The sequence below is a fragment of the Lynx canadensis genome, chromosome E1 (assembly GCF_007474595.2).
Source record: "Lynx canadensis isolate LIC74 chromosome E1, mLynCan4.pri.v2, whole genome shotgun sequence".
Classification (NCBI taxonomy): domain Eukaryota; kingdom Metazoa; phylum Chordata; class Mammalia; order Carnivora; family Felidae; genus Lynx; species Lynx canadensis.
Genome location: NC_044316.2, coordinates 14,778,144 through 14,908,085, shown reverse-complemented (window position 1 = coordinate 14,908,085; position 129,942 = coordinate 14,778,144). Strand labels below are relative to the sequence as shown.

The following is a 129,942-nucleotide window of genomic DNA, read 5'->3' as shown; positions in this document are numbered from 1 at the left end:
TACATGCCGCACTGACTAAGCCAGCCTAGGCACCCCAACATTTGTTATCTCTTGCTGAGACAGATATTTTTATTTATTTGTTTGTTTGTTTATTTTTATTTGAGACAAATATTTTCAAATCGCTTTACTGAGATATACACACCATAAAATCCATTAGTTTTCAGCGTAAAATTCAATTAATTTCAGTGTGTTAACAGAGTTATGTAGCTGTTGCCACAGTCTAATTTTAGAACACTTCCATCATGCTGAAATGAAACTTTGAGCCCATTTACAGTCAGTCCCCATTCCTACTCCCAGCCCCGGGCAACCATTAATCTATTTTCTGTCTCATAGATTCACCCTATATAAAAACAAATCATGTTTTGTGTGCTCCACTGTTTTCGTCTCTGTTAACTCCCAGTCGGTTTCAGAATTCGCTTCAGACATTTTATTTATAAAAAAAATTATTTTTAATGTTTTTATTTATTTTTGAGACAGAGAGAGACAGAGCATGAGCAGGGGAGGGCAGAGAGAGGGAGACACAGACTCGGAAGCAGACTCCAGGCTCCCAGCTGTCAGCACAGAGCCCAATGCGGGGCTCAAACTCACACACTGTGAGATCATGTCCTGAGCCGAAGTCGGATGCTTAACCGACTGAGCCACCCAGGCGCCCCTGGTTCAGAAATTTTAACCTCACTATGCCTTTTTCCTTCCCTTGCTCCTGTTTCTCTCAATCCCTCATTCATTGACGTTGATTAATTTCTAAAAAAAATTTTTAAGTTTATTTATTTATTTTTACAAACAGAGAGAAAACACGAGTCAGGGAGGGGCAGAGACAGGAGAGAGCAAGTCCCAAGTGAGCTCCATGCTGTCAGCGCAGAGCCCAACATACAAACCGTGAGATCATGACATAAGCCGAAATCAAGAGTTGGATGCTTAATTGACTGAGCCACCCAGGTGACCCTTTTTAAATATTTTTTAAAGCTTTTTTATTTATTTTGTGTATGTGTGCACACATGCACACAAGTGGAGGAGGGCCTGAAAGAAAGAGGGAGAAAGAATCCCAAGTAGGCTCTGCACTGTCAGTGCAGAGCCTGGCACGGGGCTCGATCTCATGAGCCCTGAGATCATAACCTGAGCTGAAATCAAGAGTTGGACACTTAACCGACTGAGCCACCCAGGCACCCCAATGTTGATCAATTTTTAAGAACAGTGTCTCTAGTTTTATGCTTAATTTCCTTGCTTTGTGCATTTTGTGTCGTCTTGTATCCCTCAGTAGCCAGCTCTGTGCTCCCCTAGACTACCAGGGCCGGGCCGGGCTCACCCAAAAGAACTGTTGTAAGATTTATAAAATAGGTGCCCCCTCCAACACACAGTCTTAAAGGCTTGCTGCTCAGCAGGCAAAAGGCTGCTATGTTTGAACTTAAAACTATGCCCCCTGCAGGCAGGCAAAGCCAGGAGCCAGGCCTGAATCTTGGCCATCGGAGCACAGATTGGATTTTGACTCCACTCCTCTGTGCCCCACAAGTCCTTCGTTAGGGCCTAACTTGTATATTCACATGCAGCAGCACTGCTAGTAAGACTAGACATTTGGTTCTCCTTTACAGTAGTAAATAGAAGTTTACTATTAGTCATTTGACAAACATTTGCTGAGCGTTTCCCGTGTGGTAATTATGTGAGGTGCTACAGATAAAAGCGAATAAAATGGGCACAACCCCTGACGTTAAGAAGCCTGCTGTCAGAGTCTTTTCATCCCCAGTAATCTTTTTCCATGGGCCTTTCTTCTCAAGCAGTTCCCAAGGCCCAGTTCCAAACACCCACTTTGGCAGGTGCTAAAAATCATGCTTGGGGCGCCTGGCCGACTCAGTTGTTTGAACGTGTGACTCTTGATCTTGGGGTCATGAGCTCAAGCCCCATGTTGACTGTAGAGATTACTTAAAGAAATAAATATTTTTATTATTTTATTTTTATAAAATAAAATAAAGGGAAGCTATTAAAAAATAAACACTATAGGGCACCTGGCTGGCTCAGTCTATAGCACATGCAACTCTTGACGTATTTACAGCTCATCTCATCAAGAGGGGGAGTCTATTTCCTCACTCCTTGAAACCTGGCTGGCCTTGAGACTCCCTTTGATCGATAGAATGCGGTGGAGTTCACATTGTGTCAGTTCTAAGGTTAGGCCTTAAGAGCCTCCATAGGATTCTTTTGGAATTCTGTCAGTAGCTATGAGACCTGGTCCAGGCTACCCTGCCGGAGGATGGAAGGTCACACAAAGCAGAGATAAACTGTGTCGGCTGAGGGCCATCCAAGACCGGCCAGCCCCCAGTCAGTCAGAAGCTGAGCAGACCAGGGGCGCACGGGGGACTCAGTTGATTAAATGTCTGACTTCGGGCCAGGTCATGATCTCATGGTTCCTGGGTTTGAGCCCCACATTCACGGTTCGTGGGTTTGAGCCCCGCATAGGGCTCTGTGCTGACAGTTCAGAGCCTGGAGCCTGCTTCGGATTCTGTGTCTCCCTCTCTCTCTCTGCCCCTCCCCTGCTCGCATTCTGTCTCTCTTTCAAAAATAAATAAATGTTAAAAAAAATTTTTTTTTTATAGAACCTGAGCAGACCAGAACAGTCCAGCTGAGCCAACCTAAACTGCAGAACTATAAGATAAATAAGTGATTGTTGTTTTAAGCCACTAAGTATTGACATGGTTTACTTTGCAGCAAAAGCTAACTGATACAGTAACTTTCTTATGTCCATTGGCTTATTACTACCCGCTGCTCCCACTTGGCTTTTGATGACCTCTGGCCTATCCTGCTTTCCATTATTTTGTCCAAAATAATGGTATCTGGGTGTGTACAAGATACCATTGGGTATCTGTTGTGTGTACAAGCAGAGCTGGGTACTGAAATACACCAATGAGCCACCTTGGTTATGCAACAGACACATACAGATAGTTTCAGTTCAGTGTGATGCTACAAATGTAAATACATATTGCCAACAAAGGACCTGGGACAGACACCTAACTAGTCAGATAAGATAACTAGTCAGATAATTACTAGTCAGATAAGACTAGTAATTGAAAGTGAGAAAGTGAGTCAGAGAGAGGTATAGACTGTACACAAAAGCCTGGAGGGGCAAATAGGAGGGTCAGGCAAAGAAAGGTCAAGAAATTCAGTGTGGCTAGAGCCCAGAGTACAGGAGGGAGAGCAAGGAGAGGCAGGGCTGGAGAGAGAAGCAGGAACTAGAACACAAAGAGCTCTACCCGCCTTTACAGAGAGTTTAGCTATCTGCTGCAGGGGAATATAATCTAATATAATATGAATGTAGAAACCTCACTAGGACTGCAAGGTGACAGAGGGACTGGAGGGGTTGAAACTAGAGGCAGGAGACCAGTTAGGCGGCTGTTGCGGTCATCTAGATGACAGAACTTGGCAGTTTGAACTAAGGTAGCAGTAGTGGGGATGAAGTTAAGTGGACTGATATTATAGATGCTTAGGAGTTAAGATTCCATAACTGACTAGAAATGGGATGATGAACGAGGAAGGAATAAAGGGTGGTCCCAGATTTTTGGCTTGGCCAAATGGTGATAGAATTGAGGTTAAGAATGTGGATGAGGAACAGGGGAACAGAAGGGGCAACTGTGTCCAGTTCAGTCGGTGGAGCATGTAACTCTTTTTTTTGTTTTTTAAGTTTATTTATTTTGAGAGAGAGAGAGAAAGTAGGGGAGGGAGAGAGAGAGCGAGTGGGGGAGGAGCAGAGAGAGGGAGAGAGAGAATCCCAGGCAGGCTCTGTACTGTCCATGCAGAACCTGATATGAGGCTCGAACTCACGAACCATGAGATTATGACCCGAGCCGAAGTTGGATGCTTAACCAAATGAGCCACCCAGGTGCCCCTGGAGCCTGCAACTCTTGATCTCAGGGTTATAAGTTTGAGCCCCACATTGGGTATAGAGATTACTTAAAAATAAAATCTTAAAAAAAAATAGGGGAAGAGATGAAGAATTCAGTTTAGAATATGTTAAGTCTGAGGTGCCTTCAGGACATCCAAATGGAGATGTCTCATAGGCAGTTGGATATATCTAAGACCTGACAGACAATATTTTATATATTTGCTCATTATCTAACTTGAAAAAAAAAAAGATAGGAGGTATCTGATAGTTGAGGAGTTTAGGGACTAGAGGAGGAAGGGAAGAAGAGAGCTTTGGGAAAAGTGAGAGAACCGGAAGCCTAGAAGGTAGTGGTCAGAGAGTAAAATGTCTAGGATCCCAGGATGTAAAAGTACAAGATAATGAATTTGAAGTACTCGAAAAAAAAAAAAAAAGGAGAGAAAGAGAGGCCAAGGTGATGGATGGGTCACCCCAGATGATAGCAGGCCAGATGTCAAAACCTTTCATAAATGAGAGAAAGGTAAACCTTTCATAAATGAGCCACCTGGGTGGCTCAGTCAGTTAAGCGTTTCACTTTGGCTCAGGTCATGATCTCGCGGTTTGTGAATTCGAGCCCCGTGTGGAGTTCTGTGCTGACAGCTCAGAGCCTGGAGCCTGCTTTGGATTCTGTGTCTCCCTCTCTCTCTGCCCCTCTCCCACTCACGCTCTCTCTCAAAAATAAATAAACATTAAAAATTTAAAAAAAAAAATGAGAGGAAGGTTGGTTGATGACAGTAAAGTGGGTAAGGGGCAGAACAGGACGGCAAGACCTTCAAAGATGGAGTGAAGTCCAAAACGGGGCACATATGTTCAGAGAAGACTCGGCACAGCTTGAGGATGCCAGGAACAAAATGAAGGGTGACTGGGGGACTTACACTTGGGGCAATTAGCAAAATGACAAGAATGTGAAGTATGGTATGAGTGGGTTGGCCCCAGATGTCCAGGTACGGATTGTTCATGCTTTGGAAGGAATGCAATACCCCTTGAGGAAAGAGCAGCAGCCCGGCACAGTGTTTCTCTTTTAAAGGGCAGCCGGGGATAGAACTGCCAGGTTTAGCAAATGAAAATACGGATGCTCAGTTAAATTTTTTTTTTTAATTTTTAAGTTTATTTATTTATTTTGAGAGAGAAAGGAGGTACAAGCAGGGGAGGGCCAGAGAAAGAGGTAGGGAGAGAGAATCCCAAACAGGCTCTGCACTGTCAGCGGAGCTCAAACTCGCAAACCGTGACATCATGACCGGAGTCGAGACCAAAAGCCGAACGCTTTATCGACTGAGCCACCCAGGCGCCCTGCTCTGTTAAATTTCAATTTCAGGTATTGCATGGGACATACTTAGACCAATTTCTACAAAGTTTTGGCATCATACAGTCGTAACAGCCTGCCAGCTGGTTAGCCTCTCAGCTATCCAATTCAACTCCTTTGTATTAGATTAGGCTAACTGCTACAACTATTTGATCTTAAAACATAAAATGGGTTTTTAAAAAAGAATTATTTTTCATGTTTACTTATTTTTGAGAGACAGAGTGCAAGCAGAGAAGGGGTAGAGACAGATGGAGACACAGAATCTGAAGCAGGCTCCAGGCTCTGAGCTGTCAGCACAGAGCCCGACATGGAGCTCGAACCCACAAACCGCAAGATCATGACCTGAGCTGAAGGTGGACACTTAACCGACTGAGCCACTCAGGCGCCCCAGGTTTCTTGATTTTCGAAATTTATTTTTAAAAATTAAGGGGCGCCTGGGTGGCGCAGTCGGTTAAGCGTCCGACTTCAGCCAGGTCACGATCTCGCGGTCCGTGAGTTCGAGCCCCGCGTCGGGCTCTGGGCTGACGGCTCAGAGCCTGGAGCCTGTCTCCGATTCTGTGTCTCCCTCTCTCTCTGCCCCTCCCCCATTCATGCTCTGTCTCTCTGTCCCAAAAATAAATAAACGTTGAAAAAAAAAATTTAAAAAAAAAAATTAAAAATATTTTTAAGATTTTATTTTCTTTTTAAAGATTTTATTTTTTCATTTTTTAAAATTTATTAGAGAGAGAGAGAGAGCGAGCACCAATGGGGGAGAGGGGCAGAGGGAGAGTGAGAATCATAAGCAGGCTCCATGATCAGCCCAGAGACCGATGCCACACCCCAGGCACCCCTGAAGATTTTATTTTTTAAGTAATCTCTATTCCCAACGTGGGCTTCAAACTCACAACCCCAAGATCAAGTCCCATGCTCCACCGACTCAGCCAGCCACGTGCCCCCATATAATGGTTGAACAAAGCTTATTTCCTACCTAGCTGGTAACGAAGCTGGAGAGGCCCTTCTACATGCAGTCATTTAGGGGTCAGGGGGATGAACTTTCTGCCCTGGGTGTCATCTCCATTCCAGCCGGGTGGAAACGGTGAGCATGGAGGAGCACCTGTAGGGGTTTGTATAAGCCAGGCCCGAAAGTGGCGTAGACACTCCTGCACACAGTCTGTTGGCTGATGTAAATCACATGGTCCTACGTAACGGCAAGGGAGTCCTGTTAATGTAGTCAGGCAGTGTGCATAGAAGAGAACACGGATTTGAGCGAGTAATCTCTGCCATACCCCTTAGGAGGTTTATCTGTGGATCCCCTAGGGGGTCATAAGATTCTGGTTCAATAACCGTTGCTTTTGGAACAGGCCCCTCCTCTCCCTCTCAAAAACACACCAAGTCCTGATTGCTACTGAAAATGTGATTAAAGACAGAATGAAAGATTATCATATTCTTTCCTTTTTTTCCCAGATACGGTGGTACTTAGGATAGCCAAAAGTGGCACCTATCAAATAGATCTCACTAAAAGAAATAGGAAGTCTGTTTTGTTTTTCCAATTCTAGCTGCTAGCCTGTCAAGTTGGTGCTATATCTTTCCATTACGATGAAATTTACCACAAATCATTCCAAACAACAAATATTTTCCCCCAGTTCTTGCTTATGTAAATGTCGGTTGTCATGACAACAAGAAGACTGCCTTGATCATATGGCAGAGCTTGCTAAGAAACAAGAAGCAACTAGCTGGTTCAAACATAAACCTAATCCCATAGGTATGCCTAACAAGGGAAATGAAAAACTGGGGCAATTTTTTATTCAAAAGAAAAAGTGAAAGTAGAGGAAGAATTTGATTCTACTGAGAGAAAAGATGTGGTCAAAAAATTTAAATAAACCACTTCCTCTTGTTACATTCTTTCTTTGAGGATGGGATCTGGCTTTCTTCTTGTTTCTTGCTATATCACAGGGCTCATAAAAGGATTTGGGCCCCAGACTCGGCCAATTTTCTCTTTACTTGCAATCCACCTTGACATTGGAATGGGGTCACGCCCTTTACTATATACTTTACAGAAAGAATTCACGGGGACCTCACCCATTAGCTGCTTTCTTGACTTGCTGCCTCTACGGTCTATGTTATTGAGACCTAAATGGCAAGATAAGAACTAATTACTTTGAATAATGTTTAGGATATATTAAGCTACTTTCATTAGAACTGGCATTTTAGAACAAAATAATTTGCACATAGCCTTGACATTTTTGGTCATGGGATTCAGTCTTTTTGAAAGTATTGCTAAAACTAGATATTAAAAATAGGCTACAACTAGCGAGGAGCCCCCCCCTCTCCCCATGCCCTGCACTGCTTGGCAGGAATGCCGACTGGTGCAGCGGACTATGGAAGATCTTATGAAGGTTCCTCAAAAAGTTAAAGGTGGGGGGCACCTGAGTGGCTCAGTCAGTGAAGTGTCAACCTCTTGATTTTGGCTCAGGTCATGATCTCACAGTTTGTGAGTTTGAGCCCCGAGATGGGCTCTGGACTGGCAGCATAGAGCCTGCTTGGGATTCTCTCTCTCTCCCTCTCTGCCCCTCCCCCACTTGTGTTTTCTCTCTCCCTCTCTCTCAAATAAATAAACATTTTTTAAAAAAATTAAAGATGGAACTATCCTACAACCCAGTAATTGCACTACTGGGTATTTACCCAAAAAGTACAAAAACACTAATTTGAAGAGATATGTGCACCTCTACGCTTATTGCAACATTATTTACAATTAGCCAAGATATGGAAGCAGGACAAAACAAGTGTCCATCAACAGATGAATGCATAAAGATGTAAGACATATATAATATATACACATACATATACATATATAACCACACAGGAATATTATTCAGCCATAGAAAATAATTAAATCTTGCCATTTGCAACAACATGGATGGATCCAGAGAGTATAATGCTAAGTAAAATAAGCCAGTCAGAGAAAGACAACCACCATATGATTTCACTCATATGGAATTTAAGAAACAAAACAAACAAGGGGGGGGGGGGGGAGAGACAAACCAAAAAACAAACTCTTAAGTATAAAGTACAAACTGATGTTTACCAGAACGGAGGTTGGGGGGGGGGGGCGTGGGGGAAATAGGTGAGTGGGATTAAGAATACACTTGTCTTGATGGGTTTTAGTCTAATATTAAAACGAACCTACAGTCTTTGAGCATACACAAGGCCAGGGAAACCAGAGACAGCAGCTGAGAGGTAGTTGGCTGGGTCCCTATTCCCCAGCACTAAAAACTCTGCTGAAGGAAACATTCTTCATTCAATAAACGTGTATTATCGGCTGTGAGCTAGGCTCTGTGCTGGGCTCTCAAGATGGAATGACCAAATCATGCGTAGCTCCCGCCCTGCTGGAGCTGACTTCTAGTCTAACAGAGGAGATGGAATGAAATGACCACAGAAATATACCACCACAATCTGAGATGAGCACTGTGAATGCGAATGATGTGATTGATCACGAGATTTGTGGGTTTGGGGAAGGCATCTCTGAGGAAGTGACAGTTAAGCTGGAACCAAGAGAGTAATAGATCAGAGTTGAGGGAAGGGAGGTCCTAGAATGGGCAAAGGCTTCTTTATCCGAGCTGACTTGCTCCCCACCCCTTTTTAAGTAACCTCTATGGCCAGCGTGAGGCTCCAACTCAAGACTCCAAGATCAACAGTCACACACACTACCAATTGAGCCAACCAGGTGCCCCTCATCTGAGAAGCTGAAAGGAAAGCCTGCCAGGAGCACAGAGAATAAGATACGCCAAGGAAAAGGTCAGCATTCCCATGTAGGCCATTCTATGGAATACGGATTGTATTTTATGATTAAGAAGAAGCCATTAAATGATTTTAAGCAAAGGAATGCCATGCTCAAGTCTGCCAAGGACGATCATCCTGGATGCTTTCTGAAGAACAGACTAGGGAAAGTGCATGGCCAGGGGAATGTTGCAGTGGTCTACAGGAGAGATGGCTGCTTGGGTGGTGGTGGTAGAGGCATGCAGGGAATATTTTAGAGGCAGAGCAGACAGGATTTGGTGATGATGGGGATGTGAGGAAGAGAGACGTCTATAAATGGGCAGCCAACTGAAACATTAAAAAGAATAACCCAAACTATTTACTGAGTACCACGTACAGTTCTGCATCAGAAAAGGGCAATCAGTTGAGGAGGCAAGAGGGGTTATAACCTACATCACACTCTTGTTTGGACTTGTCAAGCCACGAGCCTGGCATGGGCCATGTCCACAAAGAGGAAGGAGTGCCTTCCTACTGCCCACCAAGCTGTGTGACTGGTGACCTTGACAGAACACTTTCAGAAAGCCACCAGCAGCCTCCATGGGGGCAATGGATGTGGGTTTTGTCCTGCTTCTCCTAGAATGTAAGATTCACAAGGGCAAGGATCTATCCTGTAGGAACTACCACACTTAGAGCTGCTATAATCTGATCAAACCTAGTCACAGAAGCACTCAGCTAGCCCTGACAGCTCAACAGCCTGCAAAATATGAAGTCAATCTCTCCCTTTAGTGACAACAGATGAGTACTTCATTATTTATTTATTAAAATACTTCACATTTAGAATAGCTCCCTTCCGTGGCAGTAGAGGCATCACCTTGGGTTCATGTGATACTCTCTCAAAACAAAGATTACAAAACGATGAGTGAGGTCAAGCAGGTAATCTTTAGACACCATAGCGACACCAGCCAAGGCAGTCAAGACTTTGTGTTAGGGCTCCCAGCTGTTAAGGGCTCACGGGACCCCTATGGTCACGCTGGAGGTCTAAGGGGAGAGAGGTAGCATTGAGTATACAAACCTGCACAAACACAGTAGCTTCAGGAAGGTTAATCCTGCATTACATAGTACATGAAGGTAGCCCAGAGGTATCCAACAAACAGTATTACTATACCCTAACATTGTACCAAGTTTTCACTCACGGTATTTTCCTGGCATAAAAGAGAAAGGAGGAGCCCATCTTACATCTTAACTCAGGTCTCTACTTTCCTAGTTTCCTTACTGGTACTCAGAACCTTGCAGAAGCCCACCAGGGCCACCAGCTTGAAATGAAGCTAGAAAACTCCACAAAATTGTCCCAAATTAAGGAGAGGAGGCTTGGAACAAGTCAACCTCCACAGGTCTGATATACAATCTCTCTCCCTCCCACTCCCAGAAAGCTAAAATGTCCAAAGTCTTCCCATTTCAAGTAGGAGGATAGAAAAAAATATCTGTCCAAGTCAGTTTACCTTTGACCATTTGGTCAATACTCTAGTACCCACCTTGCAGATTCAATGCAAATCTCAAATCTAAGAAAACCAGGCCAACTACAGAAATACTGGAAGCATCCCTTTGACCAGAAGCCAGGCTGGGTGCTCATTTTTTTTGCTTGCTTTCATCCTGTATCCCTAGAGGATCCTCAACCATTGCTCCCGTTATGAACCTCACTTCCTGATGGTTAGTTCTGGCTTGCCCTCCACCCATTTCTTTTTATATTCAGGGTATGTATGGTAGTAGAGCTCCAAATATTTGGTTTCCTCCTGTCAAACTCAAGAGGCCTATTTTCGCATTTTCTTCTACAGAGGGGGCTTCTTCTCTCTTCTTATCTGTAAAAGGAATAGAATTTAATCTGAAAATCAGGGTCATAAACGTAAGAGTAGGTATGGGCACTCAAAGTTATGTGAAGGAACCCAACACTCAACATATTAAAACAAGATTTTAACATTTTATTTTTTATTGATAAAAAGTCGAAACATACTTAAATCACCTTGCTGTTAAGCTTGTATATGCCAAAGTTGGCTCCCTTTGGGGGAGATTCCTTTATTTAACTCCGGGTTGACAATCTGCTTTGTCTACAGCGGTAATGAGACGTTTTATTTTGGGTCCAAGTAATTGGCAAAGCTTGTCCTTTCCATTTCATTTTTTGAAAGTAATTTCTATACCCAACTTGGGGCTCAAACTCACAACCCCAAGGTCAAGAGTTGCATGCTCTACTGACTGAGCCACCCAGGTGTCCCTGTCCTTTTCATTTTAAAACTTCACCACCCATAGGACACAAAACTAGAGGATAATGTCAACCTGTTAGGTATATATAGTGTCATACTGTGTGTCTCGATATATACACGTGCTTTGAGAAAGGATGGAAAAAACATAACGTTTAACCTTTTTTTTTTTTTTTTGGTATTTACTAAATTATCTACCCTGAAAATGTGCTACTTACATAAAAAAGGAGAAATTAAACTGTGTATCTATCCACACTAACATTCTAAAAACCGATTATATAACGTCTAAATTTCTCATTTGCTTTATAAAGTCCCCTACCATATCCTTACTTTCTCTACACCCACATACAACCATTTCTGGACAAGTTTGATGTTCTCTGTCCACACTATTCCAGCTTTTTGATCATTACATAATCTCTTATGTTCCTCTCAAATCAATTTATTTCATAACTTCTGGAGACCCTTGTTCAAAATATCACCAATGATTAACCTCATCTTTAATGAGTACCCACAGATTATACATAATTGTTCCTTTATCCAATTATATGATTGTTTGTAGGTTGTTGAATGTACACACCTCTTATTCCCTAAGCATAAAAGATTTAGCTCTTTTGTGAAAAATATTCAAGGATTACTTTCTTCAAAAGATCACCAAGCCAAACATTTGGCCATATTTTTATTTACTACATATACTATAAACATATACAATACATGCTACAAAAAAACATTTTTTTTTAAAATTTAACTGTCAAGAAAGTGTATAGTGTTATAATACAATGGCACATGTTCATATTTTATTTCAAATTGGTTTGCTGACCACCCATTTCAAACCATTAATAGTGAAATGTTACTTAAGGATAATTAAAAATTATCTATTTGCATTATTAACAATAAACAATTCCAACAAATTAATAAGAATTAACCACGTCAAATATTAGTATCCAAAAACTGGGCTTTTGCAGAAATGATTATATAAAATATAGCAGCCAATTACAGTTTACTTGCTCTGTGACAATGTACATATGCACTTGAATAGGATTCTAGCATTTGCTTTTGGAAGATACTTTTTAGAAGTCCTTTGATTTAAGGTCTAACAACTGACACACCCAGCCAAATCCAACCCAACAGTTCATATAATGGCTTCAGACAACTGATCAAACTGATCATTGAGAAATTCTTATGATTTGGGTAGAGTTGAATGTTCCACTAATATTACATATGATGAAAAGAGACATATCCAAGCCAATATCAAAGTCAAAGGCAAAAGAAAATACAAACATTCAAATCAGTTTATGACAAGGTTTTTCTACAAGTATTTTAGATGTCATACTTTCAGGAAAACAAGATTTAATTTAATGCGTATTTGGATTTGGATTTTACAGTATCTATGCTCTAACTGAAAATTTAAGAGTAGTCAGATGGAATTAAGTCTAGTATTGCAAATATGTTCATTTAACATTATTGAGCACCCACTACGTGCATTGCACTGTGCTAACTTTTAAAAGTTGAGTATTAATATATTTATCAAGCATTACCTTAGTGTGAGGTAAAAATAAATTAGCGTCAACTCATTAGTTTGCTTGTGGTATGTAATCCTGTGTCAGCTGGCTTCCCTGTGCCGTATGAGCTTCTGCACACCCCTCATTCACTCACACAAACATCTGCACACCGACTATGCCAGGCATTGTGCTAGTCACTGGGATACCATGATTTGGTATAGTTCAAAGAATGCATATTAATCATTAACCTATGTAGAAACAATGAGAAAGATACATTACTTTTCTAAAATGAGGCCCAAAGCAAAATATAAGGTGTTTCTATGGGTCATACCACACCATAGACCAGTAAGTGCCTTTCTAGACTGGGAACTAACTTTTAAGGTTTCATATTGTAGTCTAAATAGCCTAGATCATTTTTGGTCTCAGAAGTCAATTCTTTGGAGCACCTGACCCCACATAAACCTTCCATACTTGAAAGGATTTGTAAACTAAACTGGAACACAAAGAAAAAGAGCCAAAAATGAAGGCAGTTGATAACGTAATGCACTTCAAGCACTATTCTGGCCATGTAAAATGAATACTACATAATTCATGATTGGTTCAAATGTTTTTAAAAGCGCTAACCCTACCCCAAACTCATGTAATTTTAATCTGACTTGTATACAAGTTGCACATAAAGCAAAGGGCAGAATTTGGCCCTACAACCCTCTATGGAATATTCTAAGTGATTGGTCCTTCCACTCCAAGCAAGTAGAAGCTAAGAATTTCAGAGAGTTCCCTAATAGGATACTGGCACTCAGAAGAAATGGCCCTACTGGATCCCATTAGCCAGGAGTCTGTTTAGTTGTGGTAGCAGTGTGAACCTATGACCCCTTGAGGGAAGGCAGAAAGCTGGGAGTTTGGGTGTCCACTCAGTGAATCCAATACTGGCTTAAAGCTATGCACTGAATAAAGTGCTCTGCACATCCTGCTTGTCATCTGGAATGAAAAATACTTTTCTCAAGAATGAACCTATTTGTAGGTTTAGGGGAAAAGAATGACAAGGATTTAAAGAATCCCAAGAAAAAGTATGAAGCATTGACTAGGAAGGAAGACAAATGCCTCTAGTAGTGTCCTCAGAAATCTCAGGATCTGAACTGTCAGAATGAGTCACACAGTGGTCATGTTCTATAAATGAAAAAGCAATCCCACTGGGTACTTCCTATTCACACGGTGCAATATTACTTCATGGGGGTGGAAGGGAACAGTCTATTGCCATTTGCTAGCATGGTTTCAAAATGAAAACAAAACCATTGAGTAAATCAGGGTAAGCAGTGTCCAATAGTCCTCTCCTGTCCATCAGTTTTCCACAGGTTGATCTGCACTACCTGAGGGAAAGGAGGCAAAATACCCATCCCTTCTGATACACTCAGGCATGGCTGCTATCGCTTAAAATTGCCAATTCAGAAGTTAACACACGAGCCCTCCAGTTTCGTACCCTGAATATGGTAAATGAGACTAGAGATGGAGTAGTTCAGTCTAAAAAAGATCACAGGTAACAGAATGCTTATATAAACTAGACTGCTTTGACGTCTGTAAGAAAATCGTATAGATGACAATTGGAAAAAAAAAAAAAAGATTGTTCCCATCTGTCAGCAAAACTGTTGAGCTATACTCAGCTGAAGTCCTCATCAGGATTCTGTTGATCCAGCAGACGGACATGTGTGAATGGGAAGTGACCTCGTTTGCCATTACACTCCCCTTCCCACTGACCACTCACATTAATCTTCGTAACCTTTACCAGCTCACCGACCTGCAGGAGGAGAATAAGGAAAGCGCTTTATTTCCAGTTATGAATGCAAACTGAAAAACTCCATTCTCTGGTTAGGCATACCCTGCCCACGTGATTGCTCTAGGGCTGACATTATAGAAATGGCTATTTGCTGCCTCCCAAGCCCCAGCCACCAGACTGATTACTTGTGGTTAGTGCAGGCAGAAGGAAGAAGTGATTTTAGCAGTGCAGAAAAACACAGAGTACAGAAAATAGAAAGGGCCCTAAAAAATGACACTTTTTGGAAATTTTAATCATCTCTGGAAGAAAAATCCCAACCAGAATGAGCCGGTATTCTTTTTTCTGGTACCCACTGCCCTTAGATTCCTGCTTGCCCCCCAGGCCATGGCCTAGGAGGAGAGATCCCCCACCCCTACTGGCATACAAGCAGCAGCACAATCCCTCAACCCACTGGTGTATACATATCACTACCTACTAGTGCTTGCAGAGAAGATAATCATGGAAATCAACTTCATCTGGTCCCAGAAAATGAAGTGTTCTATCACCTTCCTATCAAGGCAAGGCTTTTCCCACTTGGGCAGGTATAGGCCAAAACTCCAAATTCCATCAGCTCCCTGCAAAGTCCCCATCTTCTTCATCAAGCTCTACTTGGCAGGCCACTGCCTGCCAGCTCTCCACCCCCACCTTACCATGTACTAACAGACCTTGTTGCTCCTTCAATGCCACTTGGTACCTATTCATTAAGGAGACATTACGTTTTCGTTTCTGTTATGAAAAACCTTACTTTGCAACATCAACTATAAAGTTTTGACAATCTAGGATATACGTCTATTCTCCTATAAAACTTAAGACAAAATCAGTCTGATGAATGGATTCATCCTGTGGCAAAATATTGAACAAATGGTGAGATCAGGCCCCATATGACACTGGACTAAAGAGTTCTGAGCATACAAGAAGTTTCTAAGCATAACTGTTCATTTGGTTTTATTAAGTTAATAGCTACTATTTACTGAACTTTCATTAAGTACTGTAGAGGATTTTTTTTTTTTTAAGTAAGCTCCAAGATCCAACATGGGGTTTGAACTCACAACCCTGAGATCAAGTATCACATGCTCTACTGACTGAGCCAGCCAGGCACCCCTACTGTACAAAATATTTTATATACACTATTTTGTAGTCCTTATAATAACCTTGTAAAACAGGAATTTTTCATTTTATAGATGATAAAACTGAGGTTCAGAGCAATTACAGGATATACCTAAGGTCACATAGCCAGGAGCAGGGCTGGGATTTGAGCCCAGAAGTATTGGCTCCAAAGCCAATTAATTTATGCTCTTTCTACCATAGCAGGAACTTTCAAATTATGCTCCCACGACCTTCAGGATTCCCTAAGAATGTCTGTAGGTCAACCACTTGCTTAAGTGAACTCCTGTTTAGGACCAGAGCCTTCTGCAAAACCAGCTTGATCTTACAGAAGAACAGATTGTCTACTGGTCTGTCTATAATTTCCTGAAGAACTATCTGAGAACTACAGAGGCCTAAGGTGGTTGTGGGGACCATAGGGTGCAGAAAAAAGGAAGACAGAAACTAGAGAATATCTGAGAAAAAGGGATAAAATATAAGGGTGAGAAAAGGCAGCAGTGTAGTCTGCTGATGTTGTAAAGATTGAGGCTGATGGTTTAAGGGCAGAAGAAAAGATGCTGCACGTCCATTCTTGCATCCACATGCACAATGCAGTCCCTACAAGGCTGCTAGCATCAGGGTTCTTTATTCCAAGCAATCTTTGAATTCAAAGTTCCTGATGTCCAAGCAAGCCAACCATGACAAGTCAAGATGTTCCTATAGCCCCCAATCACACCACTAGCCTCTTGCTATGCTAAGGTCAATTATATCGAGTGTAGGACTTCTTTTCCCCATCTTAGTATTTATTTGTATTTTCTACTAAAACACTCATGTTGTGCTAAGTGCTATTCTGGTAGCTAGACATAGGATAATAGACCTTAGGGGATGTGTACACTCATGTCAAAAGTCTAAATTGCCACTCACATTAAGTTCCCCTCCAGATGGGGACAAGGGGCCAGTTTGAGAAGTTGGTTTGACAGGGTGCCCGGCTGGCTCAGTCAGTAGAGCATGTGACTATTGATCTCGGGGTAGTGAATTCAAGCCCCATGTTGGGTGAAGCGCTTACTTGGCATTGGGGGGTGGGGGGAAGCTAGTTTGACAATATCTAACACCCCTAACAGCTGTCATATCTGAATCCATCATTTTACTGATATTAAAAACCCACAAGAGACATGAGGAAACATTCTGGAGTGTTGGAAATGTTTTATACTTTCATGTGGGTGGTTATCACATAGGTGAATACACATGTAAAACTCCAAGCTGTATACTCAGGATCAGTACCTTTTACCAAATGATTTCATATATTTTTTTCTCCTAACCCCACTCCCTCAAATGATTTCATATTTAAATGAAAAGATGAAAATTTGTTATATTTTACCCGCATTTTCTGGGTTTTTTAGAAGATGGTTCTTCAGGGTATACCCTTAAGTCCACCACTCTACTTGATAGCAAAATCTAGGTTTATTTTATTCATTTGTTTCAAGTTTGTTTATTTTATTTTGAGAGAGAGCAAGTGGGGGAGGGGCAGAGAGAGAAAGAGAGAATCTCAAACAGACCCCATGCTGTCAAGCATGGAGCCCAATGCAGGGCTTGAACCCACAAACCCTGAGATCATGACCTGAGCCAAAACTAAGTCAGATGCTTAACCAACTGAGCCACCCATGCACCCCCAAAATCTAGATTTAAACACTTTTCTCTCAATGTTACATTGTCTTTATTTTTAAGCATTCAACATGCTATCTCAAATCGCATCCCACAGAGCTCTGAGAAGTGAAGGACAGGTTGAAATGTGGACTAGCCCAGCCTCTTGCTTTTATCAGTACCACAGAAACACAACAGCTGCTCCACAAGCAGGACAGAACCTGCTGACCTGCCCTCAGACTCTTCTTCTTTCAGAGGTCAAACGGAGAAACATTGCAAGATGGTACTGGTAGGGGTGAGGGGTGGATTCTGTACAGATTAGACCTTGGGACACACCAGAGCCATCTCTAACGCACATGGTGTCTTGGCTCTACCCTACAGAGGCTCTGGAAAACCACACCATATTCTGAAATCCAAAACCTTTTTTTTATAGTTGATCAGGTTCTTGGCAGAGAGGTCCAAACATCAGGGAGTGAAACAAAGGCTATGGCACAACTCTAAAACAATTCTAACATTTTTTTTTAAATTCTGATTTAAGTGGATAAAAGAGAAAAATTGTAAGCAGTCAATTGGGCTAATTAACCTGTCCAAAGTGGCCTTTAAGTACAAGTACTTCGAGGAAGATCTTATCAAATTAAATAACCCTTTGTACCCTATGGAGTTTTTCTACTGCAATATTCAAAGCCCATGGGGATTCCTAGGGTCAAGAAAAGGCAAACCCCAAGGGCAAAACGACTATCCTTAGATCACATGAGGCCCTAGTACTTCCGTAGTCTGGAAGAATAGGTGGCTGTCAAGCCTGGAGGATGCAGGCTGGGGGAGCTCAGAAGGTGCCAGGGCAGTCTGAAAACACGGGCTACGCTAAGTGCAGTTCTTCCTCCAAATCAGAAACAACACGAGAATTCACGTTTCTCCTCCTGTTAGGCAACAACTCACTAAAGCAGGATTTCCAAGGCCACGCCAAGGAGGATGAGGGGGACGGATATGGGTTCAGGCTTGGCATGCTAGTCCAAAGACAAAGAAAGCAAAACAGAGTACTTGCTCCAGAATTGCTATAATCTTAAGATACAAAGGAATGTACTAATCAGTAAGTGCAGTAATAACTGTGTTCTAACACTACTGATTTCAAAATTCAAGTTATAGATGGAAAAAACCCTAATATGCCTATCAATAAGAAAGACTTTATAAAGGATTTGAAACACGAGACAGTTAACCTTTCTTTTTATGAGGCAGACTTCATCACCACCCTGTAAAGGAGAGACAGTGATGATTCTTTCACTGAGGTACTGTTCTATTGTCCAGTCAGTTCTCCTGATCCTAGGTCATGAACTTAGACACAAGCCTGCAAGTAAATCATGGCATCATCTATAAAGAGGACTGAATGTGGTTACTTCAGTGTTTTCACTCCTAGGGAATTTGATGAATACTGGTTTCTTCCCTAGCTCTGTGTAGTTCCCAAGGTAAATCACAATTTTGGTACACATGAGTCAGATCTACAATTGGTCCAGGAGCAAATGACTACCCAATCGATATTCACCAGTGAGTTTCCATTATAGTGAGAAAAATACTGGAACCCAATTAGCATTAATTTTTGGTACTCGCTAAATAGAGGAGACATCAGGGAACTGTGTGATCTCCTTCCTTTGCTGGTGTAACTCCAGGTGACTACTTTTCTAGTTTCGGTCCCTACTATCTAACAGGAAAGGCATCAACAATCACCAGTGTTCCTTTGATGCTGACTTGCTGTAGGATTCCAGTGAGATCTGACAGAAAACACATACAAATTCATATAAATAGAACCAGAGAAAAGTACGTACAAAGATGGAATACAGAGGCCTTGTCTTCAAACATTTTTGAACACACCAAGAACACATTTAGTAAATACTTCCAGATTTGGCTGGAGGAGAACAAAAGTTAAGAAAACGACAGCAATCTAAGACAGGGGTCAGCAAGCTACGGTCCATGAGCCAAATCCAGCTTGCTCCCTGTTTCTGTAAACAGTTCTCTCAGAACACAGCAAACTCATCTGTTGTTTTGTCTATGGCTGCTTTCTTGCTACAATGACAGTTGAGTGGTTGTGACAGAAAGCGTATGGTCTGAAAAGCCCTTTACTGAAAAAGTTTGCAGATCTCTGATCTAAGGGAATAGGTAATATTTAGGGTACATCTACAGTCTTGCAAATCAATGGAAACAACTGCAGACAGTTCGGCCTTAAAGATTCATTCACTTGCCTCAGAGATGGACTGAAATTGCCATGGGCTATATTGGTAGAAAGTGGCAGGTCTTTGAGATTTAACTGGTAGGCTTCTGGATGAAAAGAAAAAGCATCTCAACAAATCCTGGAAAATAGGTCTCATCCTAATTCTAGTCCAAGTCAGAACAGATCTTCTCTAGCTCCACAGCCAATACTACCTAAAACTAAGTTCCCTATCCCCCTGGTACAAGCTGGGGAGGTAACCACATATACTAGATACATTTTAGCTAAATGTAAAGAATTTTTTTTTTTCTTTTTTCTTTTTAAAGTTTATTTATTTTGAGGGGGAGAGGGAAGAGGTGCAGAGAGACAGGGAAAGAAAGACAGGAAGAGAGAGAATCCCAAGCAGGCTCTGTGCTGTCAGCTTGATCCTATAAACTATAAGATCATGACCTGACCAGAAATTAAGAATCAGATGCTTAACTGACTGAGCCACCCAGGCGCTCCTCTTCTTTTCTCTCCCTTAAGGATTCTATTTTTAAGTAATCTCTAGACCCAACGTGGGGCTCAAACTCACAACTCCAAGATAAAGAGCTTCATGTTCAACCAACTCAGCCAGCCAGGACCCCCATGGATTTTCTAAAAACCAACACAATGGACTAGACCTAAGGTTCCCAAACTGTAGTGTCAGAGAGAGGCTCTGCAGCAAATTCAGAGGGTGCCGCGACACAGTTAAAGTTTTGAGGGAAACAGCAATACTTGACATTATGCCATGTGAACTACTAGCTCAAGGCAGCTGACAATTTCTACACTAGACTGCACAACATTCCTTTCAAAGATGTCATCTCTTTGCAAAACCAGGTGGCAGCAAGCTACAATAAAAAACAAGCACCTCATGAAATAAGTGTGGAACAAGAAACAAGAATGGCAGTGTTCTAAATGATCTCAAGGTTTGGAAACAATATGGCATCTAATAGATGTACACGTCTTTTTTTTTTTTTTTTTGATTTCTTTTTTTAATGTTCTTACTTAGTTTTGAGAGAGAGAGTGAGAAAGAGAATGAGCAAGGGAGGGGCAGAGAGAGAGGGAGGCAGAGAGAGGATCTGAAGTAGGCTCTGCACTAACAGACAGCCCAATGCAGGGCTTGAACCCACGAACTGTGAGATAATGACCTGAGCCAAAGTTGGATGCTTAAGTGATTGAGCCACCCAGGTACCCCTAGATGTACATGTCTTAATAGTTAAGTAATTGCAGTTATTTGAGATTAAAATTAAAATATTGTTTTTTTGGGGAGCCTGGGTGGCTCAACTGGTTAAGTGTTCGACTCTTGGTTTCAGCTCAGGTCATGACCTCACGGTTTGTGAGTTCAAGCCCCACATCAGGCTCCAGGCTGACGGTGCAGACCGTGCTTGGGATTCTCTCTCTCCATCTCTCTCTGCCCTTCCCCCGCTCTCTCTCTCAAAAATAAACTTAAAATTTTTTTTCTTAAATATTTTCTTTCCACTATGTTTATTATTTTTCAAATGGGTACTAAGTTATTAGGATATAAAATTTTAACCTATCTACTAAAGAAATGCAACTGTCATGTATTTCTTTTGGCCTGGGACACTGTGAAATGTTACTGAGACACTATAGGTGCTACGAACCAAGAAAGTTTGGAACCTCTGGACTATACTTCTGTGTTGACAGCAAGTTCCCCAAAAGTAGAGATATCCAAGCAGATGTTTAAAAAATCACCTGTGAAGATACCAGAAGATCTGCCTTTAATGTCTGAGAGGCTAGATTAGTTTACCTCCAAAAGTCTTTTCCAACTGAGATTCTATGAGCTGAAATAAAGGTAATGTCCAAGAAGAATGGAAAGAAGAGGAAAAGTAGACATCTGTCTCAATAAGCAATACAGAAATCTGTAATTACAATTCCAGGAAAAGACAAACCAAACTGACACAGCAAGAACCTGCCACTCGTGTTCTTACACTTTCCGATCTCAATTTTTTTTTTTCTAACACAGGGAAAGTTTAAAAACTTAGGTTTCAGGGCGCCTGGGTGGCTCAGTCGGTTGGGCGGCTGACTTCGGCTCAGGTCATGATCTCGCGGTCCGTGAGTTCGAGCCCCGCGTCGGGCTCTGTGCTGACAGCTCAGAGCCTGGAGCCTGTTTCAGATTCTGTGTCTCCCTCTCTCTGACCCTCCCCCGTTCATGCTCTGTCTCTCTCTGTCTCAAAAATAAATAAACGTAAAAAAAAAATTAAAAAAAAATAATAATAAAATAAAAACAAATAAAAAACTTAGGTTTCATAGAGTTCCACATGGGGAGATAGAGTTGGTGTAGCCACTAATGCATATAATCTGGGACCCAAAGCACATTTACTCCTTTCCTATCTGTGCCCTGAGGAACAGGTCCAAGTCTAAGAATACCTGAGAAGCTCCTTGATTACTCTCAAGTCTTATCATCTATCAAAGGCAAAATGCCAGGTTGAATCAGAGAATGAAAGTTATGTGATTAGTACATTTAAAGATAATTTGATTATTTTCGACAGTCTATAGAGGCATCAAATTAACTTTAACATCTGCAATTCACAAAATAAGAATCATCCTATTCCAGCTCCCAAGGAACCATTACACAAAAATCTAAGAACAAAAATTAAAGGTGCCACTGCACTACCCTAATGTTATTTCCAGTATCTCTCCTTTAAAACACTCTGCATATTTGTATGTTTAAAATCTCAGGAGCTCCAGAATGGAACAGAAGGTATCTGATTTAGTTATATTCCCCCCAGATATGACCAACTGACCCACAGAACTATAGTGGGCAGAGGAATACCCTTACTTTGGTGGTTAGCTGGAATCAATCCCTACTTTCCAAAGCCTTCAACCTTACTAGAGAAATCTGGTGCATAGCAAAAGAGAAAATATCTAATAATTTTCCAGTTGAGGACTGTGGTCAGAATAAATGTACTACTGCAGAAAAATTCCATCTTTAAGGTGAGGGCAGGTGGTTTGTGAACGCTGTTTTTTAAATTTATGTTTTTAAGTACAGAAATCCTTTCTTCAAAGAAAATCTTAGAGAGATCCAAATATGTAACACAGTTAAAAACAGTTGTTTTGGTTGAAGCCAGAGCCCTGCATCCTTCGATTCCCCCTCTCACTACGTACCTCTTGGGACTCTTATGACACTGAGAAGCAGTCTGAACACTGCTGGTCTAGGGGCGCCTGGGTGGCTCAGTCAGTTAAGTGTCCAACTTTGGCTCAGGTTATGATCTCGCAGTGCGTGAGTTCAAGGCCCACATCCAGCTCTGTGCTGACAGCTCAGAGCCTAGAGTCTGCTTCAGATTGTGTCTCCCTCTCTCTCTGCACCTCCCCCACTCACGTTCTGTCTCTCTCAAAAATAAATAAACATTAAAAAAAATTTATGAAGGGGCGCCTGGGTGACTCAGTTAATTGAGCATCTGACTTTGGCTCAGGTCATGATCTTGCAGTCTGTGAGTTTGAGGCTCATGTCAGGCTCTGTGCTGACAGCTCAGAGCCTGGAGCCTGCTTCAGATTCTGTGTCTCCTATTCTCTCTGCCCCTCCCCCTGCTCGCTCTCTCTTAAACATAAACAAACTTAAAAAAAAACTTATGAAGACTGCTGGTCTAATACAGTATCTCTAGGGCCCTACCAATTCTAAAATGCAAGGATTCTAATTTATCAATTTCAAGTTAAATGTAAAACTGCACTAAAATGTACCTCACTGGTCTACAGATCTTGATTTCTAGTGGGTCATATATATAGCAATGAATGTTTTACTTTATTTTGTTTTTATTAAACCAGAATGCTAAGGTCAGAACACCACAGCCTCCTACCCTTATCTCCCAGCCTCACCTCAATAGGGACAAGGCATCAGCTTATAAAAAACTAGACATGGGAAAGGAGAACTGTAGACAACTGTCTATGATACAGCTGTACTGTACTGAGAGCACAACTATCCTTGCATACAGTACAAGTGAGGATATGCTGTCAGTGAAATCACACAAAACCTACATTGAGAAGGGCAGTGGCACTGTTAAAAAACAAAAAGAATCAGAGATTAGATTGGGCATGGTAGAAAAGGTACCACATGAGATCTGGGTTCATTATAGCTCTACCTCCAATTAGTCTGAACAATCCAATCTGTCTAAACATCAGTTCTTTTTATATAACAGATAAAGATATCTAAGGTCCTTTCCAGCTCTAAAATTGTATGATGCTAAACTGACACTGTGTTTTTAAGCACATGAGGTATTTTGAAGCTATTACTGTGGGGTATTGAACTTGAAAGAGGCCATCTTCGGCAATCAATATATGTGGCTTAAAACCAGTATCTGACCAAAAAACAAAACTTACTGAAATCAGACATTATTTTCTTTCCTTTTTTTTTTTCATAAATTATTTTCTACTTAGTTATTCACAAGATTTGTGTTTCATAGTAGGGAGAGCAACTCAACCACTTTGAGCACTAAAATCTCTTAGTCAAGGCAGGCATCATTAAAAACAATTCTCTTGGGGAGCCTGGGTGGCTCAGTTGGCTAAGCGTCCAATTCTTGATTTCAGCTCAGGTCATGATCTCATGGTTCAGGGCTCAAGCCCCACATTGGGCTCTGAGCTGACAGCACAGGGCCTGCTTGGGATTTTCTCACTCCCTTCTCTCGCTCTCTGCCTCTCCCCCACTGTCATTCTAACAAAATTAAAAAAAACAACAACACTTCATTAAAAAGAAATCTCTTTCAAGAAAGGAAATGCAGGGGCACCTGGGTGGCTCAGTAGGTAGAGGGTCTGACTATTGATTTTGGCTCAGGTCATGACCCCAGGGTAGTGGGATCAAGCTCTGCATCAGGCTCCATACCAAGCATGGAGCCTGCTTAAAAGTCTCTCTCTCTCTCCCTCTCCCTCTCCCTCTCTCTCTCTCTCTCAAATGAATGAATGAATGGAAATGCAAGAGCGCCTGGCTGGCTTAGTCAGTAGAGCATGTGACTCTTGGTCTTGGGGTTGTGAGTTTGAGCCCCGTGTTGGGTACTAAGATTACTTTAAAGAAAAAAAAAAAAAAAAAAAGGAAATGCAAATGGAAACAAAAGTACTGTGATAATTATTCTTTCCAGGGTCTTGGCTGGCTTGTTTCATGAATGCTATTTTCATACTCCAGCCCAGTGCTAACAAGGTCTGCAGTAAATGTCAAGAGTTACATCTGTCATGTATGTGCCCAGCATCATGCTGTATGTCCAGACTCAAAGTGGGAAAAAGTGGTGTGCCCTAGATAACACACATTCGTTTCTCGCCAAAGCAGAAACACAATACTTTTAACTCACAGCACAATCTCAAAAAACAAGCACTTTAAAAATACATTTTTCAGTAAAATCTGTATGACTCAGCTAACCCTCTTTGCATTCACTATTCAGAATGTAAAAGAAAAATTTCAAATCCAGTATGATCAGAGACTGATTCAAATAAAACCTAGCTTATTCTATAGGCTAACACTTCTAAGCAGCTCTTACTCCTCAGTGTATGAACATAACCCAAAGAAAACAGCATTTAGAGATTTCAGTTTATAAGAACACACTTTGGCCCCTTCTCTGCTAGTCAGTACTCACATAACTTCAGTCTGTGCTTATGAAAGGTAGCTCCTTGCTTAAATTCACATTCTATCGTAAGCTCTGAAAGACAGGAGAGCATACCACTTTTGTACAAGCTTTTACACTAAACCACTAGCTCTGCATAACTCAGAAAGGCAGGGAGACAAAGCTATGAGTGCTAAAGAGAGGAATAAAAGAATAAACACAATGCAACGGTTGGCCAGAGGAGATGGGCTACCAAGATTAACTATTCACCAGTAAAAGGCAAGAATTTATTCCTCAGGAGGAACTGGCTTCCCGCCCGTCAAAGGTACCGAACAACAAAAGCCAAGTAAACCTGCTGCTCCTTGGAGTGTATGCTTTTAGGTACATATCTCTTCTCCCCTGTACTATGCTACACTGTTCCTCCTGAATTCTTACTTTATGAACACAATCAGTCAATGCTAAGGAACCCCATGCCCTCTAAAGTAAAAACATTATGGTTTTGTGGGAAAACTCCATTTAAGTACTTTAATAGAGCCCATCTTATTATTTTCAACACCGATAAACAGAAAGAATCAGATTAGAATGCAGATGAGAAAAAAATATTTTAGGTTAATTCCTGTGAATTTAGGCGGAGTTAAAGAGGTCAAAGTATGTTTAGTAGATCAATAAGAACATTCAGTTATACAATTTTAAGCTTACTCATTTCAAAATAGGTTTTCTACAAAAAAAGAGAAAACCCAACATTAAATGCCAAAATCAGTACTTAATGATTCGACATCTACAACATCACAATGCTGGTGCTTGTATTCAGCATTCCTATAAAGCTCTAAGAGGTCTGAAAGGGAGACCCTGTAGCAGATCTCTTCTTTCTACATTTTGCACATTATGTACCTCCAAAGCCAAGGCTGTCTTGTCGTAGGCATTAGGGACTCGCTTCTGGATTACCCTGGCATAAATGGGCCCATTCTGGAGGTTAGGGAGCGGAGTGTTGACGCTGGGTTGGGCATAGGGCCCAGGCTCCGGCCCACCCAGTGGCTGTGGGTGGGAACCCTCCTGGTTACCTCCAATCAGAGCCGATACTGAGGCGGAGGCAGGTCTATACTTCTCGACGTAAGGGACTGGAATCATCCCCCTCTTGCCTTCGCTGTCCTCCGCATTCCACCACTGCTCTTCAGGCTTATCCCGGATTCTCAGGATGTCTCCTTTCTTAAAGGGAAGATCTTCTTCATCATTCCCATTAAAGTCAAAGAGGGCTCGCACATACTCAGCCTCCTCCTGCCTGAGAATCACTCCACTACCCTGCCTGGATTTGGAAACTGGTTCTATCAACGTTGTAGTGTCCAAATAATGTATTTTGTAGAATTCCAGTAAAGCAGGCAATGAATCAAACTCTTGATCTCCTATTCGGAGTCTGGAGGGGCTCACCCCTGGAAAAAAAAGCAGAGCAGGCTATTATTTAAAGATGTATTACACAGGATATGAAATGCAGATTTTAAGCATTTCCCAAACACATTTAGTCAGTAATCAGAAAAAAAAAAATAAAGTCTAGAAAAGATAATCCCATCTCCTTATGGTAAACTGAAATACTCTGTAGCTAAAACATACCCTCAAAAGATGCCCAGCACCACCTGAAGCAGAAAAGGAAGGAAGGTCATAAGAGACCAGACCAGTCGGGGCATACTCTCATACTGGATAAAAGACAAAGCAACATGGAGACTTTGTTCATTTTCCCAAAATGTTCTGTGCTATCCCATTTACAGAGTAGCATAAGGCTTAACGTTTTGTTAAAATCTTCTTTTCAACCTCAGGAAATGTAGCAACTCTCCTTTTCCACAGGTCTCAGCAGCTTTTCCAAGAAGAGGTGGGGAGAACTTGCTATTTATCTATACCAGGCTCATACATTCCTTCTCTTCACATTTAGAATGTACAATTGCTAAGAAAAGGTTGTTTTTTGGTTTTTTTAAGTGAGCTCTGTGCCCAATGTGGGGCTCAAATTTATGACCCTGAGATCAAGAGTCACATGCTCTACTGACTGAGCCAGCCAGGCAGGCACTATCTCTTTAAAAATTGTTTTTTCATTTAATCTACTTTTTAGAAAGAGAGAGGGAGAGGGAGAGAGAGAGCACGTGCATGTGGGGGGGAAGGGCAGGGAGAGACAAACAGAAAGAGAATCCCATGCAGGCTCCACACTTGGCACAGAGCCTGATGCTGGGCTCGATCCCACAACCCTGGGTTGAGCTGATGCTCAACCAACTGAGCCACCCAGGTACCCCAAGACTATCTTTTTTAATCTATGATTGCTGATTCCAATTTCATTTCTGACAGCCAAAAAAAAAAAAAAAAAAAAAAAAAAAATCTTAATCAGGCAAAAGAATCAAGGAGCCTATAAAAAGAAACTAAAAAGCTGCTTAAAAATCAATTCCTAATGTCTTCATTGAAATAAAACATGCAAACAGTATTGTTCCCTTTGAGGCAAACAGGTCACGAAAAAAAGTAAATAAGGATGCTTGAAAAATTAAAGAAGCATTAAAATTCTCAACCTCTAGGGGTACCTGGCTTGCTCACTCACAGCACATGACTCCTGATCTCAGGATTGTGAGTTCCAGTCCCATGTTGGGTGTAGAAATTACTTAAAATCTTTTAAAAAATAAAAATAAAATTCTCAACCTCTGAGGACATCCTGAGGGTCAAGGAGAAAATGCATTAGGAATCTTTAAAATTCATATGATGCAAAGAGGTGTATGGCCCTAGACATACAGGGCATACTTCAGAATGTATTCCCTCTCAGGGCGCCTGGGTGGCTCAGTCGGTTGGGCTGCCAACTTCGGCTCAGGTCATGATCTCGTGGCCCGTGGGTTCGGCCCCACGTCGGGCTCTGTGCTGACAGCTCAGAGCCTGGAGCCTGCTTCAGACTCTGTGTCTCCCTCTCTCTCTGGCCCTCCCCCATTTGCGCTCTGTCTCTATCTCTCAAGGGTGAATAAATGTTAAAAAAAAAAAAAAAAAAAAAAGAATGTATTCCCTTTATCCTGAGATTCTAGAATTGAATAAATTAACATAGTATCAGTTCAAATGAGAAACAAAGTTTCTAGTAAGGAGCACCTCTAACTTACACTCTGCTAAGTGCCAAAATATCAAATTGTCTTCATTGGATTTTTAACCTTTGGCTTCCTGATAAAGTAATAAATAACTCTATAGAAAACTGGATTTTGTGGAGGTTGGATTTTTTTTTTCAATCAGCCTTAACCTACAGGCACTCAGCATTGAGTTATAACATCCCAGATTTAAAAAAAATTAATGTTCATTCATTTTTGAGGAGAGAGAGACAAGAGTGCCAGCGGGAGGAGGGGCAGAGAGAGAGAGGGAGATACAGATTCTGAAGCAGGCTCCAGGCTGAGCTGTCAGCACAGAGCCCAAAGCAGGGATCAAACTCACGAACTGTGAGATCATGACCTGATCCGAAGTTGGACACTTAACGACAGGTGCCCACAACCTCCCAGATTTTAATATAGATCTGTGTGTATGTGTGTGTCATAAATTTATACAGGTTTTCATAGCCAGGTTGCTATAAAGTTTTATATCTTGCCTTTTCTCATACTATGAAAAACATTTTATTTTATATAATAAAAACTTTCTCTCTTTTCAAGAACATGACTTTTAATAGCTACAAAGCATTCCCCAGGCGCCTGGGTGGCTCAGTCCCTTAAGCTTCTGGCTCTGATCTCAGCTCAGATCTTGATCTGCATCATCACTTCAAGCTCCACATTGGGCTCCATACTGGGCATGGAGCCTTCTTAAAAATAAATAAATTGAGGTGCTTGGGTGGTTCACTCAGTTGGCATCTGATTCTTGATTTCGGCTCAGGTCATGATCTCATGGTTCATTAGTTTGAGCCCTACATTAGGATATGCACTGACAGTGCAGAGCGTGCTTGGGATTCTCCTCTCTTTCTGTCCCTCCCCAGCTCATGCACACACGTGCATTCTCTCTCTGAAAAATAAACACCAAAATAAATCAAATAGGGGTGTCTGGGTGCCTCAGTTGGTTAAGCATCTGACTCTTGGTTTCGGTTCAGGTCATGAACTCACGGTTTGTGGATGGAGCCCTGCATCTGGCTCTGCGCTTAACAGTGCGAAGTCTGCTTAGGATTCTCTCTCTCCCTCTCAGCCCCTCCCCTGCTCACACGCTCCCTCTTTGAAAAGAAACTTTAAATACAGATAATGGAATAAATGCTGATAATGGATTTAAAAAATAAAAATTAAAAAAATGAAGTATTCCCAACTTTTTGCTAGTGAAAATGCTACTACAAGCAATTTTTAAAATTTATTTTCTTTTGAGAGAGACAGAGTGTAAGCAGGGGAGGGGCAGAGAGAGGGAGAGGAAGAATCCCAAGCAGGCTCCTCGTGGTCAGTACTCAGAGCCTGATTCGGGGCTCGAACCCACAAAACAATTGAGATCATGACCTGAGCCAAAACCAAGATTTGGATGCTTAACCAACTGAGCCACCCAGGTGCCCCTATTGTGAGCATTTTTTTTCTTAACTATTAATGAACTTTTTTCTCATTACTTCCTTAGGATAGATTCCTTGAAATGCAATGGCTGGAGCAAAGGGTAAGAACATTAAAGTTTAGGGGTGTCTGGATGGCTCAGTTGGTTAAGCTATCCAATTCTTGATTTCAGCTCAGGTCATGCATGATCTTGTGGTTGTGAGAGCTCCATGTCTGTGGAGCCTGCTTGGGATTCTCTCTCCTTCTCACCCTTGCACACATGTGCTCTCCCTCAAAAAAAAAAAAAAAAGAAAAAAGAAAAAACCATTAAGGTTTATGTTGCCAAATTGCCCTCCAAAAAATCTGTACAATTTTACACTCCCACCAGTGGTTTATGAGTTCCCACTTCCCCCATACTCTTGCCAAAACAGCATTTAAAAAATCACTGCCAGGGGTGCCTGGGTGGCGCAGTCGGTTAAGCGTCCGACTTCAGCCAGGTCACGATCTCGCGGTCCGTGAGTTCGAGCCCCGCGTCGGGCTCTGGGCTGATGGCTCAGAGCCTGGAGCCTGTTTCCGATTCTGTGTCTCCCTCTCTCTCTGCCCCTCCCCCGTTCATGCTCTGTCTCTCTCTGTCCCAAAAATAAATAAACGTTGAAAAAAAAATTAAAAAAAAAAAAATCACTGCCAATTTAATGAGAAACGTGATCTCTTTTTAAATATCATCTTTGATTATTTGGTGTTGTTCAAGTTTACTATTTGTACTTGTTTGGGGAAGGTTACTTGTTCAAGTCTTTTGTTAAGGGAAAATGGTCAATTTCTGCTCTCCACTCCAAGAACACTGGTCCACCATCTAAAAGCCATAGTGATTAATATGGTGAAATAGCAATATTGCGGTAGCTCAGAAGTATAAATTAATTTGCATTCTAAAAGAAATGAGACCCAATTATTCTGTTGTTAGAAATCACTTCTAGAATGACCAGAAAAAGTACATTTAAAATTCAGTACTGAGGAGAAGTGAAGATAAACTTTGGAAGTTAACCTGAAGTCCTCAATACAGAATGAGTTCTGATGAATGAATGCCTTCCCTTTTTACATAAATGAATGAATGAAGAGCTGTAAGCTAAACAAGCTGTAAGCTAAAACAAGTTAATAGCCCACATTCAGTAATGCTGTCTCTCCAACTCAAGATGCTGAAATAGATGTCCAGACCCAGGACTACATATCTATGGAGAACACTTAGCAGGCACAATCATGATAGTTCTGAGTGTTGAACTAGAAAGAGAATTTTGGTTATGAATACACCAGAGCACGGTGGTGCTATATTTTGGAGTTTCTCTTCACTAAAGGGGATCAATGAAGGGGAACTGTTCTTATTTAAGTCTGGTAGGCAGGGAGACACATGGTCATTCTGCCTATCACCACTAGGCTAATTAAGTGATCCTTTAGACCTGCATAACTGTTAAGGACTGGGTCAGTGTGAGCTCCAAGGAAACCTACTTAGCACTGCCTGCTCAAGAAAGCCTTCAGGGCTGAGTGGTAGGGAGAACTCTCACACCAGCAGAGTATCCATGGCTTAGAAAATGGTCCTAATGACACCTGGGGAGGAAAGTTTCCTTGCTCGAGTTTACACAACTACATGCCAAGGTGCAACAGCCAAATGGATTTCACTAGTTGCCTTTTTGGGACAGTGGTTGGAAGATGGTATATACTCAATAAATGTTAGATATTATTAATGAACAAAACTCTGAAGTGAGGTAAAGAAGTAAAATGAAAGTCTGTTCCCAGCTTTGAGAAGCTCACAGCATAACTGGGGATGTAAAGGCGTACAGTGTAACCAAAGCAGTGTATCGCAGGAAGACATTATTTCCCCCCTGCTTCCACTTTTTTTTTTAATTTGTAAATGTTTTATTTTTGAGAGAGAGAGAGAGAGAGAGAGAGAGAGAGAGAGAGCGAGCACACAAGCAGGGGGAGGGGCAGAGAGAGAGGGACACACAGAATTTGAAACCGACTCTAGCCTCTGAGCTGTCAGCAGAGCCCAACCAGGGCTCGAACTCACAACTGCGAGATCATGACCTGAACCAAAGTCGGACGCTTAACTTACTGAGCTATCCAGGCGCCCCACTTCCTGCTTTCACTCTGAAGGGGAGATGTGTTCTTACAAAAAACAGTAGCAACATCAAACTGTGTTCTTAGATACAACAAAATCATGATGAAAGATTTGATCATGCCTGAACATTTCCAAGGCACTCTTTTCACTCTAAAAAGGAAAGTAACCACTCCCTGTTATCCATTGTTATAGTTCCTCCATTACTGTAGTAGCCCAAATAAAATGTGTTTTGTGTTTGTGTTTCTTTGGGGGAAAAGAGTTTAGAAGAACAAATAAGACCACAAAACCAATTCCCTTAGAAAGATCGCTGGGAGAATTCTGAAAGGAAAAACTGGCAGCTCCTCTGCCATAAACATAAAGGTAGGAAGCTGTTCATTTCTTCTTCAATTGCTACATGGTGTGAAGTGGGCCCACTATGACTTCTTTCTTGGCTTGGCTTGGCAACCCCAGCAGTCACAGAAATATAAGCAAAACACCAAGGGAAATCTCAGATATTCCTTACTCATAAATTTTTTTCTCTTCTAATGACACTATAATAATACCACAAGAAGAATGCCTGTTTTTGTGTACTGCTGAAGCAATCAGATTATATAGACTATCAAGTTTCATCGATCCAAACTCCAGAGGAAGGGAAGGGAAGGGAAGGGAAGAGAACAAAGGTAAGTCTCAGATAAGCCCAAACCTCATTACAGCTGTGTGTTCTGATTCCTTTTCCCTAGTCCATCTCCTTCCAACCACAAAGAGCCAAAGGCAGGAAATAGAAGGGCGGGAAAGGAAGGAGATACAGTCAGTCTAGAGAAAAGAACCAATGACAAGGTTCTCATTGCTGGAGCTTGGAAAACCTCACTGATTTGTTCTACCTAAACCTGCGCTGGTATTCTGAACATGCAGTTATGAACACACACGTTCAGAAATCACAATCCATGCAAGCAATTAGATATTCTTTTGGTTTCTGTACATGCTCAACTCATTACTTCTAAGCATTTTAGCCCTTGGGTTACATCAGTTTTTACAACACGACTCCCTGAAGGTTATATGGACACCCAAGAGCTCTGTGGGCTATGGCAGGCAAGGTCACTTCTGACGTGGGTACCACCTCAGCAGCTCCATTATCATCCTCTCCTTGATCTCACAGCACTTCCTTTTTCCCTTTCCCTTTCCTTAATTCCCACTCCTTCTCTTCTGCTTATGGTATTTATAGAAATTGCTTACACACACCCCACCACCTGTCTAATACAAAGGGATAAAAAGGCTGCTGACTTCCATCTGAGAAGGTTTCCTAAAGAGGTATCAAATGTCTGGTCTCCTAAGCAAACAGAACTTTCTAAAAATGGTAGCTATTAGCTATCAGCCTGGTACTTTGCAGACTCAGACTGATTGGGTTTGATGAATTCTGGCTCTGCCATTTACTAGCTGTATGAGCTGTTATTTAACTTCTCATGGGGCCAAACACCTACTTTATTCTAACAAAGTTCCTAAAAGTAGCTGGTACCTTACAGGTGCTTAATAAAAAGCAAATTCAGCTTAATACCCTGCCCAAACTTCTGAATTCCTTTAGAAATTTCCAATTAATCCCAAACCCAAAGTCCACTATACTGTTTCCCAGAAAATGTTCTACAGAATCTCAAATGCTTCTCAAAAAGTCTTGTGGTCAAATATGTTTGAAAAACCCAGTATCCAATACCTACTAATTTCACATAAGCATAGTAAAGGCTTAGAGAAGTCCTCTAGTAAATAAACCTACTTCCTTTTACCATGGAATCCTTTTCTTGTAAAACGTGGAAGTAACTCACTGAAGAACTTCCCCCCAGAACCACTGGATGGATGGATGCTCTGTAACTGACGAATAAAACCTGAGGACCAGGTTTCAGGACCGCAAAGACCAGGTAAACAAATGAAACATAGATGGTGGATGAACAAAAAAAGGAGCAGTGGGTGATGAGCAGTCCCACAAGATCTCTAAAGTGGCTTAGTGCAACACCACGTTGAAGAGGCAGCACAAACAATAACCACCTTAGCTTCTGCCCCTCCCCCCTCAAAAGGAGGCAAGCTTTTATGCTCCCTTCATCCACTAGAGCAACAGGTAGAAGGCTCTGAGTTAAGCAGGTAACAACAGGTGTCTTCTTTATTTCCACGTCCTGGATCCAAGGTCCTTTTCACACTTCTTGATGCACCCCATTCCCCTCCACCCAGGCACCTGCCAGTGTCCACCAATCCACACTGTGCCTACCTGTGAGCCTCTCAAAGCTGACAGTTTTCAATTTGGCTTCAAGTCCTGCTCTCCCAACCTCATAAGACTAATATATCTAATACTTACTGAGTACTTACCATACGCTGGCCCCATTCACAAGTATTTAATATACTAAACTCATTTAATCCTCACAACATAGTGAGGTGTCATACTCTATGAGGTATTACTATTTCCCCCTTCTTTACAGATGGGGAAACAGACAGAAGTTAAAGAACTTGCCCAAAGTTATATAAGTAGTAAGTGGCAGGTAAGAAAGATTCAAATCCAAGCTCCAGAGCTCAAACTTATAACTACTCTCCCAGGTCACACTTACTCAGTTTTGTTGACTGTCTACTGATCAAGGTCTAGTAATACCTCATTGTCTGAAGAAGAAACGTGTGAATCAGTGATTGCAAAGCCTTCCCAAGAGGTCAACCTTGAAGTCTAACCTGACCAGGTATGACCAGCAGACCTGACCAAACCTTGCCTTATGGCCCTGAGGCATAAGGCAGGTTGCTCCCAGACTACGGCAGCCTATGGAGGCTGAACAGCTAAGTTAAACATAGGTTCACGGGAAAAGGTTGAGAATACCTGTTCCATCCTATCCCTATGACTCTAAACACTAAGCCATTCTATACAATTTCTACCTATGTATTATGTCCAGAAAATATGGTATATAATCCTACGTAAAAAGCTCATTTTTCATGTTCAAATTACCAAATAAGGATTTTTAAAGCTTCATCATTGACTTTTAGATGGCAGACGTGTATTATCTAAATGCTAAAGCTAGTTTCTTCTTGTCATCCTTTCCTTTTGGTCTTTAAATAGAACCTGTAACCCCAAGACAGAGACAGAAGTGTTGAATCCTCTATGTGCATGGTTGAGATCTTAAAAGGAAAGAGAAAGAAGTACAGTATAATAATGTAAGCTCTCTGGTCAGAATTCGAAGGTTCAAATTCTGGCTCAGTCATTTACGAGTTATGTGACCTTGGGCAAATTACTGAATCTTTAACTCTGTTTCCTCAGCTATAAAATGGAAAAAAAAAAATTTTTTTTGTTAAAATGAAAACACTTTAATAAATAGAAATCATAGTACTTTCTCCTCAGATTGTTATAGACAGAGAATGAAATAAAGCACAGAAAGTACTCAGCAAAGTACTTGGCATAGAATAACCAGTCAATAAATGTTAGCTAATACCGTGCATGCTTTTCTAAAACTCAAGAATTCCTGTGTAGTTTCAAAAGAAAATAGCTTGATGGGGGAGGGGGAGAACAAAGATTAAGTAATCTTTATAAAGACAGCAACTCAATCAATTGCTCTACGTGGAAAAAGTGGGCACGTTACCAGAAACAAGAATTACCACAATGCCCATGAATGTTCCACACCCCATCTACAAACCTTGGCAATCTTCACCTTCTCTCTTGGGACAAGCATGTGAACTCGTATCTGTTATGACAAGGTGGAGCTCAATATCAAGGTAAGTGCAGAGATACAAAGTCGTAACACCAAGGTGTGGAGAAAGCTCAAACTAACAAACCTTCCTGCTGCCATTCCCAAATTTTGCAAAACAGATACACAAACAAAAAGGTTGAAAATTAAGCTTTGGAGACAGTTTGACATCATATTACTGCATTGTAATGCAAAAACCTAGATACCAAGAAGGTGGTAAAAGGTAGAATATATCTGGTTTAGGGCAAATTTATGTTACATCAATATTCCTGTCTCATGTTATGCTATTAAACCAAAGAGACTGAGAAGGACTTAGGCATTGGTATGTGTTAGCAACAAAGAGACGGACTATCCTATCTCCCCATTTCTGGCCAGAGTGAATAAATCTAAATTAGGACTACCTAATTTGCAAGTCTGCAAAGCCTGGCTCAGGAGCTTCCTAATTCACTGAGACTGGCCCAGAGCTTGCCTCAACTGGTCAGGAGGAAACTGCTTCAATTTGGGAACAATGAGAAAGACAAAGCCTCTCCGTGCTGTGACACAGATGATGGTAAGAGGATAGTAACCTCAGAATTACTCTGCACCTCACAAATCTCAAGTACTGAGTGCATAAATCTCGTTAACATTCTCCAAAGACATTGATAAGACAGTCCCGTCTCAATGATCCTTGCTAAGGAAAACCTAGGTCACAGCCCCCAAGTCACTGAGAAAGGAGAGGCCCTGACTTACAAGACTGACAATGTTTAAGTCCAATGAAATTGCAAGGTCCATTCACTTTGAAGGAAAAGATGGTTTCCACTGGCTTATTTCCTGGGGGGAGGGGGGGCAATGTCCTCCCCCAAATACCTTGAAAACTAGAACCCGTAATTGCGGAGAACAGTCTCTGGACGCTAAGATCTCTCGGACACTATCAGCTGGGCATCAACTTGTTCTGGGCTGATCACAGAGGGCTTACTTCTATCACCAAGGCACTTAGCTCACCACCTTCGTCCTCTGTGGGGGAAGAGGGCAGTAAAAGTATTTTGGAAAAATGCCCAAGAAAGGAAAAAGCTGACCGGTTTCCTGAGGGTGTCTCCATCCCTCCCGGCTAGTATGCGGTGACTTCCTACCAAAGGCCAGCAGGGGAGAATAGCTCTCCAAACCAAACCCGGCTCTCTAACACTACAGGAAATGTTTCAAGCCTAAAAAGCCACTTGTAGGATTATCGGATTCATTCTGGGAACCGGTGCCAAGTGATGCCCCCGCAGTGCCAACATCCCCCTCAGCTCTTTGTCCCCACGTTGCCCGGCCCTGCCCTTGTGCCTGGCCCCGCCGCTAGCCCCACCCTGGGGCCGAAGCAGTTCCCCTTCCCCCGGGCTGTCCTCCCAAGTCACACCCAGAGGCCTGGGTCAGCGGCTCCTCCTCTCCCCACCCCCCAACACACGCCCGCTAGTCGGTGGGAACGAGCCCGGGCACCAGGCTGCCCCCCTGCCATGGTCGCTCCAGCCCTCTGCCCGTGTCCCTCGTGGAGGTCAGCTCGCGAGGAGCAGCCAGCCAGGCTGGGGAGTTCCGCGGCCCTCACCCCCGCCCCGGGCCTCCCGTCCCGTCTGTCCTCACCGGGCGGAGGCTGGGCGGGCGACGGTGGCACGGGCGGGCGCGGGCCGCTGCTGTTGATGATGTAGTGGGAGACGCGCGAGTTCTCGGAGACGCTGAGCACATAGTCCCCGGGGCTGGTGCTCGAGTCCCGCACCAGAAACACCCCGTGCCGCTGGCCCTGCAACAGCGCCACCGCCTCCTGCCGGCTCAGCCGCCCCCAGTACCAGCTACTCCGCTCCTCCGAGTCGAAGTTGCCCGCCATGGCCGCCTCCGCGCCTATACGCTGGGCCGCCGCCGCCGCCGCGCGCGCCCCTCTTGCCCCGGCGCCCGCCGCCCAGCGGACCGGCTCCGGTCTCAGCCTCACAGCAGCGCCTGAAATGGCGGCGGCGGCCGCGGGCCTTCCCCACCGGAAATGACGCGCGCTTTGCCCCCTCGAGGATGCCGGGAAGGGGACCGCCACCCGCCATTGGGAGAAGGGCAAAGTATGGCTCGAGCGCTCACTGCGCGTGCGTTCTCACGTGCGTCGCCACCTGGCGGGGATCGGGACTGCAGCGGATGGACAGGCAAAGTCTGGGACGAGGGGTAGGGGCTCAGCCAGCAGTCGGCGGAGGTTTGTGTTTGTGCTTTGGGACCCGAGGCTCTTCTCTGCACCAGGCTTCAAGTTCCTGAAAGGCCCAGAATTTCTAGGCGGCGACTCCGGGCCAGAACTGGAGTACAAAAGATGCATGTGGCCCCAGGGCCTGAGTTCCGGGAGACCCGTCTTTTTCTGGTGGTTCCTCCAGCTTTTGTCTATACTGGCTAAAGTTTTTTGTTTGCATGGATTCATTCAGCAAACAGTTATTGACACCACTGTGGGTGCAAAGGTGATCAAGGCTGGGCCTTGACCTCACCGAATTCACCACCAGTGGGAGGAACCAGGAAACAATGACAAAGGAATGCCAAGTGCTGTGATAGGGAACCGAGAAGGGACTCTAGGAGCACGGTGTGGGGTGGGGGTGGGGGTGCTCATCCAGTCTGTAAAGGGATTCAATATGAAGTGGCTTACCAGAGGAGGTGGCTTGAGCTGAATGTTGAATGGCAAGTGGGGGAAGAGCATTCAACACAAAGGAAGCAGAATGTGCCAAGCGAGGTAGAGGTATGGAGTTCTCTGTACTGAATCAATCTCTCAAGTCATTTGCCCAGATTCTTCTAAACCCTAATTGTGGCCGTGGGGATCCTGCACTTTCCCTGCTCTCATGAGCATGTCTATCTCTGTATTCTGCATCTATATCTGTATTCCTGTGAACAGCTGCTCACTCGTGCTCTATAGTCTTGCTGCCCCAAGTGCATTGCACATATCTGCCAGCGTCAGCTTTCTAAATTACAGCTCTAAGTCTGTTGCCACCCTGTGTGCAACTTTGAACGGTCTCCAGGTGTGAAAACTCGGTGTAGCTCCCAGCATAAAATGGGGCCACAGTCTCCTCTTAACTGCTCCTGCGTGAACCTTGTGTTTCTTTTTCCTGGAATACCTTTTCAGTCCTTTCCAGATCTCAAACTCAAATGTGTCCCGGCCTTGACCACCCATCCCTCCCTCTCTGCATCGACAGCGCTGCGTCCGTATTATTTCCATTACAGTTCCTACCCATTGTACTGTAACCTTTCGTTTACAGATCTGTCCATCTGTCCGTGTCCCACACTAGAGCTCCTCGAAGGCCAAGCATCTAGTGTAGGAGGTACTACACAAATGTTTCATGATAACGGCTCACATTTATCCAGGGAATACTACCTGCTAGGCAGAGTGCTAATTGCTAACCACCTTTATACGGGTCATCTCATTTAATCCTCTTAACAACCTATTTTACAGCTATCTCCATTTTACAGATGAAGCTCAGGGAGGTTAAGTAATTTGTCCAGAGACACACAGCTGGCTGCCGAGTGAGGAGCTGGCATTCAAATCCTGGAAGGAACAGAGAGCTATGGTCCTTGTGCCACATCCTCAGGCTCCTGGAATAGGAACGGAGAGGGACTCAAGGCTGGAGGAGGATGGCAGAAATAGGCATTAAAAAAAAAAATCAGCCAGCCCTGGGTTTTGGTCTTAACATGAACAGCACACCTCTTCCGGATCTACTTCACACACTCCTGGGCCTGCTCTGGGAAGGGAAGGGGAGCAAAGGCACCTTCCATGCTGTGGGTGACTCATCGTGACCCTGGCTTAGTCACAGCCAAGTTACCACAAGCCAGCAGCAGAAGCCATCCCAGTGTGAATTCTGGCCCTTTGGGAAAGAGGAGTGCCTGCTGTTCGCTTCTCCAGGATGGCGGAGCCTTGAGGCAAAGCCTTACCAGGAGGCTGCTTGTGGGCTCTGAAGCCATTTCTCCAAACCCTCTCTCCGGGGCATATGGATATGACAGAAAATGTACTTTAAAAGAAGAAAAAGGGAAAGGAAGGAAGGAAGGCACAGAGGAAGGAAGGAAACAGATCATAAACTGGATTATAAGCAAGGAGATCGACAAGGAGGGAGACCTAGACCCAAGGGGCTACTCGCGTGTGTTCTTTCTTGAGCACAGAGAGGCCAACGAGGTAGGAACAGGAGTGGCCTTGGAACAAGGAGGAGGCGAACCCATCCTGCGCCTCTGTCCTTTCTCTTCTCCTCCTTCTCTCCCCTACATACATTAGGGATTTGTGCTGTAATGGTGGCTTTTGCACACCCCCCCCCCCATTCTTTGCCCTACAAAGAATGTGACTTTCCTGCTTAGGAATGGCTCCTGGTGCTGGGGTGGGGTGTGGGGGAGTTACCTGAAAGAGAAGCAGAAGGAAAAAGGAAAAAGAAAGAGAAGCCTGCCCCATTCAAGAGAAAAACACACCAAAGTCCTTTACTCCCAACTCTCCTAAGCAGAGAAAGGCATTCCTTATTTTAGCAGGGGAGGAGGAGCAGGGGATCAGTGACCTGCTTGTGTGCCTGCACTGAGTTACCTAAAGTAATCAGAGCTGCCTCGTACAGCTGTGCAGGCTGTGCACTGCATAAGTCCACACTATTATGTAAGGAAGCCCTTGGAGTTGGGTTACTACTATTACACAGTTTGCCTTAAAAAAAAAAAAAAAGCAAACAAAGACGATTTGTATCAAAGACGACAAAAATATTGCTATCTAGAGCGAAAACTGACAGGATCACCTTGCAAGAGAGAGAAAGAAAAGGTGGGTGAGTGTGTGGAGACACAATTTGTATTAGTACAAAACCACCATTCTACCCTGTTCTCATCCATGTAGGGAGACTGGGGGAAAGGAAGGAGACACAAAAATCTCCAAACCTCTGCTGGAGTTTCTGAACTATGAAGAGAAATGCCCCACCTCCCAGTGGGTAGCCCTTAGTTTTGCAGAGACAAGGACTGGTCTTAAAATGTGCAAAGATAAGATCTAGAGGCAGACACGGGGCGGGAGGCGGGGGGGAAGCTCTGTGAGGAATTGTGAGGGGATTCCAGGAGGGCCTAGGAGAGGAGAGTGTGCTAGGAACCGAGGCAGGAGGCCAGACCTTCCCAGGAAAGTCAGTGAGATATTCCCATGTGGCGATGTGCTGTGGGACTGGTGAGAATAGGTTGTGGGGGGGGCCTGGCTGACTCGGGCTGTGGAGCATGCGACTCTTGGTCTCAGGGTTGTGAGTTTGAGCCCCATGTTGGGTGTAGAGATTACTTAAAATCTTTTTATTTATTTATTTTTTTTTTCAACGTTTATTTATTTTTGGGACAGAGAGAGACAGAGCATGAACGGGGGAGGGGCAGAGAGAGAGGGAGACACAGAATCGGAAACAGGCTCCAGGCTCTGAGCCATCAGCCCAGAGCCTGACACGGGGCTCGAACTCACGGACCGCGAGATCGTGACCTGGCTGAAGTCGGACGCTTAACCGACTGCGCCACCCAGGCGCCCCACTTAAAATCTTTTTAAAAAGAGAGAGAAAGACATGGGGCGCCTGGGTGGCTCAGTCGGTTGAGCGTCCGACTTCGGCTCAGGTCATGATCTCACAGCTCGTGAGTTCGAGCCCCGCGTCGGGCTCTGTGCCGACAGCTCAGAGCCTGGAGCCTGCTTCGGATTCTGTGTCTCCCTCTCTCTCTGCCCCTAACCCACTCGCATTCTGTCTCTGTCTCTCTGAAAAATAAATAAACATTAAAAAAATTTTTTAAAGACAGAGAAAGGCAGAATGCGTTGTGAACCTTGCTGCGAGGTGAATGCCCCTCCCTTTAGGAAAGCCTTTAGGAAAGCCTTTGCAGTGAGGCATCCAAGAGAAGGTGTCACCTTCGTTGTCTCCATCCTCTCCAAGCTGAGGAAGTCAAGAACATCTGAAGGAGGCAAGATGCAACCGTGCCCGTCTTGTCGTCTCCCCCTACTCACCTGTCCCTGGCTCCTCTGATTCTTCTTCCTCCTCCTCTGACGAGCCTCCGCACTTTGCGCTTGCTGTTCCCTCCACTGGCGGCCCACGGTCAGTCCCTCACCTCCTCCAGGTCTGTGCCCCATGTTGCCCCCTCAGGGAGACCTTCCCTCACCCGCCCATTTGCAAAGGCGAATGGTGCAGCCGCCTCTGCTTCTCCTCCTTCTCTGCTTTATTTATTTTCCTCCTCTAAAACGTAAGCTCCGTAAAAGCAAGGATTTGGGTGCTTTTTGTTCTTGCTATATCCCGAGCGCCTGGCAGAGAGCCTGGCACATAATAGACATTAAGTAAATACTGGTTGAATGAAGGAATGGACAGAGATTTGGGTGGAGACTCTTGTCCAGTGCCCCATGTAGCTTCCCACAGTTGGCACGCAACTCCTGGAGGGCACTGGACTTCCTGCAGGACGTGAGCTGGGGGTGCAGACCATTCTTGACTGCCTCACCAGAGGCCAAGGCTCCTGGGCCGCACGTGGGTCACGTCTGCGACGTGGCCTTTGCACGCATCGCAGTTTGCTAGAGAAAGGCGTGTTGCTGGGTTCTAAAGCTGCTAATTGCACCCAGCACAATGCTTATCTTATCTGTCGGCTTCTTGCAGCCACTGCTACTACTGATAGAGCGGACAAATTATTGTGGTGCTTTTTTTTTTTCCTGTAGTTGGGGGAGTGTCAAATCTAGGTTGTGCACACAGGATTGCGTCAAGCCCAAAATAGTCCCACGTTGCACAGTATCTCATTCATCGGGGACTTCTGCCCCGGATGATGAATCTAAGCTCCTGGGCAGATAGCTTGACCCCAAATTAAACTTTTTCTTGCCTTTAACCCCTTCCTTTGCCATTCCTTCTGCTCACCACGCCTGTCCCACTTGGGAAAACTCTTAGTCATCTGCCAAGGAGTTCTGTGGATGCTGCCTGCAACACTCATTCCCTTTCTTCTGGAGGCACCACTCTGATGATCTCTTGGGAAGCCATCTGCCCCCGCTCTTGGACCATGAGTCAGGTGTGGTTCATGCTGCTGGTGTCTGGGCTGGGGTAGGGGATAGACGCATGACCTAGACCTGGCAGGCACCTATCGGAACAGAATGTGCTCTTCTCCCTAACTGCAACAGTTGGGTCATGGAAGACCCAGTTCAAGGTCTTCATTCAAGTTGGTCTACTCTGCATTGGCTCTGAGACTTTTTTTTTGTCATTTTTTTTTTTTAACGTTTATTCATTTTTGAGACACAGGGAGAGAGACAGAGCATGAGCGGGGGAGGAGCAGAAAGAAAGGGAGACGCAGAATCTGAAGCAGGCTCCAGGCTTTGAGCTGTCAGCACAGAGCCCGATGAGGAGCTTGAACTTGGAATGGCGAGATCATGACCTGAGCCAAAGTTGGACGCTTCACCGACTGAGCCACCCAGACGCCCCCTGAGACTTTTGAATTACTGGGAAAGACCCTCTTTTTTCCTACCTCCTTATGCTCAACTCACAGAGTGAAAGCCCAGAGCTGCTGCTGACTGTTGCCGCCATGCCACAGGGCAGAACCTGCTTGACAGTGGAGCCACCGCAGAGGAAGGCTGAGCCAAGAGACGGTCCCAGACATGTTCTTAACGATGTTGTTTGAGTGCCTGCAAGCAGCCCTACCCTGGGACCATTAGGTCGCTAATGCTAATAAATGCCTTTTCTGCCCAAGCCAATTTAGATTTTATTTGCCACTTGCCACAGAATTTGGAGCCTATCCTTTGGGACCCAGCTCAGATGTCATCTTCTCTGTGAAGTGTTTACAGCCTTTCTCCCCCACTGAGTCCATCGCTAGTCAGCGTGCCCCTTGAGGCCTGCACTTCCCACACTGGGCTGTGTTTCTCTCCGCCGGGCTGAGGACCACTGGGCAGGGACTGTGTGAGATGCATCTTCCCCTGGCCCACAGCAGTGGGCCAGGCTGAGCAGCCCTTCGGTAGATAGTTAACGAAAAAGCAAGTCTGTGTTGCAGCTACTGGTTACTTCTGTTTTCCCTCCGGGAAGGCACCCTGCCTTCCTCCTTCTGTGGACAAGGCAAAATTCTAACACAAGACCCCGGGTTGCCTTTAGGGGTCCTGTCCCTTTTCCTAACATTCACAAGCAGACCAATGTTGGCAAACACATATTGCTTTATTTAGTGTTTCTCTGGATTGCAGAAGTATCAGCGGTGGGCTGAGACCCCCAGGAGGGCAGAGGCAGCTGGGCAGCGCTCAGGCCCTCTGGGGAGGTGGGGGGACACAGCAGAAAGAGGTGATGCCTCTGCAGCTCCTCCCAAGGCTAGCCTCTTCCCTGGGCTCCGCAGACAGGAGGGCGTAAGGGCCAGGAAAGGGCCTACATCCTTGAATTGGGGCCAAAGTATATAAACAGGATGTTTGTCATCCTAAGGCATAGACTCAGGTAGGACTGCTTCTCCCACCTGTTGGCCCCCAGGGTGATTGCTGGTTAGGGAGCCACACGCACCCTTAAAGACATGAACCTGTCCCTGGAGAGGCAGTGAGGTGTGTTGAAGACAGGACTGCAGTCCTGGTTTTGCCCCAACCTGCTGGATGAAGGGCACATCCCTTCTCTTGGGCCTCTGTCTCCTGCTCTGTCACACCAGGAAGCTTACACTAGATGATCTCTCGGCGTGTTCCAAATTCTGTGGTCTAAGACCCCTTCCCCCGCTCCAGGATGTCCTCAGGCGGGGGTGATGATTTTGAAAGGGTATTTTTAAGGCAGGAAGAAGGGGGCAGGCAGAGGTGGTCTCAGCCCCCAAGGGGATGGCAGAGTGGGCTGCAAAGGGTACAGGTGGGCAGGCAGGCAGAAAGAAAGGTGCCAAGGGAATGAAGAGGAGAGAGTGGCCTGGGAAAGGGAGAGGGCACCGGGGCCCAGACCACCCAACCCCTCGGCTACACTCCCTGCCCTGCTGGCATCAGGGAAAACACATCCAGTGTGTCTTGGGGTGGGAAAATAGCTTTTTTAAAAAATAGTTTCTTATAAAGCATCAAAAAATCTCAGAGAAAACCTCAGCAAAAGTTCCCTTCTCTCAAATATTTGGCATCGGCAGTGGGGCTGGCATGGCCGCCTCTGTCCCCGGCTTTCCTATTGCTGTGGCCCGGCCTGGCCCACTTCTGGGGCGGCTCCCTGGCCCCTGCTGCTCCCTCAAGAGAGGGGTGAGCAAAAGGCAGGAATTTGTCAGTGGGCTTCGAGGTGTCCCTGGGTCCCTGTCTAGAAGCTCGAGTCTTTGGTAAGTGGGAAGGGGAGGTGGGGAGAAGCAAAGCATTGGGAGGTGGGAGGGGGTCCAGTGGGCGCCTTCATCACCGAGAGTTCAGCCGTGGGGCCACCTATGGGGGCAGAGAGAGAAGCCCAAGTGGTGAGTAGGAAGCAGACCCAGGCGCTTTGGGTGCTTGTCTACATGGATTAGATAAATGCAGTGGCGGTCTGAGGGGTGGGCGTCTGGTGGCCTCAGTCCTGGAGACTCCGATCCTACTCCCATAGGACTCCCCATCCTGCCAGAGTGGGCCTTGTCTACAGCTCCCCTCGAGCCTCCCAGGCCTCCCCCACCTCCCGATGCTGCCATCTTTATGACCCTCTGCACCGTGGAGGCTCATATGGCCCCACTCTCTGGCCCTCAATGGGCAATGGGAAGAACAAGGTGGTTTGATGCCCCACGGATGGAGACCCATGGATGAGCTGCCCAGGCTCTGCCAAGCTGCCGAGGAAGCTCGGCACCCGAGGCTCACCTGAGCCCCAGGGCTACTGGTAGGGAGGTGGGCTGTTGCCTGCTGGCCCCACTCACCACAGCCAGGTGCCCGTTCTTGGCCTTGGTGATGAGCAGTTCCGAGCCAGGCGTGAAGTCGATAATGCCATCCCTGCCGGGGCCCCCTGCAAACGTGATGCTGGAAGGAAGGGGGTGTGTGAGGGCTGTCTGCATACGCACGCCTGGTCCCCTCATCACCCCTGACCGCCTCACCTGCCCTGGTTGATGTTGATGTTGTTCACACGGTCAGCACTGAGGGCTGTCTTGGTCAGTGTCTCAATCACGTGGTCACTCTGCAGCACCACATCCCCCTGGGGGCGTCCAGAAGAGAGAGGGGTCAGGCCCTGCCCAAAGCTCGAGAACCCACCTCGGCCCTGCCGCCCAGGCCCCAACAGGGTACCTTCTGCTTATTGTCCTCCCGCTGCACATGCAGCACAAAGAGGCTGTCGCTCAGGCTGCTGACAGAGATTCCTGAGGAGAAGGGCAGAGGTTAGGGGTCAAGGGTCAGAGCGGGGGCCCTCCCTAAGCAGCCCTGGGCTCTCGCTCAGCTCACCGGTCAGGTTGGTGTAGTCAATCCTCTGCTTGACTTTGGCGTCCTCCACGATGACCACGGCGCTGGGTGTCAGCAGCAGCTGCCGGGAGCGGGCTTTGTAGCCCTTGCGGTCGTATTTCACCACAGGCACCGCATACTGCGGATGGAAGGTGGGGTGAGGGCTCGGGGAGGGGCTACGGGGCCTCCAGGGCAGCCCCTCATTCTCTGCCCAGGCCCCGAGCACCCCCCATGCAGCCCTCAGGCCGCAGAACCGTGGTCTCACCTGGATGGGCTCAGAGCCGAGGGCCTGCAGTACCTTGGGGCTGATCTCATCTGCACCTGCAACGCAGATGGGGGAGAGAGAGGTCAGGGGAGGGGAGAGGGGACTTAAGTTGGATGGTGCTGGAGGGTCGGAGCACTGAAAGGGGCTCACCAAGCCGTGTGCTGATGAAGAGCCTGGGGACACTCTGGGGGTAATTGTCCTTCTTGCCCTTGAAGATCTCACTAGCCACGGCTTTTTGCTGCAGCTGAGGAGACAAGGGCGGGAGGTGGGGGTTACAAGGGGTGGGAACCATCAGGGAGCGGGAAGGGGCAGGCCAGCCCCAGGAACTGAGACAGTCTCTCACCTTCTCTCTGGCCCCAGCACCAGGAGGCGAGGCCCTGCCACCAACCCTGCTGTTGGCCTCTCCCTCTGCTTTGCCCCCAACCCCACTAACAAGACAGAAGGCTTTCCAGAAGGGTCAAGACAGCATTTCCAGGGGCTAGGCTCGACCTGGGGGCTAACTCCCCATCGTATCAGGCCCTGGGGCCCCTGGCGTTCACCTCTAGCTTGGCACCTTGAAGCTGGCTGATTGCTGATACTCTAAACTACTAACAGGTTATCTGAGCTGGTGGGTCTTTCAGCATCATCCAATAGTGACTTGGCCAACACAAGGCACATCAGCCACCAACGTCCATCCGTGCAACCACGGCAGATGTTACCAACCGATCAGACTGATTCTGTAGCCTTTTCAACACAGGGCTCTGGGGAGCCTCTACCACTCTGGTGGAGTGGGCCCATAGGACAAATTCTATTTGCCACCCAGGAGCCACTCCAGCCTTGACCTCACACACAAGGCCAAATAGGGCCCAGGATCCGTCTGACATCACACCGTAAATCCGGGGGGTGGGGGGGGGGTGGGGAGGTGACGTGCTCCTCCCAGCATGCTCCTCCCAGCACGCTGCCCCGACCTCGCTGGCTAGTCCCAGTCCACGCCTGCCTCCTCACTCTCCATACCTGCTGCTTCCACTCCGGGCTGATGCTCCGACAGTAGTTCCACACCATGTTCTTCATGCACAGCTCCCGCAGAAGCTCTGAGGCCTGAGGGCACGAGGGAGGTCAGGGCACCTACACAGCCCGGCTCCCTTCCCTCTGAAGACACTAGGCATATGCCCACTACTGGGCCTTTGCCGGAGTGACCCCCCCCCCCCGCCCCCAACCTGGACATCCCTTCCATTCCTGAGCCGTTTCTCTCAAAAGAACTCATTCTCCGTGGCCCAGCTCCAGTTCTCCCTCGGGGGACCTCCAATGCTTCTCCGTCCACAAGATCAGTAGGCCCCTCCGCTGAGTGCTTTCACGGTCCCCAGATCAGTAGGGAAGCCCACGGACCTCACGCAAGGCAGGTGGTGGTGTGGGCCAGGAAGTGTCCAAGACATTCCGGGGCAGATGCTTCCGCAGGTTGAGCAGAAAGGAGGTGCGCACGTGGTCCAGGAAGAAGGCATTCTCAGGGCAACGGGGTGCGTGGCGCAGGATGAATCCACGGATGAGCCTGGGGGTGTGGGCCCGCCAGGGGTGGGGGTGAGAGGCCTGGCAGCACCCCACCGCCTGTTCTGCACCACCCCCTCGTGGCGCCCCGGTGCTCACCGCCGGATCGTCTGGGCGGCCCACTTTCTCTTGGCTGCCTTCCTCCGGCCCAGCGTTCCCCGCCACCACGACTGGATGCAGATGGCTGCGGAGACCACAAACGGCTGACCTTAATCTCCTCACGATGGCGGCCCACTCTAGCCTCAGACCCTGCCCCTTCTGAGGACCCCTGGGCCCCCGCACCTGATCGCTTCACACGGAGGAATTTCTGCCGCCAGTGAAAGCCCCTCCAGGCGGCCTGGATCTTCGTGGCTGTGGTGGGGAAAGAAAGTCACTTGGCCAGAGCCCTGGGGAACCAGCTGAGGGCCTGGCACTGTCAGAGCTCACTGAGGGGCACGAATGAGAGTGGTTGAAGGAACTACTGAATGAGAGGATACATAAGAGAAGGAGAATGCAATGCGTGAAGGAGTGAAGGAGGGAGCAAAGGAAGGTGGGAATATGCTCAGAGTTTGCATCCAGGAGCAGGACTGGAGCTGGTAAGGAGGAGGGGAGCTGAATGTGAGTGAACTGGGCTTCCTGGAGAAAAGGCCCAAATGCAGTGATTTCTTTCCTTCTCCCCAGAACAGACCCCACTGGGACAGGAAGGTGCGGCCTCTCTCTTACCCAGGCTCTGCCGCCGGACCTCCAGGGCGTCCTCTGTGGCAAACAGGGTCTTGGGGAAGCGGATGAAGATCTTGGTCCTGAGGAGGCAGCAGTGATCAGCCCCTGCTTGCTACCCCTTAGCACCCCAAACACTGGGTGTGGGCGGGTACCACTCACCTGCCCATCTTGTACTCTTCCGGCTTGTAGCCCAGGTGCCTGACCAGCACAGCCACCCCATCCTGGGGCCGTCCTGCCCATGTGGGCCATGTCTCTGGACACAGTGACTTGTACCTGGAGACAGGAGGAGCGGAAATGCACCCAGGCCCCACCCCAATCAATTCCCCCCCACCCCTGGGGACCCAAATCAGCTTTTTGGGGTACATGCTGGGTACCCCCACCCATGACTTGCAGCTCATGAAAAGCCTCAGAGGTCACTTTGTCACTATATCCATTTTATTTTATTTATTTATTTTTCGAGAGAGTGAGCAGGAGAGGGGCAGAGAGAGAGAGGGAGAGGGAGAGAGAGGATCTTAAGCAGGCTCTACACTCAGCAAAGAGCCCAACACAGGGGCCCGAATCTCATGACTGTGAGCCGAAATCAAGAGTAGGACACTTAAACGACTGAGCCACCCAGGCGCCCCACTGCATCCATTTTTTTTTTAATTTTTTAAAGTTTATTTATTTTTGAGAGAGGGGGAGAGAGAGAGAGAGAGCGAGTGAGCAAACAGGAAAGAGGCAAAGAGAGAGAGGGAGACACAGAATCCAAAGCAGGTTCCAGGCGCTGAGCTGTCAGCACAGAGCCCGACGCGGGGCTCGAACTCTCGAACCATGAGATCATGACCTGAGCTGAAGTCGGACACTTAACCAACTGAGCCACCCAGGCGCGCCACCACTGCATCCATTTTAAAGAGGAGGAAACTGATGTATCCTCATCTGTCTAAGGCCACAGGGCTAGAAAGTGGCAGGGATGGAATTCAAATCTGATTGACTCTCCAGCCCCTTAGACCAACCACAAAGCTGCTCTATCCTTTCTGAACTGATTGGAAACTCTGTCTTCTTCATAGACTTTTACCATGCCACCTGGTGACGAGCATGTGGATGCATGCCTATGGACCCCTAACCAGGTGCTCTATGAGGGCAGGTCCCTGAGCAGGTGGGGTGGGGGATGGGGTTGGGAGCACTGGCATCCTGTCCACCTAGCTTGATATTAGGCCTTCAAGCATGGAGGGTCCCCTGGCATGCATCCCACAGCAGCTCAGAGACTCAGTGTCCTAGTCTCTGAAATGGGGCTAAGAATCCCTGTCTGCTCTCACGGGATCCAGAAATTCCTACCCCCTTTCCCTGGCGCTGAGCCAGGCCATGCCCCCACCTCTGCAGGAAAGCTTCGTATTTGCGACGATAGGCAAAGCCGGCTCTGCGCACGCGCAGGTTCTCCATCAACCCCAGGTACTTCACCTGGTGCCTGATCAGCACTTCGTCAAAGCGGCCTGGGGGAGGGGTAACAGGGTAGTCAGTGGACTTTCAGGGATGGATAGCCTGTTGCCCCTGCAGGGGCAACCTGCAGGGGTGACCCAGTCCCCGCAGGCCTATGGCGGGCGGAGGCACCTACCTGGCTGTTTAGCATCATTGGGCTTGATGCAGCGGACATAGGCGGGCTCTTTGGACTGCAAGATCTCCACCAGCTGCAGGAGGCTCATCTTGAACTGGGTGGCAACCTGGGCAGCCAAAGTGAATGGAAGGTTGGCCAAGGCTGTGGATCCCTGCAGCTGCCCCTCACTGGGGCAAAGCTGCTGAACCCTGCAGACGCCCCTTCCTGGAGCGGAGTGGCACCAGTCCCCACAGCTACCCTGGGCCCTACTTGGGCCCTTCCTTTTGCCTCCCCAAGCTCACAGTAGAGGGAGGGACCAGACTGCTGGCATCTTCCAGCTGGGCTAGAGACATCAGCTTAGGAACCTCACTCCTATCTAAAAACCCTGCTCAGGAGGCACCAGGCTGAGACTCAATCATTGGAACCTACTCTTGTGGGCTCAAGCCACACCCAATCTCTACACCCAATCTTTTACACATTGGCTGTAGAGATTACTTAAAAAAACAAAAACAAAAACACTTGTTCAGGTATCCCCACAACCCCGATTCTACATCTCCCTTTGACAACAACTCTTTCTCCTTCTAGAATTTCAGGGCCACCTTCTTTACCAGTGTGTCCTAATGCCTATGCATCCAACCATTGTCTCTGCACACTGCTCATCAAGACCGTCAAGGATCTCAGGCCTATGGGAGAAGCAGACTTCTCAACAGATTCGCAATTCCATCAATGACAGAGGTGTGTGCCTGGGGGTTCCAAAAGCATCAAGGAGGGGCAACTAATCTAGTCAGTGGGGTAAGGGGCATCAGGAAATGCCCCTTGGGCTGAGATTTAAAGGATAAGTAGGAGATAGCCAGAAGGAAGAGAGGAGAGGAAGGTATTCAGGCAGAGGGACAGCCTGAGCAAAAGTTTCATGTACCCAGGGAGCTATAAGCAGTGAAAGGATCCAATTGGGGAGTAAACAAGATAGGATTAGAGAGGCAAGCAGATGCAGTATCATGACAGGCTTGGAGAGTCACTTTCGGGGGACTGACTTCTCCTGAGGGAAATAGGGAGCCAATGAGGAATCTGGAATGAGGGAACAGCAGGCACAGATCTGTATTTTGGAAGACCTCTAAGCAAATATATGGAGGGTGGGTGGCAAGGGCAGCCAGGAAGCCAGGAGGAGACCAGAGATGACACTGGCTGGCTCAGAGCACTGAACTGGAGCAGTGGTTATGGGGACAGGCTGAGGGGAAGGAGCTGAGAAGTACTCAGGCAGCAGGAACCAGCAAGATCCAGTAGTTGTCTGGATGAGGGAGATGGGGGAGACTGAAGAGTCACGGATGTTGCCCAGGTTTCTGGCCTGTGAGACTGGGTGGTGGGTGATCCTCGTCCCGAGTTAGGGACACAGAAGGGGCAGGCCTGGGGCACTGTGCAATCAAGGGCCCATTTTAGACCAGTGGGTTGCCTGGAAGGCACTGGAGGAGATCAGTGGATACGTGAACCTGCAGCCTGCTGGAGAGGCCTGGACAGTGGTGCGTGTCCTTCCCGCGAAGGGAGGTATGTGTGTGTGGGGAGGGCGAGGGGTATGCATCAGGGAACAAGGGACTGGGGAGTGGGACACTGGGCAACCCATGGTTTCTGCACCCTCCCTGCCAGCGTGTCTCAGCCTGCAGTACTCCAGCTTCTACCTCAGACTGAGCCTGCTCCTGCTGGGACCCGGGGCCTCCTCCCGCCACACCCAACAGCCACACCTCTGCCCTCAGCTCACTGGAGCTCTCCCTGAATCAGGCACTACTGGCCGCACCCCCCTTTCCCAGCCTCTCTCTCCATGATGTCACTCTCCTGTCAACCTCCTGGTCTTTTTTTGGGTTCTGCGTGTCTGTGCTGGGCCTTCCTCTGCCTGCTGTGCTCTCCCATAGGTCCCTCTGACAAGCACTTAGTCCCAAGTTATCTCAGATGCTTCCTCTAGGAAGCCTTCCCAGACTGCTCCCCCCACTTCTACTCCCTCAGGCAATTTGCTGTTCCTTATTCTGTTTCCAAAGCACCCTGTGCACATTTCTATGAAAGCACCTATTCATTTTGGTCTCCTAAGTGCCTAGGAATGTCTGCTGAGTGGGTGAATGCAGGCAAGTGCCGATGCAGAGACAGGTACAATCCCCACAAGGACTCGGGGGTTCATGTGTGGGTCTACAGGTAGAGACAGGTGCACACATGGAAGCCAGCACAGATGCACCCACGGGCAGCCTCCTAGACGCACACAGATGTGTACCAGTGAACACGTAGCTCACATGCACGCTGCCAACTCCTGGCTCACGCAGGCACCCATCCACACACACGTGCACACACGTGCCCCCTCAGGTCCCCACAGCCTCCACACCGTCTCTGGCCGCTTCTTGTCGCTGAGCTCACTCCGGTCGAAGCATTGGCTCATAATGGGATTTTCTGAGCTGCACATGGTCTGTGAGGGCAAAGCAGGGAGTCAGGGCACAGGGACAGGTGGGACCCATTCCTGTGGCAGAGGTCAGTCAGTGCCCAGATCCCAATCCCTCTCCCCAGTCTTTCTCACCTCCTTCAGGTTCCGGAAGAGAAGGTCATTGTTTTTATCCAGAAACCCTGGGAGGGGGGAGCAGACACGAGGTGAGGGAGAGCCCCTCTCCCTGCCCACTGTGGGGACCCAGCTCCAGAATCCTCACCGGTCACACTGTAGGTCACCTCTCCAGCATAGTGCAGAAGGCGGAACTCCCCACGGCCCAGAGATTTCCTGGTCCGCTGGTCAGCCAGCTTGTGCCTGGAGAACGAGAGGAAGCTACAGATTGCTGGCCTGAGCCATGCGCCTTCCTGCTGAAGAGGCTCAAGAGACGAACCGGGCATCTAGTAAGGAGCAGGTACGCCCTGGGCCACGCCACAACCCTCTATGCCTGGCGACAGACAGGGCAGGGCTGTCAGCTGCGGAGGCTCAGGGAGGCAGACGGCCTTTCCCAGGGTCACACAGTGCCAGGACCGGGATGCAGGCCTCTGCGCGGCTGGGGCTCACAGGGCAGAGGTCTCCTTTCATTGCCTGTGGCTGTTATGTGACTCTGCTCAGAAGGCTCAGTGCTGCCCACTGCATTTTAAGAATGGAAATCTGCCCCAAAAGATTACTTAAGTGTATTTATACCCTTTAACCCATTGTCTACTTTTTTTTTAAGATTTTATTTTTTAAGTAATCTCTATACCTAACATGGGACTCAAACTTACAATTCCGAGATCAAGAGTCACATGGTCCACCGACAGAGCCGGCCAGGCACACCCCCGCCCCCACCATTTTCTACAACTATTCCAAGCAACTAACCAGAGATACAGGGAGAGATTTAAAGCACAAGGATGTTTGTGGCAGCCTTGTTACCCCAGCAGAAGCCTGGAGGCTGGCTAGGGGCCTCCAGAGGCTGGGTGAGAGCACTGGAATATCTGTGAGTTAGAGCCACTGGAGGAAGTGTTTTGAGGAAATTTTTCTGTTTGATGATACAGGAAAACACTCAGGATATAACATTATCCTGAACCTTATACACAATAAGTTTTCAACTATGAAAAAAAAACATATAGAAAAAGGCAGGAAGGAAATGCCTCACATTGTTAACAGTGATGACCTCTGGGTGTTAAGCTAGATAACAAGTGGCTTTTGCACACATTCCAATTTTTCTCTAATGAGCATCATTATTTTTACAATCAGAAAAAAAATGTTAATTTATTTACTATGAGAGAGAGAGAGAAAGCGTGAGTGGGGCAGGGGCAGAGAGAGAGGAGAGAGTGAGAATCCCAAGCAGGTTCCACACCGTCAGCGCTGCACCCTGAGAACCCTGAAATCATGACCTGAGCCGAAGTTGGATGCTTAACTGACTGAGCCACCCAGGCGCCCCCAGGAAGAGGTTTTTAGTGTTACGATTTTTTAATTTAAAGTTTATTTATGTATAAATAAATTGAAAGAGAGAGAGAGAGTATGAGCAGGAGAGGGGCAGAGAGAGAGAGAGAGAGAGAGAGAGAGAGAGAGAGAGAGAATCCCAAGCAGGTTCTGCACTGTCAGCGCAGAGCCTGATGTGGGGTTTGAACTCACAAACCGTGAGATCATGACCTGAGCTGAAATCAAGAGTCAGACTTTTGGGGTGCCTGGGTGGCTCGGTCACAGTTGAATGACCAATTTTGGCTCAGGTCATGATCTCACGGTTTGTGACTTCAAGCCCTGCATCGGGCTCTGTGTTGACAGCTCAGAACCTGGAGCCTGCTTCGGATTCTGGGTCTCCCTCTCTCTCTGCCCCTCCCCCACTCATGCTCTGTCTCTGTCTCAGAAATAAATAAACATTAGAAAAAAAATTAAAAAAAAAAAGAGTCAGACTTTTCACCGACTGAGCCACCCAGGTGCCCCTTAAGGTTACAACTAAGCAAAAAATAAAAATAAAAAAATAAAAAGGTAAAATGCTCAGGGCTTTGGCATTCAACAGCTCCAGGCCTGAGTCCTAGCTCTGCAACTTACTAAATGTGTGATAACCTTAGGCAAATGACGTCACCTCTTGGAGCCTCAGTACAGTGGAGAAAGCACCACGAATGCCTCCTTACAGGCTTGCTTCAGGTTAGAGGAGGTGATGTGCACAAAAGATTCAGGGCAGAGGTGCTTGCTTCTTTCCTTCCCCTTCCCACATTAGGGGAATCCTTAAAGAAAGAGCAACTTCCAAATAAGGAAGCTAAAAAAATCTTAAGTTTCATTCTCAAAAAAGAATAAGGAGGGAGCCATGCTCCTCTTAGCTTCTTACTTTGTGGATGCACCACAAGCTGTGGCTTTGTGCGCCTGTCCTCAGCTTAGCAACTCCCCTGGTCATCCCTCCTTATGACTGGGGTCTTAGGATTGTAGGGGGATCCCGCGCTTCACAGGCTCTTCCCCAAGCGAGCCCTTGCCCCTAAGCTGCTCGGCCACCCCGCTTACGTCAGGAAGTGCGGATGGTGCTTGACTGTGTCCTCCAACTTCTCCAGGAAGGTCAGATCCGTGGCCTCCCCAGGGCGCAGACATTCCTCATCCTGGGGGGTGTGGCAGAGGATGAGGGATGTATCAGGGAAGGAGCTGGAGGGCACAGGAGACTCAGGGGCATCGTGCCAGGAAGCAGAGATGCAGCGGACAGGGGCAGATCATAGGGAGCCTCCCACAGACACCTTCCAGACCAGACCAGCACCTCACCTCACCCTCCACACACAGCCCTGCCCTGTCCCTACTCAACACCAAACTCAGGCCCTCCATGGACAGGCCTAAGAGAACAGGGAACGGAGTAACATCCTCCCACCCAGCCCCCAATATGAGTCCTTGAAAGAGCAAAGGACTCACCAAAATGGAGATGATGCCCTTAAACTTCTCCTCTACCAGGTCACAGATGATCTTATTGTTGAAATACTGGACGGGCTCCCACTGAAGGGCAAAAGGGAAGGACGGCATCATCATGGGGTCCTAGCACCTTGTCCGGGGGACCCCAGTGCCTGGCTTCCTATGGGGTGTCCATAGGGACACCTGTAGGCTCGCACCCACCGCGATGCCCTCTGCCTCATATTCCTCCTGCTCCGACTTGAGGGTGAGCTCGATGAAGAGCTGCTGAAGCTTCTCGTTGCAGTAATTGATGCAGAACTGCTCAAAGCTGTGAAGGAAACAGAAGAGCCCACGGTAGTTCAAGGGGGACACAGGATCAGGACAGGGGAGAGATGCGGGGAGGACTCGGAGTAGCTAAGGGAAGGTACACAGAGCAAGACCCGAGGTGGCCGGGGACTTCGTCAGGAATACGAGAGGCAGGGGCAAGAGGAGAGGGACCAGGACAGGGGAGATGGGAGGAGAGACGGGCAGGTGGACGGGGGGGCTGACCTGTTGTGCTGAAACACTTCAAAGCCATAAATGTCCAGGAGCCCAAGGACTGTGGTGCTCCGCCAGCTGGGGCTCTCAGCATCCTAGGGCCAGCGGTTCAACAAAGAGCGTGGGTCCTGGTGTTTGCCAGCACCCAGCCCCAGGCCTCCCTGGACTGCCCTCTCTGCTGCCTCAGAAGCAGCATGGGCCAAGGACCACGAGCTCACCTTGGAGGCCAGCGACCTGTTGATCTTCCTGACCAGCCAGGTAAAAGTGCGGCTGTACACGGCCTTGGCAAGAGCGTCTCGTGCATACGCAGCCTGTTCCAAGTTCAGCGGGCTCAGGAGCTGCCAGCCAAGGTGAGACGGGAGATGAATGCCACAGACCCCTTTCCATCTGCCTCCCGTATGGGCTCAGGCCGAGCACCAGAAAACCATGGCCACTCTGTCCTCCCGGCTCCTGGTGAGCCTGGGGGGTGGGGCACACCAGGAGAGGCCACAGTGGCCACATCAGAGGGAAGACGGTGTAAGGACAGGAGGCTGCGTTCCTGGAGGTGGGAGTCTCAGAAGAGGCCTTGGAGCACCTGCACCCCCTTCACCCCCCCACGTCCTGAGACAAAGTCTTGGCCTCACCTCCTCCCCCTTGGCGATGATCTTCCTGTGTGTCAGGGCTTCCCGCAACGTCGAGCCTTCCACACCAAGCAGCTGTCAAGGGAGGGGGTGGGCATGGTGGGGGTGCACTCCTCCTCACCCCAGCCCCTCTGCCCTCGCCCTCTGCTCACCCCACTCACCCTGGTCAGATACTTGAGCTGGTTCTCGGTGGTGACCTGGGCGTTGCTCTCCTCATCAGCGGCAAAGTGGATGTTGCCCAAATGCAGGACGCTGGCCACAATACTCAGCAGGTCCTGGACAAACAGGGAGGGGTGGGTGGGGGTCACAGGAGGGGCAGAGAGCCAAGGAGGGCAACCAGTGAGCAGTCAGATGGAGCAAGGAATAGGTGGGGGAGTGTCTGAGAGAAGGGAGCTGTAAGGGCTGTAAAAGCGGACGGAGGTTTTCCAGGTGCGGCAGGAGGAAAGGGGGGCCGTCCCCAGCACCGGCCTCACCTCCACTTCATCTTCAGTGAAGTCGATGACTGTCAGAGCCTTCCTGACGACTTTCCAGTCACTCTTGTCATTGATGGACGAGACTTTGGCACACTGGCCCTGGGGGAAGGGCAGAGCTGGGTCACCAGCCCCGGCGCTGCGTTCCCTGGGTGGCACCCGCCCTGCCCGCTCACGACTCACCTTGACCAGGTACAGGTAGCTCTGGGGGTTCCGCTCCAAGCCCAGCCTGCGCAGCAACTCCTCCTCACCCCCTTCCAGCAGCTGGTAGAAGACGTGGAAGTTCCTCTCCCCGTGGTTCTGGTGAACCACTCGGGACTTCTCCAGCAGGTAACTGAGGATGTGGCCACCCACAGGTGCACCCTGTGGGCAGGGCAGGACGTGGTGGCTGTTCAGGGGGCCTAGGGATAGGCTCCAACCCACCCTCCCCCGCCTTCCTCTGCACTCCTGGCCTCTAATTCTAGAGCTGCGACTAGCTGCATGGGCTCAGCCAGCCACCCCCTCTGGCCTCCGTGTTCTCATCTGGGAAATGAGCACGTCCAGCCCTATCTACCTGGCCACTCCACTTGGCTGTCCGACGAGCCGCTTACACTCAACAGGCCTGGAACTGCACCCTGTACTCGTGGTGTCCCCTCCTCAGACCAGCTCCTCTCTTCCCATCTTGGTCAGTGGCCGCTCTGCCCCTCTAGGTATTCGGCCCAAGAAGTTTGCCCTCCTCTCGGAAGCCTCTTTTCCTCCCTAACCTCATGTCCTGCCACGCAGCGAATCCTGTTGCTTTAACCCTCAAAACATCCAAAACTCTACACTGCCACCACACTGGTACCAGCCACTGTCATCTGTCATCTCGGCTTAATAACCACCAGCCTCTGGACTGGTTTCCTTGTTCAGCCTGCTTCTCCTACCATCTACTCTCGAAAAAGCACTAGAGGGATCTGTTGGAGAGCAACGTCACATCATGACGCACTTCTGTTCCAAACCCTCCAACAGCTCCCCTTCTACTCAGAGTTTCTTGTTTTGTTTTATTTAGTTTTGAGAGAGACAGAGACAGAGCATGTGCGGGGGGGGGGGGGGGGGGCAGTGCAGAGAGAGAGGGAGACACAGAATCCAAAGCAAGCTCCAGGCTCCGAGCTGTCAGCGCAGAGCCCAACACGGGGCTCAAACTCATGAACCATGAGGTCATGGCCTGAGCCAAAGTCAAAGGCTTAACCGACTGAGCCACCCACGCGCCCCTACTCAGAGTTTTTTTTTTAACTTTTTACAAAGACCCAGAAGTGCCTGCACCATCCAGTCTCCCCTCCTATTCCCGGGCACCTTGTTCTCTGGCCTCCTTGCTGTCCTTACCAGGTACTCTCCTACCCCAGGGCCTTTGCACTGGTTAGTCCCGCTGCCTGAACTCTCTCCCCTAGGTATCCGCACAACTTGCTCCCGTCTCCATCAAGCTTTTACCAAAATACTACCTTCTCAGTGAGGTCTACCCTATCTGCCTTATTTAAAATAGCAACTGGCCCCACCCCTCACCTCATTTTATTTTTTGCTATAGCACTCGTCACCTAAATTACATTTTTCTGTTTATTGTCTATCTCCCTGGAGGCAGGATTTTTGTCTATTTTGTTTCACTGCTGTACCACCACCGGCACCTGGAACAGCACCTGGCACAGAGTAGACGCTCAATAAATATTTGCTGATAGCAAAGACCTGGCGAGTGGGTGCCTACTACCTGGGAATCCCATTCCCCCTGCCTTGACCCATCCACAGGTACCTTGAAGTCAAACTGCACATCCATGTACTTCCCGAACCTGCTGGAGTTATCGTTCCGGAGGGTCTTGGCGTTTCCGAAGGCCTAGGAGTGGAGGGGGGTATGAGGGATATCTGGTGTTCTCTCCCTGCCCCTCCCTCCCTGCAGACACTGCTGTCCCCTACCTCCAGCACCGGGTTGCTCTGCAGCAGCCGGTCACGTACAGCACCCCCCCTCTCGGGGGCTGGGCAGGTCTCAGCGTAGAACTGCAGCAGCCGCTTGGTGGCCTCTGTCTTGCCTGCCCCGCTCTCCCCAGAGATCATCACCGCCTGATCCCGGCGCTCGGTGCGCAGTGCCCGGTACACGGTGTCGGCCACTGCAAACCTGGGGCAGAGGCTTGTCAGGGATGGGAGTGGGGCAAGGTAGGAGGGGGATGGGGCACAGGGATTCCCGTATTTCTCATATTTGCTTGGAATTCATTTGTGGGTGGGAGTTGGGCATACCCTCACAGATGGGGATTGGGGGACCCTCAGGACTGTGGGTCAGGGAAGGTCCTTCACCCTGAAATGGGGGTCATTCTGAGATGGAGGACTGAGGAGATCACTCACGGGTGGGGGTCCTGGAAGTTATTCAGGTAGAGATTGGGGTCGCAGAGTCACTGAGGTTAGGGAGCCATGCCCAGGTACAGTTGGGGGCAAGGAGCTAGGGGTGTGAGGTGGGGTGGGGGCTGGGGAGGCCCCACCCAGATGGGGTTGAGAGATTCATCTCAAGTGGGGCTCAGGGTCACTCTAAGGTGAGAGATTATAGGACCCCTCACAGATGTAAATAATGATTCATCCCAGGTTGGAGGTCAGGGATGTTCTAGAGTGAGAGTCATCTCAGGTGGGGTCATCTCAGGTGGAGGAGAGGGTCACTCATGGAGAGGCTGGGGGTCACTCACAGGTGGGGTGGCACCTCATAGAAGCTGACACCCCGGTAACGTTCCATGTGCTGCCGGCTGTAGATCTGTAGGTCCCGGTAGGGGTTGACAGAAACCAGGACGGGGCCAATATAGGTCTGGGGGTTGAGGGAGGAGAATCAGAAGTCTCTCCCAGAGGCTCCTGGTGCTTCTTTCCCCCTCAGACCTGTGTCTGCGCCCCCCAGAAACCCTTCTCTTCCCACTTGGGGCTCACGTAAATGAGGTTCTCCCGGAAGCGTCGCCGCAGGTTTTCGATGAAGGCTGCCTCACTGGTGAAGTTCTCCAGCAGCACGAAATCCTGTACCCCCACCCGGTCACGGGCCGTCAGTGCACTCTCCATGGTCACCCGCACCCCGTCACTGCCCAGGGCCTGCAGGGAATGGACCACGGACGGTCAGAGCCAGCAGGGTAAGGTAAGGCTGCTTCTCTTCCACCTCAGCCTGTGGGACTAAGAGGGCAACCAGGGGCACATGCACCCAGGACACAGAGAACACCCAAGAGATGGACCATGCTGGGTACAGGGGCAGGGTCACAGGAAGCTGGCACATGGAACATTGAAGACATGGGTCATACAGAACAAGGACCATGTGGGGCACATGGCACCTGGACACAGGACACTGGGGCACAGAAGACCCTGAGGAATGTGAAGCAAGGCCACTAAATCCAGGCAGGCACTGCTTTTTGTGTAGAGAAAGAGGAGTCATGAGAAGAAACTCCCTGGAATAATAAAAAGAATGCTCTGTTGACCTTGGACAAATCCCCTCCTCTCTCTGGCTTGTTTCCTCCTCAAGGAGGAGTTGAGTTAGACCAGGTGACCTCAAGTCCCTTAGTTCTGGGCCACGTGTGACAGGTGCTTTGGAGGACAAAATGGCTCAGAGTGAATTCTGCAGTCAGGGTGGAGCCATCTCTGCCACCCTCACTCATCAAAATCTCCAGGAGAAGAGAGTCAGGGACCAAGCAAGAGGCCACCAACAGACCACAGGAGAGGGATTTCCCCAGAGGGCCTCCTGTCCCAGCTGGACTCAACACCCACCCCAGAAGTTGCAGGGGAGGAGGTGGGGGGGGACTCCTTCCCATAGCTGGGCCACACCCTCTCCTCCAGCTGCCAGCCTCCCCAGACACCCTCCTCCTGAGAGCCCCAGAAGCCTCAAGGGGGTGGGGGTTTTACCATGGAAAGCCCAGCTGCCTCCAGAGCACACAGGCTCAACAAGGCCCTCACCCCAGGTTACACTCTTCACATTGGAGGAGAGGGGGCTCTAGGAAATTGACGTCAAGAGTGTCAAGAGTCGGAGAAAAGCAAGGTGGCAGTGTGGGAGGGGGGGTGTAGATCCCACTGAGGCCATCAATTCTCCTCCAACCACAAAGCATCCAGATCTCTGGCCTGGGGCACCCCTCTGGTTCTGGCCTGCCTCTCCCAGGCTTGTCCCTCGCCGCCTTAACCGCCCCCCCCCCCCAATCCTGTCCCGAAGCTGTTGCCAAATCTGGCCAAAGCTCCCGCCCCCTTGCCCTCTGGGTGACGGGTCTCTGTGCTCTCAGCCCTCCCTGAGAGCCGCCAGCCGGGCTCTGGGTCCGAGTGCCCCGCGGCCCTCTTTGCCTCCGCCTCTTCCCCCTGCAACTTTCCGGGACGTTTTTCCACCCGAAATTCCTGGGCCGCGCCCGCTTCCTGGCGGGGCCGAGGCGGCGCCGCGAGGCAGAGAAGGACGCCCGGGACCCCCCGCCCTGCCCGCCACCTCCGCTCACCGACGCCCGGTAGCGCATCCTGCCCGGCCGGTCTGGCGCCCTGCTCCGCTGCCCGTGCTCTCCGCCCGGGGCTCGGCGGCAGCGGCGGCGGCAGCGTCAGCGAGGGAGGGGCCGGCCCGCCCCCCGCACCGCCCCCTGCGCGAGCCTCAGAAGCGCGGGACTCCCCGGCCGCCCCCGCCTCGCACGGGGTTCGCACTCGGGGGTTCCTGCCCAGCTGGTGGGAGTGGGGTGGGCACTACGCGGGATTTCGGTGCGGGGGTGGAAATGGGGGGGGGGAACGGAGCTCCCCGCCCGGCAGGGGCTCCGCCTGAGTCAGGTTTTCCAGGAGGGGCGTTGTTGGTTCCAGGGTGGGGCCCGGAACCCGCACGGCCGCCGCGTCTACACGGACCCGGAACTGACTTCCGGGCTGTGTCTACACTACACATCAGGCCAGGCGCACGACGAAGATTGAGGCCCTTGGGTCCCGAAGGAGGCAGGATTTCCATCTCCCCTCACCCCAACCTCAAGTCCCAGGAAAGTTAAAAATAGACCGAAATGTCCAAATACGGCCGGCGCGCCCAGGCGGGCGGAGCCTCCGTGCAGGACACTGTCCACCCCTATATACTCTCTGGGGGGTGGCCCAGTGTCCTTAAGGCCCAAGAAAATCTCTTTAGGTTCCGAGTCAGGACGGAGCGCACACCCAAGGGACAGCCACGGCCACAGGGAGCCTTTGCCGGGTGCGGTGTGTGTCTGGCCCCTATGGAGGTCTCATTCTTCCATCTGGGAAATGTACACCCGACTTCCAGCATTTGGGGCCTATACCCTTCTCCCCTATCCCAGACACCCTAACGAGGACCTCTGTGCTTCGCTCAGGGGCTCCTCTCCTCTCCCTCTTGATCCCCCAGGACACTCTTCTCCCAAACCAGCCCCAAGCAGCCCCACCGTCGCTGGGGTCTTAAAAGGCACTCGAGGGGCAAACTCTAGCTCAGATCCCACCGCTGGCAGAGGCGGTGATGGCTAAAAGGCTCTGGTGTTGCAAAAGGCTGGGCTATTTCCTATGAGCTGTATGGGAGCAAGTCGGTTTCCTAGAGCCAACTCTGCATCCTTAAAACGTGGCTAATACCTGCCTTAAAGATTGCTGGGAAGGCTAAGATAAAGCGCGAAGGCACCTCCCAGTCCCTCAACAAGCACTTCCCTCTCTCGGCCCGACATTCATTCCACACGTGCTTGGGACAGACCTACTAAGAGCCAGGCCCTGGGCCAGATAGGTCACACTTCCTATAGTGGGGAAAGCCCCTCAGGCGTGCCTGCCAGTTACAGACAGCTCTCATAAACTTTACCTGTTTTCCCACCTGACAGATAAGGAACCTGAGGCACAGTAACGCGGACTTGTCCTAGAGAGGAAAAGGCGGGGCCGAGACCTAAAGCCCCAGCATGCCCCTCGCACCCAGGCTCCCCCGAGAGGGGGTAATGCTGCGGCAGGTGCGGGCTGCAGCCTCGTGGGGAGGCTCATTACCTCGAGAACAACAGCCCGGTCGGAGCCGCGGCCCGGGGGACCCCGCGGGGGGTGCACCAGCTGGGAGATGGGGCCTTGCGGAGGGGCCAGGGGACTGGGTGCGCAGCTGGGAGATGGGTGGGAGAGGGGGGGGGGTATTAAACGCCACCGACAGAGGCGGGCTCAGGGAGGAAGGGGGCGCCCTCTGCGGCGTCCCAGGTTTAAAATCCAGAAGGGAACGGGAGCGGGGAGGGTTCTCAGCTTCCAGCCCACTCGGGGTGGGGAGCGCCTTTGGATACTGGGGGAACGAGGTCGAGCGAGCCCCCACCAGCAGCATGGCTCCCTGCGGTAAGGGGGCGACAGGGCTGGCGCTGCGGCCGCTCGCGGACCGGGGAGGAGGAGCGGAGAGCGGGAGGAGCCTCGCGGCCGCAGAGCCCGCCCCGCCCGCTGCCTCGTCAAGCGGCTGGAATGAGGGGAATCCGCGTGCGGAGGGGTCCTGCCGGCCACCCCCCCACCCCCCACCCGGAGCCGCGCCGCCGCATTCCCGGGATGCCCGCTGGCGCCCCCACAGCCGCCGCCCGGCGGCGGAAGGAGGGGGCGTCTTCGCTGCCGGGCAGGCCAGAGGGGCGGCCCCAGCCGGGGTCCCGGCCCCCGCCCGCCCCGCCTCACTGGACGGAAGCGCCAGCCCCAGGGAGGGGTAGGGAGGCGGGGAACCGAGGGTGTGAGAGACACAGCGACCAGGGCTGCAGCTCCTGGAGCTTCCTGCGTTCTCAGCGCCGACTTACCGTACTCCCTTCCATGCTCCCAAGCCAAGCCTTTAGGTCTGTGTTATTACCCCATTCTATAGGCGGGGAAACTGAGTCTGGGCAGGTGAATGACTTGTTCAACATCCCAGGACTAGTAAAAGGAGGGGTGGGGTTGGAACCGGCAACGCCAGCACTCACTGCTTCTGCAGGGCTGCCCTGAAGGAGAGAGGCAGGCCCGCCCGCTGGCTGGTGGATGTCCAAGCTTCCGCTTCTCTGCAAGGGTTAACTCGCTGCCCTGGCAGGCTATGACCTTCCTCAGTAACCCCGTGACTGCTGTGCCCAGTATACAACCCTGTCGGTTTTGTGTGACTATTGATATGTAGGCCTTAGGAGCAATAGCTAGGGAGTACCCACTGCCTTTGGGCCCCCAGCATGGCCCTGCACCTAGGGGCTGGCTGCAGGCTGGCGAGAAGCCATGGACACGAGTGACCCAGGACTTATTTCCCAAGACTACCTCTGGGTTTCCTCCCACCTGTGTCATTTCCTCTAAAGGCAGGGATGGGGCAGACCCAGCAGACCTAGGTCATCCAGTGCCCTTTACCTAGGGTGGGCCAGGTACCCTCAAGACTGGCCTCTGGAGGAGTGGGGAAGGCAGTGGCCTCAAAGAGCCTCAAAGGACCCATGCAGATCTGGAGAGGGTGTTTTGAGCATCCCCAGATTTCTGCTAAAAGCTGATTTCCACCGAGGCAGCCTCCTGGCCTTTTGGGGAAACAGAATCATAGCCTCTCTCACCCACAGTGTAGTGCTGGGCACAGAAGAGTTTATATTCAGTTTATATTCATTATGCTCAGTTTATATTTATTGGATGTATCTTAGATCTGGGCCCAGGCTGCCCCACCAAGGACTGTTCCAGACTTAAGGCAACTGTTGTGAGGGGCAAGGGAGATGAAAGGTGGGGACTAAAGGGCTCTACCCGATTGTTCACAGGGCCCCAGTCAAGGGCTGTACACTCTAGCTCTAGAATCATGGGTCTCTGGCCTGCCAAACACCTCTGCTTGGGGGTCCAGCGGAAGTAAACAGAGCACTTTGCCCCCCTGACCTATCCTCCTTGTTCAATATGCTATATGTAGAAAGGAGGAAGACACCTCCAGCTAGTCATCACCATCTGGCATCAAAAGTCCTGTTCACTTCCCTCCATTTCTCACACCAAGGAGTCACCACCTGCTAAAACCTTCCCTCTGCTCCCCCTTCACTGTTGTGCTCCTGGATCAGGCAGCAACCTTCACACTGCCCTCCCAGCCTTCCTCCCTCCAATCCATTTTCCCACAACAGCCTGTACTATTTACAAATGCAAGTCTGATTAATTAACATCTTATGTTAACGGAGTGAAAGTTTATAGGGCACCCTTCCATGTGCCAAGCCCATACTTCACACCTAATGCTTCTTGCCGGGAACCTGCATATAGACTCCAGCAGCCCCCTCTGTCCTCAGCTCACCCCGATGTGCCCGTGTTCCCGTGTGACCACAGGGGTGGTCCTCTCCAGTCCCTTCTTTCACTACCACACACAGCCAGGAGGAACTGCCCCCATCCCTATCACACGTCGCTCTCTCCCTAAGCTTCTTGTCTTTGCACCTGCACCTTCCTTGGTTGGGCGCACCCTCCCTCTCCCCACCTGACTGACTCTTAGTCATCCTTGAAGACTCAGCTCAGGTATCAGAACCCCTTCCTGCCTCCCCCGACACATAGCCCCCTCCATATCTCATCGTGCTCTAATCGCCAGTTTCCTTGTCAGTCTCTCCCAGGAGACTGCTCCCTCCAGGGCGTACACCCTGGCTAGGCACACAGTAGGGGCTCAGTAACCCCTCGTGGACGCCTGTATGAATGAACGAATCACAGAGCCCAGAGCGTGCCGGGAGTTGAATAAGGCCGTGGACCAACCATTCATTCTCTCGTTCATCTCCGAGACCCCGGCCGCCGCACTCACGGGCGCCCAGGCGCGGGGAAGCTGGCACTGCAGGGCCCCGGGGGCGGAGTACGGGAAGGGGCGGGGCTCGAGCGTCCTCTCCGGAACCCAGAGGCAGCCCCGGCTGCCGGAGGGGCCCAAAGGGGGTACAGGGTGCCTGGATCCTGTGACCCCAGCCGCCCCTCCCCGCCCTCACGTTACCTGCAAGTAATCTAAGTCTCCACGAGGCCGAGTTCTGGGACCCCTCACGGGCCGGGCCAGGCCGCCCCGGGCCGACCCTCGGCCCCAGCGATCCCCAGGCCGGCGACCCCCGCCTTCCCGCACGGCAGCTCCGGGCTGGGCTCGGCTTTCGGCCACCTGCCCTTTCCCCCTTTCCCCTCGCCGGCCGACCCCTCCCGAGACCACGCGGCTGCTGCCCGCCGTGCGCCCACGCCCCCCGTACCCACCGGCTCGGCTCTTCGGGTGCGCAGGCGGGGGCCAGGCTGGGCGGCGTGGCCGGCTCCGGAGTCCGCGGCCCCGGCACGCTCTCCCCGCCCAGGGCCCGCCCGGGGCCGGGCCGCTGCCTGTCGTCATCCCGGGCAGGGCCCAGGCCCGGGCGCGCGCGCGCGAACCCTCCCGCCCCGCCCCGCCCCGGCCAGCCCCGGCCCTGGCCCCCGCCCGAGTCCGCCGAGACTCGGTGCCGCACACTCCGCAACCAGCTCCGGGGACGGGGCGCGCGTCACAGCCACACGCGGACACACGTTCTCTCTCTCTCTCTCTCTCTCTCTCTCTCTCTCTCTCTCTCACACACACACACACACACACACACACACACACACACACTCACGCACTCTCCACACCTGGCCCACTCGCTGCAGCGCTGGGGTCGAGGGGATGCATTTCCCCATCCTAGGGCCGCTTTGCATCCTCAGAGCAAACCCGACCCCCGCCCCGCTTTTGCCAGGCCAGCTCAGCTCTTCCCCACTTGTGCCTACCTGTCTCTCTTCCCCCTCCTTCCCTGCCCAAGCTACCGCTCTGAGCTGGCCAGTCCTGGTTCTTTGGGCTGAATGAAGCGGAGGCATTAATTCAACCTGTCCTATGCGTCTGGAGCTTTACATGCACCGCCCGTCCTTTGGCCCCAGAGTAGTCCTGTCACCTACGTGTTAGGGCCAGTTTATAGCCCAGCCTATTGAGGATCAGGGAGCTGGGAGAGAAGGGATTCAAACCTAGATCCCTGCTTAGAAAAACCCTGCTCCTAGAGGTGCTTAAGCTCTTACCCCTTCCTTTCATTTACCCCTTCTTGTCCAGTCTGTTCCTGTCCAGCCAAAGATCAGAACCCCTCCCCACTGCTCACCTCTTTCCTGAGGGGCTTGCTTGAGAGGGAGCTGCTGGGCCCTGGGGAGATGCTGCCACCCTTCCTCCCGGCCCAGGGCATCCCAGCTTACAAGCTTGCAGGGCCTGTGGGGATGAACCACGCGGATGATCTCCCCAGTGGGTATCAGCTCCACTTGCAGTGCCATTCTGCCGATGGAGAGCCAGTGTGCTGAGCAAAAGCCTGCCTGCCCACTGGCTCTGGCTGCTCCCGGAGTCAGGAATCTGGTCTCACACCGGGATGGCCACTTGGTTCGGCTTCAACTCCGGCCCCGGGGGATGTGTCTGGTCCAGCTCCTCAGGACACAGCTGGAGCAGCCCAGGTCTGATTGGGAGGCCTCTTGGCCCAGCGGGTTGGGGCAGGAAGAGGAGGGGCCGAGGGATGGAGGAAATGCCTGTTGTCCCAGGTAACCAGAGGAGCTGATGCAGCCACCCGTGGGGGACCCTGGCCTCCAGGTCAAAGGTCAGGAGGGTCCTTCGCGGCAGCAGCTCCATGGCCAGGCCTCTCCTGCTGCCCACTCACCGGTGTCAGCCGCAGAGCTCAGTGTTCCCCAGACCAGAAGCACATCCCGCCCTAAGCCAACAGGATCCATCGATAGGCACTGCCCCTCCTGCATGTTCCCCCAGCGTGCCTACCTCCCCACAGCAGCGGGCAAACCCCTTAAGTTTGAGAGGCCAGAGCTGCTGGGGGCTGGCCATGTTGAGCAGAGGGGGTTTAGCCAGAGAGGCAGGACGACACTGGGAGGAGGCCCCCGTCCCACCGTCCTCTGGAGCCTTTAATGCTTGGGAAGTTGGTCCCCAGACTCCTTGGCTCTGGGCAGCTGTAGCCCTGTCGGCTTCTTACTTTTCCATAGCACCCTCAGGTGCCCCTCACCCCCAGCGTTCCTGTTTTCTTCTTTATTGTTGCTAAATCACAGCTGACACTTTCCTGGCCTGGGAGTGAGCCCTCAGGTCTTCAGCCGTTCCTTATCGGAAGTGAGAAGGGAAAGAGGATGGGGAAAAGTGACCTTTCCAGAGAGAGGCGCTGGCCTGGGAGGGGTGGAGTCCAGCGGGCTGGTGCTGGCCTTGACAGCCCCCTGGATGGGCACCTTCCCCCCGGGGCACCCTTTCCTTCCCTCCCCACGGCTTCCCCCGCCCAGGAAAGGCCAGCAAAGCTTCCTTCCTTCCTCTGAGCAGCATGTCTATCTAGGGCAGGCTCATCCCCGGTGGCCACACAATGGCCCTTATCAGCTGTGGAGCCAGGCGCAGAGACCCAGTGAACACCAAGTCTCACATATTTCCTGTTTCCACCCAGCGGGTCAGGGCTGGGCCCAGAGCGACCATATCCTGACTGGGGCCAAGAGGAGGGAGAACACTCCCCCTTCCCTTTCCCGGCCTCTCAATCACTGGACTCACCCCCACCCCCAGGCCAGGAGGGGGCCCCCAACAGGAGGCAGGGGTAGGGATGTGTGAGGACTTAAAGGAGGGAAGGGGAGAGGTGGGCACGTGGACAAGCATGCTCCACAAGCAGAAGGGGGGACCGCGGAGACCCAGCCCCAGGGCTCCGTTAATCAGAAAGAAGAGGTAGGCATGCTGTCGCTTTGGTTGTTTTTGCAATTGTTCTCACAACAATCTTGTGAATGGATTCATTCTTTGTGTTTTACAGACAGCCGAGATTCCTGTGTGGGAAGAGGTGGAACTCGGATTCAAACCCAGGTCTTGACCTCATTCCTGGGTTTCTGGCCCTGCAGGACACCACAGCTGCCTGTGTAATTTTGGAAGGATCACGCCACTCCTTTGAGCTTTGGTTTCTCTGTTTGCCAAGTGACAGGTGCCGTGTGGCAGAGCCCATGATGGTTGTGCGGGCACGAAGGCAGGAGGCGGGCAAGTGCGGGTGTTTGGGGTTCCTCAGGTGTTGAGTGTGTTGGGGCAGGAACAGAGGTTACCATGGAGACGTTGGGGGCAGGAGGGTCTGGGAAAAGGTGGGGCAGAGAGAAAAGATGGTGACATCTTTGGATAGCTGGACATGGGACCAAGGCTCAAGACTAAGGTGAGGAGGGATGAACCAGAGTGCAGAGTAAGCACCTTTTCTGAGTTGTCGGCTGCCAGAAATGCATTCTGCTTTGCAGCAAAGTAAACTAAATGCCTAATCACATAGGTGGCTCGCCCCAACTGCACCAGGGACCCAGAGGGCCACCATCCTGGAACCTCATCCCATTCCCATCCCGGCAATATCTGCCACTCTCGGACACAGAAAGTCTAGTCTGGATCTACAGGGCCCTCGTCCCAGAGTTTAGAAAGGGCCCGTTACTATGTGCCACGGAGTCACACACAAGCGTAAAAGTCATGTTTCTAATTATCCCCCAACACAACAGACACAGAGCACAGACAGCCATGGCCCGCTAGCAGCCAGGGGGACAGTTCTTCATGGTACACACGGCTCCCAGGGTGGAGTATGGATCATAGAGCAACTGCAGCGTCCCTCAGTCTCAAGTCATAGGATGGGCATCATGGTCACAGAGCAGGCTCCCTGAGGTGTCTTCTCCTGGGAGAAGGGCCGTTGAATCACCAGTGGCTGGAGGCAAGTGGTGGGAGGTGGGACTGAGTGCCCACACAGCACCTAGAGAATGCTCTCTGAACACCCTCAAGGTCAGATTCTCCAACATCTAGATTCTGGCTCTCTTCTCTGCCGGCCTCCGCTTCTGGGTGCTAGGGCACTCTAGAGAGAGGGCAGGTTTCTGGCCAGTGACCGCAGCAAGGGTAGGGGCAGATGAGCACGAATGGGCGAGGAACACCCTGGAAAAGTCTGTGCCTTCACAAGAGGACAGGTTGGGGCATGGCGCCTGACCCACCAGCAGAAGTGAACCTGGGTTCAATCTTCTGCTCCGGCCCTGGGACATCCTGGGGTGGGGGTACTGGCAGCAGGACAGTCATCGTCTTGCCCACAACATCTACATGAGAGCCTGGGTGAAGGGGCCCCTCCATCCCACCCACTTAGTCCTTGCTGAAAGCAGGGACCCCAGGCCCTCTGCCTATCCCTCAGGGGGACAGGCAATGAGATGCCAAGACTCCTGGAACCCAGGGCTGCTTGTGCCAACCAGTCTACAGAGCCTGTGCAAATGTGAGCATCTCTTCCCCTCCGCCGCCCAGGCAGCCTGAGGCCCAGGATGGCGTGACAAGAATGCAGGCCTGTGCCAGATGGGGCATGTGCCTGGCAGGCCTGCTTGGGCGGAACTGGAAGTGTGTGTGGGGAAAATCAAGAAACGAGATGCAGGCTGGAGGGTCTCCCCACAGCCAGTGGACTGTCCCAGGTCTTCACTGCTGACAAACCAGCTGGTTGCACTCACATCTCAGCAACAAAAACCTGTATTCAAGTGGCCAATTCCAGAGATCTGGACTGGAGAGAGAGCATAGGAGTGTGGCGAGAGCTCCCCCTGGGAGGTGGAGGGTACCTGCTGCCTCTTCTGGGGGCTGGGCCCCCAGCGCTCCTGGCAGTGGTAGGCAGAGCTGGCTGCCAGCTCTGGCCTCCGCCCTGGATCCACTCTCATCCGGGCTCAGATATGTGGTTGGGCTTCACCCAGTAGGTCCTCTGCCAAGGAGGAGCCAGGCTGGATCTGCAGGGATAAAACAGGCGGTGAGTAGAAGTGGGGGGGGAGGGGAAGAGCAGGTTTTCCTTTGTGCCTTTCCATCACTCCCATTCTCAAAGGATGCGGCTCCATGGTACAAGTGGGTTCCTAGCCCGTGCCCTCGGAGAACCGATGAGGAGCTCAAGTCCTCTGACAGTCCCCTTCCCCACCAGCATCCCGTACCTTGAAGGGTTTGCTTATCCCCACCACAGAATGTAGACTGTTGCTATAGTAACAGAGGAGAAACTGGTCCTCAGTCTCGGGGATATTGCTGACATTGAAGTATACCTGGAGGGGAGGATGAATAAGAATGGGGTCACCTCCCCAGGCTGGGCCCCACCCAGAGCTCAGCAACAAATCATCCCAGCCTCGGTTCCTTCCAAAGACAGAGCGGTGCTCAGGCAAGCCCTCATGCTGGAGACGTGGAATACCTAGCTTAGGAAAGGGGGCAGGTACCTGGCTCAGCCCATCGTTGAAGGAGACCTGGTTGTCCCTGACCCAGACATAGGACACGTAGTCATTAATGTGGCGCAGCCCCACCTGTGGGAGAGGGGATTGGGCAGTCAGTGGTCTGGGAGGACACAGGACCTATGGTAAGTCCTAAGGAGAGGACGGTTTTACTCCCCAGGCTGGCCATTGTAGCGTATGCACCCTCCCCTTCACTGCCAGCCCCTAGGTGGGCAAGGACCCCCATGGGGGACGAGCATGAGCTCTTCAGCCTGTGCCCAGCTCCCATAAACCCTCAGGATGGATAAGCCAGAGGAGTATGGCTGATGGATGCCACGCCTTTCCCGCCACATCACCTTGTATAGTCCAATCCAGTCCCAGGGGCTGCTGAGAAAGTCTGGGGTCAAGGAGTAGCTGATCAACATGTCGTTTTCCATGGTCCACAGGCCCTCAGGTATCAGGGTGATCAATGGGGCAGACACCAATGGCTTCAGCTACACGCAGGAGTGGGAAAAGGGTTGAAATCCCATAGCATCATTCCTTTCTCTGAGACGAATGTCCTTGCTGGGCCCTTCCAACACATCAGGGTCAGTAGGGGAAAAGAGGGCACGCAAGGGGGTGGGCATCGAACTCCGCTCGGCTGCCCCGAGAAAGTATCAGACCCTGGCTGGCCACCTGGAGGAAGGGGCCAAAGGCTTGTTAGGGGTGGCTGGCCCTGCCAGGGAAGATGGGGATGGGGGCCAGGTGGGTAACCACGCAGAGAGTCAAGTGTTGAGGGGTGATGGTGGGGGAGAATGGGGGAGTTGATGACAGGTTTAAGAAAGAAGGCAGAGAGCTGCTCTCAGGCCTCTAGGGTTTGTCAGGAACCCTCCCCAAGGCTCTGGGGAGAACAGCTATAGGCATGTAGAGGGACACAATGGTATACAGACAGACAAACCAGTAAGAAAAAGTGAAGGCTGAGGGCAGCCAGTGGGTCACCAAGGGAAGTCAACATCGCCTTGGTCATTCGATGGCAAGATGCGAGGATGGAGGGAGCTCCCTTTGCAACCTGATCCAGGTAGGTTTAGGACAAAAAGAAGTCCTACTTCACATAGTAGGTAATAAGCATAATGGAACTCATTAGCCCCAAGGGACGGTACCAAGAGGAAATGGAAACCTGTTCACAAAGGGTCTGGACACGTTTTTGACAGAGCCCTCCACAGCTTCTAAGAGCTGGGATACCTGACCTGGGAGGAGTGGCAGTGGTGTCCTCCTACAGGTCTCCCCTGGGACGTTTGCTGACATTAGAATCCAGGGCTGGAGGGTGTGGGAGGTGGCCCGGCACGGGTGCTCTGTTAAGTGCCAGGCAGCCCAGAAATTCACCTCCAAGTCAAAGGTGCTGGTGACAGGCTTATGGTCACTGATGCAGTACACCATGTGGCTGACGTAGCTCCTCAGGGTCAGGCAGAAGTCGGGGGCTGGCAGTCTCGGGGTGTGGGGGTTGGCCTGGGGCTGCCGCTTCAACCTCCACAGGATGCGGTCGGTCCATGCGGGCTTGCGTTTTTTCTCACTGTGGGGGGGGGGGGGTGGGTGGAGAAAAAGGAGGAGGAGAGAAGGGTTGGCAGGAGAGCAAGAAGTTACCCCCCACAAGCTTGCTGGAGCCCCTAACACCAGGGGCTATCAGTGGCCCTGAGAGCCCTGGGCTACAGCTGGAGCATGGCATGGCAGCAGACTGGAGGGGGCCCAAGGGAATCAAAAGTATGTTGGCTTTTGTCAGACTCCGCCAAGGACCTTCAGTCTGGTCTACGTTTGTATGAATCAAATTGTGATTCGGAACCGTTTCTTTTCAAAGCTTTTCTTCTTTCTTAAACAAAAGCAGCAGTAGCTCAAAAAAGCTGAGGTCTGGACTCGGGAGTCAGACGTGAGCTTGACTTTGGCTTCCCCCTCACTAAAGGCACGGCCTCAGGAAAGGAAAGGGAAGCATTTGGAGAAGCTGTCTATGCCTGCCACCAATACTGTTTGTTCCACTCTCCACTCCACAGGTGGAGAAATTGAGATTTAGAGGGGAAGGAACTTTCCCAAAGTCACCCAGCTACCGAGCGTGGAGCCAGGATTCAAGGGCAGGCAGCATGACCACAGAGCACACGCTTTTCATCACACCAACCCCTCCTGGCCTCAGCCTCCTCATCTGTAAAATGAAGGTAATAAGGGTTGCTGACGTGATTAAATGAGATAAAGCACAAAAAATATTTAGCACGGCGGTAGGTACAAAATAAACTCTCTGTAGTCACTGGCTATTATGACTCTTTGTTCTCAAGAGTCCTCCACTGAGGGACCTCTCACCTGTTTGCTTACAAGCTTCCTTGAAGGGCATGAGGGGCCGTACAGCCCCTGGAGACAAGAGTGCTCTCCTCCCCTAGGTAACTGTAGTTGCCCCAAGACAGGCAAATCTCTCACTCCTAACACAGCTATGCCCAGGCAGCTACTGCTGTTCTCGAAGACTGGCTGGCTAACCAGGCCCTGCCCTCCAAAGGGGGACCCCTGGAACGGGGAGTCCTGGAACGGGGTGGGGTGGGGGGGAACAGTGGCTGCTCTGGGTTCCTCCCCCCTTTATTTTATTTTATTTTTTTTAATTTATTTATTTTGAGAGAGAGAGAGAGAGTGAGTGGGGGGAGAGAGAGAGAGAGAGAAAGAGAGAGAGAGAGAGAGAGAGAGAGAGAGAGAGAGAGAGAGGATCCCAAGCAGGCTCCACAATGTCATCACAGAGCCCAATGGGGGGCTTGAACTCATGAACCGTGAGATCATGACCCGAGCCGAAATCAAGAGTTGGACACTGAACCGACTGAGCCACCCAGGCGCCTCCTCCCCCTTTATTTTATGTATTAAAAAAAATTTTTTTAACGTTTTATTTATTCTTGAGAGAGAGCGAGAGAGACAGAGCATGAGTGGGGGAGAGACGAGTGAGAGGGACACAGAATTGGAAGCAGGCTCCAGGCTCTGAGCTGTCAGCACAGAGCCTGACGTGAGGCTTGAACTCACAAACCGTGAGATCATAACCTGAGCCGAAGTCAGACACTTTACCAACAGAGCCACCCAGGCGCTTCCCCCACCCCCTTTATTTTAAATGAAGCCAGAGTGGTCAAGCCTGGTCAGATGGTTCCCTACTTTAAAAACTCCCCCCCCCCCCCACCATTTTAAAACCTTTAAGGAGTCTTCATGCCTCCAAAATAAAGCTCAAGTCCCCAAGTATGGCTTTCAAGGCGCTCAGGAGTCTCACACCCCTGTCCTACCTTGTCTCCCACCACTGTCCCAGACCCGCCTACCACAGTGACTCTTAAGCCTCAGGACCTTTACTCTTGCGGTTTTTGCTGCCCGGAACACACTTCTTCACAGGGAGAGGCCCAATTCCAAAGCTGTCTTTGTCATAAAGCCAGCTTTGAGCTCTCCTTTTTGCTTCCAAAGCATTTTACACCGGTGCTTCCCTAATTATGTTATACAGCGCGGCCATTTTGTTTCCCAGTCAGCACGTCGCTTAGCGTGAGCTCGGAAGGCAGGACTGGCTCTTGAGTCCCCTGTGTATTCTCAGCATTAGTACAGAGCCTGGCACATAGTAGGTACTCAATGGCGTATGGAACCCAAACTAACTAAAACCCCAAACTCAATCTCTCTCCTCAAAAATGATCTAATCCTAACGTATACGGTTTCAGATGTTGATAACCAGTTTGAAATGCTATTTTTGTCTTCTGTTTCATCCCCTGTTTTTAATTAATTAAAAATAAATAAATTAATTAATTAAGTTTATTTTTTTTTGAGTGGAGGGTGAGAGAGAGAGAGAGAGAGAGAGAGAGAATCTCAAGCAGGTTCTGCACAGTCAGCGCAGAGCCTCACGCTGGGCTTGATCTCATGAACCATGAGATCATGACCCGAGCTGAAATCAAGAGTCGGTCGCTCAACCAACTGAGCAACCCAGGCACCGCCCCCCCGCCCCCTTTTACTGTTTTAAATGAACATTTCCGACGTACTGTTGTCAATTCAACAGCAATAGTCTTCCAGCAACAGAGGCAGAATGGTGTCCTGCTGGTAAACTCTGACTCTGGAATCAGACAACAGGAGTTGGGGGAAGGTCCTGCTCTGTTATTTAAGAGCTACATGGTTCTGGTTGGTGAACATGTGATTTGAAGAGCGTGGCGGGCTCAGAGGGCATGGAAGCTCCTCGCCCTCTCCCCATACCTTGCCCTACGCATCTCTTTCATCTGCCTGTTCCTGAATTACATCTTTTTATAATTAACTGGTAATTTAGTTTAAAAAAGGCAGAGAGAGAGAAAGCTATGTGCCCTTGGGCAAGTGACTTCACTACTCCAAGCCTCAGTTTCTTCAACTCTAAGATGGGGTGATAACAGTACTTACTTCAAAGAGACATTGTGAGGACCAAATAAATTAATGTGCGTCAAGGGAGTGGTCAAAAAGTGCTAACTGGCTGAAGCACATCTGTTTGGGGCTCCTGGGGTTGTTTCAACTTTTCACTCTTCTGAGGACTGGTCAGAGCACATCAGAATGTGCTATTTCCATCCCAGAGACTATAAACAGAATCCCAGAACCTACTGAACCTACATTCAGTACCCAGCAATGCTTATACTTGGTGATGCGCCACATAAATACACCACCCTTCCTTTCAAAGTGTTCCCCCTCCTCAACTTTCCTATCATGGTGACTTCAAGATCTTCCCCAAGACCTGACCACAGCCTGTCTCCCTTTCTTCCTTTTCCATGGCCTGGCCCAGGCTTATCACTGGGCACCTGTATTGTTCAGTCTTTCAACAAAGATTTACTGAGTGCTTATTATATGCCAGGCAACTGGGGACCTGAAAAATGGGATTGACAAGGTCCTCAAAGAGCTTGTTTGACAAACAAAAGACAGGAAGCAAGTTAAGTGTGCACAAATTAAATTCCCCCAGTTCTCCATTTCTAAAAATAACAAGAGCAAAACATGGGGTCCTTCTGTGCATTAGACACTGTGACAGGTGTCTCACGGACTGTTCTAACCCTCTCAACACCGGAAGAATGTCACAGGGCGCATTTTCCTCCTTCTACAAGACCCTGAAGTTCAGAGGTCATCCTGTCCAGGCAGAAGTCGGACGTTTGCCCAGGTCTACGAAGTCCACACTCCTTCCACGGCACTCCCCTGTGGCCAATTCCCAGCAGCCAGAACTGTCTCAGAGCATGCCGTATAGAACTGGACCTCGCTTTTGCTTTTTGGCTGAATGGTGTGACTGAGTATAAGAAATGCTTCTGGATATTACCGTGTCCTAATTTTTGAAAAATTAAAACCGAGTAACTCTGCAAATTTCTCTTTAGGAGCTAGAAAATTGAGCCAATTTACTGACCCTAAAGTAGGGAAGTGTTCCATTTCTAGGTCAGAAATGGACTTTTCCCTTCCGCTCCCTATAGATGGCTTCTAAGTGTCTCACTGAACTCTGGACATGAGTTTTGACTAGATTGAGCATAATAACCTCTGCTCATCGCCTAGTGGAGAGGTTGACCAGGCTCGTGTTGACTGTAACAAAATCCTATTGCAATCCCTGACTTTAACAGGATTTCCCGCTCTGGGCCCTTTCACCCTCCCCTGTAATGGAGCTGACCTCGTTTCTCATTACATCTTGGCTCAGGGACGCTGCTGTGGCTGGGCAGAGCCGTGTGCGTACTATGCCCTGTATACAACTCACTCGCAGCCACTTTGTATGGCTGGTCAGCCTCTTCTCAAGGTGCCTCTCATCGGTGCTGCTGATTGACCGGAACGTCTGCCCTTCTTTCTGCCAAAGTCTGCTGCTTCCTTGACAGCAGCTCTGACTGACTCCTCCTGGCTTCAGCTGTCTGTCTCCTTACCATTCGCTCAACTTCCTTCGGCACTTACAGAGCTCTAGAACCTTTTACTGGCCAACTCTTGGACTTGAGAGTGTTTATTTGGATCTCTTGCTATGGGTGGGTCTCTCTACTAGGCTGGCTGCTCCTTAAATAACTTATCTTTCTTCCTTTTGTCCTCTCAGGCTCCCGATTCAAACATACGCCAGGCACTATGCTACATACCAGAAACGGTCATAAATCAGCTCTCTTCAGGCATTCAGAGTAGAGCAAGAAAAGCACACCGTGTCTTGAGAACCATACCAAAAGCATGATGTGTGCAGGGCTTTCAGGCGGCATGCCGGCAGGAGAGGACTCTCGGTGGGATGGGGGAGGGTCAAGGAAGGCCTTCTAACAGACGTGATGTCTGAACTGAGTTTTCAAGGATGAGTAACAGTCTGGTTACACAGACACACGGCAAGTGCTCAGTAATGGCGACCACAATGTGGGTTGTATCTATCATGTGGAAGTACCTGCTTCCTTCTTAGCAAGGCTTTGCTATCCCAATCCCGCCCTTTCTGCGGCTGCTGGCAAGACCGGCTGTGATTGTGGAGGTACTGCGGGCTAGAGGGAAGCATCGTGGGACACCAGAGTCCAGAGTCAGGTCTCAGCCCCAACTCTGCCACCAGTGGCTGAGCTTCCTGGGGAAGTCCTCTGAAGTCCTTTAACACCTCAGGGCCTCTCTAGCCAATCTCATTCCCTGCTGACCACAGCCTAGACTCAGCTGTAATAATTCCTAGTCTCCTGGTGGTTTCCCTACCATACCTCGGGGTGGGGACAGAGGGACACCTGGCCACATGGCCTGCCAGCAGCTCTCTTCCCGCTGCCAAGTGAGGATTTAAAGTCAACTGGCAGAGGGTCCCAGGCCCCAAGGCTTGGGCCTGTCCCACCGAGGCCTCCCAATTTCCATGATAGCTCTCATTTCCAATGCATGGCTGCGGAGACTGGTGTTCTCCGTGCCGCTGTGGCCCCGGGCCAGCTGGCCAGCCAGAACCTGCCCTCTTACCTCTTTTCCAGCCTGTTCTGTTGCCCAGGCTGGACTCTGTTTCCAGTGTTCATGGCCTCTCTTGTGTACATTGCCCAGGCCATGACCCCACCCCGTCTTGCTCCACACTCCTGAAATGGCTCACCCTCTCCCCGTTCCGTGGAGGGGCCGCTGTGGCTCTGCCATACCCCTTCCGGCACAGGGCCGTCGGTTCTACCTGTCTCCCTGGCCTGGCTGGGGAGATACCTGTTCGCTCCCTAAATTCCAGAGGCGCTGCCCTGGAGGCACTTCCCGCCTCCCTCATAAGGCAGCCCCGCTGTGAGGAATAAATGAAGCCGCTGCTCCAGGGGAAACGAAACCCCCAGAACACGTGAGGGGTTCTTCTTTCTCTCTTCTTTTTTTAACATTTTATCTTTAAGTAGTCTCCCCGCTCAACGTGGGGCTCGAACTCACAACCCTGGGGTCAAGTGTCGTACGCTCCACCGATGGAGCCAGCCAGGTGCCCCTATTCTTTTTCTTCAAAGAGATGAGAATCCTTGCCAAACTGGGCCAGGGACTCCATGCTGGAGCTGCTTTCGACCCTTGGCCTGAGCTTAAAGTTTTGGTGGTTACCTGGCCCTTTCTTGGTTTCTTAAAAACGTTTCTGGGGGCGCCTGGGTGGCTCAGTCGGTTAAGCGGCCGACTTCGGCTCAGGTCATGATCTCACGGTCCGTGAGTTCGAGCCCCGCGTCGGGCTCTGGGCTGATGGCTCGGAGCCTGGAGCCTGTTTCAGATTCTGTGTCTCCTTCTCTCTGACCCTCCCCTGTTCATGCTCTGTCTCTCCCTGTCTCAAAAATAAATAAATAAATTAAAAAACAAAAACAAAAACGTTAAAAAAAAGAAACGTTTCTGGTAAAACTACCACCTGAAGGCACGAATCTAACAACAGCAGTCGTCACCGTGCTTACCAGGTGCCAGGCACCAGGCTAAGCACATGCAAGGTCTCGTTCAATCCTCAACCCATGAGGAGGGTACTGTTAGCACCCCCATTTTATAGATGACAAGACTGAGGCTTAAACACCTGTCCAAGGTCACGCAGCCGGCGAGGGGCAGAGCTGTACCTCTGACTGCCAGCTGCACCGTCTCTATACTGTTTCCCATAAACTCCTCCCCGCCCCGACAACTACTATTTCATCTTCCTAAATAGTACCTGATTCACCCACAGCTGGGGCAGGGACACTTCATACCAGTAACTGGCTGAGCCGACATTTCTGTCCCCCTGTCTGGGAGGGACCAGAAGGTCTGGGGAAGTGTGGACAAGGGTGCCCAGAATGCTGAAATACGGTCCCTCCCAAGGGAGGAATGAGCTGCTTCTCCCCTTCCTCCTGCCCTACCTGCCCTGCCCCCACCCCCACCCTGCAGCCTCGTCAGCACCTCCATGCTCTCCGAGGACAATCTGGGGCAGCTCCCGTGGTCAGCGCCTCCCGTGGTCAGGTGGGAGGTGCCATTCCCGAGGTGGTGGCTGGCCGGATCTGTTCCCGCTTTCTAACACTTCTCCTGTGAGGCAGCTCCCTCTGCCACTAGGGCCCGTACAACCCGACTTCCCGGGCCTCCTGGCCCCGCACTTCCTCCTCACAGGCTAATTCCAAATCTGCGGCAGGCTGACCCTCTCCTGGTGGAGCCCCCTCACCTGGTATCGTAGTTGTTGGAGTTCTTATCAAACTTGTAGGTGGGCGGGAAGAGCAGAGGGCCCTCCTGGAACTCCCGGAGCAGCGGGTCGTGTTTCTTGGCAATGCTGAGCTAGAGAGAAAGAACAGTCCCATCTCCTAGGAGTCCTGACCCAGTGGCCCAGCACACACTCCATTCAAGGGATGAGCACGTGCCGGCACGCTAGGCAAGAGTCCAGCAACACCTCTTCCCTTCCTCACCACTGCCCCGGTGGCAGCCTCAGCACCCCATCCCCACTCCACCCCCAGGAAAGCAGCTGGATCCCTTTGTAAACATCACGCGAGATCCCTAGTCCCGCGAGAGGCAGATGCCTGCCATTTCCCAGTCCTTGGACTCTAGCGAGCAGGCTTTGAATTGCATCTGTTTGGGAGCCACTAGCAGACATGTATCACAGTGTATTTGGGTAGCCAGGGTGCCCCCAAAGGGGTAGTATCTCATCCTCCAGAAGGCAAGCAAGCCTGGGGATGGGAAAGACAACAGGGTATAGGAGAGTCAGTGTCTGGTGCGGGGCCACGGCAGGCGGAAGCCCTTCTCGTTCCCCAACTTATTTCACACCTGGCAGCTCCTCCAGGCGAAGACCACGTCCCTGGGTGCAAAGGGAACAGGGGCTTCAGAGGCTTGGGAATGGAGGACAGGTGCTCAGGAACCTGAGCAGTACTCCCCACATTTGATGTTAGGCCTCCACAATGGGCTCAGATCACCCCTCTGGACCCTTCCTTCATTTGATACCTGATCCTTCTCCCACAGGTCACTGTAGCACTGATTTTTTATGGATTCCCGAACAAAATGCAGCCCAAAGTCCTCGATCCGAAAGTTCATGTCTCCAAACCAGAGAATGAGGCTGCAGAGAGAAAAGAAGGCAGCTGAGGGCTATGATGAGGTAAGAGAAGACAGGAGCAATGGACCCCGGGGCCGCTCACTCCTCTGGCACAGAGCTCGAGGGGCAGGTGAGGTGCCAGATGCTGGGAGAGGAGTCAGTAATGGTAACAACGTGGCATGGGTCCTACTGGGCTGTTCTGACGGCCACTTCCTTGTCCTCCAAAGAGGCCAGCCCCTGGGGGCAAGTAGCAAATATAGAGCAGGCTCTAGGCCTCCCACGCCCCCCTCAACTGGCCACCAGGCAAGGCTGAGAACCAGCTCCCCGTGGGTGACCTCAAGGAACCATGGCCTTCTCAATCTGGGGTGTTCAGAAGTGTCTAGAGCTCCTAGGCGGGCCAGGGAGGCAAAGTTGGATGGGAGAGTAGATGGAGCGTTAGGGAAGAGGCTGGGAAAGGGGGGGAGGGGAGCAAAGTTGCCTGAGGAGGATGCTAGCCTGGGCTGACCGCAGGGGCAGCAGTTCGCAAGCACATGCTCACTCATGGTCCAGGATGTTGGGGATGTTCTGCCCCTCAAAATTTTGCATCTCCAGGATCCGGTCAAAGTGCTGCAGCCGCTGGTCATTGTTGGCCATGTGGGGGGGGAGGTGGCAGTTGATGATGCTGACATAGTAGCCATAAAGCTTCAGGCAGATGTTGATGCCCCCTTTGTTCCCCTGGTGGAACAGGTGGGCAGAAGGGTGGGAAGTCGCTCTGGGTGAGAATCACCTCCCCTTTCCCATTGCAGGGCCAGACACTCAGCTCCTTGGAGCGACGTCTCCATCTAAGAGCCCAGGTCACCCAGTCTGAGGTCTCAGGGGTGCTAAGCTCCCAGGGGCAGGAGAGCAGATATGTGGGGCACTGGCCTGGAAGAATGCTAAGATTCATTTCACCCCCTCTTTTATTTGCTCACCTCTAAAGAACCCAGCCCTCCCCGGCCCAGTGGCAGGAGGCCTCCCAGCTCACAACTCAGACCACAGCTCAGTCCTTACCCAGTACCCGAAGAGGCCAGTGGGGGTGGATTTAGTAGAGAGGATCTGGACAAAGGGCAAATGCTGATGCTTGGCAAAGAAGAGTAAGAGGAGCCCCTGCATGCGGACACTGGAGACCTACAGCACAGGGGGGACAATGGTCATTCATTTCCCTGCACTGGCTGAGCACGACCCTGCCCAGCCCTGAGGTCAATGGTATCTCAGCTCGAGTCTTACTCCCCTTAGCTGCCAAATGATGCATTCTGGGAGCTGAGCAAGTTCCAGTTTCTGTTCTTGGCCTTGGGTGGAAGGCAGGGAAGACAAGGCTGACAGGGTACCCTGCCATCAGGAGGGCACTGACTCTTCAGTCCCAGTCCCATGGAACCCAGGGGCTCCTCTCACCCATGCTCTGTGGGTCCTTTGGGCACTCTGGGCTGCTACCCCTGTGGGCCAGGGCCTCAGAGAGGAATGGCACAATGCAGGATAATGGCTAAGGGCAGTGGCTTTGAAGTTAGCCAGATCTGGGTTCAAAGCCCAAGAGTATTTGATACTGGGCCAAGTCTCAGTCTATTTTATCATTGATAAAGCAGGAATCTATCTCATCTATCTCACAGATGCTGGAAGGATTAACTGGTAGCTGCTATTTTCTGGTTTAAGGATTTATTTTTTATTTTTAACATTTATTATTGAGAGACAGAGTATGAGCAGGGAAGGGCAGAGAGAGAGGGAGACACAGAATCTGAAGTAGGCTCCAGGCTCTGAGCTGTCAGCACAGAGTCTGACGCGGGGCTCAAACTCACAAACTGCAAGATCATGACCTGAGCCGAAGTCGGACGCTCAACCGACGGAGCCACCCAGGCGTCCCATGGATTTTTTTTTTTTTTTTTTTTTTAAGTAATCTACACCCAAAATGGGGCTTGAACTCATGACCCTGAGATCAAGAGTCGCAGGCTCTTCTGATTGAACCAGCCATGCGCCCTTGATTTAAAGTTTTTAAAAGTAAATTGGGTGGCAGGGTGGCTTGGTCAGTTAAGCATCTGACCTCGGCTCACGTTATGATCTTATGGTTTGTAAGTTCAAGCCTCGCACTGGGATTGCTGCTGTCAGCACAGAGCCTCTTTTGGATCCTCTGTCCCCCTCTCTCTGCCCCTCCCCCGTGAGCATGCACATGCACATTCAAAAATAAGCATTTAAAAATAAATACATACATACATACATTAATACATAAATAAATAAAAGTAAATTTAGGGGGAGGGGACTGCTTCAGTCACTTAATCATATGACTCTTAATTTTGGCTCAGGTCATGATCTCACCAGTTGTGAGATCAAGCCCTGAGTCAGTCTCTACGCTGACAGCACGGAGCTTGCTTGATTCTTTCTCTCTGCCCCTTTGTCTCTCTCCCTCCCTCTTATAACCATTTTATGAAATTAAAAAATACATCTAAGTAAATTCAGGGAGGGGTGCCTGGATGACTCAGTCGGTAGAGCATGTGACCTTGATCTCAGGATTGTGAGTTCAAGCCTCACATTGGGCGTGGAGCCTACTTAAAAAAAAAAAAGAAAGTAAATTCAGGTAAAGAACACGAGAGAGCCTTCTAGGGTGCTAAACGTATTCTGTATCTTGACTTGTTGACTTGACAGGTGATAATATTGGTGCATATACACATAAAAATCCATAAAAAATACACTTAATTTTGCAAACATTATAGGTCAATGGAAAATTAAGAAAATGCTCCACAAAATAATTATACCCTGTGGTTCGTTGCATTTCCACAAAGGCAATGAGAGCAAGTACAGTGGACATGTGTTTACGGGCTGGGGAGAACGGCCACCATCTACACAAACCCTTCATACCGCATTTAACCTCTGCACCAATGTCCCTGTTCTGCAGATGGAAGGCTGAGGCTCAAGGAGACTAAGGAACCAATAGGACTACTTGGATAACAGTATTAGAGGTCTGGGATCACCAAAATCCTTGCTCTCTTTGAGGTGGGGTGGGAAAGGGCCCTAGCCAGTGACCATCTCACTCAGCTTCAGGCTGTCTACACCTACCACCCGAGTAGCTGTTTCCGGAGCATGAGGTGCAGAGGCCAAGGAGGAAATCCCCGGGTGGGGAGTGTGTACTGGGGCCTTCCAGGAATTATGAAACTTGATGCCGCAGGCCAGGAGCTTTGGCACAGTGGAGGAGTCAAAGCAGGGAGAACCCCAAACCCAGGAACGAGTGAGGGAGGCGTGGAAACCTAGGGCTGGGTAGAGGTTGCTACAGATGTGTCCTCAGCCCCACCCTCCAGCCCCAGTCTTGGTCTCTCCCATTCACAAGCACAGGATAATGGACCGGACTAAGGAACCGATAAAGATCCAGGAAGGGCTGTCAAGCTTAATCCTAATCCACGGAGCAGGTCTGGGCCACTGGGACCCAGCACAAAGGCACCAGTCCACTCTGTGAAGCAGCAGGGACGGGTGGGGAAGGGGGGGGTGGCAGAGGCAGGAAAGCCTCAGACTGGGAGAAAGGGTGGGGCCACGGGGGGAAGGCGGGAGAGGGGAAGTTGGGTTGGAGGAAGTGAAGTAGGAGGAGCTAAGGAAGGGCCTAAAGGGAGGCAGATAGGGGCTCTGGAGCAGGCAGAGGGCCTCAGGCCCAGGCTTCTCAACCTATAATTGGCAAACTCCTGCCAAAGGAAGAGGCTGCAAGCAGGGCTCACCCCTTCCCCTCAATTCTTGGCTAGGGGAAGGAGGGACGTCTATCTGCTTTGGGTGCCAGCCCCTCAGGCAGTCCTCCCAAACGCGGGACGCTGCATGGGTGGAATGGGTTGTGTCCCTGCCACAAGCTGAGCTAATTTCCTTGGCTCCATTCCATTCTACCAATCCCTTGCCAGTTAGCTGGGGCGCAAGGAGGCCTCCAATCTTGGGAAGAGAGTGGGTGGTGAGAGTAGTGGTTCTGCCCTCACAGAGGCTCTAGCTCCTCGTCTGTAGAAAGAGGCCTGAGTTTCATCTGGAGAAGACCAAGGGCTTGGGGGTTGGCCTTTTCTAGCCTCAGCAGCAGGACAAAACTTGGATTCCCTCCTCCTGGCTCTGCCCTCAAGAGGACTCACATCTGTTGCCTTGGCATCTTTAGGCAAACTGGGGTAAGAGAATCAATTCTGAAGAAATCCAGTTGCCCAGGGAGAGAATAGAGGAATTCTGGTATTTCCCAGAAGCACTGCATAAGGCGCTCTGAATGGGAGGATGCTTCATCCCTCAGCTGCGCAGGACATAAAGGTGAAGATGCAGCAATCTAGAGCCTTCCTGTGGAGTCTCCTATGGTCTAGTTTCCCCAAAGAATACTGGCCTTTCAGACTGAGAACTATTTTCCTCCCCATCTATCTCCCCTCTCCTAACCTCTGGGCCCCTAGAAGTTGAGGCACATGTCCTCTATGATCAGAGGACACCCTTGGATACCAGCAGGCTAGCCTTGGGATACCTGTCAGCCTCAGAGCTCACCAATATAGCACTAAAGTATAGTAATCAAAAACATGGGTTATGAAGTTTGAAAGATATGGATTTAAATCCCAGATAGCCTGTGTGACCGCTGAGTCTTGGTTTTATCTGTAAAATAGCCATATTTCAAGAGTTATGGTTTCTAAGTAATGTATATGGAAAGCTAATTTACAATGCTTACTACCAAGTAAGCACTCGATACATGTTAGCAGTTATTATTATATTCAGGGACTTCAGGCTGGGCATGTGAGTAGAGATGGAGGCTGGCGGTAGGGTAGGCACTGAGGTGTTAATAAGCTCCCCCCTCCACCCCCCGGGATTCTCCCAATCTGAAAAATATCAAGGTGTTAAACTAACCCCCGCGGTCCCAGCTCAGCTCCAGCTACATTGGAAAGACACAAGGCAGACAGGAGCACCAGGAAGCCAGGTGCAACTGAAGTTCAGGCCTTTAAATAAATGGAAACAGCATGAAAGCCTGAGTGGGAGACCAAAGGACTGGGGGTTAGTGAGGAGAGGGGAGATACATTTCCCAACTGCCCATGAACTTGTAAGTTACCTTGACGAAGGTCAGAGGGGAAAGCACATCCATGAAGAAACTGCTCCATGGGTCTTCAAAGGCAGTGTCAGAAAGGAGGCTCATGATCCCACAGTTCATTTCCTGCAAACTGCCCATCCCAGGTCAGAGGATCTCCCCTGGCCTAGAGGGTACTGCCTCTGCCACGGACATTTAATACTGCCCTCAGCACTTTCAAACCTTGGGTACTCATGACCGTGATCTCTCCCTCCCCTGGCTGTTGATCACCAACCCTTTGCCATCACTAACTCAGGACAAGAGACACTCACTGGCTGAAAGCTCCTAGCCTTCAGACTCCAGAGCAAGGGAGGACAGGTCACAGTTCCCCGTGGGGACGATTTGGGACTGGCTGGGCTTACCTATCTCAGATATGGGGAAGGGTGAGGGGGCATTGCAGACACCTACCCAATGACATACATGTCCACACTCAGGTTCTCTTTGTTGAGCTGAAGAAGATCACTGAGGTCTAGAGGAGGTGCTGCAGAGGCCACGTTCCACGTCACAACATGGATGCTGTGGAAGGGATGCAAAGGGAAGTCGTGGAGGAAGGAGGGTAAGACCTTATCCCGGTAACAAACGGGCCGAGGCCCGCTAACGGCTGCACCACGATCCCCTGCAATCGTAGTGGGAAATGTGTTTCTGCACCTGGGTGTGGGAAGAGGTGCACTGAACTGCAGGCTCTTCATCCTGACTTCCGTCCTGAAGCAGGACATTTCCATCCTGCTTTGGCTCCTCCATGCAGGCCCACAGCTGCCCACACCTGGCAGCATGGGTGCTGCTGACATCAGCAAAGCTGCTCAAAGTTTTCTGGGGCAGGCAAGGGAAGGGGTGGGGATGGGGTGGGTGGTCAGGAACTTAATTCCACCAGCCATTCACACCTCAGGGCTCCTAAGACCACCAGAAAGATTCTGGAGGTTCAGTTTCTACCTTGTAAGAGGCCTCGGCACTACAAGACAGGAGAATTTCAAAAATAACAGAGATAACAATACCACATTCCCTTCCTTCCTTCTTCCTAGGAGGTCCCTGGAGCATAACCAAATTCCGCCAAACATTTCAGGGAGCCCAAAGAGAAGATCCTAAATAACAAGGTTCTCAACATCTCTCTCAAGAGTCTACCCTCTCTTGGGAAAAGTCATCAGTTGGATAACATCCTCAACCTTGGCTTCATGCTAGGGAAGCAACAGAACTTAGATCAGCAGCTCTCAATAACAATGGATCACATCACAGGCTCCGGGGAAAAGACACTTGCAGATCTCTTTAATTGAATAGTTACAGCAATACTCCCAGAGAGCCCGATTCTGCTCAGTACAGAGCAGGCAGGAGTTACAAACCCTGCAGAGACCAAAGACAGCCACCAATCCCTAGGTGAGTCCTAGGGACACTATGAGGAGAGGATCTGCAGCAGCTGCAAACCGAGAATGGGAGCAGCTACAAGGGGGTTGAAAGAGGTGGGAGAGAAGGGCAGGACGTCTAAAAACATCTCTTCTTCACCAGATCCTGTTCTCAGAGGTCCGTGTTCTAAAAAGCACAATTTGAAATTCTTGGCCTTTTTAAAACAACTTCCTGCCCCTCCCTATGAACATCAACAAAACAATACACAAACCACCTTTCTAGGCATTCGGCCAGAGATTCTGGGCTACGTTAGTTTAAGATCTCCCCCTGCTGTCCAACAAAGGATTAAGAAAAGCAACCCTTTTAGTGCAAGGCTCTTTGTTTTCCCACGGACCAGCTCTAAATGGATGGAGAACAAAAGTCGGGATTTCTTGCCCTCACTCTCAGATCCGACGATTAGCAGCAAATCCCTGCATTGTGACTTGCACTAAGTTGGTGATTAGCGCTGTTCTTTGCTAAAGAGCAAGCATGGGACCAGGCTATATCCCTTCGCTAAAGGATCTTACCTAAATCTGATTTCGGATTTCAGGAGATCACAACGGGATCAGGCAGACCCCGTGATGTACATGCTGATCAAAAGAACAAGATTTCTACTCTAGAGCTGACAGAAGAATGCCTTGTTATGTCTTTAACTTCAGACAGCCCGACACCGCTGCCTCCGCCAGTAGCAAACTGAGACACCTGCTTGGGGCACCCAAATAGGAACGAACTCGGCGGCTTGAATTTGGAGGGGGCGCGGGGCTTGGGCCCAAAAACAGCCCACTCGACATCGGCTTAGGAGAACTGGGGAGGGCCTCTGAACTAGAATCAGCCCTGTAGGCCTGGTCCTTTCTCTCCCAGTCTAGTTCTACCCCAGATCCGCAGCCCGGAATGGGTAGGAGGCAGTGATCCTGCCCGGAGCAGGCCGGCCTGCCCGCAGCCGCCTTCCTCACCTAAGCGTCTTGCCTCTCGGTTCGGTTAATTTCCGTGGGTTCACAGCCGCCATCGTCCCAAGTAGCGGCCCGGCCGCCTCGTGTGTCCCCGCCACAGCCGCTCCTGGCCCGATCCGCCTCCCTCCTGCAGGAGGTCCCGGCCAGCTTACTCTCACCAATTGTTTTCCTTCCGGATTCTGACTCTCCGCCTCAGCTTCCGTAAGAGGCGGGGCTTGAGGGCACGAAGGGCTCTGAGTGGCTCGGCTCTGGGGAAGAGGCGGGCCTCTCCAACGAGCGCGAAACGGCGAAAGGCTGCGAGGAGAGAGGCTTAGGGGGATCCGGGCCATAAGACAGGCACGTCTCTGTGTCGTCAGAACCCGACGCAACGATGCCCCGCCCGGCGCGCCGGCATCTATCACCGCCCCCCCCGTGGCTCCCAGGGTGCCCCGCGCGAGGCCGGCCGGGAGGGGCTGTTTTCCGGCGGAAGCTGCTGCGAAGCCCGCACCAGCTTCCTCGAGCCGGCGCGTGTCCCTATCGTTGGAAATGGGGTCTCTGACCTCTGCGCTGTGCCCCTCCACCTCCCCAATGCCCAGAGACCCAAAGGGCGAAGGTTGAGGGTGGGGTGGCAGCCCAGCCACTGTCCTGCCTGTAAACCAGTCTCTGCCCCTCATCTACAGGTAAACGCTTTCATGTTGGTCATTGAGCTCCTCCGTCGTTCCTCTCCACTCCCACTTTAAAGTGCTTCTCGCTTTTCAAACTCATTAGGTTATTTATTACACGTTAGACGCTGGAGGGTCCTGGACTCTTAAAAAACTAGCCACCAAAGAATGAAAAACCACTCCCTATATTTGATGAATATCAGATGAAGATTATTTTGCCAAAGATTAACACAGATTTTCTTCAGATAACTGGTTCTTAATCTTTTTTGGCAGTGGGGAGGACGATGCATGGGATTCCTTTGAGGATCCGATGAGAACCATGACTCCCCAGAAGAACGCACAATTTCACAAACAAGTGTCATGAGGTTCACAGACCTGGGACTTTTTTTTTTTTTAAGTACATGTTTTGATGGGTAGGATGGTAAAAAAGAGGGAGATGTGAAGAGGAGGAGAGACCAAAGCAAAAGGGAAATACTGCCAATATAAAGTGGCAGAATTCCTTTCAAATACGTGATGTCTGCGTAAGTACAATGACGAGGGGATGTTTTAATTTACAGAAATTGGCCTGCAAAAAATTTTGGAGACATCTTGTATTTTTTTCTAATCCTGGTAAAATGGAAGACATCAGCAGAAGTTGGAGCATATCTAAGTTGTAAAATGGACATAAGGACATCACCAATAAGCTGGACTCCAGAAATCTCTGTCTAGGATTTTATTAGACTGCTTTTCTCCCCCCAATATACCTGTTTTGGAAGATTGAGACAAAAAGGCACAAACTCACATTAAATAAACAAGGTAATCTAATCAGTTCTACAAAGTGTATTTTGTAAAAGAAGTAGCACTAGGAACCAACCGAAATAAGTCAGGGAGTCCCAGCAGGGACTATAAGAGGACTTGGGAAGATATACACATGCCCACAATACTGACCCCGTCCCTGACCTCTCTCGACGAGAAGGCCAGAGCCCGGCATCCCCCCTTAACAGAGGCACTGCTGCTTCAAACTGGGACTATGACCCTGGAAATCTAATGGAAGCAGCTAGTCTGCAGGGGCACGGCACACCCTCAGGTACTATCCCCGGAGCTGAGGCTTGCATCAGAAGCCCCTCTCGGTGCTAGTCAGTTTGGGGGGTGGGTGAGAGGGTAAGGGGGATACTTAAAAGCCAACACTGTTGCCCAGCAGCAACACTATCCGTGGGGATAGAATAGACCAGGGACACCCCTCCTTATGTTTCTGTGGGTTGGAGCCCCAGATCCAGCTGACCTCAGGAAATTCTACTCAGCTCATGTGGATGCTTTCAAACTGGGGCAACAGGTGGATGTGGGAGGAGCCAGAGAAAAGCCAGATAAAGAGCAAGCCCCCAACTCCACGGAGTTGGGAGTGGTATGTGTGGATCTTAAGAGAAGAGCTGAAACAAGGAGACTAACATCTGCTGACCCTCAAACTACCTGTCTGCTGAGAACATCATGGTTCGTTTCTCCCAGGATGACCCACATCTGGACTTAGATGATGAATGAAGAAGGGAAAACGTTAAGCACAAATATAATTATAGCTAATACAGAGCTTGTAGGAAAACATTAACATTTTTCTCCAGTAGTAATGCTTCACTTTCCCAGTCAAAGAGAAGCTACCAGCAGTCGGGATCCTAATAACCAACTGAACTGCCCCAGATCCATTACTGTAGACCCCACAAGGTGAGGAGACTGAAAGGAAGGTGTAACAGGACATTTCCTGGTCCCAAAGAGGCCTCAATGAAGGTGGGAGACAACCACACAGGGGTCTGAGTCCATCCACTGTTGCCCCAACAGGGCCACAGGGAAGCATCCATCAGGATGTCACAGGTGCAATCCTGTGAAACATTCCCTTATTGCACTTAGAAATGAGTAAGGCAAAACAAACTGACAAGAACATAAGGATAAATGATCCCATCCTACTTCTTGCTCCCCCAACACAGATTTGGTCTCTTAATCAGCCACCCCACCCAGGCTGGCATGGGCTTGGATCACAACACGCTTGGCTAACAACATACCTCACAAGGCTTGGGAGATGTTGGATGACACCACAGCTATCTCGGATTCTCCCACCAGGAAGGCATGCTTGGGTTTTGCCAAGTCGTACAAAACCATGAAGCACTCAGCAGCTTCTACCTCCCTTGGAGTCGACTTTTTCACTGGCCTACTATGGTAGAATTCTATACCACGATCACTACTTGCTTTTGATTGTCCAGGACAGAACTCAGCATGGGGGTGGGATGAGCTGAGTCCTTGATCCCCAAATTCCTTTCCGGTAGCTGGAGACAAGAGGGAACATGTTCTGCTGGGGAAAAGCTTTTTGCATGCTTGTTTTGTGCAGCAAGAAAAGATCAGGACCCTTCTGTCCTGACCAGCCTCAAAGACAGGGCAGGAATGTGAGAAAGCACAGAGAAAAGAGGATTATTGCTGAGTGGCAGCACCAGCCCAAAAGGGAAGAGGAGCATGGACATACAGAGCTCCTCAGGGGGGTGGGCACACTAATTAGTACATACAGGGCAGACTCAGTTCTAAGGGCCACACTGGACAGGTCCCTCCAGGTGGAGAGTTGGCCCCGGACATATCATGGGCTCTGTGAGGTTCAGACAGAGTGGGCAACAGGAGGGCCGAGAAGCCATAGGTGTTTCTAAGACTAGTGACCAGAGATGCGATGCCTGGGGCAGAGGTTATCTGAATTTGTTGAATTTTTAAAACAGACTGGCTGGGCCCTGGGTACTTCCTTGGTGCTTACAGCACATGAACAATGGGTTACTGAGAGCAGAGATCACAGTTAGGAAGCCACACTGCTGTTCTGTGGAAATGGAGGAAAAAACTGTATTTCCAACTCATCTCCTCTCCCCAGGTGAGCACTCGAATTTGCAAAGATCTGCCCAGGAAGTGAAATACCTCAGTTTATCCCAAGGTTGAAAACAAACAAACTTAAATCATTTAAATCACCACATCACAAAAGGCAGCTATTTTGAAAGACTAAAAATGTCACTTGGAAATAAAGGGAGGGGCACACAGAAATGGGCTGAGAACACAATGGCTGGAGAGGGAGGAGCTGTAAACACAGCACCTACAGGCCATGTATCTCAGAGGAGCAGGCTCCCGTACACGTGGGCTTCATAATACCAGACGGTCTATTTGTTCACAATATTGAAGGGCATCTAGAATTAGCTACAGTAAGGGATCGAAAGTTGCCTGAAGAATGGGCACAGAAAGGCTGCGTCCGAAGATGGCCTGTCACTCGGGAGGGTGGAGCTGCTGGGCCTTCCTGTTGACCACTGTCTTGCAAAACTAGAAAAGAAATACAATTATTAAGGAAGCAACAGAGGAAAATAGAAGCACACTGTAAATCGTCATTGATGGGGGAATTTCAAAAGGAGGAAAGATGCCAGTTGGGGGTTGGGGTCAGGGGAGAAAACTAAGGCCCAAGCAGCTGGCATTGCACCAATCCACTTGATCTTACTGTTTTATCTCTCAGAAGTCCTCAAGCACATGAGGCAGGGAGAGCAAGCTGAGGTCCACGCTACTGCTAAGACCCCAGGCCTCCTCAGCAACTTAGTGGTAGAGGACAACCAGATTTTATTTGATAAAATAATTTTCTCTCAGAGCCTGATGGGAAGCAGGACCAGGTTTTCAATGCCATGACCAAGCCAGCTCTGAGCTGCTGGAATACCAGGAGTCTGGGGAGGTATGTAGGGCCCTGGGGGCTAAGAGAAGGACAGGGCTTGGGCAAGAGTGACAGCATTAAACAAGGAACATCTCATTCTGGTCCTATGACCTGGGCAGCAATACTCTCCAAGCATCTGAAAGATGCTGCCTCTGATGAGGACAGCTACTTAGTATGGGATCAGGAGGTCTAAAGAACAAGGAAACGATGCCCCAGACACAATGATGGACCCTAGGAAAAGCTGTCTGGCCCGCAGATTTTCCAAGGGTGGGGCAGGTAATGCTGGCCTGGGAGCTAGGAACGAGCTTAGGGGCATAGGGGGCACCCCGGAATGCCAGCTGCAACTTGACACGACTCTAGCTATGACAGGGAGAGGAATTAGTTGCAGATAAGCTTCAAATCTGTATCTACCAACACAGCCCCACTCCTCACCCCCAGGTCCATGTGTCTGGGCCGTTCATTATAAAATCACATATCCCTGAAATGTCCTAATAGTCACAGGGTCTTTCAGTGGAGGGCTGAGAGCTGTTTAGCATGGCAGCCATCGTTATTAGTGGAGGGCAGGATGATGAACGAAGCGTGCTTCCTGACTCCACAGCGAGCTGCTGAGGCCCCGAGGACCCAAACTGGCTTTCACATCTATGACATGCAAAGGGAGGGTATTCGGTACATACAGTGCAGAAGGGGGAGGGGTGGCTTTAGTCATCTGCGGTCATTCCTTTCACTGGGTCCTTTTGTCTCATCTGGAACAGAAAAAAACAGGAAAAACTGAAGGCTCTTGCTGCTGATGGAACTCCAACACAAATACATTCCGCCTTCTCTTCAGTCCTGCCAATGAAGAGGGTGGAGCATTTTTTGTTCACAAAGCTAATCAGAAGAGAATTCTGCATACATACGGCCAAAGCCCTACCATGGATAGCTCCGTGTCACTGGTCCCACTGTCCAGGATTTCTCTTCCTCGCCCTGCATCCCAGTGCTGGGGTATAGCTCTTAAGCTCCTCTCTTTCTTCATTCATTCATTCAACAAATATCTATGAAGCAACTCCTTTGTGCTAGAAACTGCACAAAACTGCTTCAGGCCTGAGGATTCAACAGTGAACCAGGGAGAGACCAAGTCTCTCCTCCCAGTGCTTACATCCTGGGGCAAAGTGAGGGAGAACAAACCAATATGTCAGGTGGGGCCAAGGGCTGTTTGGATGGAGCATGACCCTGGAGAAGCGGGTTGTGGAAGGTCTCTGACAAGTGACATTAAGTAGAGACTGGCAGGAAGCGAGGTGGCAAGTCCTGTGGCTCCCTGGAGGGGGCAGGTGGAGGGAAGGGCAATTCCCTTTCCTGGGCTCTGCTGAGAGGCTCCACGCCATCGGTCAGATGGGCAGAGCGTGGCACGAGAAGGCAGGGCTTGAAAGTGCAGGGGCGGGTAGATCTCAGCAGAAGTGTGAGGCTGCCGGAAAACAGGATGGGGTCTTCTCTGGAAGCCCTGAGTGGCCCCTGTCAGCTGCACCTTCCAAGCAGAAGTGGACACAACTTCTCGTGGGGAGACCGCGGAGGTGATCTCCCTCAAATCCTTTCCAACTCGCAAGTTCCACTCTATTTGCAGCATGCCTACAACACACGTGTATTTTAACTTCCCATCAGATATTTCTTCACTATCCATGAGTGTTCTGCTCAACTCACATTCTTTATTCATTCAACAAATTGTGAGCACCTCAGAGAATGGGCCTCTGGAGTCAAACTGCCTGGATTGTATTCTGGCACCATCACCACATGTGACCCTGAACAAGTTACCTCACTGCACTCTAAGCCTCAGTGTCTGTGATAATAAAATGAAGATAATAAAAGCGACTACGTCGTGGGGCTGTAGAAAATGAAGTAAAGGTATTCATGCAGAGTACTTAGTGCGGTAGAGTGCTGGCCCGGAGTATGCGCTCAGTCCACCTGGGATCTCTGCAGCACCCTGCAGCAAAGGAGGGGGGGGGGTGTGCCCACAAGCTCCGAGGAAACTGGACTTCTACGCTTCCTCCTCAGAGTTCTGTTTCGTTCGCTAAAACTTTAACACTGCCACGTCTGCAGAGATTCTACCTCAGAAGCAGCAGTTCTCCACTAGGAAATATTTTCAAAATACTCTTCCCGCCACATTTGGAATTCCTGTCCATTTTTCACACTCCCTGCTTTCCCCCAATTATTACACTCAGTGAATCCATGTGGAACCTGGACATGGTAAAAAAAAAAAAAAAAAAAAAAATTCTCCTGGAGGTTCTGATATTCATTCCCTGTTGACAACTTTTACTGGAATTACATCAAATGTCTCAGCTTGGTCTTTTGGGCCAGAGTTTCCTACTTGAGCAAAAGAATTGCCCAGACTGCTTGTTGTAGATTCTTGGACCCAAGACCTGATAAGTCAGAACCTACAGGAGACAGACAATAAGTGAGTCATCACATCAGTCAGTCTTACATGCCTCACTTACCATCCCCAGCAAAGATCCTCTGTGCCAAACAGGAAGATCCGTTTTCTGACACAAAGCCAGTATGTGCTTATTCCTACCTCCACCTGGGTGCCTATCCCCTGTCGATTTGCTCTAAACTCACTTTCACAAATGATGACTTTTGATTTTTATTGCTTCTGTAACTTCAGTTATCTATATCAATTAATGCCTGTTAATATATTACTTTATAGGAGTTTAACAAATTCAAGATTTTCCAACATGATAGAAATCTGTTAAGGATAAAGGCACTGTTTTGAAAAAATTTTTTAATGTTTATTTATTTTTGAGACAATGCAAGAGACAGAGTGCAAGCAGTGGAGGGGCAGAGGGAGACACAGAATCTGAAGCGGACTCCAGGCTCCGAGCTGTCAGCTGAGAGCCCAACGCGGGGCTCGAACTCACGGACCGTGAGATCATGACCTCAGCCGAAGTCAGATGCTTTACCGACTGAGCCACTCAGATGCCCCACTGTTATGTTTTTAAAAAGAGAAAAAGTTTACCTTGTAGTATTAGGCTGGAATTGGAAGTATTTGTGTGAACATACATGTAAGACAGATATGGAAATAACTACAGATGTGAAAGTTCCTCAGCTCTGTCCTACGAGAAGGCCTGGGGGCAGCAACAGCCCAGCAGTAACGAGCACACCCAGGACCCTTCACTGAAAGGAACCAGGGCTCCTTAGAGACATGGTCCCAGGGCTGTGTCACGAAAAGAAAAAGACAAACCCCTGATGCCTTGTGCTTTGAGTGGACAGAGGTAACCTGAGCAGTAAGTGGACAGAAAGACAGCTACAATGCAATGAAAGGACACCAAATCTGTGACATTCTGGCCTAAAATATATAAACTGGATCTAATCCTGCAGAATCACTGCATAAACCCAAACCGAAAGACATTTTACACGATGATTTGCCTACGCCTATAACCTTCAAAAATGTCAAGGTCACGGAAGTCCAGGAAAACTGAGGAATTGCATAAGAGTGAAAGAGACTAGAAGGGTACAGCGTGTGACACTGGGCTGTATCCGCTCGAAAGGACAGAAGTCTCTGGGAAGCCTGGGTGGCTCAGTCAATTAAGCATCCGACTCTTGATTTTGGCTCAGGTCATGATCTCACGTGTGAGATTGAGCACTGTGTTGGGATTCTCTCCCTCTCTGCCCCTCCACTGCTCTCTCTCTCTCAAGATAAATAAATAGGGGTGCCTGGGTGGCTCAGTCAGTTAAATGTCCAACTTTTCATCTCAGCTGGGATCATGATCTTGCAGTTCCTGGGGCTGAGCCCTCTGTCGATGCAGAGCTGCTTGGGATTCTCTCTCTCCCCCCTCTCTGCCCCTCCCCGGCGCTTTCTCTCTCTCTCTCAAAGAAAGAAATAAACTTAAAAAAAAAAAAAACTTAAAAGGAATGAGGTCTCTGTGTAAGGGGGCATACAAGAGTTCTTTGTGTTTTTCTTATCATTTTCTCTAAGTTTGAAACTCTTTCAAACTAATTTTTATTTATTTTTTTTAATTTTAGAGAGAGAGAGCACATGCATGCAGGGAAGAGGGGCAGGGGGAGAGAGAGAATCTTTTTAAAAAAAATTTTTTTTAACGTTTTTATTTATTTTTGAGACAGAGAGAGACAGAGCATGAACAGGGGAGGGTCAGAGAGAGGGAGACACAGAATCTGAAGCAGGCTCCAGGCTCTGAGCTGTCAGCACAGAGCCCGACGCGGGGCTCGAACTCATGGACCGCGAGATCGTGACCTGAGCCGAAGTCGGCCACTTAACCGACTGAGCCACCCAGGCGCCCCAAGAGAATCTTAAGCAGACTCCACGCTCAGTGTGGAGCCAGACACAGGGCTCTATCCCATGACCCTGGGATCATGACCTGAGCCAAAATCAAGAGTTGGCCACTCAACCAACTGAGCCACCCAGGTGCCCGTCAAAATAAATTAAAAAAAAAAAAAAAATTAAAGTATAGCTGATGTACAATATTATGTTAGTTTCTGTGTATAACACAGTGATTCGACAATTAGATACATTAGGAAATGTTCACCATGTGAGTGTAGTCGCCATTGGTCACATACAAAATTATTCCACTACTATTGACTGTATTACCTGTGCTGTATTTTTCATCCTGTGACTTTTTTTTTTTTTTAAGTTCGTTTAAGTGTGAGCAGGGGAGGGGCAGAGAGAGAGAGAGAGAGAGAGAGAGAGAGAGAGAGAGAGAATCCCAAGCAGGCTCTGCATTGTCAGCACAGAGCCCAACGTGAGGCTCAAACTCACAAATTATGAGATCATGACCCGAGCTGAAATCAAGAGTCAGACGCTTAACTGAATGAGCCACCCAGGCTCCCCATGACCTACTTATTTTATAACTGTTTCACCCACCTCCCAATCCACCCTCCCCTCTGGGAACCACTAGTTTGTTCTCTATATTTGAGGCTCTGTTTCTCTTGTTTGTTCATTTTTTTCTTTTTAATTTTTTTTCAACGTTTTTATTTATTTTTGGACAGAGAGAGACAGAGCATGAATGGGGGAGGGGCAGAGAGAGAGGGAGACACAGAATCGGAAACAGGCTCCAGGCTCTGAGCCATCAGCCCAGAGCCCGACGCGGGGCTCGAACTCCCGGACCGCGAGATCGTGACCTGGCTGAAGTCGGACGCTCACCCGACTGCGCCACCCAGGCGCCCCTCTTGTTTGTTCATTTGTTTTGTTTTTTAGATTCCACCTATCAGTGAGATTATATGGTATTTGTCTTTTTCTGTCTGACTTATTTCACTTAGTGTAAACCCTTTAGGGTCCATCCATGTTGTCACAATGCAAGATTTCATTCCTTTTTATGGCTGAGTCGTATGCCATCCATTTTATTTACACACACACACACCCCACATCTTCTTTATCCATTCATCTATTGATGGACACTTAGGTTGTTTCTGTATCTCAGCTCAAAATAAATTTTTTTAAAAACACAAAAAAGAATTCATTAACTGTTTGCTCACTAATGACCATTCACATAAATTTTCGATTTGAGAGAGGCTAAGATTTAGTACCAGGGGAGCAAAGCTCCTTGGGCCCCAACTAGATCCATGTATACCCTCAGAGTTTATTGCCTTGCTTTAATTTACTAAGCCAGGTCCTGTTTCCTATGGCTTAAGATGCAACTTCCTATCAGAGACCATGATAGCTTCCCCTACTCTCAGAGACAAGGTCACCTCAGAGGGTGCCACTGAAATAAAAATGCATTATTTCATTCTTCTAATGAAATGCTCTAAGAATGCTTATTTCCTGTTTCTTGGGGCCTGTATAACACTGAGAGGTTTTATCTGATGTTTCTTCCGATCAAGCTACCGAAGGCTGGCTATGTAGACGCATATAGTCCAGGAATATGAAAATACAAACTCCAATCCTGGTTTGTTTGTTTTGTTTGAGAAAAAGAGAGAACGTGTGTGCACGCACACGTGCGCAAGCAAGGGAGAGGGGCGGAAGGAGACAGAATCTTAAGCAGGTTCCACGCTGAGTGCAGAGCCTGATACAGGGCTCAGTCCCAAGACCCTGGGGTCGATCATGACCTGAACAGAAATCAGGAGTCAGATGCTCATCCGACTGAGCCATGTCAGTTGGACTAGGCATCCCCTGGTTTGTTTGTTTTTTAATTTTTATTTTAATGTTTATTTTTGACAGAGAGAGAGAGACAGAGCATGAGCGGGGGAGAGACAGAGAGAGGGAGACAGAATCCGAAGCAGGCTCCAGGCTCCGAGCTGTCAGCACAGATCCCGACGTGGGGCTCAAACTCACGGAGTGCAAGATCATGACCTGAGCTGACCCCTCCCCTGTTTGGTTTTTAAATATTTTTATTTATTTTTGAGACAGAGAGAGAGACAGAGCATGAGCAGGGGAGGGGCAGAGACAGAAGAAGACACAGAATCTGAAGCAGGCTCCAGGCTTTGAGCTGTCAGCACAGAGCCCGACGCAGAGCTCTAATTCACAGACTGTGAGATCATGACCTGAGCTGAAGTCGGACGCCCAAACGACTGAGCCACCCAGGCTCCCCCCTTGGTTTGTTTTTAACAGTGATTTTCTCTAGGGAATAAGGCCGGGGATTGGAAGAAAGGAACTTTTATTCATCTATTTATTTTATTTATTTATTTGGACTTCAATTTTGTATTTTTCCATATTTATATATTTTTAAGATTTTATTTTTGGGGCCCCTGGGTGGCTCAGTTGGTTAAGCCTCTGACTTCAGCTCAGGTCATGATCTCACAGTTCGTGGGTTCAAGCCCCGCGTTGGGCTCTGTGCTGACAGCTCAGAGCCTGGAGCCTGCTTCAGATTCTGTGTCTCCCTCTCTCTCTGCCCTTCTCCCACTCATGTTCTGTCTCTCTGTCTCTCAAAAATAAACAAACATTAAAAAAAAAAAAAAGATTTTATTTTTAATCTCTACACCTAACATGGGGCTCAAACTTACAACCATGAAATCAAGAGTCACATGCTCTACCGAATAAGCCAGGCAGGTGTCCCTTTTTTGTATATCTTTTGAAAATTTTTACTATTAAGTATGAAATACTCCTTTGATTAAAAAAAAAAAAACAACTAGTGAAAGTATCAATGTCAATATCCTGGTTGTGATACTGTACTATAGTTTTGCAACACATTGCCATTGGGAGAAATGGATCTCTTTGCATTCTTTTTTTTTTTTTTAAGTTTATTTATTTTAGAGAGAGGGAGAGCGAGCATGCATGAACGTGGCAGAGAGAGAAGGAGACAGAATCCCGAGTAGGCTCTGCTCTGTCAGCATAGAGCCAGAGGTGGGGATTGAACTCATAAACTGTGAGGTCATGACGTGAGCCAAAATTGAGCCATACGCTTAACTGACTAAGCCACCCAGGCACCCCACTCTGTATTATTTCTTATAACTGCATGTGAATCTTTTTTTTTATTTAATTTTTTTTAATGTTTATTTATTTTTGAGAGACAGAGAGAGACAGAGTGTGAGCAGGGGAGGGGCAGAGAGAGAGAGAAAGACACAGAATCTGAAGAGGCTCCAGGCTCCAAGCTGTCAGCACAGAGCCCGATGCAGGGCTCGAACTCACAAGCTGTGAGATCATGACCTGAGCCAAAGCTGGACGCTTAACCGACTGAGCCATCCAGGCGCCCCTACATGTGAATCTTATAATCATTTCAAAATAAAAAGTTCAATAAGAAATAAAGCTAGGAAAAAAAAAAATCAGTTTAAGACCCTGAAAAGCAACCAGAGACCAAGCATTCCTGAAGGAACACAAACATGAGGCACATGCAAATTGTTTCTAGAACCTCTTTAGAAAGCCCTTTGCAGGGGTTCCTGGCTGACTCAATCAGAGGGGCGCGTGACTCTTGATCTCCAGGTCATGAGCTCAAGCTCCATGGTGGGTGCAGAGATTACTTAAATAAATAAAACTGAAAAGAAAATTAAATTAAAAAAAAAAGAAAGCCCTTCAGAAAAGAAATTTGGTAATAAATAACAAGAGTCTTAAATTCTCTAATTCCATTAGTAGGAATTTATTCTAAGGAAATAATCATAATCCAAATCCAAATAATAATCCAAAACAGTGCATGCACAGAAATTTTCATCCCAGCATTACTGACAACAGTGAGAACCTGAGAACATGAAGGAAAACCCAATACAGGGCAATGACCGATCACAGAGCAATGTGTATGCTGCCGTCAGAACCCTGTGTGTGAAGAAACTCTTGGTGGAAAATGTTAACATTTGTTATAATGTTACACATTTGTTATAATGTTCAGAGAAAAAAGTAGGCTATCCATTTGGCATATGTCCTATGATCATAACTAAGTAAAAGTGTGTAGAAAGGGGCACCTGGGTGGTTCAGTCGGTTAAGCATCCAACTTTGGCCTAGGTCATGATCTCACGGTTCTCGTGAGTTCAAGCCCCGTATCGGGCTCTGTGCTGACAGCTCAGAGCCTGGGGCCTGCTTCAGATTCTGTGTCTCCCTCTCTCTCTGCCCCTCCTCTGTTCATGCTCTGTGTCTCTCTCTCAAAAATAAACATTAAAATTTTTTTTAAAAAAGTGTGTAGAAAGACTTCACATGTTTTGGAGGTTATCTTTAAGTAGAGTACAAGTGATTTTTTTTTCTTTCTACTTTCCACTATTTTCCAAAAAAATGTTTAATGTTTATATATTACCCTAATATTGAAAAATGAGACTGTATTTGAAAAGAAAAGAAAGAGGCACCTGCCTGGGTAGCTCAGTTGGTTAAGCCTCCGACCTTGGCTCAGGTCACATGATCCCACAGTTTGTGAGTTCGAGCCCCGCATCAGGGTCTGTGCTGACAGCTTGGAGCCTGGAGCCTGCTTGGGATTCTGCGTCTCCCTCTCTCTCTGCCCCACCCCTGCTCGCACTCTGCCTCTTGCTCTCTCTCAAAAATAAACAAACATTAATAAGTGAATGACTGATGAACAAATAAATAAATAAAAGAACGTAAATAAATCTACTTCCATATTTCAAGATGTTCCAAAGTTCCAGGCGGTCTGCCCTGGGGTCACTCACTGTTGGGCAGATGAGAGGGAATTAAGAGTCCACGGGCCAACATGGTTCTCCACCTGCAGGGATCCCGCAGCCTCTAGAGCCCGAGCTAGCGCTGCCCTCTGCCAATGCTACTGGAATCTCACGCCCCACTGTCCCGCGGCCCAGCAAGTAAGCTAGGCTCTGAATGGTTTCTGTTGATCAGCTTAACCCTCTAAACTTCTGTCTACCATAATCACAAACTGGAAACTTTGGGGTATAGTAGGCATTTCACTGCACAGGGACACTTATATAGTCTCAGGGGAACCAGTTCAGAGTTTAAGACTTAAAAATCTAAAAATGATGGTGAACCAGCAATCATCTGCCAGAAAGCCAAAGGATGGAGCAAGGGACCTCTGCATCAAGAGTGAGGAGACGAGAAAGGGAAAGGCACATTCACAGGTAAGCACATGGACAGGGGGACTGACTGCAAGGAGGTTCAGAGACAGCCCCCAAAGTGGACCTGCGGAGCAAGAGGGTCATGCGGCCTCTCGGCTCCATCACGAAGGGATGGGCTATAGAGGGACCAGAGGAATCATGGAGCCCACAGGAACTTAGAAGGAACCCCCACAAAGGAAGGCTGGGAAAGAAAATGCTACAGAATCTTACTCATGCACTCTGACACAACAGTATCTTTGCTGTTTTTCAGCAAATGTTCTAGAGTCCAGCACATCAGGAAACAAGTTTTCTTAAAAGTTTTAAAATGAGGGGCGCCTGGGTGGCGCAGTCAGTTAAGCGTCCGACTTCAGCCAGGTCGCGATCTCGCGGTCCGGGAGTTCGAGCCCCGCGTCAGGCTCTGGGCTGACGGCTCAGAGCCTGGAGCCTGTTTCCAATTCTGTGTCTCCCTCTCTCTCTGCCCCTCCCCCGTTCATGCTCTGTCTCTCTCTGTCCCAAAAATAAATAAACGTTGAAAAAAAAAAAAATTAAAAAAAAAAAAAAGTTTTAAAATGAGTTCCCTTCTCCCAGGTGCATTATCTACAGAGTTATTGGCCAAAGGCCCAGGCGGCACTTGTATACTGAACTAGAAGGTATCCTCAACTTCTTTGAGCCTCAGTTGTTCTACCTATAAGAGGAAAATACTATGACACAGGATGACATGAGGATTTGATGACGCAATTCACGGAAAATGCTGAACACACACGCCAGGCGTACAGTAAGACCTCAATAAAATATTAGCTATTAGTAATGAAAATATTTTTTATTACCACCACGTTCAAGAGATAGTGAGTTCCCCATTATAGGAAGCAATCAAGCATAGGCTGGTGGGGAAGCTGCAGAGAGGAGTCAAGCGTTGGACATGCAGTTGGACTAAGTGAGCTTTAAGGAGCTTTCTTTCAGTTTCAAGATTATGAGTCTCTTTTTTCAAAAAAAAAATTTTTTTCTTAGTGTTTTTATTTATTTTTGAGACAGAGAGAGACAGAGCATGAGCAGGGAAGGGGCAGAGAGAGAGGGAGACACAGAATCGGAAGCAGGCTCCAGGCTCTGAGCCATCAGCACAGAGCCCGATGCGGGGCTCGAACTCACAGACGGTGAGATCATGACCTGAGCCGAAGTCGGACGCTCAACCGACTGAGCCACCCAGACACCCCTCAAGACTATGAGTCTCTTAAGAGAGCAAGAGCAAGGGAGAGGGAGAAAAAGAGAGGGAAGAAGGGAGGGAAAGAGGAAAGGAGGGAGGAAGACAGACAGACACTGCTCTCCTACAGGCACACATATCCTGACATGTTTCTTTTTAGGGCAAAGGACTGATCTCTTGATCCCTTGTTTCTCAAACCCTTGAACCTCACCCAAGAATGGTAAGTCCACCCTCCCATTGGGACCAGAGTTACAGTAGTGGTGACTGTGGCCTTATAGTGACCCCTCATAATTCACCGAGAAAATCCACCCACGTTAGACTGCTATGCATTATTCAGAGAGCAAGGGTCATAATTCCTCTTGCAAATTTACAGTTAACCATGGCAGGTTGTAAACATGCATCTATCACTATTCCTCCCCCAAACCCCACTACGATGACAGTAAACGAATAAGCAAAAGATATAAAACCATGAAGACAACAAAAACACAGGCGCCAACAGCAGAGAAGAGATGGCAACACCATTCTGGAAGATGAAACATGGATGGACGAGTAGTGACTAATTTGCAGAGCAGCAGGACTGGCACTAAGTACCTGTGAGGAGGGGAGCTGAGGAGGAACAGACCCACTTGTGCTGCAGGTTCTCCAGAGGCTCAGGAACCGGAAGCACCAGGTACCTTAGAGGGTGGGTGTGCAGCCAGGGTTGAAAATGGGTGACTTGTTTGAAAGTGAGAATAAAAAAAACCCAGTTTGGCCCTGGTATTCCCTCCCTGAGTTCTCACATCCAAGCAATCACCCCCCTTCCTGTCACATCATAGCAGCAGTGAAGGGCTCAGCAAGTGCGGCGGGGTGGGGGTGGGGGGACCCTTAACCAGGGGGTTAAGTTCAAGCAATCCCACGGCATGCTCACTCTTAGATGTGAATGAATGGCCAAGGACCGCTAGTCATTTAAGGAAAGCCACTAAGGCGAATCACGGAGTCCAACAGGAGAAGGGTGCTCAGGGGAAACAAAGAACACACGAGGGGCAGAGAAACCTCAAAAACCAAACACAAAAACAAAAAGTCAAAGCCTCAGAAAAGGAAGATAACGCACAGAGAAAAACAGAAAAAGTACTGAAGAAAAAGAACACGGTGCAAGAAATGCTTGAAAATGTTTTAAAAATCAACAGATGAGAGAGAAGCAAACATTGGAAAATATCTTCAGAAGGCAGAAAAAAAGGAGAGAAAACATAAGAAAATGAGGTCACTTCATTAAGTCTGATTTCTGACTCCTAATAAAAATTCCAGAAAAAAGAATAAAGGAAACAGAGGGGAAAAAATTATGAAATAGATATACAAACACATTTTCCAGAACTGAGGAGATCTTGAGATCAGAGTGTCTGTTGAGGGGGGAGCAAAATCAGTGAGGATGAACCGACATTACCTACGTTATCACACGGCACACGCCACACGACCAGACAGGATCACCCATGTAAAGATTCAAAAACAAAACTTAATGACACAGACACATAAAACTAAGCTAACTAAAGGAAGGGAGGCAATTAGTAACTTATCTTTTTTTCCCCCAGGTGTTTATTTAAATTCCAGTTCGTTAACATACTAGTTTCAAACTGTATTATTAAAAAACAAAAAATTTTCCAAGAAAGGAACGGAAATCAGCAGAAGACTAAAGTGTTCAGATGGGGAAATGAACAAAAAAGTTGTAATAATATAAACAGAATAATGAATTAACCCAAAATTCTGATAATGGAGGAGGGAGAAGAGAGTGAGTGATGGGTGGAGTACAGGAACTAAATCATAGGAAAAGTCGACCATTAATATCTAAAGTTGAGAAATTGAAAATTAAGCACCTAAGCATATTATTTGGAAATAATGGAGGTCATTAACAAAAGAAACACCCCGAAGAACTGCAAGGGGCTGCTTTTGGGGGCAGGACTCCAGGGGCAGGGAAGAGGAGGACAGCTTCTTCCTCATAAGCCGGGGACGCCATCTGAGTTTGAAAACTATAAAATGCTTTGGAGGTGATGTTTTGTTCACGCAAAAACTGTGGTGATGGTTTCACAGATGTATACTTATCTGAAACTCTCAAGATTATATATTAAATATGTGCAGCTTTCTGTGTGCCAATCATACCCCAATAAGTTTTTTTTTAATAAATATAACTATAAAAATAACAACTTTGATAAAATATTTTTTAGAAGGAGGGAAAAAAAAAGAGAAAAAAGACAAGTATGCCAGAGGTACAGTTGCTGATGAGGTCAAAAGATGTCCCACAACGACACAGACTTGGTTTTCCCTTTTTCTTCTACTACAAACTATTTAAAATTCCAGTTCTAAAATGGGTTTCCTGAATTTGCAGTTAGCCTGGAGGATAGCGGTCTTCTAAGGTTTTGGCACAATCCTCCACAGAATGGAGAAACACACAGAGAGAGGTGGGGATTAAAAAAAAGAACTCCACAATGGTGAGGACTCTCAAACTTTGAATCTCAGAGTCAGATCCAGGAGCTCCTCTGGAGAGTTCCTCCAGCTCCAAGAACTCAAATTCTGCCCAAAGAGTGAAAGGCTGTCCGCAAACGCCTCCACGAGCCCCGGTATACCTTGTCAGGCAGTGGGTGACGGAAGCTCCAGGCTGAACCCTGAACTCACCACGCTCCTTTGTTTGGTAATTTTTTTCCCTTCTTTTGTCAGGACTAGGGTGACCAAAACACTCCGGCCTCTCTCTCATATAGTCCCGGAGGTTAAAAATCTACCACTTCCTTGAAGATCCTTAGCAGAAGAATCAGGAATTGTGTCAAAAATCCTGCCACTTCCCTGCCAAATGCAGCTGGATGAATAACCAGAACATCTGCCTTCAACAGGAACTAGGGAAGGAAGAACGCCTGGGCCCAGTCTGCACCCAAGACCAGCTCAGTGGAGCGGGAGCACCACGGGCACCCAGGCCTGGGTCTCGCCGGAGGCACTACCGGGGAGTTGGGCGAAGCTGGGCAAAGCAATGTCTCCCCGACCTCTGGCTCCACGCCAACCCACCCAGGGCAAGGAGGGAGAAATGGACGGCAGTTATGAAACAGAGCTTCCTGCCTTATTTTTAGCCCCGAGAGGGCAGGACGGCCCCAAATGGCATCTAAGGGAGGAAAAGCAGCCAAGTGATCCGGAGCTATGGCTCTCACCCTGCCCGTATCACCCTGCCCGTATCACGAGCTGGACTCTCGGAGCCTCGTCTGAGGGTGGCAACAACAGTGGCGTCTCCTCACTGGTATCATGAGGATCTCAGGAGATGGCGTATTTAAGAGCCCTTGGAATGGTGCCTCACACACAGTCAGTGCTTGAATGTTGTTTACTGACCATCTCCTCAGAGCGAGCCTCGCAGAGAAGCATCCCCAAATGAGGCGGCACGAGTGGTAGGCCTCCAGCTCTTTGGATCCACGCCAAGCCCCTGCTTCCCCCAAAAGAGCCAAGGCCCCAAACTCTAAATATAGCTCAAGACCACCCTCGTCAGTAGTCAGCTGCGTGTGTGCGCTGCTGCCGTCCTCCGTGGGGGATGTGCGTGGTACTCACGGATCCGACCAGCCTGCCTTCTCCCAGGGGCCCCCTCGAGGTCGCAGCCCAGCACGGCTCCCCCCACCCCTCCAGTTCCAAAGAACCACGGCAGCAAGCGCTCACTTGGCATGCAGCACACGCTGCCATATTCGTCTCTCCGAGTACGCCAAGGCCTCAGCTCGCTGTCTCTCCTTCCATGCCACCTGGCACCAGACCTTACTCACGTGGACACTGACGCGTTCCTAGAGCCGCAGGCGGTGCCCTCGTGAACTGCCCCGCATGACGGTCTCCTTCGGGGATCGACCGGGTGGAGAGCCCAGTCTCTTCCAGGCACCCACTTACCTCATCCAGCTGTCTCTTCGTCTCTTCTTCCATCCTTCGGATGTCGTCCATGGTCAGGTCAACCCACTTATCGAGCCAACAGAACAGCTGCCTGTGGAAGTTTGTAAACAGACGCCTTTCTTGCTACAGAGAGGAGGGAACCTAGTTAGAAGTTAGAACCAGAAGGCAGAGGCCACTGCTGCAGCTCCCCTCCCACGATCTCCGTGTCAACAACCCCACTTTCCGGGGGTGGGCGGGGAAGAGTGGTGCCCGGCTGGCTTACATGGGTGAGCCCTTGGGTCCCAAAAGTCAGTGATTTTTGCCCTCACATGACAACAGGTAACGTCTCAGGTAGGAGGGAGCCCCCCCACAGCCTAGGCCCTGTGTCCAAAATGCTGGCAAGACAGGCAGCGCATGTGCTCACAGTTCGGCCAAGGCCCCCCAAAAACTGTGCCAAGTTTCCCTTCTTGTCTCTGGAGCCTAAGGCCAGGTTAAAACCGGCCAGCAGCTATGAAATGTGGCCCAGGAGCGAGGCTCTAACACATCAGAGAAAAAGCTATAAAAACGCCTTAGGTCTGTCCAGTTCAGGAATTGAGGGTGCTGGAGAATTTAGCTCATGGGGCCTCTTGCCTTTCGGCTTCAAGCAAAGAGAAAGACTGAGTTTTATTTGAAGCTCAGTCATAGAAAACCCCTTCCTGTTTCCTTTTTGTTGCTTCAGTTTCCTTCCCTGTAACATGTGGTGCTCCTGGACAGACAGCATTCAACTGTAAGACAGTTAAGTGAAAGGGGAAGTGGGGTCTGGGAAATCAAACCGAAATATTCTGATGTCACCCACCTGAGGATAAAAGTCACTTATCTTGTTGGGCAACCCCCCCCCCCCCCCACCACCACGGGAAAGGCCTTACCCTGGTCACTTACCTTATGTATAAAGTTTTCCACTTTGTTCTGCAGGCCCCACCACTTAAACTTGACAGTGACCAGTTTGTATGCACACATGTATGGGCAGTCTTTCTGATTTACAAGTTCTTGCTGTATTAGAAACACACATATAGGCAGGCAGGTAACTAAGAGGGCAGACCTCTGGCTCTCCCTCGGCCCACCCTAGCCATTCCCCTCCTCAATGGCAGAGGTCTGCCCAGGCTGTGCCCTGCCCCCTGGTGGTGAGGATGTGAACTGCACCTTCCAATTGGGTCCCAAGGGTCCTCGGCCTGTTTTGATAGACTTAAATTTTGCTGGGTCTTCCTCCGCCTTGTAATCCTGAGAGAAGTGGTAGAATTGGAGTTGGGGTCGGAAGGGAGAGAAGGAGGGAAGGCGGGAGGGGGAGAGACACAGAGATTAGGTTTTTCCATCAGAATACACTTCATACCAGTTGAAGCTGCTGGTGTATAGAAAACATGGGAAAATTTTATAAACAAGATATAGAACCGTTTACATTTGCCTCTAAGGAGAGCTCTGTGTGATTTTCTCTGCCACAGTTTGTTTTCAGTTTTATGCGTATGAAAGTGTCAAGTCAAGTACTATCTGAGCAGGCACATATTTCCAGCTTAAGACAGAGATATTCAACCTGGGATAAGCATCCGAATGGAAAGCTTTTTCAAAATACAGATTTTTGGGCTGCTGCACCTAAAACCCAGCAAATAAGAATATTTGCAGGTAAGGGCAGATTTTCTTTTTTTTGTTTTAAGCCTCTGCAGGTGATTCTAAAACCTGGCCATAGATGAGAACTGCTTGTCGAACCTGAAATCTCATCCACTCTCCTGCTGGTTCTGTTGTTTTTAACTGACTTGTTTTAATAAAATCATTACTGGAAACGTTCATTGTATGGACCTATCCTCTTGTATACCATTGTTAGTCTCACTTCACTTATTTATAATGCGGTCAATGCTGTGTGTGAATTAACCGTAACAGAAGTTTAATCTGTGGCTATTCTTCTGCACTGACTAATATGGGCTTAAGAAAAGCAACTCACTCTAAGAGCTACTTAACGAAAATACCGAAGAAAACAAATCACACGCATACACACGAGTCATAAAGTATTTCCCAAAATGAAAATTATGTGTGCTTTAAAAAAAAAAGATCAACCTTTTGTGTCAACTATACTTAAATAAAAACAAATAAATTAATTATTCATATCTTCCCCACCTCTGCTTATCTCCATGCACACAAAACCACCAGAGTTGACAAAATCCTCAGAGAGCCATAGTCTTGTTAGCATTCTGTTGGAGAATATCTGGGTATGCTCAGGTTTGAGAAAATCAATTAAGCTACACACTCAGGATATATAAACTTTGCTGTATGCTATACTTCAATAAAAAAGCTTTTTGAAAATCCACTAACTTTTGAGGGTGGAAGTGAGGCTATTACGCAAGGAAGCACAGGATGGTTTCCTGTCTTTTTGGAGACATACAGATCAAAATATTGAAGCACAGAGAGCGACTCCAAGAAAGAGGTGTCATACCTCTGGGATATGGAGAGCAAACACTTATTTCCCACCAATGGGCAAATAGCCAAATTCCTCTGCCCTGATCCCAATATCCCCCGTCAAATAGGAAGAGTAGTGAATGAGGAAGAAACTAAACTTTCCTTCCCTAAACAAATACTTCCTGGGAGCACAGCACTGAGCAGGACACACCTGGTCCCGGCTCTCTCCAAGTTCATGGTCTAGTAGTGACTGTCCTTTTCTGGGCGTGTGCTGCCATGTGTGTTACTCTGACAAGCCACCACCAACTTCTTGGGGGGAGGGCATGTGTCTTTTCATTTTTCTGCTGGAATCCATAGAACACAGTCTTCCAAACACAACAGGCAGGCAATAAATGTTCTTTTAATTACTGGGTTGGAAACATTAATTTGAAAACTAGTTTCAGGCTAAGTGTCATTTCACCTGAGCAAATTATCCTCAGCACCTACACTGTCCGGTGATAATTCCCAGAGGCTAAACAGGACACATACATCCGGGCCACTATCTTCCTGGTGGAATCCCCAAGTCAAGATAGGAGAATTCTTAACACTACTTTACAAAAATAAAATAAACAATAGCTGAGACAGAACTTCCCTTTGAGCCAAGTTGGGTATGGTTCCCTGGTTTCTCTGACACTTGGAAGTCATTTCTACACCTCAAAGGCCGCCCACGTCGCTAACCAGTTCCTACCTTGCTAAGTACTTGGCTTCGATCTGCAATGTCTATATATATGGCTTCCACGTGTTTCCAGGCCTCAGGCTCCAGTTTGTGCACCTGTAGGAACAAGGACCACTGTGTAGGTTTTGTCAACTACAAAGCACCCTTTATCCAGAATGAACGCCTAGGGGGCACCTGGGTGGCTCAGTTGGTTAAGCATCCGTCCGACTTCGGCTCAGGTCATGATCTCCCAGTTCATGGGTTCGAGCCCCGCATCGGGCTCTGTGCTGACAGCTCAGAGCCTGGAGCTTGCTTCGGATTCTGTGTCTCCTTCTCTCTCTGTTCCTCCCCTGCTCATGCTCTGTCTCTCTCTCTCAAAAATAAATAAATATTACAACAGAATGAACACCTAGGAACAGCTATTCCTGTAGTCATCGATGTGCAATTCCTACCAGTAAGGAATTATAGACAAAATTATCCAAAGGAACAAGAGAAGGATTTTAAGTAGATATACAAGAGAGAAGTAACACTCTGATTTCAGCAGGCCAGAACACTCAGGGCTACTTACAGCACTAACATTATTTCTGTATGTTCCCCTTTATAAAGACTACAAATACTTGTGGACTTGTTCCCTGTTTAGCCATATACTGTTTGTTTTTTTTTTTTTAATGCTTATTTATTTATTTTTGAGAGAGAGAGAGAAAGAGAATGAGAAATGAGAGGGAGGGGCAGAAAGAGAGGGAGAGGGAGAGAGAGGGAGGGAATCCCAAGCAGGCTCCACGCTACCAGCACAGAGCCTGATGTAGGGCTCAAACTCAAAACTTACAAATCAGAGATCATGACCTGAGCCAAAATCAAAAGTCGGACACTTAACTGAGTCACCCAGGTGCCCCTATACTGCTTACTTTGATGCTTTTAAAAAACTTTCTCTTGCTTATCTTCCAGTCCCCTCCTGAGTAACACCACCACCACCAGATTCTATGCACAAACATCCACGTAGAGAGATTTTTCTTTTAACAAAAAATGGTAACACAAATACACAGTTTTGCATCATGCTTTTTTTCACTGAACAGTCTACCTTGAAGACTGTTCTCTATTGTTTTAAGTTTTTGTGTGAACATGTTTTATTTTTTAAAAATATTTATTTTATTTTGAGAGAGAGAGAGAGCACGTACAAGCAGGGGGGAGGGGGGAAGGAGAGAGAGAGGGAGAGAGAGATAGAGAGAGAGAGGGGGGGGGGGAGAGAGAGAGAGAGAGAGAGAGAGAGAGAGAGAGAGGGGGAGAGAGAGAAGAGAAGAGACAGAGAATTCCAAGCAGACTCCGCACTGTCAGCACAGAGCACGATGCAGGGCTTGAATTCACAAACTGTGAGATCATGACCTGAGCCGAAATCAAGAGTCAGATGCTTAACTGACTGAGCCACCCAGGTGCCACCCCACCTTTTTAAAAAATGTTTATTTACTTATTTGTGAGAGAGAGAAGAAGCAAGGGGGGAGGGAGAGAGAGAGAGAGGAGAGAGAATATTCTCTTTATCTTTTAAATATTTATTTGGAGAGAGAGGGAGAGGGACAACATATGAGCAGGGGAGGGGCAGAGAAAGAACTCCAAGCAGGCTCCAAGCTGTCAGCGCAGAGCCCGATGCAGGGCTCGATCTCACAAACTGCAAGATCACAACCTGAGCCCAAATCAAGAGTCAGCTGCTTAACCAAATGAGCCACCCAGGCGCCCCTATAATCTTCGTGGTTTAAAAATACAATTCCTGGGGCGCCTGGGTGGCGCAGTCGGTTAGGCGTCCGACTTCAGCCAGGTCACGATCTCGCGGTCCGTGAGTTCGAGCCCCGCGTCAGGCTCTGGGCTGATGGCTCGGAGCCTGGAGCCTGTTTCCGATTCTGTGTCTCCCTCTCTCTGCCCCCCCCCGTTCATGCTCTGTCTCTCTCTGTCCCAAAAATAAATAAACGTTGAAAAAAACAAATTAAAAAAAAAAAATACAATTCCTCTGTGCCAAGTGTTGCATTTTAGACCAATCTCAGCTCTATGAGAAGGCCCTATAAAGAGTCTTGGAGGGGCGCCTGGGTGGCTCAGTCAGTTAAGCGTCTGACTTCGGCTCAGGTCATGACCTCATGGTTCGTGAGTTTGAGCCCTGCATCAGGCTCTGGGCTGACAATTCGGAGCCTGGAGCCTGCTTTGGATTCTGTGTCTCCCTCTCTGTCTGCCCTTCCCCCACTTGTGCTCTCTCTGACTCAAAAAATAAAAGAAAAACATTTAAAAAATTTAAAAAAAAAGAAAAAAGGAGTCTTGGAGATCATGTTTGGCAAATTACAGCAATCCCATGCTGGTAGAAAGGGTCTAGGTACAGGCTGTTGCCTTCATGGCCAGGGAAAATGGGACCACGGGGAAGGCAGCGAAGGAGCAGCTCTGGGCAGAACCTCAAACGCCACTCTGCAGCCTGCAAGTCCTTGGGCTCTTGGGAAGTGCTACTTACGTTCTCCTGGGTGCCAAGATCTGGTTTGTGCCAGGTTTCAATTTTAATCAGAAAGTCTTCTTTCATGTATTCATTCTGGAAGGGGGAAAACACCTTACGGTCACCAGCCTCAAAGGTGGAGAGTAACTATCTCCCATTACTGCTCGCGGGCGGTTGAGAGACTCCAGCTTGTCTTACAGTAACAGCCAACTTGACGAGGCGCCCACAACATGCTAGGGGCGCGTTATCTTGTTCACTCCTTATCCCAGTCTGCAAGGGCTGTAGTACTATCACCCTCATTTTACAGACGAGGAAAGTGAAGTTCAAAGCGGGGAGGTGACTTGTCCAAGGCCACGGGGACATTGACAGAGCTGGGCCTTAAAACCACATTGGTCTGACTTCAAAATCCACGTAATTAACAACTCGGTCATCTTGCTTTAAGCACAGGGTGCTAACGGTTAATGTGAGAAGGAATATTCCTAACCAACCAAATGTTCACCGGCGCCCCATCCGCCAGCCAGACTTTTGCCGAGGCCTGAAGTTCTCTTCTCAGCAAATGAACCCTTGGTGCTTCCTCCCTTGATGCTGTTTAAAACATGGTGTTACTTGGAGGAGGCATGCATTAACCCCGAACTCCTCAGCGGGCATGAGGTGGGTAGAAGCCGCCTCCGCTGAGCAGCAGGGACGGACACCCGGATGTGGTGTCCAAGGGTGAAGAGAAGGGGTGATGACGGGGGGGTGGACGTGGAAAAGACACCACGTTGCCTTCACAATTTTGCCAACAGGCAGTGCCGCCTGGGGTCCACAGGTGCGCACGTGGGAAAGCCACGATCAGTCAGCTGAACTGAGGTTTCGTAAACCCTGAGAAGGCATGACGTGGGGAGGGCAGGAGAGAGCCTCGGGTCATCCTGTACACGTGAGACCCGTGGTCCTCACTGCCGGACCTACAAAGCCACATGCCAATGCAGCTTACGGCAAGAGGCCACTTTCCCAATTAACAAATTCCTCATTAGGAGCGAAAGGATTAAGCCTCAACAGCACCATGTCTCCTGACAGAGAGGAACACCCAGGAACCGCCAGTGTAGTGATATTTTAATTTCCTCTTTTCTTATAAATCATCTGCAATTCCACTCCCCCCTCAGAAATTCTTACCGTAATAACTGCTCCAAGGCAAGGACATGGAAAAGAAGAGAGAAAAAGATTAATGAGGATCAATAAATATCTGCCCCTCACCCCCAGGGACCACGGTAGTAAAAAGTTCTCCACTCCCTGGGGCTTATGCCATGGTCACCCTTCAAGCCCCGTGAGTGCATCTGGCGCTTCAAATGTACCAACCACCTCAAGGTTCCACTCATACAAAAGTCCCAAAAGACCAAATCCTGGAATGGATTCTTCCCAGCTGTGCGCAAGGAAGGGGCGGCTCTGCAGGAGCTGAAAGCCCCCTGAGACCCAGCACTCTGCCATCAGAGCGTCACCTCCCACCGCCTCCCGGGGCACAGAGGGCGCTTGCGGCCAGACACTGTCTGTCGGCCTTCTGTATGCTTCCTGTCACTGGTAACCAAATCTCGCGCCTCTATACCCTGCTCATTGTAATGAGACCCCTTCGGAGAGCACGGATCAATTATTTACCAGAGAAAATGGCTGCAGCTCTAAGTCACTGGGGACAAACTAGCTCTCCTCCTGACAACAGCCCAGGTCACTGTGTACCCTCTGAATTTAGGAGCTATCTCAGGTTCTGATGGATGTCACACGGCCATATTGGACAGCTTATGGGGCTAACAGTCAAACTCCGTAACTCCAAAACTGAAAACTGAGGTTACCCCTGAGATTAAAATGAGGAAACGCTGAAACATAACAGAGAAGGCCCACCTTGTATAGAAACAATCCAAGAGACTACTAGTAATTTCCCTGAGTCCCACGAAAGATACTTGCAAGAAAGCACCCGGTTAAGATTATTAACTACGTGGCCTGTCCTGTTATCAGCTTGAAGGAAATAGTTCACAAAAAAGGAAATGATAGGTATGATATCTACTGAGTGGGAGGCCAAAGAGGCCCGTTTGGCAGAAATTCTCCCGTGTTATACCGGTGGCAATAATTCCAGGGCACATCTAGTCAGCCCCGTCTCTACAATGGAGACAGCGGTGTCAGCCGGGGTGGTTTGGACGACAGCGAGCCACTTAGGTTCTCAACTAACACCTGATCCTGAATCCATGTACTCCAAGCAATGTTCTAGTAGCCAGGCCTCCGTGGGGACAGAATATGCTCATCAATGGACACGAGAGTCCAATCACTTAAGCAAATGGACATTTCTACCGCGTGTTGGCGTACTGAGTAAGCACTGGTTTCCCATGTAGAGGGGGTCCCCAAGGGAAAGAACACTCTAGTCAGCAAACAGAATACCCGGTGTCATTGTTAATTCTGTATTTCAATACAACTTAATATATCAGCACTTGGGGTTCTCATGCATTAGTCTTTCTGAGACCCTGAGAAAAGGATCCACTCAGTTCTGACAAACTAGGTTTCTGAACCTACGAGGGTGATGACCCTCCCTGGCCTTTAATGTCAACTCAGGTGACCAAACAAGCTCCCCCAATCTTCTCTAGCCCTCCCTGTCCCTCCAAACACCTCTGCATTCAGAACAGACCCTTTTCTTCAAACCGCAACACTAGCTATACTGGAAGAGTCTCGGGAAGCCCTTTGCAGTTGGGAAATGCGGCTCTCCAAATAAGACTATCAGGACTTTAAAAACCATGGCTTACCGAGACCGCGTTCAGGCCCGGGTTAAGGTTAGAGGGAGAGGCAAGAGGAGAAACATTTATTCCCTCTTCCTACTTTCAATCACAGGCCAAGGCCCCCCTCCTTACCCCCTCCTTATCAGCAACAGGAGGAAAGAAACAGAGAGAAACAAGGTCAGAGGACGGAAAGAGCAGACGGTGAAGACAGCATCACAAATCCGTTTTCATTCCACTCAGAGCAGGGGTAGAGCCTTCTAAAAGACACCCTATGCTCCTTTATCCATTCTCACCTCAAACTTTACTTCAGCCAGGCTAAGGGGTTTGAACTATTGATATTTCTCCCACCAGAGGAAACTGGCCAGTATTTCTGGCTCCTTATTTCTATCTCTGAATTTCAAAAAACAATGTCTAACTAAGCAGATCTAAGATTCAACATATTCGTTCTGTATGATGGAGAGTTCTGGCTATGAGACCAGCACCCACTGAGGAAACCAACCTTACTCCCCTAACTCCCTGCTTCTCCTCTTCATGGAATATTTAGAAATCACATTCTTCTTCTTCTTCTTCTTCTTCTTCTTCTTCTTCTTTTTTTTTGCTAAGGATCAGGACAATATGTGAATGGACACTTGGCATCTAGAAAAATGCCCGTGTCAGCTGTAGCACACTCTCCCCAGAATTACTCAGAGGACAGAGGCGTCTCTGAGTCAACACAAGCTCTGTATGCAGAACACTGACCCAGGCATGAAAGAGTCCACATTATCTGTTTATCACTTTTATGCCATGTTGGTTAAGGTTTTTATGATGCATGCTCCATGCAATTCTCTTGGACATAAAGAAAATTCACCTTTGACCCTAGGCCAGACACACCCAGCCACAGTGGGCAGTGTCTTTTAAGAAAGTGTGTGCATGCCTCTTTTCCAAGAACTTAACAATTTTATGCCCTGCACTGTTTAGGGAGTTGTGGTATTTGCACTGTCAGCTACTGCAATAAAACTCTAAGTGTTACACATCCCGGGTTCTACCGAAGATTGTCCATCGCCTGAAACAAAGTTCTTGAACCTCTGTAGGGCCACTGAGGGTTGGAGAGAGCAATGACCTGTGCTCTAGCCTTTAGTCACTCCCAAAGTCCACAGGATAAGGACTCCATGGGTGGAACATCCTCATCAGATACAATCTTTAGGGTGTGCCGGGTTCCAACAAATGAGACAGGTGTTAACTCTACACGTAAGCAGAGGCTGGCAGGAGGGCCCCACAGCCAGACTGTCTATGCCAACAAATGCAGGTTGGCCAGGGGAAAGGCCACTCAACTAACTCACAGTCAAATTCCAGGGGACCTCTAAGGACACCCCCCACCCCCCGCCAAGATTTGGATCAGTACTGGCTTCGGTCCTCCAAGAGTTCTACTCTTAAAGAGCCTTCAAGACCTAAGAATCCTAGAATGCTAAGAGTCTGAATTACTCAACAGGAATCCCAGAATGTCTAGAAGAGAAAGTTCTCTGTGGAGGTTCAAGTCTTTCCTTCCCAGAAACTCCAGATAGCCAAGATTAAGACAATAATTCCACCTCTACTCATACCTTGAATACAGAACATGCTGATTTTGTGTAAGCCTTTAATTCAGGGCTCTTAGCACGTATATTCTATGTGTATATAGATTCTATACACATCTATATAATACAGACACACACACACACACACACACAGGCTTGACCCTCCCCCAGGGCAAGAAGGTCACCTTATAGGTCCTTTCCTACGACTGCCTCCCTCAAGAGTTTCTCAGACTCAAAGCTGTTTTTCAAGCCAAACCCAAATATGTTATATTTAACTGGAAATTTCAGTGTCAAACAATAAGGGAGTGGTTTAAAAAGATCACAGTACCCTCACAGAATAAAATACTATTCAGACATTACAAATTTAAAAAGCAGTAGACTACATAGCTATAGGGGAAATGTCCTGAGTAAAAAATGAACAATTTATACCATCCCAACCAAGGCGGACTGGTTCTATGCCATCCAGGCCGTGACTCCTTGGTGGTTCCCACCCAGCTGGCTGCCAAACTGTACTAGACAGCACGGACGCTCACCACCAGCCTGGAGGGAGTCCCCAGGCTCATCCTTTCACTGGCTTAATCTGGCAAATGAAGGTATGACCCCAAACCCTAATTCACTGCCACCCCTGGGCCTACCTGACCACACCCTCGGTCCACCTTGGGGCTCAAACTCCAGCTTCTGGCCAGGTCTGCACTTACCAGTTCTGCAGTAAGGGTAGGCATTCCATGCCTTTTCATGTATATTCAGGGCTCCCTCTGGGGCTAGCATTCGAACAAACGTGGGCACTTTGCTGTGGTAAGAAAAAGGGATTGTGAAGAAAAATGGAGAGGAGAAAAGACAGTGGGCTTTTATATCACATTCTTCAGGCCACAGCCCCAGCTTCTTCAGTGGGGTTGACGAGCAAATTTCCATAAGATAAGCAGGTTACTCTTGTGTATGTGAGGCCACCTGTCAGAGCCTGACGCCCAGGCTCGGCTGGCTACTAACATCTACCCACTACTCGCCCCAGTACCTCACCACCCATCAGAACGGACAGCAGGTGGGACCCTGGGCTACCTGCCACGGCTTGGCAGTCCTTACATTATCATTACCCATTTTTTTTAGTTCACCAGGCCCAGGGCATTATACTACACCCTGCAAGGATGTGATAACTCCAAGAGTTCACCCGTCTAGGCTTATGGGCCAGAGTGACTGACAGGCTGATGAACTTGGAATATGGGATCCAAGATAATCTGATCTGCTTCGTCAGTTCTGGGAGGCCAGAAGGGCCTCAGGGCCATCTGACTCCCAGGACAAAATATTTCATCAATTCATTTTATCTCAGGTTACAGAACAGCAGGTACAGTATGAGCCCATTTTTGTTTGTTTGTCTGTTTGTTTTTAAAGGTGCATATGTTCCTCTGCCTTCGTTTTTAGCTGGTAATCCATGTAGTCTTTAGAGGCTCCAACAATCTCATCAGCTTTAGAGCCTGGGCCTAAGACAAAAGAGCTAAGTCCAGCAGAGAGCTGATTCAGGCACTCAGCAACTGAGATTCATTCACTCACCGACACACTCATTCAGGGAAATACTCCTGTGTGCCAGGCACCAGGACACATACAGAAATCACACAGACATGGCTCCTGACTTCATGGAGCTTACGTGCGAGCAGGGAGTCCAGCAAACCAGGCAGAGGACGGCACTGTACGCGTATATGCCATAACGGGTGACCCCAGGGCTCTGGGGGGACAGAGCGCGGGGAGAACACGGTGTGGGAGGCATGGGACATGGGGAGGCTCCTCAGAGAAAATAAGAATTACACGAACACAGAATAGAGTGTGAGTAGGACTGAGCTAGAAAGAAGGTCAGAAAGTAAGGTTAGAAAAGCTAGGAGAAAGAGAAGATTGGAGTAGCTGGTATAAGATATGAGGCAGGAAATATAAGAAAACATGATGGGGTGCCTGGGTGGCTCAGTCGGTTGAGCGGCCAACTTTGGCTCAGGTCATGATCCCACGGTTCATGAGTTCGAGCCCCACATCAGGCTCTGTGCTGACAGCTCAGAGTCTGGAGCCTGTTTGGGATTCTCTGTCTCCCTCTCTCTCTGCCCCTCCCCAACTCATGCTCTGTCTCTGTCTCTTCAAAAATAAATAAACATGAAAAAGAAAAGAAAAGAAAAGATGCAAAATCTGGTCATAAAAGATCTTGTAAGTTATATCAAGGAGTATGGACTTTATCCATACTTTCGGGCATAGGGAAGCCATCCAGAACTTTTTTTTTTTTTAATATTTATTCATTCATTCATTCATTCATTCATTTATTTATTTTTAGGAGAGCACAAGCAGGGGAGGGACAGAGAGAGGGGGACAGAGAATCCAAAGTGGGCTCTGTGCTGACAGGTTAACAACAGTGAGCCCAATATGGGGCTCGAACTCACAATCTGTGAGATCATGACCTGAGCCAAAGTTGGACGCTCAACCGACTGAGCCACCTAGGTGTCCCCATCCGAAACTTTTAAGCTGGGGAGCAACAGATCTATCTTTGGACAGAACACTGGAAGCAGAGAAATGGAAAGCAGGGAGAACAGTTAGGAGGCGCTGTAGTAAGAGATGATGATGGCTGGCAAGAGATGATGGAAGGCAATGGAAATGCTGGAGGTACTAAGGAGATGGAGTCAAAGGACTTGATGTGATATGAGGGATGAGGAAGAAGGTAGTGGGCAGCCCATATTTCTGACCAGGGCAACCAGACGGCTGACAGGAAGGCTTTGATCCTCATGAGGGAAGGTGGTCACGGGATTCAGCACTGTTGGTTTCCACCTGGTTTTTGCAGTGGAAGTTAAGTCAAGAGTGGTGGTGGCAGCCCAAAGTTTACCCCCTCTCTTTTAAGGAAGAGAGTAAGACATGTCCCACCCTCCACATGTACAGATCTCCCCTCTGACACTTTGGTTGGACCAACTGAGTCGTAAGAAACCAGCTGGTCTCTTCTCCCAACCTCACTATCTCTGCAAAGTCCTCTTTAGGAAAACACAGAGACGCTATGGGGAAGGCACATCCTGAGTCTTATTCTAACCAACGGTGAATGGCTCAGTAAGGATTGGTTGGCAGTCAACTGCGTAGGGATGGAAGAAGACGAAGAGGAGACATGGAGGAGAAAGAAGACAACGGCAAGGAAATGGGATCATGGCGAGATTTCCCCACTTTACAGTGTTGCTCTCTTCCTGGTTCCAGCACTCACAAAATCCTGGACCGCTCTGGCCTAGCACTTTTACATCTCCAGAGCATCAGACTACATTAAGTCAGGGATTTCACCAGACGAAAATGAAATTGATTTCATGTCTAGTCAGTTCAGCGACTGGAAATGAAGATTCCGGTTTATGTTACATGGCAATGTAAATGTACTTATTGCCACTGAACTTAAAAATGGTGAATTTTGTGTTTTGTGTATTTTACCACAGTTAAAAAACATAGATTTGGGGGGAAAAAAGGCATAGATAAGATTTATTTTTTCCAGCACTGGATAGTTTCTAAAACTAGCTTTGTTCAACTTCCATTCAAGCTGGTGTATGTTTACCATGGCTTTCAGTGCCCTTTGGGTCAGCTTAGAGTTTACTGAAATATGACTGTTTACTGAAATATATGATTCAGCAAATCTATGTGATTTGCTACGGATTTTGGTATACAAATAAGACTCACTTTTATTTTTATTTATTTTTTTAATGTTTATTTAGTTTTGAGAGACAGACAGACAGCATGTAAGCTGGGGAGGGGCAGACAGAGGGAGACCCAGAATCAGAAGCAGGCTCCAAGCTCTGAACTGTCAGCACAAATTTGGACGCGGGGCTCAAACCCATGCACTGTGAGATCATGACCTGAGCTAAGTCTGGTGCTTAACCCACTGAGCCACCCAGGCACCCCTCAGACTCACGTTTACTTATGCCTTTGGGGCACCTGGGTGGCTCAGTCGGTTAAGCGTCCGACTTCGGCTCAGGTCATGATCTCACAGTGCGTGGGTTCGAGCCCTGCTTCGGGCTCTGTGCTGACAGCTCAGAGCCTGGAGCCTGTTTCGGATTCTGGGTTTCCCTCTCTCCGCCCCTCCCCAGCTCACACTCTGTCTCTCTCAAAAATAAGTAAACATTAAAAAAAATTTCTTTTAATTAAATACGTATGCCTTTGATCCAAAAAGAGGTGCTTCAAGTTCTCTAGTAACCAATTCCCCAATATCAGAATTTAAAATACTACCTGCCCCCAATTTCACTTTTAGGAGCATGTACTATAAATTTATACACATAAGTGCAGCAAAAGATCTGTGTAACATCTGGCAAGGATGACGGTCCATCCAGCAGGGGAGGACTGGTGAAGCAGACTATAGCACATCTGTATGACGTAGCACTGTGCTCTCTAAAAGAACAGGGTAGAATATGCTGACAGCCAAAGACAGCTATGATATGACAAGTAACAAAAGCGCCAAGTCCAGATCCGTGCGTATAGTTCGATCCCATGGATGAGAGAACAATAAAGGAAATGGAACACCCATACACACACACACACACACACACACACACACACACACACCCCTATACTCACAGACCATGGAACAGCCTCCAAGAAACTAAACACTACCACCTCTAGGGACGAGGAACCTGGCGGGGAAAGTATTAAAAAAAAAAAAAATCCAAAAAATAAATTAAAAATAAACTAAAAAACCTTTAAACGAGCAAAGAAGTGTCCTTTACGCCCACTCTCACAGGTGAAGCAACCCGCGTAACCAGCCGAGAACCCGGAAAAAAACCCCAGTGATCCACTATCTCTGTTTCGATCCCTGCCTGCCTCCCGGCCCTGCTGCTCTGCCACATACCTCTGTAGGTGGTAGATCTTGTGTGTGTACTGGCCTTTCTCGCCATCCTTCTCATAGGGCTCGTTCACCAGGACCTCCACGCCTTCACCACCACCCGTTTCGTTTTTACTGGCCTCAGCCACAGAATACAGCTGCCCTACTTGGTACTAGAGGAACAGAGAGACAGGAGTCATTGTCAGTGCAGAGTCTTCTCGACAAGCGCACAGAGTCCAGTTGCCAGGAACTGTCCAGTGAGATCACCCTGGGATTCCCCTGCATCCAGGACCTCATTCTGCAGTTCCACTGGGACCTTGCCCAAATCCACCCACAGCGACTAAGAACGCTGCTCCGTGGCCTCTCTTTAGCTATCAGATGTGTTTCGTTTCATCCTTCCCATTTTCCCATCTTCCAGCAAGGCTGAAGGAGCCAGGTAAACATACTTAACTTCACACCACTATCCAGGAACCAGATTACAGAGTCCAAGGCAGCTTCTTCCCTGAACCTGCCTCTGGTATTAAGACCCTAAAACCAGATCTGGGTCGGCCGCTAGAATCTCTTCACCCCATTCATTCAAACAGATCCTAACACAGGACTTCTTGTCAAAGAAAGTTGCCCCAGTGCTCTGAGAAGTCCACAACCTCTGCTGTGAACTGACTCATCTACCTGTTTTTTCTCCAGTGTCGGGCAGCTCGTCACCCTGCCAGCGGCTCAGAGAACAGTTTTACAGGCGACCAAACCTCCTGATGCTTTCCAGATTCCTGGTAGCGCTGGGGCAAGTGGCCTGCTTCCCATACTGGATGACAGAGATTCCGACCCCACGGTGTGTGCCTTTACTAGATGGCAAGAACCCGGTTTTCCTTTATTTGGTCATCTGCCACCCTATCAAGTCACCAGTCAAGGTTACTGGCCTCCTCTGACCCCCTCAGGACAACCCAGTGTTACGGCCAGTGACCTGGGCATTGCCCAGACCTGGCCCTTCTCTGCAACCTTCTGAGTGAAGCTGTTTGGAGGGAAAAATAAGGCAAAAAGAACGAACGGCAGTAGTTAATGCAGGAAGTTATGTCTATACCGGAGGATGCATTTTCCTTCTTACTGCCAGTGCCACCAGGAACAACTATTCAGGGAGGATGAGAAAAAAAGGTACGTAATCACACTGCGGGTATAAAGGTTTTCCTCACCCTCTACGTTGCTCCCCAGACTCCTTTTACGCCCAGGAGAGACAGACAAGGGGTTCCCTCCCTTCGAGATTAAAAGAGAGAGGCTGCGTCTCTGAGCAGCTGCCACTTAACCCACTCCCGGCAACAGCAAGGAGCAGAGGCAGCTTCCAGGGCTACTTCCCCTCAAACTTGGAAGCCCGCTCTACCAGGCAGCTTCAGAATGAAGCACTGCAGGGAAATTTCTGGGCAGAGTCTGGGGGAGGCAGCACACTAGGACAAACGCCTAGAGGCCTAACTTCCAAAGTAAAAACCCAGTATAAAATGCCAAAGAAAGGCCCAAGCAAGTGATCAAGGCTCAGTTAATCCCATAGAGAGAAACATCTGGGACAGAGCCAGTCACCTTGACCTTGCTAATCCTGAACAACATCAGTGCTGCCTCAATGCCCCCGTGGAACACCAAGCTGTCTCTGTGCCTTTCCAAGTCCACCCCCTCAAGTGGGTCCGGGTTGGGCTAAAACAGGGGTTCCTAAGAAGGAGCATTAATTGTTTCAGAGAAGAGTCATAACAACATCTAACCACTGACTCAGCAATCCTGAAGGACAGGCTGAAGAAAGGGCCTGGTGGAGGGGACAGGGCTGGCTGTCGGCTGGTGGCGCTGCTTGGGGAGGGGCCCCCACGCAGACACTAATCCCCTTCATTTGGTTCCTCATCAGATACAGGAACCAGAGGGCAGGCTCTAAGAGGATCAGTCTGTTGGGCCGGCATCTTCTCCCTTTAATCTCTCTTGATATTCTGATCCTTTAATCCCAATGAGACAAGTGAAGGCCGTTCTGTTAATCCAAAGGGGTTAAGTAAGACTGGCCTTCAGAAGCTACAAGTGAGGGACACTTTTCATGCCAGAGGGTTCCCTTTGGCAAAGTGGCGCCACACCTTGGGAAAGCGGAAAGCAGCCACACTCAGATGGGGATGGGGCTGGGGGTGGCGGGCAGACCATTAAATTAGATAAAAAAAACCCTTATCCATCTGAGGATTCCAGCCTCCTCAGGCCTAGGACAATGAGGCCTGCCCTTGTCCCAAAGAACTAAGACACTCAGCTAAGAAAAACAGACTCTACCACTTAGGCAACCTGGGAGCGGGAGCCCAGGAACATGCAGTGGGTGGGCCTGAAACACTGACAGGCAATATTATCATGAAAAACAGCACAGCTGTTGGCCCCATCCACGTGACTGTGTCAGGCCAGGTACCACAGGCGGATGGTAACGTGCATTTCTGGAAATGGGAAGTAAAACAGCCCTGCCCACAGGGAAGAGGGTGGGCCTATCTAAGCCAGGAACCACCGGTGGACACACCCTTGTCAAACATCCAGGGCTTTCTCCGCAGAAGGCCTAGAAACCCTGTGCAGTGTTAACCCAAAGGCTCTGGCCAGATAGAAGCTAATTCCGCCCCAAAATATTGATTCACACCATCAGGATCGTTATAAAGACGTGGCCTTCTCTTTTCTCCTTCTTCTCTTTCCCAACCTACAACAGAAAGCCCTGAGGAAGGGTGCCTGGCTGGCTCAGTCACAAGAGCATGCAATTCTTGATCCTGAGGCCTTGAGTTAAGCTCCACGTTGGCTACACAGATCACTTACATAAATAAATAAACTTTTAAAAAAAAAAAAAGGAAAGAAAGCCACGAGGGCCTCAAATCAAGGCCTCCAATTAGGAAGTAAATCCAACAGTCATATGATGCTGGGCTGTTCCCATGGGAACCATGAGTCATGATGGGTCTATTGATAAAGACTGAAAAGGTTGATCATTACTTGTTTCTTCTTTGGCTTCCCCATTCAAGATTTTCTGATCTCTGGAACTAAAGTTTAAGCCATCAGAAAAGCAGCTCCAGGGTGCCTGCTGGCTCAGATGGTGGAGCAAGGGATTCTTGATCTTGGGGTTATAAGTTCAAGACCCACACTAGGGCCATAGAAGTTACTTAAAAACAAAAAATCTTAGAGAAGCAGCACCACTTCACCCTATCCAAGCCATGTACTTGCTTTCTCATCAGTGGTTTCTAGCTAAGAAAAAGCTGACCATTCCCAGTCGGACAGATGAATCCTTAGCAGAGCTTACTTCCCAAGCTTCTGCTTAGACTTTAGGCTCTGTTCACCCTGCCCCATCACTTCCTCAATGCTGCAAAAAAAAAAAAAAAAAAAAAAAAAAAAAAAAAAATCACAAGCTAAAAACTGCCAATTGCAGATGATCTCAAGGTGAGTTCCTCTTTCCCTCCACTCTTGGCCCCATCCTAAGTCACCTCCAGCCTTGCTGCAGAGTAGCCAATAGGTGCTCCTGAACAGTGCTGGCTCTCCCGGGTTGGCCACACTTCTCACAAATATTCCCATCCTTGTTCCATCAAGATACTACCTGTGAAAAGACCCATTTTGCCCCTAAATGCTACACTGAGGTACTCCGGAGTTCCTGGGGGACATCTTCCTGACTGGGGGGTGGGGGGATCATATATACACAGGTGGGATCATCCTGTATAGCAAAGAGAGGGTTACTGGACTCCCAAGAGCTGAGTTTCAGGGTAAGGGACAGGCCGAGCCTTCCCGCTTGGCCTCCTGATTTGGAAAATCATCACTTTTATTTTTCACAAAGACGGCAAGGCCTCCAAGGAGGTGGGTTAACAGGAGCCCCCCAAGCCCAACACCTGTCAGCCTAAGCACAGGGTTCCCAGGCCCCAGGTACATGTCAGGTGCTTCCAGGGATAGGAGCATCTATCCTTTCCATGCCCTTTGCCCTGCATCCCCAGTCTGGTTTCTCTCAAGCTCCTTTCCTAGAGCACCCAGAGCATGTTCAAGGACCACCTCTGGCTCCCACCCCCAGGTCTCCACAGCTCTTATCAGATTATAGCCCACCACTGGAGACGATTCTCTAGGGGGCCGATGCCTACCCACCCCCTTTGGGTCCAAGAAGCTTGGATATCTGTCTCATCTAAAGTGTGCTGCAGGCTCTGTTGGCCTGATTTCATTTTTCAAAGGTCCATTTCATATTTGGAACAGAGTGTAAGTTATCACAGGAGCTTCATGCTGACACCACAGGAAAGACAGTGACTGAGGGCACCGCGCTGGCTGACACACTTCACCCAAACCGGAGCCTGGCTAGAAGCTGGGGGGTGCAAAGAACAGGCTGCAACAGGAGAAGACAGTGGAGGAGATTCAAAGAAAGGATGGAACAAGGGAGGCTCTATGACAGTTTTTTGCTGTCCAAGACACGATTCTGAGTCAGCATGGCCTATGAACCTTCCTGGGGCAAGTCCTGCCAGATCCCCATACACAGGGACGTTGGGCCTAAAACCATAAAAGGACAGAGGGCAAGCCAAGCCCATTTGTTATTCCTTGCCCTCCGTAAAAGGGTTCGGGGCCTTGGTCTTCCCAGCGGTCACCTAGAGCATGGCTAGGCAGGGCCTCGGAGATTTCCCGCCCTACTGGTTTGTTGCACAACCAGAGAGAGGGCCGTGCACGCTTCCCAGTCAAGTGCTGGAGGGCCCAGAAATCCCCTCACTCAGTCCCCTCAATAAAATGTCCCCCAACAGGCACAGTCTTAGCAGGTAAAAGGGGCTGGTTTAGGCTCTATCCAAAGTCTCCGTTCAAAGTTACCTAGCATGCCGACAGCTTGAGGCAGGTTGCAGATATACAAAATAGGTGCCCTCCTTCCACTAAAGGTGGCACTAGGAAAATTCTCATCGGATACTGAGTATCTCTAAGTTAGAACAACCATGAAAACCACACCAAGAGGGTGGGCCACTTGTAGCCCAACGTAGCTAATGGTCACAAGCAATTATATGAATAAAAAGAAACTATGAATAAAAAGGAAAAAAAAAAACTTACCTCATCTACAGACACAGGCAGGATGACTCGGCTACAAGAGAGGGAAAACAGTATCAACTTCAGGCCTGAATGCTACCCAAGGCCATTACAGCACCACTGTAGAACAGTCTTAAATGTTCTGTTGCACATGGCATATGCTCACTGCCGAAAACCCAGCAGAGAATGGCCCCCTGAGTGCTATAAGGCAGGATCGTCTGTGCCCTTCAGCCCCAACTTAGAACCTGTGATTCAGTGCAAGCCTGTCCCCCTACGGGCTACTTCGCAGGCCTCTGACTCACATTTGGAGCTGTCTTCTTCTCCCTTTCCCCCACTGATATCTTTCCCAGCAAAACGAGACCCCCCCCCCCCCCCCCCGCAAACTCTGAAGCCAAGATGAGGAGTCAGACCTGAAGACTCAGGCCCTGGGGATTTCATCCCTACGGACCCAATGTCCTGACGATGGCCCTCAAGGTAGAAAGCTAGGAAGGGACCAAGCTCCTTCAAAGCTTAATCACCCCAAGAGCACACACCAACCATCTCTGCTCTGAGGAAGGATATTGCAATACAAGCTACTATCACAAAGTCACCAAGAGAGGACACTCGACTTGTGTCTTCAACTCCAGAAGCTGTCCAAAGGCACCCCAACTGACAGTTTCCTTTTACTTCTTCTCCATCTTAACGACCACTGATTGTTGGAGGTGCCAACAAGCCATGACCAACAAGTCATGCCCAGCCAGGTCGCACGCCCGTCAGCATTCCACAGAGGTGCGAGGGCTAGTGGCAGAGCAACAGCCGAGCCCCAGCTGAAAGCCGCGCGGTCAGAGAGGTGAGACCAAAACACTTGGTTGTATTCATACAGACGAGGCCCGCTCCCGAGCTCAGGTTCTCAGTGCCCAGACCCCAGTTGGAACGCCCTGGAGCCTCCTGCCCCTCGCACGCTTGGCGAAGCGTGAGCTGCTATGTTCTGCTTCCTAGGCAGTGCTTCCGACAACTGGGATCTGTGCTCCAGGCTGCTAAACAGTCCGCTCACTATTTTCCAAATCCACAAAGGTCCCCCAGGTAGCAAGAAGCACACAGGGGTCTGAGAAAAACATCACACTGAAGGCAAGGTGCGGGGCAGAAAAGGAGCAGGAAAAACAAAAGGGGCTTCAAGTGCTTACTGCCTGCTAACCCCCTCCTCCAGAATGACTCAAATAACACAAATCCTGCAGGTTACTGGATGCTGCCGCGAATGCCCTTCCTCCCATTAGAGAAAGCCAACAGCGCAGAAAAATACTTCCAACGTGGAGGCCACAATTTCTGCACCCTCAGAAGAAACTTCCTAGAAAACAATACGCCTTTTATCTGCAAGAACAGCAGTAAGAATCACATCCAAGAATTTGCAGAAATCAAATCCAGGAGAATCCTGTTAGAGGAAGTGTCAGAAAAATCACCAGGGAAACCGCCAGACCCTGGGTAGGCACCAAGTCTCCCCCAGCTCCTGACGGGATGCTCTGAGGCTGCCTTACGTGACAGCCGCACACCCGGACGTCTCTCCCTGGCTCCTCAGGAGCAAAACCACTTTAGCAGCAATTGGGTGCAATTCCAAAGGATAGGGCCACAGGGGCAGTGCTGGGCTGAGACTGGAGCTGTGCTCACTTCAGTGTGACCTTCACTTCCACCCTTCCCAGAGCTGCAGCACTGCAGCCACGGCCAAGTGTCTCGGATGCCCCCCTCCTCGGCCCCTGCCCCAGGACGCACACACTCGCCGGAGCACACGCGGGGCACAAGTCAGGCAGGAAGGAAACGCAGATGCCAGGCAGGCTCTGCAGCCCCGGCACCTTGGACCTTTCCCTGATAGGCTTCAAGGGTAGAAGAACAAAGACTGGGGAGGAAGGCCCTTTCTTCAAAACTCACTCAGATCTCTTCTGAAGGTCCCTTCCCTGCCTGACCTTCTTCACAAAACTACAGGTTTCTACAGACTCTGGAATTCACTTGGGAAGAGATAAAAAAAGATCAGGAGAATGGGATGGGATGGGAAAAGCCTGTTTTCTGGACGGTCGAGGTTAAAAGCCAAAGTGCACCATGCTCTCCTCCCATTGGTATCCCAAGGTTCTTCCTCCTCACCATACCAAGCTCCAAGCTCTGGCTGGATCAACATCAGACTGGATGTCAAGAACCAGAGGTGGAGGGGCTCCAAAAAATGCTGTTCAGATGAGGTGTCCAGCTGGGACGACAGCTTGGGTCTCTGCTCCCTTTGTTATCCAAAGCGCCACACTATGTCCTAAATGTCCTAAACACCTCCAAGGAGCAAGCCATATGGGATGGGGCAAAGTGCTTTCAATGACAGAATGGAAACAGCCCTCGGCACACCTGCCTGGCTACCAAGTGAGTTCCACCAGTTGCTCTCTATGGGGACATCTCCCCCTTCTGGATTTCCTGGGCTTCTGACCCAATGCTGCCCACCCACCCTCTTCTCCAGGGAAGCACAGTTTCACTGTAAATTCTGCACACACGCATTCAATCTCTCCTCTTTGGGGGCAGGGAGGAAGTCCTGAAATGTTTACTTGGAACCATGAGCTTCAGTGATGGGTCATCTAGTGTTTGAAAGATTTAGCCATCTACACATCCCCACCTGTCATCCAATCCCCTGGATTTCAGGAGCAAGCCTTCTGCCTGCAACACCTACCAGAAGTCACTAGTTTTCCACCCCAGTCACTAGTCGAGAACTCCCTCACCCTTCACTGTCTTTCCTCAAGTAATGGCTTTATGGGAACCTCCTTAATTTCTCAAAGCAATTTCCCTCTTTGCACCAAGACTGAGATTGCCCTAGAGACAGGCTGCCCCTGCCCCCTAACCCCTACTCCAATACGTTTATTTATTACATACATTCACAAACCTACTCCCTCTCCAAACTGTCCTCTACCCTGGTAACATCCCAGCCCTCTCCAGCACTATAACTCCCACAAACCAGCTCCTCCCCAATATTTTCTGGATGCCTTCCCCAAGTGTCCCCCAAGTCCCAAGCAAACATCCTAAGCTTCTTTCCAAGTACCTCCTCCCCTGCACCTACCACTTAGGCACCATGTCACGCCACCAGTGCCCTCTGCAATCTTCTTAGACCCTTCCTCTGTCACCCAAGCCTGGCCCTAACTCCCTGCACCTTTCCCTGTGTGCACTTCCTTACAATCCTCCCCATGCCTAAGGCGGCCACTCCTCATACTCCAGGTCCCCCTCACGCTCCTCTCCACCATCTCAGCTCCATTCCTGAAGCTGTCTTAACTGTTCCTCAGCCCCTGAAGCCTACTCCTCCTTCTCCCGCCAGTCCCCGCGGCCACTCCTGTAGTTCTGGCGGGCCCCTTCGTCCCTCTGCCCCCACTGTAGGGCCACCACGCATCTCCATCCCCTCAAGCCCCTCCTCATGCCCTGCTGGCTCTCACTGTCCCCTTGACCCCATCTCTGGCCCTGTCCAGCCCTCATTGTCCCTTTGGCCTCTTCTCTCAGGCCTATTCGGCCCTCACTGTCCCTCAGGCCCCACCTCAGGAGCTGTCCGTATCTCTCTATCCCCGTCGGCCCCACCTCAGGCCCTTTCCGGCCCTCACGGTCCCCTCAGCCCCTGCTGGGCCGCCCAACAGCCCATCCATTGCTCCCCATCCCCGTCCGGTCGCTGCATCCACTCCGCCAAGCCATCAGGCTCCCTGGTCGTCATCCCCGACTTTCCCTTCCTCCCCGCTTCCGCACGGCGCGCCGGACACTCACTACTCCTTGAGCAGCACCATGTCGCTCCGCAGCTCGGCGGCTGCCCGCTGCCCGCCCGGCCTCCCGCCCGCTTCCCGGCGGCCGCTCTCCCCGTGGCCCGGCCCGGCCCTGCTGCCTGCGCGCCTTCGTCGTGGTCTGCTCCGTCCCCGCCGCTCTCGCTGCGGTCGCCGCGCCGGCTTCTGCCGCCCCGGCCTTGCCGCCTCCCGCGCCGCTGCCGACGCCGCCCGGAGCTCCGGTTCCGCAGCGCCGCGCGGGGGCGGGGCGTCTCTGCGGCAACCAGAGCGTCACACGCAGCGGTGCGCGCTGACCTCAGCGCGAAGGCGGAGCCTTCTCGGGCCCGCCCCCTCCATCCTTAAGTGGGCCGTGGCGTCTGCGTCCTCTTCCGAGGTGGGCCCCCAGCGGGGGTCAAGAACTCCCCGCCGCCCGCCCAGGGCAGTAGGCGAAGCGGACATCAAGGTGTCGCGTGGGGACCTAGGTGTGACTGTTT

The 129,942-nt window shown here is 49.2% G+C and overlaps 4 protein-coding genes and 1 long non-coding RNA gene across 12 annotated transcripts; 1 reads left to right on the top strand and 4 right to left on the bottom strand.

The window, feature by feature from the left end:
• Positions 1-11,352: 11,352 nt before the first annotated feature.
• On the bottom strand, positions 11,353-37,217 carry CRK (CRK proto-oncogene, adaptor protein). 2 transcript variants are annotated; one of them, XM_030294981.2, is made up of 3 exons: positions 36,853-37,217; positions 26,047-26,412; positions 11,353-14,482 (listed from the first exon to the last, which is right to left on the bottom strand). In XM_030294981.2, the coding sequence occupies exons 1-3, from the start codon at positions 37,091-37,093 to the stop codon at positions 14,475-14,477; spliced, it is 615 nt and encodes a 204-aa protein (XP_030150841.1). In that variant the 5' UTR covers positions 37,094-37,217; the 3' UTR covers positions 11,353-14,474. The 2 variants fall into 2 exon arrangements, with proteins under 2 accessions (XP_030150841.1, XP_030150839.1); XM_030294979.1 differs by having other exon boundaries at positions 25,877-26,412; positions 36,853-37,216.
• A 6,119-nt stretch (positions 37,218-43,336) lies between these two features.
• Positions 43,337-66,809, bottom strand: MYO1C (myosin IC). Of its 3 annotated transcripts, none has more exons than XM_030294972.2 (32): positions 66,540-66,809; positions 59,406-59,561; positions 59,174-59,289; positions 58,419-58,617; positions 58,258-58,338; positions 56,682-56,861; positions 56,502-56,600; positions 56,190-56,303; positions 56,032-56,103; positions 55,627-55,746; positions 55,421-55,503; positions 55,094-55,199; positions 54,896-54,976; positions 54,503-54,594; positions 52,242-52,336; positions 52,115-52,161; positions 51,926-52,006; positions 49,588-49,693; positions 49,348-49,465; positions 48,156-48,269; positions 48,000-48,076; positions 47,580-47,648; positions 47,397-47,481; positions 47,142-47,301; positions 46,770-46,853; positions 45,927-46,020; positions 45,777-45,832; positions 45,515-45,650; positions 45,362-45,432; positions 45,175-45,272; positions 45,001-45,100; positions 43,337-44,545 (listed from the first exon to the last, which is right to left on the bottom strand). In XM_030294972.2, the coding sequence occupies exons 1-32, from the start codon at positions 66,612-66,614 to the stop codon at positions 44,519-44,521; spliced, it is 3,192 nt and encodes a 1,063-aa protein (XP_030150832.1). In that variant the 5' UTR covers positions 66,615-66,809; the 3' UTR covers positions 43,337-44,518. The 3 variants fall into 3 exon arrangements, with proteins under 3 accessions (XP_030150832.1, XP_030150834.1, XP_030150833.1); XM_030294974.2 differs by lacking the exon at positions 66,540-66,809 and adding an exon at positions 65,562-65,668; XM_030294973.2 differs by lacking the exon at positions 66,540-66,809 and adding an exon at positions 60,932-61,002.
• Positions 66,810-68,769: 1,960 nt separating this feature from the next.
• Positions 68,770-87,482, bottom strand: INPP5K (inositol polyphosphate-5-phosphatase K). 4 transcript variants are annotated; one of them, XM_030294977.1, is made up of 12 exons: positions 87,283-87,482; positions 85,364-85,471; positions 84,941-85,042; positions 80,932-81,048; positions 80,441-80,616; positions 79,815-79,926; positions 79,048-79,157; positions 71,880-72,066; positions 70,874-71,011; positions 70,527-70,610; positions 70,254-70,358; positions 68,770-70,058 (listed from the first exon to the last, which is right to left on the bottom strand). In XM_030294977.1, the coding sequence occupies exons 3-12, from the start codon at positions 85,037-85,039 to the stop codon at positions 69,999-70,001; spliced, it is 1,188 nt and encodes a 395-aa protein (XP_030150837.1). In that variant the 5' UTR covers positions 85,040-85,042; positions 85,364-85,471; positions 87,283-87,482; the 3' UTR covers positions 68,770-69,998. The 4 variants fall into 4 exon arrangements, with proteins under 4 accessions (XP_030150837.1, XP_030150835.1, XP_030150838.1 ...); XM_030294975.1 differs by having other exon boundaries at positions 84,941-85,049; positions 87,283-87,481; XM_030294978.1 differs by lacking the exon at positions 87,283-87,482 and adding an exon at positions 85,604-86,085 and having other exon boundaries at positions 84,941-85,049.
• A 280-nt stretch (positions 87,483-87,762) lies between these two features.
• Positions 87,763-88,731, top strand: LOC115500513. Of its 2 annotated transcripts, none has more exons than XR_003964546.1 (2): positions 87,763-87,938; positions 88,478-88,731. It is a non-coding gene; the product is annotated as an uncharacterized LOC115500513 (long non-coding RNA). The 2 variants fall into 2 exon arrangements; XR_003964547.1 differs by having other exon boundaries at positions 88,194-88,731.
• Positions 88,725-129,678, bottom strand: PITPNA (phosphatidylinositol transfer protein alpha). Its single transcript, XM_030294982.1, has 12 exons — positions 129,456-129,678; positions 125,739-125,769; positions 120,738-120,883; positions 116,605-116,696; positions 112,777-112,784; positions 111,646-111,720; positions 109,197-109,280; positions 107,228-107,305; positions 106,967-107,077; positions 106,070-106,192; positions 92,277-92,345; positions 88,725-91,226 (listed from the first exon to the last, which is right to left on the bottom strand). The coding sequence occupies exons 1-11, from the start codon at positions 129,473-129,475 to the stop codon at positions 92,301-92,303; spliced, it is 813 nt and encodes a 270-aa protein (XP_030150842.1). The 5' UTR covers positions 129,476-129,678; the 3' UTR covers positions 88,725-91,226; positions 92,277-92,300.
• Positions 129,679-129,942: the final 264 nt, after the last annotated feature.

Bases quoted from the DNA above. Each gene is read 5' to 3' on its own strand.
- CRK (XM_030294979.1), bottom strand. From the start codon at position 37,093: ATGGCGGGCAACTTCGACTCGGAGGAGCGGAGTAGCTGGTACTGGGGG. The intron at 26,413-36,852 runs GTGAGGACAGAC...TTTTTTTTCCAG, and splicing joins GCCCGCCCAGCCTCCGCCCG to GGGTGAGCCCCTCCAGACTC. The intron at 14,483-25,876 runs GTACATAATGTG...CTCCTCCTGCAG, and splicing joins AGACAGCCTTGGCTTTGGAG to GTCGGTGAGCTGGTAAAGGT.
- MYO1C (XM_030294972.2), bottom strand. From the start codon at position 66,614: ATGGCACTGCAAGTGGAGCTGATACCCACTGGGGAGATCATCCGCGTG. The intron at 52,337-54,502 runs GTAAGCGGGGTG...CTCGTTCTCCAG, and splicing joins CACCATCCGCACTTCCTGAC to GCACAAGCTGGCTGACCAGC. The intron at 45,433-45,514 runs GTGAGCTGAGCG...CCTTCTCCTCAG, and splicing joins TGACTACACCAACCTGACCG to GAATCTCTGTCAGCAGCCTG.
- INPP5K (XM_030294978.1), bottom strand. From the start codon at position 85,743: ATGTCAGCAGCACCCATGCTGCCAGGTGTGGGCAGCTGTGGGCCTGCA. The intron at 80,617-80,931 runs GTAAGGACTGAG...CTGTTCCACCAG, and splicing joins CTGGCCTCTTCGGGTACTGG to GGGAACAAAGGGGGCATCAA. The intron at 71,012-71,879 runs GTGAATTTCTGG...TCCTGCGTGTAG, and splicing joins CCAGCACCTTTGACTTGGAG to CTGAAGCCATTGGTGTCTGC.
- PITPNA (XM_030294982.1), bottom strand. From the start codon at position 129,475: ATGGTGCTGCTCAAGGAGTA. The intron at 116,697-120,737 runs GTATGTGGCAGA...TTCTTACCACAG, and splicing joins AAGATCTACCACCTACAGAG to CAAAGTGCCCACGTTTGTTC. The intron at 92,346-106,069 runs GTAAGTGGGTGC...TTTCTGTTCCAG, and splicing joins CGAAGAGACAGCTGGATGAG to ATGAGACAAAAGGACCCAGT.